This window comes from Vigna umbellata, chromosome 9, assembly GCF_029865625.1.
Source record: "Vigna umbellata cultivar VRB3 chromosome 9, Vumbellata_1.0, whole genome shotgun sequence".
NCBI classification, from domain to species: Eukaryota; Viridiplantae; Streptophyta; class Magnoliopsida; order Fabales; family Fabaceae; genus Vigna; species Vigna umbellata.
The window spans coordinates 108,184-248,851 of record NC_142173.1 but is presented as its reverse complement, the minus strand read 5'-3'; the positions used below and the strand labels follow the sequence as shown (position 1 = coordinate 248,851).

At 32.0% G+C, this 140,668-nt stretch overlaps 18 protein-coding genes, 3 non-coding genes and 3 pseudogenes across 24 annotated transcripts in view; 10 read left to right on the top strand and 14 right to left on the bottom strand.

Annotated features, from left to right (window-relative positions):
- The window catches only part of LOC124828035 (protein transport protein SEC31 homolog B-like), a 10,391-nt gene extending 4,867 nt beyond the window's left edge, over positions 1-5,524 (bottom strand). The window contains exons 1-12 of the mRNA XM_088098557.1: positions 4,925-5,524; positions 3,743-3,797; positions 3,503-3,625; positions 3,266-3,362; positions 3,141-3,177; positions 2,938-3,043; positions 2,798-2,855; positions 1,518-1,615; positions 1,267-1,386; positions 378-420; positions 136-260; positions 1-52 (exon numbers count right to left, since the gene is read on the bottom strand). The exon at positions 1-52 is cut by the window's left edge and continues 76 nt beyond it. Of these exons, the coding sequence (XP_087954683.1) occupies positions 1-52; positions 136-260; positions 378-420; positions 1,267-1,386; positions 1,518-1,615; positions 2,798-2,855; positions 2,938-3,043; positions 3,141-3,177; positions 3,266-3,362; positions 3,503-3,625; positions 3,743-3,797; positions 4,925-5,241 (1,231 nt within the window). The 5' untranslated portion in view covers positions 5,242-5,524. The remainder of the gene's footprint in view (positions 53-135; positions 261-377; positions 421-1,266; positions 1,387-1,517; positions 1,616-2,797; positions 2,856-2,937; positions 3,044-3,140; positions 3,178-3,265; positions 3,363-3,502; positions 3,626-3,742; positions 3,798-4,924) is intronic.
- Positions 5,525-8,650: 3,126 nt separating this feature from the next.
- LOC124828034 (glyoxylase I 4) lies at positions 8,651-9,281 on the bottom strand. The gene is made up of 2 exons (XM_047301238.2): positions 8,967-9,281; positions 8,651-8,890 (listed from the first exon to the last, which is right to left on the bottom strand). The coding sequence occupies exons 1-2, from the start codon at positions 9,279-9,281 to the stop codon at positions 8,651-8,653; spliced, it is 555 nt and encodes a 184-aa protein (XP_047157194.2).
- Positions 9,282-10,527: 1,246 nt separating this feature from the next.
- On the top strand, positions 10,528-14,745 carry LOC124828038 (uncharacterized). The gene is given in 9 exon segments (XM_047301242.2): positions 10,528-10,869; positions 12,354-12,467; positions 12,576-12,644; positions 12,784-12,803; positions 12,942-12,994; positions 13,105-13,135; positions 13,545-13,626; positions 14,277-14,444; positions 14,447-14,745. Coding segments are annotated over 9 exon segments (747 nt in total). The 5' UTR covers positions 10,528-10,685; the 3' UTR covers positions 14,473-14,745.
- Positions 14,746-19,159: 4,414 nt separating this feature from the next.
- On the top strand, positions 19,160-24,578 carry LOC124828037 (serine carboxypeptidase-like 40). The gene is made up of 7 exons (XM_047301241.2): positions 19,160-19,607; positions 21,419-21,526; positions 21,628-21,902; positions 22,943-23,194; positions 23,302-23,510; positions 24,033-24,138; positions 24,314-24,578. Exons 1-7 carry the CDS (start codon positions 19,229-19,231, stop codon positions 24,473-24,475), a joined length of 1,491 nt encoding a protein of 496 aa, XP_047157197.1. The 5' UTR covers positions 19,160-19,228; the 3' UTR covers positions 24,476-24,578.
- A 603-nt stretch (positions 24,579-25,181) lies between these two features.
- LOC124828036 (ubiquitin-like modifier-activating enzyme atg7) lies at positions 25,182-30,393 on the bottom strand. The gene is made up of 14 exons (XM_047301240.2): positions 30,096-30,393; positions 29,675-29,892; positions 29,358-29,549; positions 29,208-29,262; positions 29,001-29,095; positions 28,156-28,345; positions 27,957-28,056; positions 27,676-27,820; positions 27,444-27,602; positions 27,158-27,346; positions 26,795-26,986; positions 26,606-26,721; positions 26,321-26,477; positions 25,182-25,528 (listed from the first exon to the last, which is right to left on the bottom strand). The coding sequence occupies exons 1-14, from the start codon at positions 30,214-30,216 to the stop codon at positions 25,361-25,363; spliced, it is 2,097 nt and encodes a 698-aa protein (XP_047157196.1). The 5' UTR covers positions 30,217-30,393; the 3' UTR covers positions 25,182-25,360.
- A 3,070-nt stretch (positions 30,394-33,463) lies between these two features.
- Positions 33,464-38,476, bottom strand: LOC124822581 (uncharacterized). The gene is made up of 3 exons (XM_088099013.1): positions 38,276-38,476; positions 38,141-38,193; positions 33,464-33,906 (listed from the first exon to the last, which is right to left on the bottom strand). Exons 1-3 carry the CDS (start codon positions 38,364-38,366, stop codon positions 33,787-33,789), a joined length of 264 nt encoding a protein of 87 aa, XP_087955139.1. The 5' UTR covers positions 38,367-38,476; the 3' UTR covers positions 33,464-33,786.
- LOC148192250 (uncharacterized) lies at positions 33,918-37,708 on the top strand. The gene is made up of 3 exons (XM_088099012.1): positions 33,918-36,446; positions 36,527-36,929; positions 37,008-37,708. Exons 1-3 carry the CDS (start codon positions 34,999-35,001, stop codon positions 37,380-37,382), a joined length of 2,226 nt encoding a protein of 741 aa, XP_087955138.1. The 5' UTR covers positions 33,918-34,998; the 3' UTR covers positions 37,383-37,708.
- A 1,186-nt stretch (positions 38,477-39,662) lies between the features above and the next one.
- On the bottom strand, positions 39,663-41,915 carry LOC124822571 (pentatricopeptide repeat-containing protein At1g34160). The gene has a single exon (XM_047294592.2). The coding sequence runs from the start codon at positions 41,462-41,464 to the stop codon at positions 39,731-39,733; it is 1,734 nt and encodes a 577-aa protein (XP_047150548.1). The 5' UTR covers positions 41,465-41,915; the 3' UTR covers positions 39,663-39,730.
- A 291-nt stretch (positions 41,916-42,206) lies between these two features.
- On the bottom strand, positions 42,207-45,283 carry LOC148192249 (protein RETICULATA-RELATED 4, chloroplastic-like). Its single transcript, XM_088098697.1, has 8 exons — positions 44,702-45,283; positions 44,063-44,131; positions 43,810-43,941; positions 43,626-43,679; positions 43,508-43,552; positions 43,034-43,173; positions 42,769-42,894; positions 42,207-42,672 (listed from the first exon to the last, which is right to left on the bottom strand). Exons 1-8 carry the CDS (start codon positions 45,212-45,214, stop codon positions 42,624-42,626), a joined length of 1,128 nt encoding a protein of 375 aa, XP_087954823.1. The 5' UTR covers positions 45,215-45,283; the 3' UTR covers positions 42,207-42,623.
- Positions 45,284-48,278: 2,995 nt separating this feature from the next.
- On the top strand, positions 48,279-53,325 carry LOC148192248 (large ribosomal subunit protein uL1c-like). The gene is made up of 7 exons (XM_088098796.1): positions 48,279-48,664; positions 49,507-49,686; positions 49,794-49,848; positions 51,590-51,717; positions 52,378-52,461; positions 52,697-52,822; positions 52,907-53,325. The coding sequence occupies exons 1-7, from the start codon at positions 48,323-48,325 to the stop codon at positions 53,039-53,041; spliced, it is 1,050 nt and encodes a 349-aa protein (XP_087954922.1). The 5' UTR covers positions 48,279-48,322; the 3' UTR covers positions 53,042-53,325.
- Positions 53,326-54,615: 1,290 nt separating this feature from the next.
- On the top strand, positions 54,616-59,036 carry LOC124822574 (putative GPI-anchored protein At1g61900). 2 transcript variants are annotated; one of them, XM_088097948.1, is made up of 9 exons: positions 54,616-54,782; positions 55,464-55,539; positions 55,610-55,766; positions 56,039-56,908; positions 57,445-57,690; positions 57,798-57,812; positions 58,099-58,242; positions 58,364-58,411; positions 58,635-59,036. In XM_088097948.1, exons 3-9 carry the CDS (start codon positions 55,733-55,735, stop codon positions 58,706-58,708), a joined length of 1,431 nt encoding a protein of 476 aa, XP_087954074.1. In that variant the 5' UTR covers positions 54,616-54,782; positions 55,464-55,539; positions 55,610-55,732; the 3' UTR covers positions 58,709-59,036. The 2 variants fall into 2 exon arrangements, with proteins under 2 accessions (XP_087954074.1, XP_047150552.2); XM_047294596.2 differs by lacking the exon at positions 55,464-55,539 and having other exon boundaries at positions 54,617-54,782.
- Positions 59,037-60,085: 1,049 nt separating this feature from the next.
- Positions 60,086-60,157, top strand: TRNAG-UCC (transfer RNA glycine (anticodon UCC)). Its single transcript has one exon. It is a non-coding gene; the product is annotated as a tRNA-Gly (tRNA).
- A 90-nt stretch (positions 60,158-60,247) lies between these two features.
- TRNAG-UCC (transfer RNA glycine (anticodon UCC)) lies at positions 60,248-60,319 on the top strand. Its single transcript has one exon. It is a non-coding gene; the product is annotated as a tRNA-Gly (tRNA).
- Positions 60,320-60,407: 88 nt separating this feature from the next.
- LOC124822579 (uncharacterized) lies at positions 60,408-63,350 on the top strand. 2 transcript variants are annotated; one of them, XM_088098900.1, is made up of 4 exons: positions 60,408-60,918; positions 61,912-62,118; positions 62,663-62,823; positions 63,227-63,350. In XM_088098900.1, the coding sequence occupies exons 1-3, from the start codon at positions 60,436-60,438 to the stop codon at positions 62,804-62,806; spliced, it is 834 nt and encodes a 277-aa protein (XP_087955026.1). In that variant the 5' UTR covers positions 60,408-60,435; the 3' UTR covers positions 62,807-62,823; positions 63,227-63,350. The 2 variants fall into 2 exon arrangements, with proteins under 2 accessions (XP_087955026.1, XP_087955025.1); XM_088098899.1 differs by lacking the exon at positions 63,227-63,350 and having other exon boundaries at positions 62,663-63,009.
- Positions 63,233-72,409, bottom strand: LOC124822576 (polyamine oxidase 1-like; annotated as a pseudogene). The gene is made up of 10 exons (XR_015782206.1): positions 72,267-72,409; positions 71,931-72,180; positions 71,637-71,771; positions 71,469-71,521; positions 71,234-71,388; positions 69,793-69,936; positions 66,051-66,200; positions 64,289-64,543; positions 63,485-63,566; positions 63,233-63,383 (listed from the first exon to the last, which is right to left on the bottom strand). The product of XR_015782206.1 is annotated as a polyamine oxidase 1-like (transcript).
- A 118-nt stretch (positions 72,410-72,527) lies between these two features.
- Positions 72,528-72,600, bottom strand: TRNAR-UCU (transfer RNA arginine (anticodon UCU)). Its single transcript has one exon. It is a non-coding gene; the product is annotated as a tRNA-Arg (tRNA).
- A 9,776-nt stretch (positions 72,601-82,376) lies between these two features.
- LOC124846125 (small polypeptide DEVIL 4 pseudogene) lies at positions 82,377-82,870 on the bottom strand (annotated as a pseudogene).
- A 2,885-nt stretch (positions 82,871-85,755) lies between these two features.
- On the bottom strand, positions 85,756-90,070 carry LOC124846123 (uncharacterized; annotated as a pseudogene).
- Positions 90,071-91,784: 1,714 nt separating this feature from the next.
- LOC124846124 (uncharacterized) lies at positions 91,785-100,079 on the top strand. The gene is made up of 16 exons (XM_088099759.1): positions 91,785-91,983; positions 92,229-92,306; positions 93,039-93,088; positions 93,210-93,263; positions 93,440-93,492; positions 94,102-94,174; positions 94,752-94,813; positions 95,392-95,460; positions 96,182-96,287; positions 97,007-97,071; positions 97,283-97,383; positions 98,255-98,350; positions 98,935-99,002; positions 99,148-99,193; positions 99,569-99,645; positions 99,782-100,079. Exons 1-16 carry the CDS (start codon positions 91,840-91,842, stop codon positions 99,786-99,788), a joined length of 1,149 nt encoding a protein of 382 aa, XP_087955885.1. The 5' UTR covers positions 91,785-91,839; the 3' UTR covers positions 99,789-100,079.
- Positions 100,080-104,939: 4,860 nt separating this feature from the next.
- On the bottom strand, positions 104,940-106,795 carry LOC148192246 (protein TEEBE-like). The gene is made up of 3 exons (XM_088099141.1): positions 106,470-106,795; positions 105,728-106,222; positions 104,940-105,460 (listed from the first exon to the last, which is right to left on the bottom strand). The coding sequence occupies exons 1-3, from the start codon at positions 106,555-106,557 to the stop codon at positions 104,940-104,942; spliced, it is 1,104 nt and encodes a 367-aa protein (XP_087955267.1). The 5' UTR covers positions 106,558-106,795.
- Positions 106,796-111,042: 4,247 nt separating this feature from the next.
- LOC124831583 (protein OBERON 4) lies at positions 111,043-116,114 on the bottom strand. The gene is made up of 2 exons (XM_047305610.2): positions 112,750-116,114; positions 111,043-111,970 (listed from the first exon to the last, which is right to left on the bottom strand). Exons 1-2 carry the CDS (start codon positions 115,766-115,768, stop codon positions 111,411-111,413), a joined length of 3,579 nt encoding a protein of 1,192 aa, XP_047161566.2. The 5' UTR covers positions 115,769-116,114; the 3' UTR covers positions 111,043-111,410.
- Positions 116,115-120,131: 4,017 nt separating this feature from the next.
- Positions 120,132-120,817, top strand: LOC148192245 (uncharacterized). Its single transcript, XM_088098905.1, has one exon. The coding sequence runs from the start codon at positions 120,296-120,298 to the stop codon at positions 120,662-120,664; it is 369 nt and encodes a 122-aa protein (XP_087955031.1). The 5' UTR covers positions 120,132-120,295; the 3' UTR covers positions 120,665-120,817.
- Positions 120,818-121,143: 326 nt separating this feature from the next.
- LOC124831584 (peptidyl-prolyl cis-trans isomerase FKBP42) lies at positions 121,144-124,647 on the bottom strand. The gene is made up of 8 exons (XM_088098904.1): positions 124,526-124,647; positions 124,368-124,408; positions 124,078-124,263; positions 123,377-123,466; positions 123,076-123,260; positions 122,886-123,008; positions 122,606-122,758; positions 121,144-121,648 (listed from the first exon to the last, which is right to left on the bottom strand). Exons 2-8 carry the CDS (start codon positions 124,405-124,407, stop codon positions 121,313-121,315), a joined length of 1,113 nt encoding a protein of 370 aa, XP_087955030.1. The 5' UTR covers position 124,408; positions 124,526-124,647; the 3' UTR covers positions 121,144-121,312.
- A 4,388-nt stretch (positions 124,648-129,035) lies between these two features.
- Positions 129,036-137,187, bottom strand: LOC148192244 (protein SEMI-ROLLED LEAF 2-like). The gene is made up of 19 exons (XM_088099097.1): positions 136,669-137,187; positions 136,479-136,553; positions 136,245-136,360; positions 135,908-136,022; positions 135,672-135,800; positions 135,475-135,522; positions 135,054-135,175; positions 134,769-134,965; positions 134,381-134,673; positions 134,078-134,227; positions 133,456-133,965; positions 133,203-133,349; positions 132,202-132,277; positions 131,076-131,203; positions 130,692-130,892; positions 130,474-130,614; positions 130,258-130,389; positions 129,666-129,905; positions 129,036-129,521 (listed from the first exon to the last, which is right to left on the bottom strand). Exons 1-19 carry the CDS (start codon positions 136,801-136,803, stop codon positions 129,357-129,359), a joined length of 3,120 nt encoding a protein of 1,039 aa, XP_087955223.1. The 5' UTR covers positions 136,804-137,187; the 3' UTR covers positions 129,036-129,356.
- Positions 137,188-140,668: the final 3,481 nt, after the last annotated feature.

The window sequence follows — 140,668 nt, the reverse complement described above, 5'->3', positions numbered from 1 at the left end:
CAGAAGACCGACTCACTAGACCATTTTCAGTGACCAAATTATGCACATAAACCTAGAAAATCAGTTGTAGAATGAATTCAGCAAAAAGTTTTAAGAATTTGCTAAATAAATACGATTACAGCACTAAAACCTTACCTCCGAAGCACCAGCACCAGGAGAACCTGTGGAAGATGCCCTGGGATGAAAAGACACAAGTTTGCCTCCAAAACCAAAAGACACGCCAGCAGGACGCTTGTACCATTTTGGTGCTCTCAGTGGTACTGCACAGAAAGGAAATATCCGTAGAAGATTTTTTAGTATGTCACGTACAGTTGATATATAAAAAATTATAATAGCTAGTATGAATAATTTCATACAAGTAAAGAAAAAAGTATCACCTGCACTAAAATCATTTTCCCCAGCACCACTTTGACGGCAACCCTGCATATAATTACAAATATTACAGATCTAAAGTAAGAGAATCTGAAATGCAAATTATTGCTATACCAAAAGGAAACTAAAAATAGGAAAAACAAATTTAAAATTGCTTACATTTTTAAACTGTATTTCTTGTCTAACTTGACTTAAAAAGGAAAAATTAAACATAAGTCTAATTCCGTGAAAAACACGGTAATGAATAACCCAATTAAACCAAGTCTAAGCAAAACAGGTTTTGACAAAAGGTCCAATTCAATGTCAAAAATTGATTATAGGCAAATACTCACCTGCTTGAAGAGTGATTTAATGAAAATAAGATCATGGGGAAAAGATACATGAAAAAAAAAGCATTTTCCACAATGCAGTCTATAATTGACAATCAGGGTCATGTCTATGAATTCAACAAAAAAAAATACTTATTGTTACAACATGATTGGTGTGATAAAGAATGAGACGGAGAATAATGAGGAACAATGTGATCATTATATTATATCCAATTATGTAAACTTTGTATTTGTAGAGAATAAAATATTAATTCGTAAACCATATAAATACTTGTACATGTTGTAGAGTAAAATATTAATTCATCATACAATTTATACCACTACTTCTTCATGCTGACACTATAACAATTATCTACTGTATTTATGACCAATATAAATATAGTGAATAAAATTTAGCCACAACTAATCTAAGATTTCCTTATCCATGTCACTTTCTTGTATCAGTCCAATTCACCTACACTCCAAATGAATTTTTACAACTTTAAAGCAGACTTCCACATACTTGCCAAACAAAATCAGGTGAAAATTCACCAAAACAAAAATAAACCACCAAAATTACTTGTACCTTAATATTATATATACCAATTTTTCCATCAAAGGAAGATGCTGATATTACTCCAGGTATCTTAGGATACCAATGCACATCAAAATTCCAGTTGGTCCCAGCTGGCAATTCGTAGGCTATCTGTAGCCCCACCCCACCCAAACAAACCATCATCAATGAGCAAAAGTTCTATAAATGTAAAGGTCAATGTAATAAAAGTTCTGGAATTCATCAAACAGAATATGAGATGGGTAAAAAAGACCAAACACCACCTCTCCAGAAATCATGTCCCAGCATATAGTTCGGCTATCTTTACCACAGGTAAGCAAATAAGAGCTATCATTGGGACACCACGACATTGCAATCACACCTAATATGGGAAATTCAGGCAACAAAACCAAATCAGATAGACTAAAAAACAGTGAAAGAGACTATAGCTTCAAAATAAAACTACGAGTACTATAAATCACAAATCACAACCTCACGCTATCATCCATCTGCTCAAAAATTCAACAAGAATCATGACAATCTTACAATACATTATACTTAGTTCAAAAGCAAGAGCCATAAAACACAGATTTAACAAAGGAAGAGCACAGCAGAGATAACAAAATATACAAGTAAAAAGAAAATTATCACCAAATCATACAAGATGCCTACCAGGGTGTAGCTCAATTGCCAAAATGAAAGGAAAGCGGACTACCATCTAGTTTTTGGAGGGATTTGATAAGTATATACTTATTATACCTTGATTTTTAAGTAAATTGCCCAATTCAGGCACCTTTTGGCAACACTGGCTCTATACTGTGCACTATATAATATAATAAAATCAACCATACAAATGTACATGAATGGATACCAGTCCAAGCACATTAGTGAAGTGCTTTTGCAGTGTTTCCAAACAAGGAATATAAAAGGCATAATAGAAGTAAGGAAACTTCTAAATAGACATCATATTCATATCTAACGTGTATCAGTATGACACTTCAAGGACATTTCCTACTCACATCTTGGAATTTTTCCACTTTGATTTGTGAGAACTTTCATTTTTACACGAATAAAAGTAGAAATATTATATAATTGAACAAACAGTATTCTATTCACTCATGAAAAGAAATATTAGTTCTCTTCCAATTTAAGCTTGTTCTTTTTAACTAATACTAATATTATTTCCATATATTATACCATAACCAAGTCATGTCGTTTCCCAAAGTTTCTAAATTGACATTATGTCAAAGTTGTGCCCATATGGTATCCATGTCACCAGCTATATTGAAGCTTCCTAGCACCATGTCACCCCCCAATTCCCCCTCCTCTTTCTGAATAATTCATAGAAATTTAGAAAAATAAGAGAACATGAAAATCTACCCAAAAGTCCAATTATCTACCCAGGCCGGCTCCACAGCTAACAGTACTTGCTCACATGCTTTGGTCTTTTAACTAAAAGATAACTGATGGAGGGAATTAAGAAAAATAAAGTTCACCAACATACAAAAGGAGCATTGACAAAGATCACCACAAGAATTATACACAAAATAGCAGGTTCCATTACCTCTAGTGTGTCCCGAAAACTCCTTTATTGGTGAAATTATATTCCTCATATCCCAAAGCTGGATCAACATGCTCATATAAGGTCAATGCATACAATCCTTGAAATAAGAAGACAAATAATTTGCAGTAACTATAACATACCCTCAAAGAAGGAGAACCGTCTTCATCTGATGCGACAACAAGTTGTGTGGCAACATCAGGATTCCACTGCAAAACAGAGCATCTCCTTCTGACCGAATCTGCAAAGCTGTCAGATTACAAATGATACATAAGGTTATAATTTTTGGATATAGAATACCAAACTTCTTCCTAAAAGAAAGGCAGAAGATGAGCAACCAGGTTACCTTATCACTGGCTTTTGCTTCTTCAGGTCCCAGACCACTAGAAAAATAGAACCAAAATATATATAATTTCCACCAAACATAAATTCAGAACAGAATATAAAGAGTAGATTAAATTCGTGCATCACCTGTGGTCCCATTATATGAAGTAGATGCTAATATGTGCTGGACTTTACTGTTCCAAGATAAGAATGAAATTTCTCCCTGGGAAGCAGAGCCAGTACTCTGCACCATTATCATATACACTAAATGTGTGAAAATTATTAAATTAAAAAGACAAATATCTGAAGATTACAGCCTATTAATCCATCAAAACAGGGGCAAATGTATGTAACATGCACACTCTCAAGGGAAAAATCTCCGACCTTTAGTGGTGGAAAATGTGTAGGCTCTGAAGGATTGACCAAATCCCATATGCAAATTTCACCATCCTCAGCACCAGATGCGAGAAGATTTGGTGCAATGACATTAAATTCAAGACCACGAACCTGAAACATAAAAATATTCAGTATAGGATTTTAAATTAAGTGAACAATACACATGGTCAAGAACATTGAAAATTTAAAACTTATCAGGTTGGCTTATAAAAGTAAAGCAGAACTTACTGGTCCTTTATGTCTTACAAGGTGTCCAACAAGAGAACTTTGATTTGACTCCGAGCTGAGAAAAGATGCCAAAATAAATAAACTCATTGGATGAACAGAGTAAAAATAGTAGACGAAACTAAAATCATAACTTCATTGAATTAAGCGATGAACCAAAATATTCAAAATTGAAAAATGATTTATCAGTTATGCACAGTTTGTTTGCTCCAACAGAAATTATTGCCTTTCTCTATTTTCGTGACAACCACTCTATAATGTTAAAATTTGAAGAGAACTAGATTTTGAGCTGGCATAGCTTGGATCTAGGTGATTGCCAAACACTTCCATCAACAGACAACGCATCCATCTATGATTGCTCAGCTTAAAAAATTTGAAAGGCAAAGATGACTTAAAATTGAGGGAAAGACGTTCACATTGCATTTACATGAAAATATTTGAGTAATTCTGCACAAAGGATGTAAAATTCAGGAATCAATCATCAGAATTAGTATACTTTTAGGAAACCTTCATCTCCTATTCTTCCACAATTTTCTTACACAGAGAAACCACTACATCACACTCGCTAGGAGAGTGAAGGAACATAAACACAAAGTTCCACAATTCTAACACTTTCAAAATATAATGAACAGCATTAAAAGAACTAAGCTATGTATTAACAAAAGGGTTGGTCATCTCTTTCCACCTGATGCATTTGATGCTTTGGGAAGATACCTTACCTCCCTGCTTCTTCGGTATGATCTTCCGGCTGAAATCTTTATTCTTTCTTCATTAAGTAGAAGAAAAAAGGGGATGCAAACAGTACGCGATATAATGTATTCTTAAATTACTATTCTAACTCAATAATGCTAAAGCAGCAAATGAAAATGGCCACTGTACTATACCAAAAAGTATAATTATAATAATTATTATTATTATTATATTTATTATTATTCATAATGAGAAAACAGCAATTCGATTTTGAATGTTAATTTTAATTGCATCAAAAATTGTATCATCCAATAAAAAAATTCCAGAGCTTCATCCCCTAATCTTGGATGTTGAATTGTTGCTCCAATTCATGCATTTCAAAAACTACTCAACCAGTGATACCAGGCCATCTAACCCTAGAAACTCTAATCTCCACAGACACATATCATGTCCAATTTCAAAACAAAAGCAACACGTGAGAGAAAGGTCCATTACCGGATCAGAGTGAGAGGATTCCAGATGTCAATGTTGCCATCCACCAACCCACCAGCGACGAGGCCGAGACCGAATCCTTCGGAGCCAGAACCGTTCTTCCCCCACGTGAGACGGTTGAAGCGGTCGGAGCTCGGGCACTCGGCGACGACAGGCAGTTCCGAATCGTCCGACTGAAAATCGAGCTTGAATATCTCTAGATTTGCGGACGAGCTAAATGACAGATCAACGGCGCCAGCCATGGTCCCGGCAGCAAGGTACGGCGCGTCGGGCGCCAGCGCTACCGACGCCGATCGATTCACCCCTTTTATGCACGCCATTCGATCTCCGAAAACCTAATTGCAGCGAAAACACGAAATTGAAATCACGAATCAGAAATTTCAGAGGTCGGGCGGAGAGCGGAAATAGATCTAGGAATTGTGAGTGTTTGGATCTGATCTATGGAATGCGAGAGTGAGAAGAACCACTCTCTCTCTCTCTCTTTCTCTCCCCGTTGTGCTTGTTCCACCCTTTTTCTTCTCTCACCGTGTTTTCTACAAATTATTTTGCGTTGTCAAAACTGTTGTTTCAAGTTTATAGATACACTCGCTGTGACACACTTTGGGCTTTGAAGGGTGGTCTTGTCTCTAACGTACAACCGTTTAATCCAGGTCTTGGAATGGTGTAGTAGTACACGCCGCACTGGATTATAATTTCCTACAAGGTGCAACACGAATCTGTGGCACCGCCAATTAGGGATTGACACGTATGGTATTTGTGTGCATTTAGCCTCTCATATGAAACTATTTGAGATTGAAATTCTCTAATCCACTTTCATCTCATATAATTACTTAATCTTAATTAAATCTATCTTCTCTAAATTAAAAAAAATTATTTTATGTAAACCTAAAAATATTATTTTTATACATTAATTAAAAAACTTGATAACAAATATCCTTGACCTAAAGTTATGTAAGAACATAAATAATCTTATTTATTTATATACTCAATTGAAATTATCTATATTTAGAATTTTATTACTTAAATTGTATAAATTTGAATTTGAATTTTTTGTTTTAAAATTTTGGATAAGCTGTACATCGGTATTTTCTTATGACAAATAATTTGTATAAGTTTCTGATGGTTAGGTTATGTTTGTGAGTTTTGTTTTGTTATAAATTACTTTCAAATTAAAGATAAAAAAATAAAGAATTTAGTTTTATTTAAAATTTTAACAATACACTAAGTTATTTATTTGGTGAAGTGATTTAAATCATTTAAAACTAACTACGTCACTGAAAAAAATTATATAAAAATAATTAGTCATTGCATTTATATGAAATAAATTTAACATGCATATATTTAATGTGATGATGACATAAATACATAAGGTGTTAATATTATATATATATATATATATATATATATATATATATATATATATATATATATATTTGGTTAATTCTTTTTAACACCAACAAATTTATAATTTTTTATTATTTTTTAAAAAAGAGTCATTCATATCTATGTTATTTTAGTCCAAACTACAATACATAATTCTAAAAGATTAATGTGTGTTTTTTTAAAATGAATTTGAGATGGAGCAAGTGAATGGAATTAGTAAAGTTTTTTGTATTTTTTAAGGGGTGTATAGATTAAATTGAATGGATTTGAATGTGGAATTTTAAAAATTTTATGATAATTTTGACTGATGTAATTGATAAAAAATAAAGTTGTAATAAATTAAGATGTTAGTTTATTATTTTACCTTTATAGTTGAAATTAATATGTTATTATTATTTAATATTGTTCTTATTTAATAATGATGTTATTATTACTATTGTTTGCTTTTATTGTTATTATTTCTCCTTCACAAACAACAATTTTTACTTAATGGATTCCCTCAATTCCAAAAATGATTACTTACCCCCATTGATTCACAACTTCACAACATATAATAGTATTATTCGAACACCTCATTCTTTGAATGTTGCAGTCTTAGGTATATATTGTCAATACATAACGAAGCATTAAATATCAAGAAAAAGTAAAAATTAATTTAATGCAAGATTTTTCTCTTCAAATTCACTTAACTAAGAGGATGAAAATTTGGATATTTTCCTCAAATCTATCTTAACTATTTTCTTAATTGTAAAATTATCCACAGAATAAATAAAACTATTTATATTAATAATAAAATTCTAAATTTTGTTTTTTATGATTTTTTAATTTTATAAGTAATAATATTTTTTAAATAAAAAAAATTTCTTTGTCGTTTTCGATTTTTAAATAATTATTTTTATGAAATTTAAATATTTTGAAATTAAAATAATTCTTTAACTATTTTACCATTTTAAATACTGTTTTCATAAAATTAATTATTTTTAAATAAAATTAATTGCTTGCCATAAAAAAGATGCATCCTTACCAATCGCATTCAATAAAATATTTGTTTTTAATTTTAACGTCTCAGTTAAATATACAAAATTTAAGATAAATGTACTTTTAAAAAATTAATAAATATAATTAATGATTAAGATATTCATTAAGTTAAAAGCAATAATTTAAAGACTTTTTCATTGACATTTTTGAGCCCTCCCTGCGATTTAATATCTATCGTTTGAGATTTAACCAAATATTTAACACATATAATTCGAAACATTTAACAAATAAAGAATAAATATAAAAAAGGGGGGAAATTCACAATAAATATATATATATATATATATATATATAATATATATATATACACATATATATATTGTGTTTTTTTATGAATTAGAAAATGAAACAAAAACTCAAAACCTAGACTCGCCCAAATAATGTGCACGAAGCTCACACAATTGGCAGAAAAAAAAAGCACTGTTACTTTTAAGTTTAACGTTGAGCTTGGAAAAAAAAAACATAAATTTGAATATATTTAAATATATTAATTTTGAATTGATGTTATTTTAACTTGTTTCGTATATTTAATGTTTTTCTATATAATATAATTTAAATTTGTTACTTTTTTATAATGTATATCAATTTAGTAATGATAGACTCGTGTAAGGGTAGAGTAAGCTTAAACGGAGTCAAATTGGTCTAATTTTATAGAGTTAAGTTAATTCAGATCAATATCAAGTCAAGCTGATCCATGCTTAGGTCAGAATCAATCATATTTAACTAAGTTGAACAAGTTTTACAATAAGTCAAATTCAGTTATATTTAAGTTGTGTAGGTTTAAGTCAAAAACAGTAGATCAAATTTTGTGACATTAAATCAAAATTATATGAAGCTAAATTGAATTAATTCCACATTAAATCCAACGAAATTTACTTAAATTTAATTTAATCCAAACTACAAATACTAAACTATAAATTAAAAAATTATAAATAATTTCAAATTTTCACTTTCACAATGATATTTGAATCCTTTAATTTCAATTATTCACACACACGTGTATATATATATAATATAATGTATAATATGTGTGTATGTAGGATTAACTTGCGATCATGAAATTCATTTAGCATGTTTACGTTCGTCATTAGACTTCTCATATATAGGTTTATAGCTTTCGCAAACTATCTATATTATTCTTTCATTAAAGATATAAATGTAAGAAATATTTCCTAAACTTGAGAATAGATTTATATAGCAGAAGTTAGCAGAAGTTAAAACTTAAGATTAGTTGTGTACGAGACTGATAAACTCAGCATGAAAGCTAACGAAGCAAGATGAAGAAGCATTTGAAAAAGCAAAGTTTGACTATGTCTGATTTGTCTCCATGGGTGGCGTGTGGCGATCCATCGGGATCTTGATCTTGCTGAGTGACTCAACAGGTACGAGTTTCAGATTCTCGCAGTTGCATATCTCTACCATGAATCCATCTGGGTCGTTGAAGAATATTTGGTCCATTTTCGTTCCATCTTCTTCCTCCAGACTCCTTTTCATGAACTTCACATTCATCTCCTTCAACTTCTTCTCCATTGCTTCCAGATCTTCACACTAACAAAACAAGTAACCCCAGATTCATAAAAGATCAAAGTCATAGTTTTTCCAATAGCTAGCACTTAATCTATACCTGAAAAGATATATGGTTGTCCTGGGGATCTAAGTGCTGAGCATCGGAAGGCAATCTCTGATCTTCTTCTTTGGACTGCACCAAGTGGATACCGACTCCATAGTTGAACAACCATGCACCCTCGAAGTCCAAAGCTTGGGGTCTCTCGGTCTGAACAAATCCCAGCACCTTTGTGTAGAAATCTATGGATTCCTTCACATTTCTACACAGCCTTGAAACGTGGTTCAGAGCCATCAATGGAGGTCGGTTCTCATTTCTTGAATCCTCTGCCTTTCCATCAATCTTTTTCTCTTGCTGTTGTTGCATTTCATTCATGGTGAAAACTTTCAGCTCCAATTCTCAGAAACGGTACATAAAAAACAAAGGAAATCAATAAAAAACTGGTTTTTACGAAGCGGTGACAGCGTTTCTTCCTCATCTGGTCGTTGCATTGGACTGCAAACAATGCGGTGCGGTGCGGTGTTCACTTACCTGCTACTTTCTCAGCCTCTTTTCTTCTATATATTGATATCAGATATTTAGTATCAGAAACTTATGATACATTAAAATATGATTAAATATATGATTAAATGTTACTGAAAAATTATTGATTGTATTTATAAGATTAGTATAAAATATAAATATGTATTTTTATTCTATAATATTAAATATAACTTAAATAATAACTTAAATAAACACAGGTTTATTTTATAATAAAAAGTTTAAAAGACAACCGTGTTTTTTAATATATTTATTGAAAACGAGGTAATAATGTTTTTATTTATCGTATAGTTGTTTAACTTTAACTTTATACGTACAAAACACATTTTAGAAATTTTTGATTATTTACTTGCATAACTGTTGTTAATAAAGTTAGAATAACAAATACATTAACAATAAAAAAATGTTAAAAAGGAACTACACATAATAGTATTTAAATTTATCAATATTATATACATTTTTTAAAATAGACAATACAGGAAAAAAGTAATAATTCAACCAACCAAGTATTTTCAGTACTGTTAAGAAAAAAAAATACGGATATGTGAGTATAATTTATGTAATAACTATTTTAAAAGTTATATCTATATAATTTTTGGAAAATGTTATTTGGACAACAAAAGTTTGACACAATTTTGACAACGGCGACGTGGCAGCTGTGCATTGGCTCAGTGAATTGAAAACAAACCAGAGCACAGCTGCCACGTCGCCGTTGTCAAAATTGTGTCAAACTTTTGTTGTCAAAATAACATTTTCCATAATTTTTTACATAGAAAAATGTATAAATATAAAATTCAAAAACGTCGTTCTCCCTCACACACATATATCAACACATTATATATTTGATTATTGAATTTTCATCTATACTAAACTTATTTTAAAAATAATTTTTTCCTCACACTGTAGCAGATGCATGAGAATAAGAAATTTAGAAATGAATATACTGGATCTTTCATGGTGAAGTGAATCGTGAAGGAATGAATGCTGGATAAGGATCTGTACCTGCACAAGAGGAGAAGGCCCACAAGAAAAGGCCCACACTTTTTGAAGTCTCATTTCTATATATAGTTTAAAAATAAAAAAATAAAAAAAAATAAAAAGAAGAAAATCTGGTTTTGTCGCCGCCGTGTTCCATTCCCACCACACAGTCTCACGCACCAACCAACCACTATAACCGATTTCTCAGTCACTCACTCACACGCGCTCACTGTTCGAACTGCAGAAAGATAAGATTGGAAGATGTATAGGGATGTGTCTAGCTGCAACACCTACAACTACGGCGACGCGCTGTATTGGGACGCGCGCTACATCCAAGAGGGTGGTTCCTTCGATTGGTACCAGCGTTATTCTGCTCTCAGACCGTTCGTGCGCAATTTCATCCCTCTTTCTTCAAGGATTCTCATGGTTGGTTGCGGCAATGCTGGTAAAGCTTTCTCCTTTCTCTTTCTTCACTTTGTTCTCACTCCAACACAGCTCAATACAATCATTCCATTTCGATTCCTCTTTCCTTCTCTGCTGTAACTTCACCAACTATGCTTCTACTTTAGGGTTTTTCTCTTGCAAACGCTGGATCTTATTTTGTTAATTAAAATAGCACATCCTTCTGTTTATTTCCTGTTTCTCTAAACGGAGAAGAAAATTTCATTCTCAAGAAACTTTTGAAGAGAGCTGCTGCCGATTGATGGATTATAATTTTTTTTAGCTCATGTTTGTGCCATTGATTGCCAAGGCTCTGGAAGTTTGATAGTGATACGATCATCTGATGGACGAGAGGATAAATAGGGATTCCTTGGCAATTAGTTTGGACGATGAATCTTGTTAGTAAACTCGAAATGCCTTTGGTTGGAAATGAAAGCTGCGGTATAGTTTGTATAGTTTAAGTAGTGGTTCACATAATATGTGCAGCTTTGATGGATTAAGCTGCTTTGCATGCTGTAAATGTGTTGCTGTTGTGTAATAAAAGTCATTGCTTGATGCTTTGGTTAGATTATTTATGGAAGAAAATAACTGCCCTGAAAAAAGAGGAGATTTTACAGTGTGGGAGTTGCAGCATAGTTTAGGCAATTGTACTGCAGCAATGAGGATAGCGATGGTTGGTTTAGTTTTCATTCTCATCAGTGCAAAAGATGGAGTTCTCTTTCTCTGTTACTCGTATACGTATTTAAGTTTGTTCGTAGCTCTCTCTGTTTTGAACCGGAGCTGTATTTCCATTATTTTCGAAACTTAGGTATGAAATAGTGCGCTATAGCGGCGGGGCGGCCCCTGCCCGCTTTGGTGGAATGGCTAACTGTAGCAGCCACAGTAAACCAATAGCGGCTGTATGTACTGGTTCCTAAAAGCCCTCCTCCGAGGCCTTTGTTTGGGGCTATTTTTTGGATTTTAAATTTAAAAATGGGAATCAAAAGCTATAGAATTAGTGAAAACGATAAAAGAAGACCAATTGAGTTTTGAAGATGATTGATGAATCTAGCCTAGGAAATTTGTATCTGATTTTTTTTTATAGTATTTTACTTGTATTTTTGTTTAAGGCACCCATGGCACTTTATTTTAAATTATGAAAGTCATTAACTTTGATTTTTTTTTTCTTTGTAAGAATTTATTTATATGTAGTATACAGAGTGCAAACTATTTGCCCATAAAAAAGATGTAAACCATGAAAGAAATTCACAACAATGGCTATCATGCTATAGATTTTGGGACCATTCTTGAGACACCACCACTGTCCGGGATTTAAACATTGCTAGAAACAAGTTATTGATTAATTCACTGTGAGCTATTCATAGGCTTATCTCGGTATCTTATCATATGCCATGCCATCTTGCTTGAATGAAATTATCATATGTGAACTATTGAATTCATATTTTTCGGAGAAACTTACAAGGAGAAGGATACTGTCATATTTTACAGTTATGTCCGAGGATATGGTCAAAGATGGTTATGAGCACATCACAAATATTGATATTTCATCAGTTGCGATTGAGATGATGAGAAGAAAATATGAGTACATACCTCAGCTAAAATGTATCTAATTGATGACATTGTTTTGTTTATTTGTATAGTTTGTTACCTTTTAACTAACTTCAAAAGCCCTAAACTCCTTACGTATGCTTCCTCCATGAACCTCAATAGACTTGCAGATGGATGTCAGGGATATGAGCCTTTTTCCAGATGAATCTTTTGACGGTGTTATTGATAAAGGTATCATAATTCCATTCAATGCAAATTTTGTCTAAATTAATGAAATCTACAATGTATACATGTTTCCTAATTCTTATACTGATGCTGCTTTGGTCTCGTTATTACGTTTTCACCATTGCTTCGTTGATGGTTGATCTAGGAACTCTCGATTCATTGATGGTATGTTGCTTCACTGATAGTTCTCATAATTTATTTATAAATAAATAAATTATATACATATATATATATATATATATATATATATATTTATATTTCTCTGCGTGTCCTAATCATCGTTTTTGCTTGTATGTACTTCAGTGTGGTACTGATGCTCCAATTAGTGCTTCTCAGATGCTTGCAGAAGTGTGTAGGTTGTATAGACTTTAATGAGAATAAATATCTTGAGATTTGAACAGAAGCTTTTAACAGATCATCTTCTTGTCAAAATTCTCACTGATTATGCCTATTTTTTTCTTTACAGACTTCTAAAACCTGGAGGGACTTATATTTTGGTAATATTATCTTCTATTTATATAAATTAGAATAGGTGTCTGTCTTTAATGAAAGTGTTTTCAGGAGGTCATACTCAACGGAAAAAGTTTATAGGAACCTTTTTTACGACTAAAACGCTTCTAAGAGTTTTACTTAACTTCTTGAATTGAATTTAAACTTTTTAAACAAATTTTGCTTAGTTTAAAATTATCCAGATCATAGTGTGAATTATTTACCGTAAGTTAATTTGAAACTTATAAGTTCAATAATTATTATTTTTATGAACTTAAATGATAATATTGCAATGTATTAAAAAATATTTATTATAAATTTTATTAAAGTAATTTATCGTTTGTTTGTATTATATAGGCTAAAATATTGGTTTACATGGATAAGTATAGCTAATTTTTGAATAGTCGCTTGTTTCAGATCACGTATGGCGATCCAACAGTAAGGATGCCTCATCTAAGCAGACCCGTGTTCAATTGGAAAATTATGTTGTATAATATCCGTAAGTTTATTCCTTTTCCTCTTTTCTTGAGCTAGAAAATATCGTTTTATTCACCACTAAATGTGGATAAGTTGGCCCTTTACACTTAATTTTGTTCTTGGCATTGGATAATGTGGGCCAAAAGAGGTTTAGAAAAAGATTTATTTTGATTTTATTCTTATTTGGATAATCAACAAAGCTATGTGATGATTAAATATTTTAGCAAGATTGAAGATCTTTGTCTTCTAAAATGTCAGATCTTCAATGCTCGAGGGAGAGCTGATACTATGCTTGTAGGCTTGTTGGCCAAAAAACTAATTAAGATTGCATTACTCGGTTAGTAGGAGTGACATTTAGCAATATCATCAGTCCAAGAGCAGTTTATGGATGAATAGTATTGAACATGGAAAGAATTAACGAAATCGATGATATATTAAAATTATAGCAATTTTTCATCCAGTTGCTGAATGTAATTTGAAAATTAAATGATTTTTAAATAGTACAATCAACTTGTTACACAAGTTCATTTCTTATTTGAGATTACGGTGATTCTTTTGCAAAAGGTTATGCTCTCGTGAATTTATATAAAGATACAGTAAGAATTATAATTTCTTGTTGTGGATCTGTAATTCAGTGTTCTTCTCATGCATATGGTCTCTAATTCCTTGCAGCAAGACCTGGATTTCAAAAGCCCGAAAGTAGTACACCATCGAGAAAATCATTCTTGGAGCCCATCCCTCTTTCAGAAAAGGGATTGCTTCCAGCAGATTTCGTTCTGGAAGATCCAGACTCTCACTTTATATATGTTTGTAAAAAGATAAATGACACAGAGATAGACACTATACCCACATACCAATTAACAGCTGATGTTTTATAGCGCTGACTTACTTTGATGTGCATCGTGGTCATTTATGGTCGCCCTTGTCATCTGTCTTAGTTGGATAAGTTACCACCACCAATGTGTTTGTTGTTTGCAATACCATTTTATTCTCATAAATTAGAGCAATGAAGTTAGCTAGTTTGTAGAGGTGATTGAAATTATTAAAATCTGTGAAGAAATCAGACAAATTGACTGATTAATGTATTGTTTTGCCCGGGATTTTGTTTGGATGAAGATGAATGGATTGTGTGTTGTAACTATGTACATGGCATAACTTGAATTCTATTATAGAATGTTTCCTTGGAAGATTCAGGATTTGTGCTACCAAAATGGTTTGGGAAAGAATGTGCATGTGTGTTACTGGTGTTAGTTTGAGGGATAGTGGATGAGAATCAGAATAAACAGTAGATAGAACATCGGAACTCTCGTTATCACTTTTTTTTTTCTTTGTTTATCAGTTTGTTTTGGAATAAGGATTCTTATAAAAAAATTTCTGTCTGCCTCTCTCCCATATACTTCAGATTTGACCACCAAAGAATTTGTAGGTGCAAAAAAAAGTCAACTTGACTATCCTTCCCATTGACTAATTGTTCAATTGATTTACTATTTTAGCAAACTTGAATTTTGTTCCACATGAGAATCTAAAGAAGAATAAAGATTCTTCAACTAAATAGTCTAAAATTCAATCTCATCAAATACATGGACAGTATCATACATAACTTTTTATTCATATTTTCTAGTCAAACTCTCCCAGGTATCAACCATTTTTTGACTCTTGGGCAACAAGATCTTTCATCTTTTGCACAAATATAACCTTTATAAAATCACTTTAAAATGATTTTATAACATGCCACCAAAGGTAGATTCATATTATCATATTAAATGTGAGATGAAATGTTATAAAGACTAATATTCTTAAAAGAAAAAACATAGTAAAGTAAATTATATATAAACCTTGTTTCCCCCCTTAAACTAGATTTAAAAATTTAATTTTATGGTTTGATATTTTCATCGCTAACATTATTTTTTAAAGTTAACATCTTTTTAAGAATTCACCTCTTAAATAGAAACAATAACACAATTTTTTGTACTAAAAGTAATAAAACAATAAATTTATGATTTTTTTTACATTTTATTTATCTCTCACTCAAACCTAATCTCCAACATAAATGATATCACACTTTTCCCCCCTTAAATCCTAATGGAGTTTGTGATTTATTGGACTTATTATACATGTGGGTCATAATTTAATTACTACTCTATCATTAAGTAGAAGAAAACTACACAAGCTAAATTATGAAGTACATTCAATCACTAATGGTCTCTCGTTTTTAGTAAAGAATGTTATGTCTTTATCTCATAAATAAATCTTGGTTAGGTGTATTATTGTGATGGAATATTTCTAAATAAACAAAACAATGTAAAGAACACAAAAAAGTGTCCCATTGATAGTGATTGCTCATAATTAATTTGAACCATTCTTTTCTTCAAGCCTACTACAAGCTTGAAATTAACGGACACAAAATATGAATGCAGTGTTAAACTTTTGTCCGAAGCAATTTAGGATTAAATTTTAAGAGTGATTTATTAGATACGAATCCCACTTAATTAGTAAAGGACTTTTATAGTTTGTTGCCTTTTTCTATTTGAAAGCGTTTTTTAGTCCAAACAAAGACATGAAATTCTGAAAAATGCAGGTTGAAGCTGGATTACCTTATCCAGCAAATTTTTGAAGAATCAGTGTTGAAAAAGAAACTATCTAATGAGTTTAAATACAATAAAAAAATGCATTAATTTGTGCATTTGTATAATTATGCACGACAAAGTGAATGGTGAGAAGAAAATAAAACAAAAGAAGGTAAGATACAATCGTTGATGTGATTGAGCAATAATAAATAAATAGATAATATAATAAAATATTATATTAAAAACACTTTTTTTTAAATTCAAGAAATATAGATCTCCATGTGTTATTATGTCATGTCTATTATAATATAGGTTTAATATTTATTTTGGTCTCTATTTTTGTCAGTTTTGTTTATGGTGGTCTTTAACTTCATTCAAAATGTATTTAATTTTTGTTCAATTTTTTTTTCCTGATAGTGTCTAAATTGTTATTGATACATTGTCAAAGTCATTAATATGTGAATAACCTTATCTATTTCATCTGACTTGGTTGTCCACTTTATCGTCTTAAATCTCAGAAACCCTAACTTTCATGGTTTTATCCTTTATCTTTCTTGAACCCCAAATCACAGTCACCGTGAATCGCAAAATCACCATCACAAAATCTTCCATCATCACCAATAGACCATCGACTCATTAAACCTTCGCCATTGTTCTCCTTCAACCTCCTTCATCATAAAAAACATGTAGCACACAAACATTGTGAAGAATATTGCGCCACAGTGAGAACGAACCCTAAATCGCGAGATCTTCTCCATCACTTTGTGAACCTCCATCTCCATCAACCTCGTTGCACCTCCATATCCACCATTGTATTAGTTCGTTCATTAAATCTACCAACGAAATCTAACAACTACCACGAAAGCCATTAAGTTAGACCATCTCCAAATCAACCACGAGTCACCCATCACCTTACTGTCTAAGAAGCCTACAAATCAAAAAGCTAGACCAAATCGCAGAAATCCATGTGAGAAACAAAAATCGAAAAAGTCACAAACTCCGAACTTCATCACATCATGAAAATCTAACTTATGAGAAACCAAAATTGAGAAAGCTTCAAACCGCGAGATTCGTCATAAATTTTTGTTTTTATGTAATAAATCATAATTTATCTCCATTAGATTGAATTTTTGTTTTGAAGAAATTTGGTAGAATTTTTAGTTTTGTGAGAAACACAACAATTGAGTTCAAACATTTGGATGTAAAATTTGGCTGTCATGCTAAATTGAAGTAAAGAAATTCATCCATGTGCATCATCATTGACAAGCTTAAATATTGACCATTTTGTGTATTTGGAATTACTCTTTTTGATCTCGACATTTTTTTAATGTGAAAACTTGGCATGTGCATAATTTGTGAATCTTTCTTCCTCCTTCTACCATCTTTATCTGTCTTTTCCATTCGCCATTTTCATAATTTACACAGATCATTTCAAGCAAATCAGTATTAAAAAAGCAGACTCATTGAAATGATACCCTTAAAAAAGTCAACATACGGGCACAATTATTATCCTAACCCTAAATTCAATAAATAAAGTGATTCCAAAATTGAATAGCTATCATTAGATACAAGAAAAGAAAAGAGTTAACACATTTTAATCTCTTCCTACATGGATTCTTCCTTTTTTCACTTTTCTTTCCTTTTTCACATTCTCTTGCACTAACCCAATTCTTCTCCTAACCAAATTAACCCACCTTTAGCTTTAGGAGCCATACCAAAGCAATAAATACTAATAAAAAAAATAATCTTGCACTGTTCAAAGTTAATTTTCTTTAGTAAAATATTTATGCAGGATAATTTAGGTATTGTTATATATTTAGTAAATTATAGGTTTAATTCAATTTTATAAAATTACGAGTGTCCGATGAGTAAATGATCGACCGATCAAGAACATTAATTGATTAATGATTAACTTAAACAATAAAATCATTAATTGATAATTAATAAAAATCATTAATGAGTAATTAATAAAACAATAAAAATCATTAATTGATAATTAATAAAAATAATAAAAATCATTAATTGATAATTAATAAAAATAATAAAAAATTATTAATTGATAATTAATAAAAATAATAAAAATTATTAATTGATAATTAATAAAAATAATAAAAGTCATTGATTGGTAATTAATGAGTTACACCTAACTATAAGTTTATTACAAAATAGGTTTGACATTGAGGTAGTGAACTTGGTTTGTTTTCATAACATGTCTTAGTACAAAATTATTGAGCAAAATCATTGACTTGAGTGAGGACTGCAATCAAATTTGGAGTATAAGATTATTCGGATAAGGAAACAAACCCTCAATCCCATAAATCGAAACATAATTGATAAAATAAAAATTACATTTATTTGTATAATATAAATTTGTCTTATTTTTAATAAATATAAATTTTTTAATAAACTTTTATATCTAAATTTTATTGTGTTGAAAGTCTCACATCCATTAATGATAAGATTAGTTTAAAATATAAAAATTAGTACAAATTTTATCTTATAAACTAATTTTATCAAGAAAAATATTTTTTAACAATTTTTTTTGACAATTTTTTTACAAGAATCTATCTGATAGCTTGTGATTAGTCCATTTCAAATATACAGATCAATAAAATAGTAACACATCATCCATTATCAAAAAATTGTTAAAAAAAAGTTGTTAAAATATCGGGTAATCTTATAAATAAATTAAACTTAAATGAAATAAAAATGTCCTGCAAAGATCTACTGTCATGTGCCCTTACACAATTGGTGGCTAAGCAGAAGGTAAGGTTCAGTTTGGCCCACATGCTTATCATATCAATTTTGGGTTGCTCAATCTTACCCTTCAACCCTGTTTTGATTGTTGCTTTACAACTTCAAAAATCTAAAGCAGTTATTCTTCTTTGTACAATATATATATATATATATATATATATATATATATATATATATATATTATAGTGATGGTGGCACAAAACAGCTAGCCACTTTTTGGCTTATTATAAGCCCATACCATTCTCAGATTTCCTATATATATTTGCCACTCTTCTGAGTGATTCTCCACAGAAAGACACAATGGGCAAAGCAAGAACTTGTTGTGTCCTTCTTCTATCCCTTCTCACTCTTTCATTCTTTGTGCCTAAAACCTCTGCAAATAAGCAACTTCAAACTCTTAACAAACTGCAAAAGTCCATGTTTTTCAAAGGAATTTCACAAACTGAGAGGACTGAGTTTGAGGTTGAAGAGGTTGTTCTGGACGGCATTGTCGATTCTCAAAAGGGTCTCAAAGAAAAAGACAGAATTGGAAGACTCCCAGGGCAACCCCAAGTGAGTTTTTCTCAGTATGGAGGCTATGTGACTGTCGACAAAGTTGCTGGTCGTGCCTTCTACTATTACTTTGTCGAAGCTCAACGTTCTAAACACACACTCCCTCTTCTTCTTTGGCTCAATGGAGGTAACCAACAACAACCTTAGATCTAATTCTTTGTTATTCTTACGTTGTTTTTCGATACTACAACATGAAGATTTTGTTAAAAGTTCAGCAGTTTTCAACAATGAAAGGTGTTGTGCTATGCACTCAAACATGAAAGCTCTGTTAATTTTGTAGTTTATCAGTTTGAACGTTTTGCAAGTTACACGCTTTAGTCTAAGTGTGTGTGAGCCATTGTGTCCACATTCATGCACATGGAAATGTTTTTCTGCCTCCAATTCTTGCTATTTTAAGGGACACATCACTCACATTCAAACAAAAAATGCCAAACAAAATTCACAAGAATCTGGTCTGAGCTGCTTGCTAAATTCATTGCTCCATTGCGATGAAAGTGATGTAAATCCGTCAATTAAGATGAACTATAGCAATGGCTCCAAATGTGCCACCAACCCTACATGAACATTGTAACCACACATAATTTTCAATGTGATTTTTTCACTGAAACTTGGTCATCGACCGAAACAACGTGTTCAACAAACATTAAATATCGTTAAGATAGAATCTCTAAACTTAACTTAATACTGTAAAATCGATTTTTAAAATAATATTTTCACTCACTTATATGTTATAAACTATAAATATTCACTTTATCTTTAGAAATTTCTAACAATTTAGAAGTTACTTTCAGCCTAGCTACATGAATCACGTGAACTCGTTGAAGAAAACATCATTCTAAATCCAGTTATTTATGTCTTTCAAACGAGATTCATGGTCAATTGATAATTAGATGAATTGTTATATAAGCATTAATTAAGTAATTGGAGTGTTTAAATTAATGAGCTGTCTAAAAATTATTGTTAATGAACTGTTGTTGGTGGAAAGAGAGAGACCTGAGCTGTCATAATAGTTATTCTATTCACTAATTATATCAGAACAAATGGTTCATTCATACTTCTCACTTGTGATCAATGAAGCTGTTCAAATCCCATAATTCAAGCATCTAGACGATTTTTCATTTATTGTAACCATTTTAAAAAGATGCTCTACCAATCATTTTTTTTATTTTTTGTTATTTTTATGCAACATAAATATTTATTTATTTTTTTGATATGAAATTTAAAATGGCCATTTTTCACTTAGAAGTAAAATACCAATTTTTTTCAACACGATAGTCCATTCAAATTAAATTATTATATATATATATATATATATATATATATATATATATATATATATATATATATATATATATATATATATATATATATGGTTCACTGATGTTTTGTCAAGTTGCGAATCATGTGCTTGTTTAGCTGGTGGGGTAACACCATGCTTTTTGTGTATGCTATAACTTTTTATCACGACACATTATGAATACGAGTTACTTGATAAAAATAACTTCCACCACTTTTTGGTTTATATTTATGTGTTTTTTTATATAGCATTTAATTATATAAATTGTCTATACAAAATATTTGAAATATTTTTAATATAAAATTTTAAAATTTTAAAATTTAATGTTTGTAAAGGTTAGAAACCAAAAAAAACTAATTTAAAATAAATAAATAAATCTTATTTTACAAATCAAAAGTCAGACCAATATGTTAAAATCTAAAGTCAGAAAATATGTTAAAACTTATTATATCGAAATTTGTTTTTCAATCGGATATATCTTTTCATCGACACAGTAAAACACTCAATTTTTTTAATCCATGTGAGATTTTTAATTTATACTTTAATTCTTAATAGTGTATACAACAAACATGCTAATAAGAAAAGAAATTAACCTAATTGCTTATTATTATGGTTTAATTATTTGTGATTTAACTTTTCAGGCCCGGGATGTTCTTCTCTTGCCTATGGAGCAATGCAAGAACTTGGACCCTTTAGAGTAAACAGTGATGGAAAAACACTGCACACAAATGCATTTTCATGGAACAGAGGTATACCAAAACAAAAAATTCTCTTTTTTTTTCTTTTTTTTTCATATACTGTAAAATAAAATGATAGTTTATCTGACTTGTGGCATGATTGGATTTTGAAGTTGCCAATGTTCTGTTCCTGGAATCACCTGCTGGAGTAGGGTTTTCATACTCAAACAAATCAGCAGATTATGCTTTGAATGGAGATAAGAAAACAGCTGCAGATAATTATTTATTCTTGGTGAATTGGTTGGAGAGATTTCCTGAGTATAAAAACAGAGATTTCTTCATTGCTGGAGAGAGCTATGCTGGGCATTATGTGCCTCAACTTGCATACACCATTCTCCATCATAACAAAAAGGCAAATAAAGCAATCATCAACTTCAAAGGAATCTTGGTATATGCATTATTCTCCTCTTTTTTTTTGCTGTTTTTCAAATTCAAATAGTTGTTATTGACCTATGTGTTAATTAGGTCTACAATATAATTGATGGCTCCTATATATTAGTCATGGTTTTGATGAATAGGCTTTTCCTAAATTATTGTTACTTTTCATGAGGGGGAAGAAGCCTATTCTTGTTAAATATTTTTTTTTTAATTCTTGTTACTTTTATGTTTTAAAATATATTAAAAAGAATTAAAATATATCAACATTAATTTTTTTTGTATATACTCAACATAAAAAATGACATCAAAGAAAAGATTTAGTAGAGAATTTGGACTTGAATAAGAGAGGTTTGGGATTGGGTTTAAAAGAGAATTTGGGTCTGGACCAACCCACTTTTCCTAGGGTGGGCCCAAGTTTATGAGCCGTGATTGGCTTATTAAATTGAAATAATGGAGTTGTAGTCCTTGGTATGAGAGGATAGAGTTGTATAATTTGTTGAGATAATGTTGTGTCACTAATGATGTGATTCTTTTATTCTTAGTGGGCTAAGAAGTAGATATGATTAGTGGTCCCTTAAGGCCTGACTATGTATGGGTGGTGCAGTAGTGTGGATTGGTCATTATTTGATTCATTTTGGCACCATAGCTAGCATTGGTTGAAGAATGAAATATCTACAATTTCATAAAAACCTAAGATTTTGTGCTTAAAAGGTCTTTTAAGAGGCTAGAAAGTATAAAGAGTATTTAAATTCTTTTAGGTCTTGTTTTTTAAATAATATATAATTAAACTAATGAAAGGATTAAGATATCATGTTAAAAAATAATTTTAAATTTAATTCAAGTCGAGTAAGGTCTCCACTTCACATACATATTATAATATTATAATTTGACCTTAATTTTAAAGTTTGCACTTCACTTATATATTATAATATTATAATTTGACCTTCACTTATATATTATAATATTATAATTTGATCTTATTTTTAATCGATGTGGGACTTTTAAACCTAACACACGGGACTATTCGTGTCTTTCTTTCACATTGTACAGATTGGGAATGCAGTGATCAACGAAGAAACTGATTCGCCAGGAATGTACGATTATCTTTCTAGCCATGCAATCATTTCAGATGAAGCAGCTTATATCAGTAAATCTTGTGAGTCCTCATCAAAGATTGGGAAAAGTCAGTGCGATGCAGCAGAAACAGAAGTTGATAATAACATTGGATATATCGACTTATATAATATTTATGCTCCACTCTGCAATAATACAAAACTCACATCCCGGCCAAAAAGATATTCTGTAAGCTTCAAATTTCAATCTTTTTTTCTTTCTATTTGTTGAATATCTGGTCCAACATGATGCACGAAGTTCACTGTGAAAGATTGCATTTTTGTTTTGCTCTGCAGATTGTCACTGATCCATGTAGTGAGAATTATGTGCATGCGTATATTAATAGAAAAGATGTTCAAAAGGCTCTCCATGCCAATGTCACCAATCTCAAATATGACTGGGAACCCTGCAGCGAAGTCATTACCAAGTGGGTAGATAGTGCTTCAACAGTTCTTCCAATTTTACATGAATTACTCAACAATGGCCTCAGGGTTTGGATTTTCAGGTAAAATCTTCATCCATCCTTCTCATAGTATTTGTTAAAACTTGCAATTAATTAATCTGTTCACAACCACTTTTAAAGAAGTATTTTGATCATTAAGAAAAAGAGTAACTTTTGTATTTATAAAAAAAAATTAAAAGATAAAATAGCGTTGAAATTGAAAAATGATACTTTGATCATATAAATTTTTTACGTTCATTTGACACTATTTTTTTTACATTTTCTTCTTTTTTTTTTCTTGAAAAAATGAGTAATGAATGTAAAATGATTATAAAGAAATGAATTTTTGTATTTTTTTTAAAAAAAAGAGTAAAAAGTAAAAAAAAGATAATATTAAATAAATGTAAAAATTTTATGTGTGTCAAATTATCATTTTTTTAAAAAAATACAGAAAGTTTATTTTTTTATGACTATTTTATTCTTATACTATATATCAAATGAATATAAAAATGTATCATCGTATTATTATTCCTCAAAATAATAGTACTCATCTTCTAATAAGTAATTATCCATGTTGATACACAGTGGTGACACAGATGGAAGGGTGCCTATTACTTCAACCAAGTATTCGGTTAAGAAGATGGAGCTTCCCGTTGAAAAAGTTTGGCACCCTTGGTTTTCCCATGGAGAGGTAATACAGAAACCTTAGTTTTCCCTAACTTTTGAATCGGTGCAAATGCAATACAGCTAAAGATTGGTGTTGCATTGAAAGAATAATGATGAAGCGTGTAGCTGGTTTTAACATTTTTAATCATGCTATTTATAGCATAAGAAAGCATTTTCACAAGAACTTTGGTGTGACACAGGTTGGTGGATTTGCAGAAGTATATAAGGGAGGCCTAACATTAGCTACGGTGAGAGAAGCAGGGCATCAAGTGCCAAGTTATCAACCCGCAAGAGCCCTAACTTTGATCAAATATTTCTTAGACGGCACTCCTCTTCCTGGTCCTCCCAAAAGACATACCTAGTTTCTTGGAATCCCGTTTCCAATAATTATTGCTGTAATGTTTAATTTCAAGGAAAATAAATACAATTATAGTTGGGTTTATTGGATTCTATTATTGTTGGCAATCTTTCATTGGTAAGACTCTTGTAAGGTTGTAAATATCATTATATGCTCAAGCCGAATCTTGAAATAAATGGCATTGCACTAAAAGGGAAAGAAGTATATTTTTTTGATCATTGACAATTTTTTTAACATTTTTTTTATAATGGATTACATGTCACTATTTTATTGATATGTATATTTAAAATTAATCAATCACAAATTATTAAGTAAACTGTTGTAAAATAAATAAATTAAAGAACATTTTCACAAAGTTGGTATACAGCTATTATTTAGTTTGAAACTTTCGGTGTACTCGATGTTTCGTAAAACTTTGCCTTGAAGAATTGCTTCTAAATGAGCACGACCCAAATCATTAGACGGTTAATTACAAAATCCACCAAAACACAAGCAAGCGTCACTAAAAAGGGAGTATGACCTACCTAATAAGTGTCGCATAAACTTTGATTAATAAAGAAAAAGTAAACCAATAATGAAATAAAAATCTGAAGATGGTGTTTAGCCTCCTTCATTACAGCAAGAAACTGGTGATTAAGATACAGTGATAATGGTGTTGTAAAATAAGATAGTCATAAATGTTGCCTTCTCAGATTTAATTTTTGCACGTATTAAAAAATTACCGACTGGTAAATTCATAATAAACTTGAATTGTTCACATTAGTGAATATACAGTTATTACATGAATTCAGTTTTGTACATTTGATAAGTTATGCCAGTATGGTACTAAACCATAGCTAAAAAAATCATATAAATTGCACTAATTAATTTATGTACAACTGACTGATCGTTAAATTTCAACGCAGTCTTCATCCTCCTCGTCTATCTCCGTGTCCCAATCCAAGGTGGTGGCTGATTTCATCAACTCTGTCAGCCCAGTGAGATCCTCTAGGTAAGTAGGATGATTAATTGCTTGAAATATGAACTCCATTCCTTGGTTTCGATATTCTGACACAACCTGAATGGATGCAATTTAAAAATTCATGGATAGAGAAAATGGTGATGATGATGTTTGTTAAAAATAGCAAAAATTATGTATAAAATTAATCTCTCTTGAATATACACGTGTACTCTATTTATAATAAAAGAAAATATGATTAAATCTAAAATATAAATATGAAATAACAACAAATTAACTAAAAAAATAAAATAAAATAAAAATAATATATCTAACCATGTTCAACAACCTAGGCCAACAATATACCTCACGAACATCCATTAAACTATGATGCATGCACCTATGCCAGTGAAGGACACACACCACTACTCTACTAGGAAAGATAAATCTAATCAGTTCTCCGCGTAACTTTTCACCCCAAATTCCAGCATATTGATTATTTATTTGAGAGTTTGTCAATTAAATTACACAAAAAATATATTCAATAATTGGAATTAATACTTTTTGATAAATACAAACTCAAATCCACCTTCAATTTGTGTAATTCCCTTTTCCAATTCCATATTCCACTTTTTCCTCTGTATACAGAAATATTCTTCCACTTAGCACTGATTGATGTTAATGGTTTTAAGCTAAACCACAAATAAAGCTCGAAGAAATTTGAGAAAACGCCTTGGTCTAAATAATTATTCTTTTAATTTTTAACAACTAAAATTTAGGCAAACTAAGTTAAGCACTAAATCTTGTTAAGCACAGTTTCATGCCCAGACGTTATAGGCAACACATCCAGATCACTACTAATTGCAGAAGAAGCATTATCAAATAACTATACTATTTAGCACCCAGACTTACTGTATGACTACAGGCAGTGCAGCTGGCGGAGGAGTAACCTATAAGGGTCATTTGAGAAAATTGAGAAAGGGAGCCGCGAATCTGATGAGGTAAAATACCAAGAGGTTGCTCAGTAGCTCGATCGACACTGTTGTTAGTGTCACCTACTGCAAATATCCTGTGAAGGTAAAATTGACATCTCAATTTCATGATGGATAAATAAAGCAACAAATGGGATTTCCTCTTTGGCTCTCTAGTGTGATACTTCAAAATTCCTGTACATAAAATAAATGTTTGACGAATTACCCTTGAGGATGATGCAAAATCCCGATTAGAAGTTCAACTGCAAGGGCTGAAGCAATAGGAGCCAGCCCTGGTCGGGTCACTGTACATTGTTGGTCCAATGTACGGTTGGATGTTGACTGCAGAAAGCCATTATGAATTAGTTATAATGCATTAGTTCAAATATTATACATAATGCAGCACGAAAATTACATCGGTAGGTGCAACAACATCACTGCAGAAATAACAGCCCAGTCTATGCTTTCCATTTGCATCATTTACTGGCATATCAACCGATGAAGAATTAATAATTTCAGCATTCAACTTGTGGGCCTGACTTAAAGGACCAGCTCCATGGCGCATAACCAAGAAACTGTCAAACCCTAGTGCAGCAGTAATGGTAATCTGCAAATTGATGAATAAAAAGATACATAAGCATATTAGTTAAGGATACCAAATCAAACAATAGATTGGATAACAATCACAATATATACTTCATCTTGAAATGTGAATCAAGTGCTAAGAAGTCATATAATTAGTTAATCCATCCCCTTAATGAGAATAAACTGATCCAACCTTGTTAGTATTGGCACAGAGAAGTGTTGGCAGCCATCGACTTTCCCTTGTATCGGTTAACAAAAAAACTGAATCGTGAGCCTCAATTAAATCACGCAACCTTTTACAATCATCAAGCACACTATCGTGTTCCTGGCTTTGTATGGGATGTCCAGGCATTGGTATAGCCATAACAATACCTTCTGCTTCCTGAAAATGGACAAAATGCATGTAGTTTATGTGAAAAATACGATGATCAGATCTACCAATTTAGCATCAAGTGAAGTCTTATGGATTAATAATTTACCACTGCTGGAAATATCCGTTTGAGACTTTCAACTGCTGCAGTAGCTTTAAATTCACCACCATTAAGACAGTTATCCAAAGTATAAAGAGACTGCCTCAATGGGTTAGACATAGCCACCCTACCATTGTCAACTAGAGTAATTTTTCGAACACCCCATGCCTGCAAGAAAACGTTTCTTCCATTATCACATATTGAAGGATAAGAATGACAATATGATTTTCTCAACACTCACCATAAGCATGCGTGCGACCTGGCATCCAAGTGTGCCAGCTCCAAGGAGAAGACACTTCATGGAAGATAAGGCATTCAAGTCAAGAGATGGCAAAGCACGCCACCTCATAAGCTTTAAATTCAAATCTGCAGCAGATATGGCCAATCTGAAAAGAGAAATTAAAAACAATAATACAAAACTATAGATTTATTGAGAAAATAAGAAGACATTTTATGAATGGAAAGAAGAAACAAGTAGAAGGGTGGGCAAGAGATATCAGGGAGAGAAATGCAGGCAATAACCTGGTTGGATCCATGGACTGTGCAAGGTTTATACACCTAGAAGCTTTTCTCCCCTTATTAAGTTCCCATCCAACTGCACTGGGCACTGTGTCTTTCCACCCTATAAAGTTACTCCTTCCAAGTTAGAAATAAAATGAAAAAAATACAAAGTCATATCAATAAGCAATAAGTGGTTACACAATACACAATGAAACTTTACCTTGTGGAACCGTTATCAATGCTTCACCAACAAGAGACAACTTCATATCTGCAAAACCACGGTTCTCTCTGTAGCAGAAAAATTGAATTGAGTTGAGATTCCACCTCACAGAAATAAGTGCTAAGAAGTTGCGAAGAGGCCATCCAGGATTCTTTGGGAGATGACATGGATCATAAAATCCAAAAAAGATCTGCCAATAGAATCTGGTAAATTTCATCAAAGGACATCTACTGTTTCACATTCAAAAAGCAATTTTACAAAGATTACATTCAACTGTCTTCATTACCCTTTGGTCCTTCTAGTTGGGCTTGTATGCAATTTTGGTTCCTCAATTTTCATGCTAATGCACTCCCTCTATTTATAAAACTAAGAAAATTTGGTCCCCTAGTCAACTTTATTCTACCTAAAATCTTCATATTCTCATTTTCTACTTAAAATCATTACAAATCAAATCAATTAAATCATCTTATAATCAGACTTATCAACCAAATTAAATTACACCAGAAATATAAAAATAAAACTTATTTTCAAACTATAATCTTTCATCTTACAAAATCATATAAGTTTTAACAAGTTCAACCATATTTCTTACTTCCAGACTATTAAAAACATTTCATATAAAAGACCTTCATAAGCGCCCCAAATATTTGGATAAATAGTAACGGTATGAGTTTTTAAAATAGAAGAAAATCAACAAGGAGAGCAAATTTTCTAAACTTCAAAAATAATAGACTTGATTAGCTCAAAAACAAAATTGAGGGTCTAAAGTTGCACGATGTCCAAATTAGAAGAACCAAAATTCAATTACACCTTTAATAATCACAATTGGTGTTAAAGTACGAGACCTTGTTACCATTGCCTTGACAAGCTTCCCAGTCCTTCAGAAGCCTAACAGTAGCGCATGAGTGTTGATCTATGGTGACTAAAAAGAATGGGACATCTGCCAAATTTTTTTACTATTAGGCAAAGCATACCAAGTTAACAAAGAAACGACAGAACACATTAATTAGGTTACTTCCATGCGCTTTTTGAGAAAATTACGAAATTTATACCTGCTGTTGATTTTGAGCTGCGCCACTCGTTACACGCTGCAGAGAGGGATTCAGCCTAGCATTCCACAAAACAAAGAATGTTAAAATCAACAAAGATAACGTTATAATCCAACAAATGGTTTGGGTTGAGAATACTGAAACACAGAGTACCTCGGCTGCGCTGAACCACTGAGAAGCTGGCTTCAGATTAACCACAGTCGCTGGAGGATCAAGCATGAGAGCAGGGAAAGCAAACCAATAGTTGAAAGTCCACTTTTTCAGGTCAGCAAAAGAAATAACAAGGAATCTCGAAAGTACTGAACAGTCCTCCACAGCTTTTCCAGTTAGAATATCGTCCCATATCTAATTTAACACCAGCAAAAGGCAAACTCAAGTGAGATTAAAAAAATTGAGATAAAAAAAATTCAATTCAATTTATCTTCTCTAGCACTGTCGACATGAATAACGGAATTGAATATTATGTCTACCTTTGCTGCTTCTTTCTTCAGCAGGTCCTGCTTATCAAGTGCATGGAAGCTCTCCACAGTATTAGTATTGTAAAGTGTCCCCGGAACAGAGCACCTGTTCCGGTTGCCGCGGCTCGGTTCTGGAATTAACGATGCCTCGCTCAACTCAGAAGGTAAAGACTCGGATAAAACAGTTAAATGATTTGATACTTGAGAGTGAGAGCAAGGTGCATAAAAGCCTGCGATCAAGACACAGCATTCTGAGATGAATGAAGCTAATGTATACAACTCATCAAATAAGATTCACGTCACATTGCAGATTTAGAATTTGTAAAAGAAACTGAAAAATACAAAATACGCGCATTCTTTCACAATCTTAGAAGTGGAAACAAAGACAAAAATAGTTATGTTGACATGTAAATATGAAAGTAAAGAGATGAACCGAATATGTGAATTGGAGAATCGTCAATGCCAAGCTTGTTAAGCTTCAAGGAAGACAATCGGTGCCAGAAACCCTCGTCGACGGAGCTCTGCATCGGTGCGAATTGCAGCAAAGGCTCCATCTTTTGTTGTTTCTTCGTGATCGTGGATCTGTCGCTGCTTCGTTGGGTCCCGCTTCAACGATTTTCTAACCGATTTCAATTCTTCAATTTTCAGCAGAACTCGTCTTCGTGGTTCTGTTCATGGGGATTCGATCGCCCTCTTCAGTCAACAACGTAGCTGTTTGTTTTCATCGTCCAACAAAGAAACTTGTTCTACTATACCTGCTAATCGGCCCATATATAGGCTCGGTTTTTTTATGGGCCTTCAATTTTATTCTCTCCTTCGGCCCAATAGTTTAAGATGTAAGTACCTTAAAATACAAGTTTAATTTCTTATTTAGTGTCTACATTTTTACAAAATTCACTTGCCTCAGTACTTAAAATAATAGTGTAAATTATATTATATTTTCTGAAAATTTCCCAAATTACATTCACACTCTAATATTTATGTTTTTATGGTCATGAATTACAATTCAAACATCATAATTTAATGGTGTCACTTCTTTTTACGTATCACGGTTTCATCAATAAAATTCACGTATTATATTATCTGTATCTATTATTTTTACTATCTAGAAAAAATAAAAATAAAAAATTTACCGTTGTTCCATCTTGAATTGACTCACTCACCTCTCTGGATTTGGTGATTTCTTTAAAAATAAAAAATAAATTTGTATAAAATTTTAACAATGGGATCTGTAACAAAATCTCGGAGATATAACTCGTTTTAAATAATTTATTTAGTTCTTATTTCATTTTAATCCTTGTATACATCTATATTTAGGATTGAACAAAAATAACTGATCTGTATTGTATTATAGTTAATTGTACTATATTATACTTAAAAAAACTGATCCAGTTTTACTAAAAGTTTCAGTATACTATTTTATGGTTTAGTTTTTAAAAACTGAACTTATAACAGTTTCAGTTCAGTTAACTGTGAGAACTGTATCTACTCTTTCTTCTTCTCTAGTTCCGTCTTGTCAAGAAAACGTTATTTAATAAAAAAATATTAATAAAAAAATCGTTCACATAAAAAATTAATAATGAATTTTTTAAGACAATTTTTTTATCACAAATTTTTATATTTTTTATCAATAAACATATATTACTTTTTAAATAATATTATTTTAAGTAATAAAAGTAAAATGTATTTTTTAAATTTAATTTTATTAAATGATTAAGTAAAAGAAATCATAAAAGAAAAAAGATTGTATAAAAAAAAATAATACTTTAAATATATTATATTCTTTAACATATTATTAAATATGTAAAAATATGTTAAAAAAACTTTTAATGATATTAAAATGTGTGTAAGCGCACACACTAAAATAACTATTTATTTTAAAAATCAACTTACTTTAAAATAAATATCAATATTATTATTTTTAAATGATTTTATTTTACATACTAAAACTAAAATATATTTTTTAACGTTAAATTTATTAAATGACTATATAATGAAATATCATAAAAAAAATAGTAATATAGCAAAAATAATTAATATTATAGAAATATCAAATGAAAAAAAATTAACAAACATTTGTTAAGAGTAACTTTTCCATTATCATCTTTCACTGTATTATAATAATTAATAAATATTAGTTTAATTTTTACATAATAAAATATAAATAATAAATAATTGATTAATAAAACAATTTTATGAGGCAACAAAATAAATATAAATAAAAAATTATTTTAAAATAAAATAAGTAGATAAAAAGATAAAATAAATTATACACATATAAAAAAAATATATAAATAAAAAATTAAAAAAATAAATATAAAAGTAAAATAATATTCATGCAAAATAAATATAAATAAAAATTAAAAAATAAAATAAAATAAATAAATAAAAAATAAAATAATTTTCGTACACATATAATAATAAAATAAATATAAATAAAATAGAAAATAATAATATCAAATAATTAAAAGTTATTTTTTAAGACACTTATGAATAAAATAAAATAAATATTAAAATAAATTTCAATTAAAAAAAACATGTATTGTTATATTATTCAGTTTAAAAATAGTACACTTAAGTTTAAAATTAGTATAGGTAGTTGTTCAGTTTATATTGTAGTTTAGTATAATTTAGTATAATTCAGTTCAGTCGAGTTTGATAAAAGAAAAAACAGTTCAGTTTGTCTGAACTGATTTTACAGTTCAATTCAGTTTAGGCAAATTAGTTTTTAGTTCAGTACAGATTTTAATAGTACACTACAGTTCAGTTCTATTTGCTCACCTCTATCTATATTTAATATCCCGAGAACTGAAAACTAGTGAAAATACATAAATGGAGACAGAATAAAGGTGAATTTTAATTAAAGAAACAAAAAACAATTGAAGTTTATACAAATTAAAAATTAAATTAATAATTAAAACTGGAATATGGTTAATGAATAAAAACATGGCCCTTGAATAAATATTCATTAATCACAACTTTTTGCTTAGCTTTCGATAGAATCGAATGTGAAACCGGTAGAATAATCGCGAGTTTAGAGCAATTATGCGAGCTTGAAAGTTATATATTTAATGAAATGCATCAAAATTAATGACAATAATTCATATATTTATGTTTTACAATATTTATTTTTACGAATAATATAACTATAAATTTTATTTATTTAGAGTTATATAATTTTGTAAACTTATTTGAATTAAGATATTATTTATATAATTTTTTTTTCATCTGAAGTAAACTCTTACGAGTCGAGTTTACGAGTCGAGTTTACGAGTCGAGTTTACGAGTCGAGTTTACGAGTCGAGTTTACGAGTCGAGTTTACGAGTCGAGTTTACGAGTCGAGTTTACGAGTCGAGTTTACATAAACTTTCGAATTTGATAACCTTGCATACTATTCATAGAATCACCATTATCAACCACCATACTATGTATGAAGATGAAGGAAAAAAAATGTGAAAAGATGGAGAATGGGAAAATGATCAAAAGAACTGTAATTTCAAATTTTGCTAAAATGGCATAAAATACTATTCTCATAAGACGTTTGCTCCAAAATTTAAAACTACACACTTTTCTTAATTTTCAAATTCGTGTAAAAAAAATTGAACTTTCTTTTACTTTATGGAATACCAAGAGTTTTCAAACATAAATCCCTGTCACCAAAGTAAGCAACCACGAATCTAATCTGTGTTTTTCTAAAATAAATTCAATTAAAAAACTACACAAGCGAACCAATCCTCCATGAAACATTCATGCTTCATTTCATTTCAGTTCAGAACTTCAATTTACATTATACTTTTGCAGGCATCAACTTGCATGCATAGCTTCATATATTAGATTATGAAAATGGAAACAATCACATCTGTTGAATTCATAAAAGTTAAACTTCCTCAATTACCACAGACATGAAATTTAATGACCACTACAATTTCCCAAATAACTAATAATCAACAACCACAAAGAAAGGGAAATTCCCACCAGTAAATACACCCCAAAATACTCCCAGCAAAGTGAAATTATCAAAATTGATTTACAATTTATAACCAAAAAGGCTCTAAGACAATGCATCATTCATAAGATACATTCAGCTATAACAAGAATCCCTGTTTCACTCATAATTAACAATTTACTTAGCACCACTTGGTTGCTCTAGTGGAGGCTTAATGATGCCTAATTGGCCACCATCCTTCGTTGCTAGAGTCGCTGCTTTGATCTCATTGCATTGATTAATGAATTTGCTAACCTCCTGGTTTAACACAATTTCAACCAAACTTAGTAAAAAAAAAAATCAATATTTGAAATATCCATCAACAAATCCCAAAAGATAAACACGTCAAATCTCCATAAAACTATATCAGGGAACAGTATAGAAGGTCCATCCATAAAATCTATCAAATTGTAATATAATCGCTATAATGATCATTGAGAAACATATAGAAGTTATGAAAAGCAATTACAGAAACCTAATTTGCTGCTAAACAGTCATTCCCACCCCCAGTACAACAACATACATTCAGAACCATAAAGTCCTCAGAACCAAGGTTATCAAACTCGCGAGTTAACTCGTTAACTCGTCCGAGTTTACGTTTTCAGCCATGGTTGCCGAGTTAACTCGGTACCAAACTCGTTTTTGGACTGAACTCGGTAGAATCGGACATGGACTCGGTGGAATCGTTCGGAATCGCGATTGCACAGCGATTCCACGAGTTCGAAAAAAGCCAGAAACGAAGAAAAGCATGGTCGTTTTGGTTAGGGTTTAAAACCTGATTTTCACTCCACCACTGTTTAGCGTTTCGTCCCTGTCGTCCGCCTGGTTTTCACTCCACCACTGATCTTCGTCGCTCGTGGTGCTCCGCTCGGGATCGCGCTTGGTCCGGTTGCAGATCGTGGTCGTCGTCGCAGATCGTGGTCGCCGTGCGTCGTCGCAGATCGTGGTCGCCGTGCGTCGTCGCAGATCGTGGTCGCCGTGCGTCGTCGCAGATCGTGGTCGCCGTGCGTGGTCGCCATCCTCGCCGCCATCCTCGCCGCCATCCTCACCGCCTTCCTCGCGTCGCAGGTACGCTCTTCTTCTTCCAGCCGCTGGTGGTGGGTGGGTGACGTTTTATCATTGAAAAATTATAACCCGTGAGTTACGTTTTTCAATTATATTAGGATTAGGAAATGAATTTTTTATTCTTTTAGTACATTAGAGGGGAGAAATATACTGGACATTTCACTGCACCACTTTACAACATCATTAGAGGGGAGACGGCACTGCACTGCACGCAAGTTTTTATTCCATTTTTAAACTTTTGCACATTTTATTTTTAATATTTGTAGTGAAAAAGCTTACCTCACTATGTCGGGAAACGCATCAAATTCAGGAGAAGTTAATCCAAGTGTATCTTCATCAGTTAGTAAAAGTAGAAGTAAAAATGCTCCAGGAAACCGATCTGATATTGGATGGAAATATGGATTTGATGTTAATGGTAATGGAAGAAAAGTGAAATGCAACTATTGCTCAAAGATTGTAAGTGGAGGCATATTTAGATTTAAGCATCATCTTGCTGGAACTAGAGAAGATTCTGAGCCTTGTGCTTCTGTTCCGGATGAAATAAAAAATTTGATGATAAAAGTAGTTGCAGAAGCTAAGAATGCTTCATTAAAGAAAAGAAAGATAAATATCGGTGAAGACGAGGAAGAAAGTGAAAATTTTGAAGGAGGACACAAGGTATTCGGTTTTAAAGGAAAAGAAAAAGTTGCTACTACTAGTAAGGGGGGAGTTCAAGCAACTATAAATCAAATGATGAAAAAAGGATACAAAGAAGAAGTTGATGCTCAAGTAGCTGAATTCTTTTACACCAGTGCCATTCCTTTCAATGTAATTAGAAATCCAGCATTTGCAAAGATGTGTGAAATGATTGGTAAGTATGGAGTTGGATACAAACCACCATCTTATCATGATATTAGAGAGAAGCTCTTGAAACAAGCTGTGAAGAAAACAGATGCAAATCTTGAGGAATATAAGGAGGAGTGGAAGAAAACTGGATGTACAATTATGTCTGATGGTTGGACGGATAGAAAAAGACGTTCTATTTGCAACTTCTTGGTGAATAGTCCTAGAGGGACGGTTTTTCTTTATTCACTTGACACTTCAGACATTTCAAAAACAGCTGATAAAGTTTTCAAAATGTTGGATGATGTTGTCGAGTTTGTTGGAGAAGAAAATGTTGTTCAAGTTGTCACTGATAATGCTGCAAATTTCAAGGCAGCCGGAGAGTTGTTGATGCAAAAGAGGGAAAAATTGTATTGGACTCCATGTGCAGCACATTGCATTGATTTGATATTCGAAGATTTTGAAAAAAATTTGAAGGTCCATGAATTGACCATTAAGAAGGGAAGAAAAATTACAACTTACATTTATGGGAGATCAATGTTGATTTCCTTATTGAAAAAGTTTACTAAAGGTAGAGACCTTATAAGACCGGGTGTGACTAGATTTGCCACGGCTTATTTAACTCTTGCTTGTCTTCATGAATTGAAGGCATCGTTGTTGACCATGTTCAGCTCTGAGGAATGGAAGACAAGCAAGTTTGGAACTTCACAAGAGGGGAGAAAAGTAGCACATGTAGTATTAGATAGCCGATTTTGGAAGAATGTCTCCATATGCTTGAAAGCTGCTGCCCCTCTCATGGTTGTCTTAAGATTAGTGGACTCAGATGTAAAACCTGCAATGGGTTTCATTTATGAAGAGATGGACTGTGCAAAAGAGAAGATTAGGTCTAACTTTAACAATATCAAAAAGAGGTAAATTTTCAAACTTTTACTCATTCAATGTTTAATTACTTATGTGTTAGATTATTTCTGATATAGCATGATTGATGTAGTTATGAAGAGGTTTGGAGAATAATTGATGCTCGATGGGATAATCAACTTCATAGGCCTTTGCATGCAGCTGCCTATTTTCTAAACCCTCATTTGCACTATGAACCTAACTTTAGATCTGATGATGGTGGAGAGGTGAAAGAAGGATTGTATTTTTGCATGAGAAGAATGATACCAGATATGGCAGAAAGAAGAAAAATTAATTTACAAATTGTTGAATTTCATAATGCTAGAGGCCTGTTTGGAATGGAAGATGCAAAAGAGTGTAGGAAAGAGTTAAATCCTGGGGAATGGTGGGACATGTTTGGTGATGGAACTCCAGAGTTGAAGAGATTTGCTATTCGAATTTTAAGCTTGACTTGTAGTTCTTCTGGATGTGAGCGTAATTGGAGTTCATTTGAAATGGTAATTTAAATTATTTTTAATTTATAAATTCCTTTATTATGTTTATATCTTCACTAAAAATATTATCTTTCATTTTAGGTTCATACAAAGAGAAGGAATCGTTTACATCAAAAAAAGATGAATGATTTAGTTTATGTGATGTATAACTCCAAGCTGAAAAGTAGACAGATTCGAAAAACTATAGCTCTTCCATTTGATGACATAGAATCAGATGATGAATGGATAGCTGAAGAGACAGATGATGTTGTTGAGATTGATCAAGTTGAAGGTGAAAATGATAGTGAAAATGTTCACTTAGATGGAGCAACAACAGATCCTATTTTAGATGCTCTTGATCTTGATAACATAACATTTGAGAACAATGAAGATGCACAACATTCATCAGAGGAAGAGTTAGATGATGATGATGATGATGGAGATGATGATGCCATTATTAGAGGATTAGAGGATTAGGCATAGAGACTTTGACATTTCAATTTATATTTTACATTATATCTTTATGTTATGAACAATATTTCTATGAACTTATGTATTTCAATTTATATAATTTTGTTATCTTATTTGAATTAGAATGTTATTTATATTTTTTTCATACAAAGTAAACTCTTACGAGTTTACGAGTCGAGTTTACGAGTCGAGTTTACGAGTCGAGTTTACGAGTCGAGTTTACGAGTCGAGTTTACGAGTCGAGTTTACGAGTCGAGTTTACGAGTCGAGTTTACGAGTCGAGTTTACGAGTCGAGTTTACGAGTCGAGTTTACGAGTCGAGTTTACGAGTCGAGTTTACGAGTCGAGTTTACGAGTCGAGTTTACGAGTCGAGTTTACGAGTCGAGTTTACGAGTCGAGTTTACGAGTCGAGTTTACGAGTCGAGTTTACGAGTCGAGTTTACGAGTCGAGTTTACGAGTCGAGTTTACGAGTCGAGTTTACGAGTCGAGTTTACGAGTCGAGTTTACGAGTCGAGTTTACGAGTCGAGTTTACGAGTCGAGTTTACGAGTCGAGTTTACGAGTCGAGTTTACGAGTCGAGTTTACGAGTCGAGTTTACGAGTCGAGTTTACGAGTCGAGTTTACGAGTCGAGTTTACGAGTCGAGTTTACTGGACTCTCACGAGTTTACGTAAACTCTCGAGTTTGACAACCTTGCTCAGAACTATGAACACCCAAAAGGAATAAAGTGAGTGGGAATAAAAGATGAGCTAAAGGGACTTACACGATCAGCATCCATCTCCTTTGTGACCTTGGATGGCTTCACGAATCTCTTTCCTGCGAAGAGAAACAGTAAGAGATTATTGCAAAAGATCTTGCACTGGAAGGAAAGAAAAACAAACTTAAAAAAGGGTAAAACCTTTGCGAGTAACAGGGGCTTTCCCATGACGATTGGGAGGAATTGATTTCTTCTTGGCTTTACCCTTGAATAGATTCGCCTTCTGCGTCATTTATCTCAGAGTCTGATTTCTAGGGTTAGGGTTTTAAGTGCAATCGGTTTGGGAATTATGTATGGTTGTGAAGTGACACACCAAGTTGAATAATAGGTATCTTTACAGCTTTATACAGTGGATTAATGAGGAAGATAAAAGGAGGCCCGTGTTTGCTTTAATATTTTACATTTTATATTGAATTTTCAGGAATTAATGTTAATATACATTTTAAATTGGATTTTTGGGAATCTATACTTTACACTCTAAAATGCTGATACTAATTATTAGTTTATAAAGCTTAAAAATGTTTTCTGATATTTTTTACATAATCATATTTTAATCTAAAAATCATTAAATATAATTATTTTTAATTGTTCGTTTAACAATTTTTGTAATTACTCGTATTAATTTTTTTTCATTATAGTCCATGTACCGATAATTTAATTTGGATCACATATTTTATGATATTTTATATATGTTTATCAATAAATTGTTTAATTTACAAATAATAATACTATCATATATTTATTATTTATTATGTTTTTCAAAATTATTGAATACTTGTCAATATGCATACATCACATATTATATTTTATTATTTTTAAAATAAATGTATCGATTTATCATATTTTATTATGTTGGTGGTTTATATTTTATTTTATTCTAAATTTGTTATTAATTATATATAAAATTTGGTCAAATGTCCCTGTTTGTGACATTACAAACAAATTTTAAGGACAAAACAAATTGTGTTAAAGAGAATAAAATGTATCTAATTCTTCAATGAAAAAAAAAGTGTAGCCTAAAAAATTCCAGCCAATCTAATACAATAAAAGTGTTTTCTTTTAGGTTTTTATAACTTTATGGGATTTTCTTGACTGTGTTTCTTTTGCTTTGAAAAACATTTTGAAATACATGTATGGAAATATTTAAAAAATAATCGAATTTAACATCAAGCACGGTCTGTAGTATTGATGTTCAAATAATAGAACTAAAAATAACTGTAACTTGACCTCAAAAGTGAGCAACACATCTAGGAATTAGTGTTTTACTTGTCATTTAGCTAAAATACATTTTTCTTCTATTAATTGCAAGTTCAAACTCCTCATATTATGAACAGAAAATGTTGGATTTAATGCTGTCGAAATTTGTTATATATAATTGAATTAGTTTGAATTCAAAATAAAAAATGGTGCAAATTAGATCAAAGTGGGTAATTTTTTCACCAACAATTTCTGTGTATTAACCTTTTATCTTTCTTTTCCTCTCCAGTCACATTACCTATCTTATCCATCTATTCCTGAAATGTTGTGATTAAGTTACTTGTGAGAAATTCACTGTACTAGTAAATACAGAAATACAATAAGCATTCTGATATAATTTTACCAATAATCTCTGCAAGAACATACACCTTCTTTAAATCTGTGAAATCTGGCTCTATCACGCACAATAATCTCCCTTTTATAAACAATTGATATGATTTTTATCACATCATGACAATCCACACATATTCTAAGGTTCTTTATGACCTGAATTGGTGTTCCATCACCTGTACTAATTAAACCATATGCCACTGCCAACTTCTCGCTGTGATAATTAAGCGCATTCTCTTTGTCTTCCTCCCCGATATCATGCAGCACAAGATTAGTCTCTGCTTCATATCTATATGCTTTAATCCTGAACTTGATCTCATCAAGTTTTGCATATATCTCTTTGGAACTCGGATGACTCTGATCAGCATTCACAAACTTGTGGATACTACCATCAATCTCTGTGTAACTAAATCCTGGCACCTTCCTCACATCCCTGATCTTCATGGCCTCCCTCACCCTCCCAACATCATACCATCTTTGTTGCGCTGCATAAACATTCGATAACAACACAAAATCCCCACAATGGTTTGATCCCATCTCCACCAGCTTCCTTGATGCCATCTCAGCCACTTCCACGTTCCCGTGAATCTTACAAGCCCCAAGCAAGCTCTGCCAGAGCACCACATCAGGAACCATAGGCATTGAGTTTATGATGTCACACGCCTCTTTTATCCTTCCTGCTCGACCTAACAAATCAACCACACTCCCATAATGCTTAACATTAAGTTTCACTCCATACCCCTTCATCATATCAAACAACCTAACCCCTTCTTCCACCAAGCCAGCATGGTTGCATGCACACAATGCAGCAAGATAAGACACCGCATCAGGATCCACTCCATCCGCAGCCATCTTATCCAAAAGCTCAAGCGCCTGATTGGCATCACCGTTCATCGCAAGCGCCATGATCATAGTGTTCCATGTGACAAGACTCTTCTTGCAGTTCATGCTAACAAACACGGAATAAGCCTTATCAACAAAGCCACATTTTGCGTACATATCAATAACTGCGTTACAAACAATCACATTAGTGTCTAGCTTCTCGTCCACAACATAGGCATGAATAATCTGCCCATGTTTCAAAGCACCCAATTGTGAACAAGCGGAGAGTGCACCCAGAACAGTTACCTCATTAGGTCGCCACCCCTCTTCCTTCATTCTGTTGAACAAACCTATAGCCTCATTGGGTCGGCTTCCTTGAGCCAACCCAGAGATCATTGCATTCCACGAAGCAATATCTCGCTTTTGCATATTATCAAACACCTTATGGGCAGCATGAAGATCACCGGTTTTGGCGTACACATCCAACAAAGTGGTCAGCAACAATATATCAGCTTCGAACCCAAAACGCAGAAGCTGAGAATGAATCTGTGTGGCTTCGGAGAAGGCCAATGCGCGCGCACAGCCCTTGAGGGCGAAGGAGCACGTCAAAGCGTCCACCTTTTGGGGACTGCGTGAAATGGCGCGGTACCATGACAGGGCCTGCATCGGTTCTGGGCTTTGGGCTAGGCCTCGGAGAACGGCGTTCCAGTCGTTGGTGGAAGGGGTCTGGATTCGCCGGAAAATTTGGCCTGCGAAGGAGAGGTCGCCGGCGGGGGAGATGGAGCAGAGCTCGAGGAGCTTTGACCGGGAAGGGTGGAATTGGAATTTTCCGGTTGTTATGAGATGCGCTTGGAGCTGCTTCATGCTAATCAGAGACCTGCATTTCTGCAACAATGAATCCAATTGATACTGGGCGGTCATGCTATCGAACGAATCACATCTAAATTCAAAATCTTAATTTTGAGTTATATTATTTATATGTTTTATAAATACGCTAATGAAAACATGAGCTCTTATCACAGGCGTTAGTTATTTAACATTCGGTCAAAATTCTAACATTGATACTAGTTTTTTAATGAAAGTAGGAGCTAATACTGACCATTGGAGCATTTTATTCATGATAATCAGTACATTTCTTTATGATTTTGTCAAATTATATTGCCTTGTTTCTAGACATGATTCAAATAAAATACCGTGAGTTTTTACTTGCGGCAAATGTAGTTTGGAAATTAAATCATACAACTCATTATATTTTTTGTTGTTTTACGTAATTTCTTAAGCTTGATTTCAGTTTCACTGTCACATAGAACGATTAAAACTCGATCATAGTTTTAAACATTTTTCTTGTTGCAGAAATTAAAAGGAGATCATATATTCCTTATCTTCTAGCTCTTACTGTTTCGTGACAATGCACAAGTATATGAAAATTTGAGTGAAGTATATGCATGTAAAGAATAAACTTGAGTTTACTTTTATATAATTCCGTGTATATTATTTTTGTGTTCTGGCATGTACGTATACCACGGGCTTCTTCCGAGGTAAACAATGAGTGAACAAACTTTAGCAACTATTGAAGTGAACCAACTCTTAACTCTTTTTTTCACTTTAATGCTCAAATGGCAACAAATAAGAAAAATGGTATGGAATGGTTAAGCAACCAATATAACAGAAGAAAATTGATGACCAATGTGAAAAGAAATAAAGTTACACAGCAGTTTATTAGAGAACTACCAATTTGAATTTGATTCCTTTCCATTCAACTTTAGATGCAAAACAAACACACAAGGACAATAGAGGAATTGCCCCCACAAATGTGTAGTAAAGATTTGACTCAATTTCATCTCATGGTGCAGCTTTCTGCTTGCTACGAGGGATGGATCTTGTAAACGACGATAATTGGAGACTCGTGGTGCTTGCTGACCTCCGTCATTGCTCAATGTACAATATTGCTTTAAGGAGGAATATAAAAAATACAACATACCAACTTTATTGCAACAATCAATCAACAGGGAAGATTTTAACCAAATCTTGTAACTGAGAGCCACTATGCCAATATCTTGTGACTGAAGAACTGTTATGCCTAATCCCGACTCCTCTGGACTCCAACCCAGCGAGCATAATCCACCCACCTGTAAGATACATGCATGTCAAAAATTATAAGAGGTGGAAAATAGCGAATTTAGTTAAATGTACAAAGACATATCAAGATAAAGTGACAATCTTACAATAATGAGCCCAAGAAAGTGTTTCCAGTTCTAACAACAAAGCAAATTGCGCTCAGCACAAGCTTGTGCTGGTGCAACAAAGGTTCTAGAATTCGTTGTTCAATAACTCCAGCTAGTAATTGGTACCTGGAAGAAGACAAAGATCTCCTCTTAGATTCTGTTTCATGCATGCAAGGGATAATTCATTACTATTAGGGTGTGATCCCTCACTCAATCCAAGAGAATAATTTCATCATAGAAGTTATTAGTTTATTTTTTTCAATACCTTAGGTTGCTAGATACTGACATGTAAACCCCATAGGTAACACTTGTCGATATTACCGGCAAATCCTCCGCCTCAGCGGCAAAAGATTTGTCAACCAATTTTCTTGCATTGATCAGTGTATTTGTTATACCTGTACCAATCTGAAAAAGCAATGCAATTACTCGTTCGTACAATACGAGTGAGTAATTGTTACACCAAATAATCAATCTTTTCATTAAATTAAAAATAAAAAGAGGCCACCAAAGGTATTGCATTTACCCTACTGTATACTTGTGAAGATTTTAAATCCCCGCAAAATATTATCAACAATTGGAAGATGGTAACAAGAGCAATAAAAAACAGCAAAAACGGCGTTTGTAATGTAGGCCAAGAGTAAGTCTGGTGGCCGAATGATTTTAAAAGAGAATTCACCAATCATCTTAAACTAGAAGAAGCTGAAACATGTATTTGAAAGCATCTGAGAAGTTAAATTACCAGTGATGCACCAGTCCCAACAGCAAATAGCTTTGCACCGTTACGCTGCATAAGAAATGTTGTTAAAAATCGTCACTGACAAAATACCCGCTTGAATTTCCTAGGATCCAACACGTACCACTATAGCACCTATTCTCTGGATGAGTGTATACGAGGTTCCGGCCAAAGCCACCTGTTGAGTGTTTACGAAAAATTAAACCCAATCACTCAGCGAGTGTAGTTTAAAAATACAATATTTATCACAAGACCAAAAATAATAAAATAAACAGAAGCAGATGAAGAGTAGTTTGGAAAGTGTTAACCTGAAAAGCGTTTTCAGGGCAGCCATAGAAAACTTTAGTAAGAATTCCAGCACTAACAGCAAGTGGTGGTCGAAGAGAAACTGTGGGAGCAGGAAGCCACACAAGCATAAAATCCGCTACAATGGCCATTATCTGTTCATAATTAAACGATATAATGATTAATGCCTTATTTGCACTGCATAGAAAACTCAGTTTTACAGAACATAAATGTAATGTACTAAGCAGGTTCAAGGAATGGAAGGGACACGCCTACCACATCGGCACAAACAAAATCAAGCTCCTTACTAAAATTTTCTTTGCGCTTCTCCAACTCCGCAGCAGTCTGAAAAGCAAAAGTGATCATTATTACAACCAGTGAACCAGATTACATGCATCACAGATGCTTCACTGAAATAGTCAAATACATAAAAATGGTGTGAATAACAAAGAAATCAAAGCTCCCTACTCTGTCAAGTTCTATTGATTTGTTGGATATCAGGTCCACTGGTCCAGAACATAATGCATAGCATCAGAAACTCTAGTTGTTAACTGCTACTGTTTTACTATGCCATCTATGTTTAGTTTAGTAGATTGACAGTGGCAATAATAATTTAGATGGGTGATAATATATCCTTAGAATATTCGAGAATAAAAGATCCAATTATATATATATTTTAGAATAGTTCACCATAAACATAAAAACATATTTTTGAATAACTTATCTCGACTCCCAAGAAAAGTGTAAAAAATGATAACTGTTCATCGAAGTAAAAAAAGAATTAGAAACCTGCAGGGAACGCTCTGTCTAGTACAGAGCACATTATACCATGTGGTAATTTTGGTTCATTTACATCCCATATCTAATGCATGCATGATAATATAGCTCAAGAAAGGTGAAATTGGGAAAAGGAACCTTCGTAAAGATGCCAACACCGCATTCCATGGCAACCTTGGCAAGGAACAAATCATCCGCTAGCAACCTCTCCTTAAAACCTCCGAAATTCAACAACCACCGGAACACCGCCGATTTTTCCAGCTCGAAAAACCTCTTCAGAATCGACCCCGGAACTCGCCCCGCCTCAACCGCCGCCGCTAAATCCGCCGGCAATTTCTCCAGCGGCCGCCCTGCCTCCGCGAGAACCAGGAGCGCCTCCTCTCTGTTTCGATCCCTGTCTTCCGATTCCCCGTCGCCTCCTCCTCCTGCCCCTCCACCTCCACCTCCTCCATGCCCTCCTCCGGTCCCTCCGCCGTGGGCCGCTGCAATAATGGAGGGTGCGGGAGATCGAAGAGATGTGAATTGGGGAGCATAGGCATAAGAGTTTGCGGGACGGAATGAGAGAGTGAAGGAAGGTAGCGGCAGTGAATAACGGTTTTGTAGAGAGAAGGAGCGCCCAGCGGAGAAGTTGGAGAAGGAAGCCACAGCCATTGCAGTTGCAGTTGGAGGGTGTGTGTGTGTGTGTGTGTGACAGAGAGAGAGTGACCGTTAAAGGTAGGAGTTTGGTGGTGGAGTGGAAAAGGGAGGTACATGACATGGACTTCTTTGTCAGACAGACACTCATCATACGCTAGTGGTCGTTGCCGTATTCACCACGCGCTATCCTCTGTCCTCAGATTTCCCGTAAAATTGGAATAACTACCATTACTTAATATCAATAAAAATCATACACAAATCAAATCATTATTTATTTACAGTTTAAAATAACTACACTACAAACGATCAATTACTATAAATCATAAAATAGTTGAGTTTGTATCATCACTTAACATACTGAATAATTAACTAAATCATTTAAATAATAAATTGTTGAGTCTATCTTATCATATATATTATACTAAATGATCAATCAAAGAATTTAGATGATGTTATTAAACTTAAATAGTTACTTACACACAATCACTCATAAACCAAATTAGGATGATGTTATTGAACTTAGATTATTACTTAACACATAGTCAGTCATAATCCAGACTAGTTCGTCTAAATAGTATTAAAATAGATTGATTAACCCAAAATTAAAGAATAATATTTAATTTAGATGGTAATTATATAAAATTTAATTAAAAATTTATCACAAAATCTATAAATTGACATTTCAAGTAAAAATGTAAATAACACACTAATAACAACATTCATTGTTATTTATTTAAATTAATCTCACTTTCATATCAAAATATATTTTATAAATACCGTTAAAATGATTTGAACACATGAAAGACTTTTTACCAAACAATTGTTAGACTTTAAACAACACGACAAATAATTCACATTAATCATATCCTCAAAATAATTTTATTTAGAAAGTAAATGTCAAATGATGGTAATATTGAATGTAAAGAAACATTTCTCCAAAATAAATTAAAAAAAAATTGTCTTTTTTTCATCCATTTTCTATCTGTATATAAAACTATCCAATTTTTAATATTCATTGCCAAATACATAAAACAAAGATACCTATACTTCATCCGTTGATTTTGATCTATCCAGCGAGTGGTGAGACTGAAAAAACTATAGCTATCTTTCTATTTCATGGTACTTATAAGATACACAGCTTTTCAACTGTAATCCATGTTTTTCACTGGAACATTTTAATATGAAAAAAGTCATTATTTCATAGGAAACTTTTTTTTTTTTAGTTTCCCAATTACTAACTGAGAAAATATAGACACGATTTTTTAGAATAATGGATCACAAAATCTAAAGTATAATCCTAAAAAAAAAAGGAAATTTTTTTTAATACATCACATTTTGAGTAATGAAGTTAAAATTAAAGTAAAAATACTAATATATAATCATATAATAATAATAAAATAATAATAGAAAAATCTTAATTTGTTAACCATATATTTTTTGTAAAAATATTATGTTAACTTTAGGAAATTTAAATTTTACTAAAAGTACAATACAACCTATTTATCACAAACCCAGTAAACATAAGTGCATTTCAATAATAACAAACTATTATTATAAAAGTGATAATTAAATTTTTATGTTTTGAAATATATTAAAAAACTAATACACTGATATGAATGTATTTTAAATATTCAGTGAAAAATAATACCAAAAAATCTAAAAGAAAAATCCAAACTCGATTACACCACTTAACGATCATTTCTCTCTTTGTTTTACTGGTTCGAGCGTATTTTATTAAAAGAAAGCTTAATAAGAATGCCATGAATGTTCCCAACATTCTTATGTTCATAATCATATTGCTTGAATTCTAGAATTTAATTAGGCTGTTATTTCTTTTCCATCCTAAGATACTATACATTTTTGGTACAATCTTACGATAGTTTCTATCAATATTTTAATTTCTAAGAATTCAATTATTCTTATTTAACAATTTCTCAATATTTATCAGAATTATCGAATACGATTTCTAAATTTTATTATCAGAACCCCATTAAACATTTCTTATAAATATTGAAACTAAAAAATCTATTAATTTATTATTTATATTTGACTGTATATATATATATATTATTAAAGAAAACGATTTAACAAGATTAAATAAATCTCTTTATCTCGTATTATTAACTATGTTATTATATATCCGAGATAGATACTATTATAATGATAATATAGATCACAATAAATTTTATAAATATAATTAGTATTTTAAAAAATATTCACTTAATATCTTGTATTTATATTTATAAATTTTAAACTTTTTTACTTATTTAAGCGTTAAAAAATTTCTATAAAAATATGATAGTATTTTATTTATTTGACAAGTAAAATAACAACCGAATAAAGTTTTATATTTTTTAAAAGAAGAAAAATAGTAAAAATAAAAAATAGTAATATCAACATAAAAAAATATGTATGTTAAAATATTATTTTTTAAAAACACTAATACATTAATTTTAACATTTTAAAAATATTAAAACTTTTTTAATATATTAAAATCAATATATCTTGAAGGAAAAAACAACATAAAAAAAACCAAATAGGCAATCTCATTCATCGTCTTAATCTTTAAGAGAAGAACTTCACCCAATCAAACAAATTTTATTAGTGGCTGATATATCACACAAGGCAATTGAAAACTACTTGATCATATATTGTGAAGGTTAGATTGAAACGACAGTCTAATCTAAGTTTTCAATGTATGGACAATATTCATCACTCGAGTCAAATGACAACGAAATGGAGCATACATTATTACACATTATATTATTATAATTTTCAGAACGATATTATCTTTTATGAGTTAAAAAATGGAAACATATCACTTAAAATTAATTAAGACCATAAATATTTAAAATTCCTCATTTTTTACTAACATTATTTTAGACTATAAATATGTTTAACATTAAACTCATTTTAATTTTTGCAATTGCAAGCACTGGATTTTCATTTTAATTTTAATTTTAATTTTAATTTATTTTACCCTGATATAACAATCCACGCGTCAATCGTAGATGATAGGAGACATCTTATCTTTTTTTTTTTTTTTTTGATATCCGGATAGGTATAGAAACCTAAGCTTGGTTTGGTTTGGTTTGCAGAGAGTGAATAATCAGAAACAGAGGCATGGCTTCGTGTACAACACCTCCTTCGCTTATGCTGGCTCATCCACAAGACCTTTCTTCTTCTCTTCGCTTCTTCTCTCACAGTCAGAGACCTCTTTCTAGAACATTCTCGTTTTGTCCTCTCGTATTGAAGGCCTCTTCCAAGTGGGTCCGGTTCAGTTTCCGAGCAGAGCCCAAATCCAGGACTAGCCATGCCGTCGTCGCTGCTTTGGCTGCCGAAGTTGAACTGGCTGAAACGGTCGACGACACGGTGGATGGAGTCGATGGGTCCGCCCCCACCGACGCTGTCGCCACCGTCAAGCCTAAGAAAGGCAAGGCTGCATTGCCTCTCAAGAGGGACAGAGTATGTGTAATATCTTTCATTTTTCTCAATTTTTTTTCTTTTTTAATTTATTTATGTCTATGGAGTTTTGGTTCGCTGGTTAATTTTTTTTTTTGAATAAATTTCATGGTTTGTGGTTTGCTTTCCCCCTTTTACTTATTTATCTGTATGTGTTTATCTTTTTTTTTTTTGGTTTGTTATTGCTTTTAAGTAGAAGTGTGTTGGTGTTTTTCTGTGTTCTGTTTCGTGTTCCATCGAGTTGATGATGAGTAATTGCTGCAGTGGTAAAAGGTGTATCTGAATGTCCTGAGTTTGTTTGAATGATATCAATAATGGGTTCCTTGCTCATTCAATTGAAGTTAAACGATGTTTGGAAGTAAAATTGCCTAGCGGTTCATTAAAGTGGGACGAGATGGGGTGAGATCCCCTGAAAAGATGTTGATGAAAAAAAACCAATTGAGTTATAATTTTATTTGGACCAAGTTTATGTATACCATGTCTTTTCGCAGAATAGTTATGTTTAATGGAATTTACATGTGAATATGTTCTGAATATTCAAGGGTGTATAGTTTGAGTACCAGGTTGGAGTTGCTTGTCAGCAGTACATCCTTGATTGTTAATGGTGGTGTAAAGTGTTTGTTCCATGATCATTCTAGGATGGCTTTTGCTTGTTTGGTCTCCTCCTTCCCATTTATTTGCACCATCAGTATCTTCCTACAGTTTTGATATAATTTTTACGAGATAGCCATCTGCCTACTTCTTCTATAATCGAGCTGAGTGCTTCGGTCATCAAGTTGTTCATATTTGATGTAATGTTTTAACCCTTTGTTTCAAGTCTAATTGTTCTTCTACTGTGTCACCAGTCAAGGTCTAAGAGGTTCTTGGAAATTCAACAATTGAGGGAGCGTAAGAAAGAGTATGACTTGAAGACAGCAATATCTTTGGTTAAAGAAACAGCTAAAACCAAGTTTGTTGAAACAGTAGAAGCCCATTTCCGCCTCAACATTGACCCTAAATATAACGACCAACAGCTGAGAGCAACAGTGAGTCTCCCGCTCCTTGGTTGATTTTGTTACATGCAGTTACATTGAGAACTTGAGATATGATGAATGAATTTTTAATTCTGAGTCTTATGATTCTTTCCTGACAGGTAAATCTGCCCAAGGGAACTGGAAAACCGGTTAAAGTGGCTGTTCTCACTCAAGGTATTTATGCTTCATAGTCTTCACTCCCACTTTTATTAGTTAATCATAGGTTTCCAGAAAATGCTGAAAGTAATTTTCTTAAAAGAGGATTCATACGAAAGGAAATGTATGGGCATAATAAGAAGGTAGCTTTTCTCTTCCACATGTGGACGTTGTGTTTCCCAGGCAAGGTATTGAAATACAGGATTTTCTGTGCCACTTCATAAATGGGAAGTTGTTTCATTCTGGCTTCAGAACTTTTAAACAACTAATATCTGGTAATTCTTTCAAAAGTGTGTTTTGGTAGAGTGTGATGGATCATGCTTCATGTGTGTACTAAGTATGAGTTGCTATGGTTGTGTATTTAAAGTATCTGTCTTTTTATTTACATGCCCAAATAAATAATTATGAAAGCAAAAGATTATACCCCCTTGTGATATGATATTGCCAGTCATACACTTTAGATTCTACAAAGTTCTAACCAACTAATGTCTGCTTTTACCAGCGTGCCATTTGAAGTTTTAATCCTTCCCTAAGTGGACTGTAATTTTGATCATTCTTCATCTGTCCTTGAGCTGCCTATCTTTTTCCTTTGGATAATTTTATGATCTTCACCCTGTCAGAATGTGTCTTGTCTGGCATACGCTTTAAGTTTTCATGTTAGATCATGACCCCTTTTTCTAAATATTTCTGTCATTTATCCCATCCTTCTGAAAGGAACATTAATCTTTGATCTGTCTCTGCTCTGAAAAATAAAAATGGCTGTAGCTGGAGTTGCTGATAGGGATCCACAGAAACAACTGCCACCCATGTCTTAATATTTTGGGTTTGCTACATGGATCAAGTAACACTATTGAGGTTGTACGAAACCATTAGTAAGCCATGTAGTGAGTAGAAACATTTAGAGTTAATTGTTAAAAAGGATGGCTGGTGATTGGGGTTTGGGATGGGTTGTGGTTAATTGTTTACAATTTTAGTTTTATGCATTGCTTTGTTTGCAAACTCACCCATTAGACGGATAGGTTTAAGAAGTCAAATTTCCTCAAGTAACAAGATTGTTGTACCATAAATAATAGTTACAGATTAACAATTAAATGAAAGTGCTTTGCTAGTCGCTCTGGGTTGTATATTTTGGGAGCCTGTTTTAGTGCGTTTTATTGTGCTGTTGGTGATCTGGTTCTGAATCTGAGCAGATATATGTCATAACAAGTTCTGTCTTAAGGTGTTTACTTTTGATGAAAAAGAACACTAAACTATTTAACTCATTTAAATGCTAAACTATTTATGTATATGAAATGGTTGTAGTGGGTAGGTAAGATCCAATTGTCTGTGTATGTAGCATGATTGAAAATTGATAGGTCAGATCCAACTTTTTTTCTATTCAATGTACACTCGTTATATCAATTTATTCAGTTTGTAATTGAAATAATTAAACTATAGTTTAATCTGTTTGATGAATTTTGAGTGGGTTCCTTGACTTTGAGTAGTTTCTTCTAGCTCTTTGTTTCCAATATTAAATCAAAGGTTTTGGTATGGAGGCCAAATCATCAAGGGATTGGGAAGTTTGTGGTGCTCTCCTTGCCCGGAAAAGCTGTTATGATATTGGATTGATATTTGTGGCTTGTCCAAGGTGCTCTGCAAGCGCTGTTGAAATGGACAAAACACTATTAGAGTTACCATTTATGCATTGCCTGTATTTTCTCTTATAGTTCATAATACATTTCTTGTTTTTACCAGACTAATCCCAAGTTCATTATGATAGGTGAAAAATTCGATGAGGCAAAAAATGCAGGAGCTGATTTGGTGGGTGGAGAGGACCTTATAGAACAGATAAAAGGAGGATTCATGGAGTTTGATAAACTAATTGCTTCTCCAGATATGATGCCTAAGGTGTTGCTTTGGTTATCTTTGTTTTAATTCTGTGATTGGATTAATAGATTTTGTCAATTTCTCATTCATATATATATTTGTATAATCTGAGTATCCCACAGAATTATTTAATCTCAATTAGTCATCTGTAAATTTTGTAATAACTGAATTATTTGCAAATCGGGTATCCTAATGCAGATAAAAAACGACCTTGTAAGTGCTTTGGTAAATTTAATTTTAATTAGTCTAGCAACCTCTGCATTCTATTAAATCAGGTGTTCTGAATGTATCATCTAGGCATGCTTTGTCTGTGCTTCTTAACTGTTAATTTACTTCACTTGCTGACCATCTTTTTTAAGTGAAAGTTTGAAACCTATAATTAGATGGCATCAAATGGATTGTGACCCACATGTTCCCGTTTGACATTTCAAAGTGCTTTTGATAAAATGCATATCTCTTCTATATTATTTTTAAATTAATTAATGAACTTAGGTGTTTTTGAATTTGGTTGCATGCTGTAAGGTAGCACTAGTACTCTTCAAAGGTACTATCACTAAACTTTTAGATATGCTGTTGACATGTTTTCTTTAATTATGAAGAGTTCAGTAATTCAATATATTTTTCGTTTTGCTATTTGTGATGGAACCACCCTTAATTAATTATGGTTGTTGTTTGTGTCAGGTTGCTAGCCTAGGGAAGATTCTGGGGCCAAGAGGACTGATGCCAAACCCAAAAGCTGGCACTGTAACACCTAATATCCCTCAGGTGTATTATCCACTTCTGTTTGCTTTTTGCATTGCTTGCATGTTGTATGCAGTGAACCGTTGTGCAAAAATGTACTGATTTAAGACTTAGACAACGCATTCTCATTTTGTTTTTTCATTTTCTCTGTAAAGAAATACGGGGAGGGAGGGATGAAAGAGAAATTACAAGAGAATCGGTGACAAATTTCAAGATTTTTTCTTATGGTTAATCAGAAACCCTTTTAAATCCATTACAGGCTATAGCAGAATTCAAGCAGGGAAAAGTTGAATACAGGGCAGATAAAACTGGAATCGTGCACTTACCTTTTGGAAAAGCTGATTTTACAGAAGAGGATCTTCTTGTAAACTTGCTTGCTGCTGTGGTATGTTCTTTCCTAAGCAACCTTTGTATCTGTATTTCTAACTTCACAATGATAAACCTGTAACCAACTTTCTAATTTTCACAGAAATCAGTAGAGACAAACAAACCTTCAGGTGCTAAAGGTGTGTACTGGAAAAGTGCCCACATATGCTCATCCATGGGGCCTTCAATCAAGTTAAATATCAGGGAGATGCTTGATTACAGACCTCCATCAGAATAGAACCTTTACCTGTAAATGCTCGTTTGAGTTCGGTCGGCCATCCCGGGTCCCATTGTGAGATATTGTCAAATATTTAGTGAAAGATGTTACCAAAGTTACATCTGGGGATGAACATGGGATATATGACACTGTGGTGCTTATATCTCTTCCAAATGTTTGCACACTACATTACATAATCTTTGACCCCCGGCTGAGGATTTTCCTTGCATTACTTTGTAACTAACACCAGACATCTAATTATATTTCCTTTCATGGGAATAAATTTTCACTTTTACGATTGATCATTAAGTATTTCACTCTCAACACCCTGTGATCGTTATACTCATTACACCTGGAATGACATAACATGGCCCAGGAAACCATTTACAAGGATAGCTTCATGTTTATAGATGGATGAGTTTTTAATCGACTCTACTGTTAAAATACATTGACACCTGACTTAGTAGTTGTAATTATAAAAGATAGAACAATACGTTTTTAATATTGTATTATTTATTTATTTTATTTAAATTAAAAGATGAGAATTTTAAATCAACTAAACTTTAAAACAAAACTGTAATAGGTTTTCAAAGTGTTTTTATCTATAAAAAATATTTATTTATTTTTAACGTAACATTTAGGTGGGTTTATAAGTTAGCACATTATTTACATCCTTGACTGAGAAAACTATAAGTTGGCACATTATTTACTCAGTTTTTAAAGTCAAAATTTGTTTATCATCATAGTTTTAACCATTAAATTTTAGGTAGAAATTATAACTACAGTTTTTTTTTTGTTTTAGAAAAAAAAAAACTAAATCTAGAAATCTGTATGATTTAAGTATTTAACCAATCTGAAATGAACTTTATTTATTAACAATGACATGTAAACTAAGCATTCTTTTTTTTTTCTGTTGAATTTAGGTAGTAGTTACCTACTAAAGACAATAATGTTTGGTCAAGGAAGATGTGAAGGACATGGATTGGGAATAATTGTAGGTTAGAAAGTTTAGGATCTTAAAAGAGATGGCACATAGGTGTGTATGTGAATGAGAGTATGTGAATGAGAGAATGAGTAGTGTTTTTCAAAGCATTATGTGGCGTGCATTTGCAGGCAAAAAATTTCAATCATGAGTCGAGCTTTTATCAGTGACAAAAAACCTCCTCAGTTTGGTGTTAGTACGTAGCCCAACAAGCCTACCCAAAAATGAAGTTTTTTCTTCTCTTATTTTCTTTTTTCTAATCATATTATTCCATTCACCCTAATATTTTAATAAATATGCTCCCCAAATGAAAATAATAATTTAAAATTAAAATATTACATTATTTATTAACATATTCTTATCAAAAGATATGTCTTGATTAGGGAGTGCTATTTTTTAATCTATTATTACTTTGAAGCAAAGATGTACTTTAGCATTAAACGAAAGGCACCACATCGACAAGAGTTGTTAAGGAAAAGTTAAACCTGAATGATTGAGAGTAAGAAGTTTAAGGAAAAGAGTGAAGAGTGAACAGAACTATTGACTATAGTGTTAGTAGTATTGTTGTGTAGTGAAAACGGTGCGTTTAAACTTTATGGGAATAGGAGTAGGTAATGCGGGTGCCAGCTGTTACCATATCACTCTTCTTCTCTGCTATTCTTCTCTTCTCTTCTCTGCTCCGATTCTTCCATTAGGGTTTCCTTTTTCCACCCGATCCATATTTCCTTTTCTGCAACTATTCCTTGGTCGATTTGATTTTCCACTTCTCGCTGTTCAACGGTAAGCTTTTCAGCTTTTTTTTTTTGTTACGTTACTAAATCAATCATAATCTCTCTCTTTGTTTCTTTCTTTCTGCACTTGTTAACTCGAATCTTGTATTTTTTTGTTGTCATATTTGACATTTCTATTTTTGGCTTGTCAAATTTGGATTTGGTGATCGTGCCACTTAGTGTTCGTTTTTTAGTACAAAGAGGAAAATTAGCTGTTTGTTTCCCTGTCCATCTGGACCCGTGTGTGTAATCTGTTTGTTCACTATGCTTCTAAGGAACTTAGTCATTGCTATAGTTTTCTTGTCGCTTTTTGGTTTTTTCTTTAACTGGAATTGTCCACCTCGGTGAGTTAATTAAGGAATCTAATCTGAGTTACTAGGTTCACTTTATTATTTAATTAGTTTATTTTGGCACAAATCTTGTTGACGCGGTAGAGGAGATACGGGTAATGGTCTGCACAAACTTCGTGGTTAAGGAAAAGAAGCAGAAGTGCAAACCATTTCCGTTGATTACTTGGTTCCATTTTATCTTGGTATTTTTGAAGTGTAATATCTTCTTGTAGGAACTTGCAGAAACGAAAACAAAATCCTAGGGTTTAAAAAGCACTGCTGTGTGCACTGCCCTGTCTCAAAATTCCATTTTTTATTGCTCACTCAAAAAAATTCCTGCTAAATGCATCTCATTTTTTCAGGCTTGATAATCTTGGAGTATAGTCTCACTGGTTTTGACCTGTGCAGTAGCATGTTTGTGTTGGCTTCGGCTATTAGGTAGCGGTTTGGAATTGTACTTGATTGTCCTCTTTCAACAACCTAAACTGTTCTCTGACTTTAATCACAGATCTTAAGCTTGGGGGTATTACATCATTCCTACACTGCTATGTGGTACCAATTGGCTTATCACCGGCAACTGCCACTCTGTTCTCCTGTGTAGAGCTCAATGGTACCAGAGGGCTAGAGAGTTATGGGCTGCTCTGAGGATGCTAATGGTTATAGGGGTAAGACTAGTACATTTTGATGGATGCTTCCTTGTTAGTGGTTCATTAATTTACTGGTTTTTCATAAGCTTGAGTCCTGAAACTGTGCAAACTCTTGTATGGGTTATTTTTGAGGTAGTCATCATCATACTGTAATACATACCAATAAATTCATCAGTCTGTTTTCAATGTCTGTTGGATCAACGCACAATTGTATGCATTGCGGTCTCTTTTTTTTAACATTTTGTTCAAGGAATTATACCTCCTGTTAAGTGCTGATTAAATTGTTGCAGGTTCCTTTTACTGTCAGCTAATTCTCTTTATCGTCTGGCTTCCTACTTTTCAAGATGTGACAGCACGAGAAGTACATGCTGACCATAGAAGAATTACTTCTCTGGTAGAGTTAGTTAAGCAACCTGCTTCTGGTGAATCTGGACTCTTTGACCCTATAGAAATATCACCTGCTGTCTTACCAAAATTCCCGTATCCCTCTGAGTCTTTGCCACCGATGTATCCTACTTTCCCAACCAGATACGAACCAGTTTTAACGGGAAAGTGTCCTGTGAACTTTTCCCATCCAGGTATATCGAATATACTAGATAAAACAGCATCTGATTGCTCTGGACCTTTGGCAGCTCTTGTAGGGAATGTAATATGTTGTCCTCAGTTTAGTAGCTTGATCCACATCTTCCAGGGTTTCTACAGCATGAAATCCGATGATTTGGTTCTACCTAACGCTGTTTCCAATCATTGTTTTTCTGATATCATTAGTATTCTAGCCAGTAGAGGGGCTAATAGTACGATCCCTACACTATGCTCCATAAAATCATCTAACTTTACAGGCGGGTCATGTCCTGTGAAGGATGATATTACTCTCGAAAAAACAGTCAATACAAGTAAGTTAGTTGAGGCGTGCAGCACTGTTGATCCACTTAAAGAATGCTGCAGACCTGTTTGCCAGCCTGCCATAATGGATGCAGCCCTACAGATTTCTGGAAGACAAACGACGATTAACAATAATGAAAATATGGCCGGGGAAGTGAATCACACTGACTATCTTAATGATTGTAAAGGTGTGGTTTATTCATATCTTTCCAAAAAGCTATCATTTGAAGCTGCAAATACTGCATTCCGGATACTGTCTGCCTGCAAAGTCAATAAAGGTACACTGTTTAGCTATTTCATTTTTAATTTAATTTAATTGAATTTATTTATAGTTTAGGAGATTATCAGTGATGCAGCCAATTATATCATTAATGGATAAATTAGGATTAGAATGTGGGGAAAGGAAATTAAGTGATTTTGTATTACTGGTCTTACTGTACCTTATTCCAAATTATTTTTTGTTTTCTGTGTATTGGTTTATATTCTTGTGTCCTGTTACTTGGGTGATTTCACATTTTATCTATATTTCCTTTATAGTAAAGAAGAGATTGAGTTCCATTAGGAAAAAGTTGGAATTTGTGTGTTTTTCTTTTAGGCAAACTAAAATGGCCAGAATGTTGTTTTATATGATATTTTATTTCAATTTTACATTTCCCAGATGCGTGCATTTTATGTTTTGAGATGGATGGATATGCCTGAACCCAAAGTTGTGCATGTGAATGACATATAGTTAAAATTATGTTTTGTAAATTGAATTGTAATCTTGTTTCACCTTTTTTTCAACACTTGTAAAGAATAAATATTGCCTGTGCAGTTTGTCCTTTGAGTTTTAAGGAGCCTGCTGAAGTAATCAGTTCGTGTCAGAATGTAGCTGCCCCTAGTCCTTCCTGTTGTAGTTCATTGAACGCATATATTGCTGGGATACAAAAGCAAATGTTAATTACAAATAAACAAGCTATAATATGTGCAACACTTTTTGGATCTATGTTGCGTGGAGGTGGAGTGATGACAAATATTTATGAGCTTTGTGATGTTGATTTGAAAGATTTCAGCATACAAGGTATTTATCCTGCTCAAGCTTAATTGATATGTGCTGCCCATGGCCACTTTTTGAATTTCTCTGATCTAATTCCTCTGTTGTGGTTCTGCATGATGCTGGTGCGGCAGCTTATGGACAACAAGGTTTGCTCTTATTTCTAGCGCTTGCATTTTCTTCAGAGCTGTTGTTTTTACTTCACTAACCTATTTACACACTGGTTAATACAGCACTTGGTTTTTGTCATCATAGAGTGGGGAATTAGGAGGGATGCATTCTAGGTTCATTAGAATACAATCTTGGATCATCTCATAATAAACATAGTTCCGATGAGCAGAGAAAAAAGCTGCTTTTAAAGCACAGTGTATTAATGCTTGACTTTTGTCAAGGGATAATTGGTAAATAATAAGATGTTTGTTGGTTTATATGCAGGATGTTTACTTCGGAGCTTGCCTGGAGATGTGATATTTGACAATTCATCCGGTTTTAGCTTTACATGTGATTTGAGTGACAACATTGCTGCGCCCTGGCCATCATCGTCATCTTCAATTACATCTTTGTCACTCTGTGCTCCCGGTATGTTTTTGGAGAAAATTACTGTCTTCATCATTGCATACCTTTTCTTTTATTCAAGGATGCTGATATTACAAAATACTGTTTGCGTTTGCTTAACTATTGTCCCTATCCATTTTGGCAGAGATGTCATTACCAGCTCTCCCAACTTCACAAACATTAAAAAATAATGGTAAGTCCCATTTTGAAATTTATTTTATATATTAATACTGATCCGGCTTTTACTTCAACGAATATAATACACATCTTTAAAGATTCACGTTTTCTTGCACAGTGCACACCCTAGTTTTACTCCTATGATATGATTAGAATTTTTTTTGGCCTGTCTCAAATTCATCGTGGTCAAATTGTTGCAGAGCCAAATTTTGACATTATGAACATGGTGGATTTTGCAGGTTGTAATTCCGGTGGCGTTGGATTGCTTTTGCTTATTTTTTCATTTTTCATCTTCAGTACGCTGTTGTGTTGAAGAGATTTTAGGGTTTAGAAGTGTTTCAGGAAGGCAGTTCAATGTGTCTTTGGTGTGGCTTTTGCATGTATATTTTTGAATGGCCTCATTGTATAGAAATCGCCCTTTCTCTCCACATTTCCTCGTGTCTTCCTGCTTGTATGTTCTGAGCAGATCATTCCGGAGTTAGTGCTCATTTGATTTAGGATCCATAATTGTGCTGTGAAGGGTTCGATTATATTTTTTTTTTGCTGAATTGCTGACAAGCAGATGCTAGATTACCGCTAAAGTTTACTATGGCAGCATCAGGGACTGACTAACACTGATTTGGAAAAGGGGTTATGGAACATACTGACTTGGATGATGTTTCCATGCCAATGGTATGCCCCATTCGGAACTGACAAAGTTGACTTTGACCATCCATAAGTATCTGACTGATCATTAGACATTTAGATGTGATTAGAGTTTACTAAATCATTGGAAGCGTCCGGAGTTTAACTGGAGAGTATCTCTTCATGGTAAAACTTTCAGGATATTGGGTGTTAAAACCTGTTAAAAAAAGTGCTATATTTGCTCCAAGCTAATACATACCAAATGCTTAATTCGCAGAATAGCATATTTTAATTCGTATTTTGAAAATAAAAATGCATAAATGACATGAAAATGCTTATAATTTTGTGTGTGGATATTATTATCTAGATGTAATGTTCAGTGACACCAGTTTTTTGAAACGTCAAGATAGTTTTAAGTTATTTATTCTGTGACATAAAATCCAAACTATATAAACCCGTATCAGCATATTTGTCAAGAAAACGTTTTGTACGATGGGATATTTAGAAATTTTACAATTAATTGAATCAGAAACTGGACGAAGAATGTTTAAAAGAATAATAGTAATATTGTTGCAGGGCATAAGTCGGTGAAAATGCAGAAGGTAAATGAAAATAAATTAGATTTGGCTGAAGAGAAATAAATGTAATTGAAAAAAGAAATATAATTAAAAGATACCTGTGTTCTTTATTTTCATTCTAATACATAGTTTAACTCTTATCATATTACAACGATTTTCTCATTACGATTATTTAATTTTTATAATTTTAGCATGGATAATAGCAATTTTTAGAACTGTAAAAACTATTTGATTGCAAGAAAATGGCTTTTTGTGGTAGACCTAAAAACAAAATGGAAATAATTTACTATATTTTATTAAATTAGGTTTGAAAAATAAAAAATCCATAGGTCTATGTTATGTACTGTTCTTCGATTTGACTCGACTTAAATAAGAGCCAAAAGAAAATGACATAAGAAATGAATTAATATATTAATTTGACTATGGATCTGGTGTAGGATTCAGATGAAGAAAGTTAAATTGCAAATATATTTCTGAAACAGTACATAGCGTTTGTAGTCCAACGGTTAGGATAATTGCCTTCCAAGCAATAGACCCGGGTTCGACTCCCGGCAAACGCATTTTTATTTTATTAACTATACTTTTTAATTCATTTAGATGAATAAAATTATTAGTTAAATTATTGTTTTATTTTTCAATTCCCAAAATGTGCGTTTGTAGTCCAACGGTTAGGATAATTGCCTTCCAAGCAATAGACCCGGGTTCGACTCCCGGCAAACGCAGTTTTGTTTTATTCAATGTTTAATTTTTTGGACCATACATGGTATGGTACTGTTAAAACTTACTAGAAGATTACTTAATCTTAAAACCTTAATATACTTTAATTTTACTGACTGGCATGGTTATTCTGTGTCTTTTTGGAGGTTTGAAATCCAATCTAATCCTCTTGTATCCATCTCACAGCTCTAAAATGGCAAATGCTTTGAGAGTTGGTTGTGTTATCTCTCTCTGCTCCTTGCGGAATACCACACCCCATCTTCCCCTTCTCTCCAACGCCACGCGCTTCCGTTCCAAGTTCCCGTTTTTCACCCTCTCATCGTCGCAAAACTCATTTGGGTCTCCTTCATTTCGAACACTCTCTTCTTCTTCCATTGATGAAGCAGTAACCACCGAAGCCATCACGGGGAATGCAAGTGGTGAAGCTGAGAGCAGTATTAGGGACTCCGCGGGGCTGCTTGACATAAGGGTTGGACGCATTCTGAGGGCATGGAAACACGATGAAGCTGATTCCCTGTATGTTGAAGAGGTTGATATCGGTGAGCCTGAACCCAGAATCATATGCAGTGGCCTTGTCAAGTACATCCCTATTGAACACCTTCAGGTATTGATGATTTGTAGTCAATTTTGATGTGGGTTTTGATTTGGAATATTTAATCCTTGAGTTTTAGTCTTTCTCTGCTGAAAAACACTGTACAAAGTATCACCGATCTCAATTTTTTGTGGAATTTAAGCATATTCAGACATATTCTGTATGTTGATATTCTTAGTATTAGCTTAAGGTTTATACTATCTTGCAGCTAGCTTTCCTACATGTGTGAGGGAGCAACGAAGTGTAAACACCCTAAAAAGGTTGTTGCATTTGGGCATGTATCCTTTCTAGATACCCCTCAAACAACCATTTAATACCCTAATCTGCATCCTATCATTCTTTTACTTGAAAAAAAGAAGCATCAATGTTTTTATGTTAATTTAATGTGTATTTTTTCTGTTAACTTTATATACGTATGTCGTATCCTATAATTGGAATTACCGTATTTATCGCATCCTTGTTTTATCATATTCATGTATTATGCTGTATCCATATCCATGGTTCCTAGGTCGGGGGCTTCCACAAGAGTAGAGAGGGAAATTATACTAGGATAATATTTTTTTAGATGATTTTGACATAATGAGATTTGTTAAAGGGAAGTATATTTGTGTGGAAGCAAATTATTTGAATGATTGTATAAAATTTTAGACTGTCATATGTCACTACAGAATTAGTTCAGATTATCCTCTCTTGATAGTTAGTTAATGTGGTTTCAACTTTCAAATCAAAACTTCTATTCATTTGGATAATCCTTGTAGTGGAAGAAACAGTGATTTCTATTGACTGCTCTCTGTGCACCACTTGTACAGTGTGTATTCTACGAGCAACACACTTTATGTTGGGTAAATAATGTAGAAAAACTTATGATTGGTTGAATAGTTACTTCTCTGTGTGTGCATGGCAACAGTGCAGAAGTGGATTTGAGGCTGGAATTGGCATCATATTGTTGTTTTTTCTGTACAAATACAAGTATATAATAGTTAACTAATCGTATGGTACATGCAGGGCAAAAAGGTTATTGTCCTTTCCAACCTGAAGCCAAGAAATATGCGTGGTGTCAAGTCCTGCGGAATGCTGATGGCGGCTTCTGATGCAAAGCATGAGAATGTTGAACTTCTGTTCCCTCCTGAGGAAGCAGCTCCTGGTGAAAGAATATGGTTTGGAACTGAAGATGAAAAAGATAATCAACCTGCTGCTGCCACTCCGAATCAGGTAATAGCTCTTTCTTAATAACAATTATTAATATGACTGCCTAGTTGAATAAGGAAGTTCTGGAATTTAGATGATCTATATGTTTTATAAATAAGGCCAAGTGACATTTTAAACCAGTCAGTTTTGTAGTTATATGGGATAAAATATAGTTAATGTGTGTAATTATAATTGTCTCAGGCACAAGGTTTTCATTACAGCTATGGACTGAAAAAACCATAGTTCAGGTGGTATTTTTCAATGAAGTATAGTAGACTCTTGAACTAAACCACTTTAATTATATATGTTAAGATAAACACACTTTAATGAGTAGGGAAAAAGTTTATTGGTTAAATACAGTGTAGGGAAGAAGTTCAGCACCTGAACTTAGAAAATTGAAGACTTATTTATCTGCGGAAGAATTAGAGAACTTAGAAGCATAATGTTAGTTATTTTTCTCATAAGTAATTTCAAGAGAAATGCTGGTTGATGGTTTGTGTCCATCCTGTCTCTTTTTTTTCCTATCTGGGTCTTATTCTTCTTCTTCTTCTTCTGTGACAACGCACAGATACAAAAGAAAAAGATATGGGAATTGGTGCAACCTCATCTCAAGACAGATGTTTCTTGCATTGCGATGCTAGGGGAGCATGTCATGCGTACATCTGTAGGTTCAGTAGCATGCCAGTCCTTGCAGAATGCAAATATCTCCTGATCAGCCAACACCTATCAGTACGCAATTGTTCTGCTTAACAATGAATTTTTTGGTTTATAAATTGTTGTTTATTTTATATGTACTTCATTTTCTTTAATAGTTCTAGTTTATATTTTAGCATTTTCACTTGGACATAATTATTTCAAATACAGTAGTTTTAAGCAATACTAATAATAAATATCAGTTGTTTTTTGGGGGGCTAATTTCTTGAGGGTCACAAGCAAATTTGTCGGCCAATTTGTAAGTACTAGGATAGGTGAGTAACTTCCTATTAAACGTAATTTAGCTAGTTCGAAATAACCTAGGCTTTAAAGGGAGGACTGATCTGTTTTTGTTTGATCCAGACCCACCTCCAGGTCATGATGATTCTCATTATTCACGCTTCATTCATCTTCGTCTAATGAAAGGGATTTTCTGCAGGTCGATGTAATCATAATTTGGCTTCTGCTATCCGAAGCTTGCCCCTGGGATATAATTGTCTGGGAATATTGCATTCGGTCAATACTAGCAGGGGCTTAAAATAATGGAGTTTGTCTCTTTCTCATTTCTTCCAGTAGCTCTTTGCTAGAATCAATACCTGTCATGCATTCACGTCCACAAGTAGGACCTTTACGTCATTGCCACTAAAGTTACCAATAATCTGTTTAGGGAAGCAAACTTACACAAGTTAATGCTCACCTGCGAGGTATGCACCATGCACGTAGCCACTAAATCTGTCACTCGTGTGTTCTCCAGTAAAGAAAATGCGACCTACTGGAGCCTGAATCATAACCCCAAAAATTAAACACAACGGAAAATGATTTTGAAAATATAAATATTTCCTGTAGGAATGAACACGACTAAATGTTACAGAACATATCAAGGGGCACAAAAGAAAACCAAAATACAGGCCAGCAGTCCGTCCCAATAGGAGAAAAACACAATAGGTAATATTGGAACACCAAATTCAAAACTTAAAATGTGGTTACTAGTGTAGTTTTTCGTGATTGATTATTGCAATTTGGTAACATATTCATACGACCAGTAGGTTATCAGAAGAAAAAGATACAGAAAAAATGGTCACTTTACAATTGGATGTTTAGTAATTCTAGAACATGCTTCAGGAAGGAAAACTACGTATGTTGCTCTACTCCCTGCCCTGCTCGCTCTTTTTTTACCCTTTGTTTGGGAGGTATTTCGCAAGTGAAATCCTAGAATAATTCACAGAAAAATAAATGCTCTAGAATTTTATTTTTTGTGTCCGCTTTAACACTTCGTTAAGCTAATACGGTAAACTTTCGCATTTGTATTAAATACGATTTTCGCAGTAGTTAAAAGCAAAGTCAAGAAATACGACTTCTTTCACGTGTTTTCAAGTCTGACTTTAGCTATGTAGATGAGTATTTTAAAATCTAGCAATTTCAGTAATTTTCGTAACAGTCAATTTTGTAAATTTTCCAATGTTTTTGGTATGTTTATGAATATTTAAAATTATTAACAAACCTTAATATCATGAACTAGTTGGGTATTAGAGATGATGGGATGGTTGCTGTAGCTGCCACGTTGGAACCTGTTATTCCACCATCGAGGAACCAGTATATCAATGGCATCAGGAATATTGGGTCCAAACATTTCCCTGAGCACCTCCATAGCTTCTCTCAAGGTGTCTTCATCGGCTTGAGCTTCCACACGATTAGATTCCCCATTTGTCAATGTGACGGACAAGATATTAGATCCAGGGTATGTGTTCTCCATTTGCTGTTGATAAAGAAGTGGATCAGATAGCTCTACAAGGTTTTGACAATATAAGAGAAAAAGACTAACGTCCAACATTTGTTGCAAAGCAATCTGATTCAATTATTATCAAGGTCCTCGAAGTTATTATATTAAAAGTCGATGGCTAACTCCTCTACAATTAAGTCAGTTGGTGAAGTTTTGATACTTAACTGTAAAAGTCCGAATTTAGTTGTACCATATTTCAACCCTTTCTCTCCTTATCCTCTCTACTTCCTACAAGAAAATCATGTCAGTGTTGTTTGTCGTCTAGACTTTAAAACTCACGTTTCAGTCGTGAAAAATCAAAATTATTGAAATTAATTTCTCAAATATTGATCCATGTTTGACTTATATAACAAAACCAAACACTCAATACCGGTATTGAAAAGAAATGTCTGCTGAAATTATATGATACTTTCGAAGGTTAATTTTCTTTCCATTGGAAGATTGATTTTTTTTTATGGAAATATTATTTTTATAATTTGAAACACAATGTCTATTTGAACTAGTTTTTTCATAAATTGTTGATGAATAAATAAATAAATAATTAATTTAACTTTTTCTTCGATTAAAATTAATTTATATACAATTTAAAATAAAAATCCGATAAATTATATAACAAAGCTATTACAAAAAAAGGATCAAATTTACAAAAAAAGCTTATCATTTTTTTTATGAAAGTTCTACTTTATAATTTGAAATATAGAATTTGTTTAGACCAGTTTTTCATAAATTTTTATAATAAGAAAGGAATTTGACTTTAAAATTAAAATTAGTTTATAAATTAGAAATGAAAAAATTAGAAAAATTATATGATTTTTTTTTACAAATTAATTCATGTATAAATCAATTTTAGTTTGATTTTTTTTTTTCTCATGTGAGATCTAGTTAACAAGAATTTCCATCCTCAATTTATCCCATTTTTTCGGAAAGAAAATCAATCATTGATGGTAAGTTATTCCCATTACGAAACTTGTTCGGATAGCACCAAATAATATTGCACACACATATCTAGAAGTATAATGAATCGCTTGACAGTAACAAGGATAAAAAAAACTATTATATCCGTCCTATCTCTACAAGTATGTGATTAATATTTTCAACAACAATGGGAGTTGTTGCATCAAAAGTGTTTTATTAAGACGAGCACTTTTAAAGGTCAAAATTACTTGGATAAACAAAATTAAAAGGACACCTTGGGTAAATCAGGGAAGGGATCAGCAACACTATCTCTCCATATCAGACAAAAAGATACGTACGCTTACATTGGATCCTAGTGTTAGTTAAGAGGATATTACTTAAATTTCACGTAATCAAAATTGTGTGCCGGAATGAATTAGATATTTTAATTGCCATGTTTTCGTTATTCACATTATTTCCCAACTTGAAGTATATATGACGCATGCAATGCAACATGCGAGAATTTTATTCCTAACATATAGCAGTATAGTATAAATACAGCAAGAACACACAAAAACTTCGAACAAACCTGCCAAAATGTGTAGTAGCCTCTCCGATCGTGAGCATAGATGAAGAATTCCTTTCCGGGTCCAGTTGGCCAGAACTGATATGGAAACTTCAAGAAAATTTTCGTGTACACCATTATCTCACATTTCTGTATGGCTTCCAATTTCCATCCCTGAGTAATTAATGAATTTATCATGGACGTGTCGAATCAGACAAATATTACTTAGTTAAACCAACAAATATTAAAATCATTGAAGGGAAAGTTTGACGACTAATCTCGTCTGGGAGTAGGAACCAGACATAGTGTCTCAATTCATCTGTTTTAGTTATGTAATGGCATCATGTAAAGCTTAAAAAGCTAATTGTTATTTTTTCGAAATCTAAAATAATTAGACCTAAAATATATTTTTTTTAGATTTTTTTTAGACTTACAATTAGTATTGAATTTCTTTTGGAATATTTTTTTAAATAAGAACTTTACCTACTTGGATTTTGAGCCAGTCCTACTTATTACCTACTTATATTATAGATATCTCTTTTTATTATTAAGTATTTGAGAGTTTTGTTTTCAAATAAATTTTCTCCTATTTCTCCTAGAGATTTCGCACCAAAAAAAACCATATACTCTATCTCTAATATCCTTACCAAATTATAGTGAGAACACTAAGTATTACTGATCTTTAACTACAACTAATTAATTATAAGGTTGTAAGGTTGTATCAATGGACAAAAAAGACAGAACACGAAACTAAGAGAACAACATCAACAATAATAATAATATATTATAATAAAATTTTATAAATAAGATATACAAAAATGTTTAACCTATTATAATATATATAATTGTTTTCATAAATAAGATTATAACTATCAAAAACATTTCATTAACATCCATAATTTCTTAATATCTTTTTTCCTATATTTGTCGTGTTACTTACTATACTTACACTTTTCTCTATATCACCCTAAAATCTTAATTAATACCATAGTTTTCACGTATCATTTTCCAATAACTTTTTTATATAAGTTACAGGGAGCCATAAGTTTATATAACGCTAATGTGCATAAATGATATTAATGAAAGAATGAAAAGAATATTATATTTTTAATTTAAGTTAGTGGTCATTATTAGATCAAGTGTGACACCTTTCCTCGAATAAAAGATAAAACATTATTAAAGACTATAAAGAACAAGATGTGTAAAAGGTTTAGCCCATGCAACAAAATAACTATCTGTTCTCAATATCAAAATCCACGACAACGTATGCAAGCAGCAAGCTGGCTACACAGTGACTCATTCAAGAGGTTGACTATTAATAAATCAACGTTTTAATCTTGAAAGAAAATTATCTCCTAAGGCTAGGATGACAACTAGATAGACTGTTATTTTGGATTACAGAGAATTGAATAAAAAAACATCAATTCATATTGTGGTCCATAAAAAATTAACTACAATTTGATCAACTCCTATTTATTTAATAAAAATTTAGTTCAATTAATCTACCAGCAACTCTTTTGAAGATGGATTTCTGATCCACTCATACAATATTTTATTTTTAAAAAAATAAATAGTTTTCAATAATATTTTCTTAAAATAATTTAAATATATATAAAAATAAAGTTTTTAAAATAAATTAGTTATGAAAAATTGGTTGAAATTAATTTTAATCTATTAAACATTAATAAAATATCAACTGAATTTCAGGAAATAATAGATGAATCATTTATATCTATAACAAATAAATAAATGAATTTTATCTCATTAATGTTTTTTATATTTTTGTAATAGATAGATTTAATGAATGTATTTAAAAATATTGGATAAATAATTTGTCATATCGCATAATCTGTAGAGCTCGGTATAATATAAGACCTAGTCAACTATGCTTTTAATGCTAAACTCCAACTTATGTAATGGCATTAGAACATGAGGCTACAATCTAAATAGCTTTAAACACAAATATCAACTGAATTTCAGGAAATAATAGATGAATCATTTTTATCTATAACAAATAAATAAATGAATTTTATCTCATTAATGTTTTTTATATTTTTGTAATAGATAGATTTAATGAATGTATTTAAAAATATTGGATAGTTAATTTGTCTTATCGCATAATTCAACTGAAGAGCTCGGTATAATATAAGACCTAATCAACTATGCTTTTAATGTTAAACTCCAACTTATGTAATGGCATTAGAACATGAGGCTACAATCTAAACAGCTTTAAACACAACAAAACAGATTGGAATTTAAGTAGCATCTCCAACTACGGGACTAAAAATTGTTCTTAAAAATATTTGTATGAATCCTATATTGCCACTTGGAACTTTATCATTTTTATTGTGAGTGTTAAGAACTCTTTTGTAGTTCCAATCGTCTTTCCTTTCTCTTTTTCACTTCTCTCATAATTTTTCCTTTCCCAAATTTTCAGTCTTTGATGAGAACATCTAGCATGAAATTTTTTTAATCTATTCCAACCACCTCAACAAGAACCCAATAAATCCGATTTAATTTTATTGTATAAAATGAGATATTATTATTACTATTCATAGAATAAACTTAATAAGACTTACTAAAATAAACTCAAAAAGTGTATCAATCTTAAAAACCTATAAAACATACTAAAAAAAATTATAATTTAAATTGAATTGGATATTTTTATCTAGTCTGTTCAGTTTGTGGTCTAAACGAGTTTAGACCAAAATATCTAGTAGGTGTATGTTTTATGAATTGATAAGCATCTTTGAAAACTTAAAAGAGTTTTGTTTTTAAAACACGTGTATTATAATTTACATTTATTTATATATCAAAAAGCTATACTTAAAATTCAAATTTAAATTTAATAATGACTTAAATTATACAAATTGTTCCGATAGGGTTTGGAAGTCCCCTGCTAAAACACTTTTAGTTGTACTGAAGACTGGATGGGTGTTGAAGACCGGATGGACACCTATCAAAGGCACTCCAACGTTCAAGTCAGTAAAATGATCGAACGGTTGGCACCGCAAATAATGCGTGTGGTGTGTATAATAAGAAGCCTCGTCCAAAAATCATATCTGGAAATTTATACGGGTTGTAATCCTAATGACAGCCCAATCATGTCTTAATCTTCATTAAGAGATTAATGAGTCATTACCTAGGTGAACGACAATGGAAAAACATCCTGGGAGGACGTTAACTTGACATGAATTAATTTTAGTTGAAAAAACAAGTACAATCCATTTAAAAAATAATCAAATCAATTGAATATATAATTTTTGAAATAGTTTACCATACCTAACCCATCCAACTTAATTAATAACCCTAACCTATCATATCGTTTAATTCATTCAAGAAAACCACTGGATAAATTCGGGATCTCCACGAAATATCCAACTACATATGAATTCCACATCATTTTTTTAAGATCTTATTTTATTGTATCATTTTTAAAATTTTCTTACAAATTTTACTTAAATAATTTTTTTTATAAGACTTGCGTTTTAATCAAAATAATATTTTATTTATTAATTAATATTTTAAAGTTGAAAATATTTTATTTTATTTTTATGATGCATAGTCTTATTTAAATTTTAAAGTATTTTGTCTATCATACTGCAACATTTCAATTAAAATGTTTTATATCAAAGTTAAATCTTAAATTTATGAACATCAAGGGAGATGTTTGAATACTTAATGAAATCTTAAACTGTAGAAGGCAGAAAGAAAAGAAGATACAGAAAGTATTGAGGATATACGTAGACAAGAGAAGAAGACATACGGGCAAGAGTGGCTTAAAGGCAACGAGGTCGCTTTGGAGAACACCAATGCTGACAGACACAATTACGTAGTTAGCTTCGTAAACGCAACCATCCTCTGTTATCACCCTAACGCCACTTCCCCAATGCAGTATTTCACGAACCACCTGCACTGGACAACATCCGTGCTAAGAGCCGAGACAAAACAAATTATTTAACTTTTATATAGACTTTTCATACCGATGGTTATTGTTAATATAACTTGTTATTGACGTGTGTTTAAGTGTATTGATTAAGAATGATAGACCATTTTTTATCAGAAATTACAATAAAATTACATTAATAGGAACTTTTTATATAAAAATATTTACTTTTTAATTACTTTTACATGGCCCTTTTCTTTCTTATCAACTAAAATGAGGGCAAAGCAGTAAAATATCAAGAGATTATGGCAAGCAAGCCTAAAACTCACCTAAGAATTCGTTGTTTCTTATCTTTCAGTTTAGGTTATTATTTAGACGCTCCTCAATTTTTCTACGCCTATAAAAACACCTATTAAAAGTCAATATTTATATTTTTATAAGTATCTTTCTCTAAATTATTGTATATTTTAAAATAAAAATATTATTTGATTGTTTCGTTGGAAACTTTTGGCGAATCAAGGATGCTGAGTAGGAGTATACGATTTACTTAATAAATTAATAATTATAATAATCAAATATAAACTTTTCTCTCTCTCTCTCTCTCTCACAATTCTTTAACAGTATCTTGAACATTTGCCTAATTTTTATTATATAACTTCTTTCCCACGTATCAACAATAACTTGGGCACTCGTTAAAATTCTCACTTATAACAATTTTTTTTTGGAGGGAAAAGTATAACATATATTCAATATATTATAAAATATTTTCACCAAAATTTTCAATTTGGAGATTAATAGCTAGCAAAACCCATTCTTTTATTAATAACTGTTTCTAAAAACAAGAAAGGGAAAGAAAGTTTGGACTATGTAGATATACAAATAATAGACACACTTAATTTGTATAAACAAACCTATTATATGAGTTTTTTTTTTTCTAAAGTTAAAAGTTACAAGAAACTAACAAAAAAAAGTTAAAAGAAAAAGTTACATAAATTATTTTTATTTATATAAAGAAATAATTTTGTTACCTTTTTCTATTTTATTTGCAAATACTTAAAGATAAATTTATCCCTCACAGTCAACAAATATGCAATATACCATAAGCACGGAGAACGCTGGCAGAAACACATTAGATAAACTCTGCCATCGTATTACCTACTGTGTTTCTTTCAGCACAGAGCAATGGTAGCTAACAGACAAACCCACCAGTAAAGTACGCACACCACCACCACTACGAGAGGGCCCATGGACTTGGCGCGTAGGCATTCATGAGTCAACGAAGGAAATGAATAGGAATAGAGAATTAGAGAAGGAAAACTACCTGGTTAAGTTTGAGACGACTGTCCAATATTTTACCCTCGGATGTGAACAGAAAATTTTCAGCCATTTTGTACAGCAAATAATCAAAACCTCTTTCATCCGCAACCGAATATTCACTTTCTCCTAAGTCTCTGAAGGTACATACCGGTACCGCCTCTGCATCCACAACTAACACATCCATAAACAAACTGGGCAAAACATACATGTTATTCAATTCACAAATTCAGGAACACAACCTGCCATTTCAAAATCATGGAGGATGAAATCAATTGCCAGCTCTAACGGCGTCCTAACAGGAAGCAAGCAACAATAAACACAATCAACCGTTACTTATAGTCACAAACTCGCAATCACACAACATTCATTCGTTCCTTCATCGAATCATTTTGTTACTGAAAACTTACGAAGGTGGATCGGTTTTGGAGTTGGAGCCATTATCGCCTCCTCCCACATCTTCTTCGTTCATGAATTTCCGAATTGCTGATTCCACGGCCTTTTTGTACGAGTCCGCAGCGATTCCTCTAGGGAATATCTTCCCACTGCAACCAACTCCTTGGCGGAAAATTCAGTGACATTTGTAGACCACAGGAAACCGATAACACAGAACATAACAAAAGGAAGCAAACAATAAAGAATGACGACGCTAACAGTAAGAAGAAGTACGCGCTGCAATACGGAAAATAACAGTGTTCCTGGACCTGCGATCGTAGATGTTGTATCGCACATTAGAGTAGTCGGCGAAGTAGGTTCGGAGGCCAAATTCGTTTGCGAGTTCCCAAACAGGATTGGACTCTTTGCCTCCGACTCCGACAATCCAACCGGCTCCAAGTTCCACTGATACGCCGTCGAATTTTTCTTTCCGGATCCTGCCGCCTATGCGGTCCGAAGCCTCGAGGATGACGAGGTCCTTTATGCCGTTTTCGGCCAGAACCTTCGCCGCAGATATACCTTTCACACAAAAAAAAACGTGATTATTATAGTACGGAATGGCGGAGGTTACGGAGAGGAGAAATTGTAGCAGAGGAGGTACTGACCGGATATACCAGCTCCGACGACGATGACGGAGGATCGAGAGGGAGAATCCATGAAATGAAGGAAGGGAGGATGGTGGAGAGAGAAAGAGAGGAAGATGAAGAATACGAAATGGGTGAGTGAGTCGAGAGACAAAAATAGCGGGAGTGAGATTTGATAACAGTACCTAAAAGTTAACAATGATTTTGCATAACTATATGGTGTAGTTTAATTTCGAAAAAGTTTTTCTTAATTATTTAAAAACATATACAAAATACGTTATACACGCCTGGTGGGACTCGAACCCACAATCGTCTGATTAGAAGTCAGACGCCTTATCCATTAGGCCACAGGCGCCTGATCAATATAAATATAAAGTAAATAGATTTATTAATCATACTGAAATAAGAAGTATTTATTATTTAATTAAAGAAAATAATATACATGTTAATTTTAACTATAAGTGAATATATATTTTTATTTTTCTTTTTTATATGTCAAATATTTACTAAGATAAATTAATCAAATTATTTTTTTTCATTAATATTTATTCAATTTATTTACTTATAACTTATGTATTGTATAACCCTATGGTTATATTTACATTATGATTGTACCGTAATCATTTAACTAATTAAATGATCGAGTTATCATAATATTATCCGTTAACATTAATTAATTTAAAATAAAATATAATTGCTAATTATTTGGATTATGATTAAAATATAGTTAAGCTAAAATTATAAATACATATTTAAGATAGAAAGATAAATAATTGAATAATAATTGATTTTAGTATTTGAATACGTTGTACACGTAACCTCTAATTTCACTCAGTAAACATTTCAGACAAACAATAACAAATACTAAGACATGAACATTAAAATATATATATAATGTAAGACCCATGAAAAAAAAAAAAATATTTATAGTAGTAAATTTTAGTATTTTATTAGTAATAATAATTTTAATGGATAGAAAAATGTAAATTTTGGATATAAAATTATAGTAATTTTAGAAGGAGAGGTTCAAATTTTTGGTAACTTATTTAGTAAATTTTTTTTTAAATTGAATAGTAAAAGGTAAATAGTAAATAGTAAAAAGTAAATAGTAAAAAGTAAATAGTAAATAGTAAAAAGTAAATAGTAAAAATAAATTTTCAGCATTAAGATTCCTTAGCATGGAAGAAAGTAGTAGGTAGAAATTAGGATCAGATTTGGTGAGAAAATGATTGAAATATTATTTTTAAATAATATTAAAATAATAAATAATATTAAAATATTAATGAATAGTAAATTTTTTACCTATAAATAGCCATAGGAGGGAAGGTTATTTTGCACCAAGAAAAGAGGAATCAAGTGAGAGCTTGAGAAATAGAGAAGAAAGAGTTAGGGAGAAATTTTTAGTTGCAAGAAGAGTAGAGGTTCTGAAGGGTTTCAGGGAAACAAATTCGGAGCAGGAGATTAAGTCTGGAATAGAGGTAAGGGGAGCTAATCTTTTTCTTGTATATGATTTTTTATCCATGTTATGATAATGAATATGAGTTGTGAGTATGTTAAAATTTTGGTAATGGTAGTTATCTATTCACTTACATAAATTTAGTTTTCATGATTATAATTTTCTTATTTTCGAGTTAGTATGGTAAAACTTTTCTTTTAATTATTTTGACCGTTGGATTTAGCTAAAATTTTAATATATGAATCCTAAAACCTATTTCTTCACTTTGACCGTTGGGATTTGTAATTAGAAGTCTGTACTTAGAGAAATAAATCCTGCATGTTTGAGTAAATTAATTACCCCTGTAGATCTATTACTGAGTCATCTCGGTAAAATATATATTACGACTTATTTGACCGTTAGATCAACTTGAAAATTTTATATATGATTCCTAAGATATATTAATACACTTTGACCGATCGGATTATAAATTAAAAGTCTATGTTTGGAGAAAATAATTTTTAAGTTTTGAAAAATCTGATGAACACTATATTTCTGTTCTTAAGTTATTATGGTAAAAATTTCATATATATTTTATTTACCGTTAGATTGAGCCCAAAATTTAGTATGTAATTCATAAGACATATTAAGTCATTTTGACCGTTCAGATTTGTAATTAAATGTCTGTGCTTAGGGAAATTAGTTTCGCATTTTGAGTATAATTGAAAACCACTTAAAATTCTGCACTTGAGTTACCTCGGTAAAACCTCAATATCTATCTAGTTAACCGTTGGATCAACCTGAAATTTTAATATGTAGTTTATAACAAATAGTGAATTATTGTGACCATTCAGATTTGAAATCGGAGTTACAGATTTAGAGATATTAATTTCGTATCTTCTCAGGGATCTTAATATTGCTTAATTTCTATTTTTTTGATATCTATATTAAATTTCGGTGTTAATATTATATGCTGTTGTTTTAAATCTGTAAATAAGAAATTTGTTAAAAACTAGTTGAGGAACGCTTTGGCTAAGGAAAGATTTGGTACTTAAGTTGTCCATTGTGACGCACCTCTCTTTCCTGGAAGTCTACTCGACAAGTTTTTAACTTAAATCCTATTGAACAGATTATGTACTGTTAATTTATTTCGTGATATATTCAGTTTGTATGATTTCTAAAATGATTGAATTTTATTGCATTTGAATTATGCATCTGAACATGGTTGTGAACTATAATGATGTATGTGAGTATGAATTGGACATCTCAGGGAGAGATGACTATGTAATGTTGTGGTTGTTGAGTATAACTGTAGTGAACCTAGGATCGGTCTGTCTATCCCTACACTCAAAGCATTGTTCATGCTCACATAGAGAAGAACAGTGTCAGTGGTGAGAGTAGAGGGAGGTCCTCGTCTATAGCCTTTGATGGCAGAGATAGGCAGGTTGGGGATTTACCTTGCTAGTGTTGGAGAAAGACCAACAGACTATGCGAGTGCAAAGACGACTGTTGGTTCGACAGTTATACAAATCCGGATGAGTCATATGTGTGGATTTACCTTGCATAGTGTTGGAAAGTGCCAGCAGAACTATGCGAGTGTAAAGATGTGTGAGTCGTGGTTCAATGAGCATGCTATAATTGTTCTTTTATATAAATCTATGTATGACACCATGAGTTAACTGTGATATTGATATAACATGTTTTTTTTTTATATCTAGCTCACCCTTGCATTGTTTGTGTTGTGTGCTGTTTGGGTATGTTTCTCTGGCGATGATCATCCACTTGGATGGGAGCAGACGTTGTTGAGGAAATCCCTTTGGAGTAAGAGCTGGAGGATACTAAGGTTGCAGAGTAGTCTTCTTAGGAGTTTCCCATCTGAACACATGTAGTGTTCGAATCTATAAACTGTTGAAGTTTAAATTTCAGTTCCTTTTATTTCTTGATGACTGTAATTTCACATTTAATTACACGTCTTTATTATGTAATAATTGTTATTATATAATAGGGATGTTACATATAACAATAAAATAGATAATTTTGACTCATAACCGAAATGTATTACATTAAGAAAGTAAGAAAAACATTAGCTTTGTATATTTTTTAATATGTTTTGATTATTAACTATATATATATATATATATATATATATATATATATATATATATATATATATCCCTAAAAATTAAAATTAATGTGATTCAACGAAACTCAATGTTAAATAATGACCTCAATGAAGTAAAAATATATTGTAAATCTTGGATTGGTGCATTTTATTTTTTATATTTTTATTTACCATAGATGTTAAGAAGTCTCATTGAACACTTGGATATAAGTATAAACATTCTCTTATTTTAGTAAAGTTTCATACTTTCATGTGTGCTGATGTATCTTATGAGATAAAATGTGGGCGACATTTCCATAAATAAATCATAATATTTCTCTTCCAGGATTTGATACAGAATTTTATTCAGATTATTTTTCTAGAAACAAGATAGAATATGAGGAAGTTTCTATTTTCTGGAAAATACATAAAATGTCTGATTATTTTCTAAAAGGTTACTTACTGTAAAACATTATGAGAAGTTTAATAATTTTGAAGTTCTTTTTATTTATTAGTTGATATTTCTAGATATAATTTTATTAACTTATCAAATATATAAAAAAAAGCCTTACTTTTTATTTAAAGTATTACAGTATTCCATGCATCAATTCCAAAAGAAGTCTCATATAGTTACAAATTTGAATTTCTCACTCATTTTGCTATAATACAAGGTAGGGTTAAATATGTTTTTAGTCCCTAAACTATTGGTCGTTTCTGGTTTTTGTCCCTCTTTCAAAGTAAGGTACAATTTGGTCCTCATTCTTTTCGAAACGTTCGTTTTAGTCCTCGGAATTTTGGTTTTAGTCCTCATTTGTTGCTAAATGAGGACCAAATTTTTAAACAGTATTTAGTTTTCGAAGACTAAAACGAACGTTTCGAAAAGAATGAGGACCAAATTATAGCTTACTTTGAAACAGGGACGAAAACCAGAAACGATCAATAGTTTAGGGACTAAAAACATATTTAACCCTATAAAGGTAAACTCCAGTCACCTATAAGCATCTTTTAGGCCAAATAATTTTCTTATCTCATTCAATCATAACTTCTTTTCTCTTCCCTTTTTTTGCAACTACTCAACATTATTTTCTATTTGTTAATTATTAAAACAAAAATAATTCTTTATATATCTAAATTTTTTATATTTATTTGACATAATCTTTTTTATTTTTTATTATCTTTTTTCTTAAAAAAATATAAAATTTTACACTTTTATAACGATTTTATTCTTATATTTTATGTCAAATGTAAAAGTATATCATTCTAAAAAGAGAGAATGACAATTAATAACAGTTGCTTCTCTCATTGTATCATAGTTTTGGTCAACTTGACAGTAGATACATGCACAATGAATTACTATTTGTGTGTCATGATGCATCATATATAGGCAAATCAATCATCGTCTTTATATAGATTTATATTGTTTGATATTCATTTTGGGTAAAATATGCTTTTATATCCTTTTAATTTTATTTGTTTTTTTTAATTTAAAAAATAATATTTTTAGTCTTTCAAATAAATATTTACTTTTAATGTTTGTTTTAGTTATTTATTAAAAATATTTAGAAATAATTTTATATTTAAAAAAAAAATTGCATCACGTTAGAGTTGATTTAGTCTATTTGAATATTGTCTAACATTAAACTGATCTTATTGACATTTTAGTCCTACTAATCCAATATAAAAAAAATATTTATTTATTAAAAAGAATTAAAAATAATATTATATATTTTTTAATTTCTTTTAAAAAATTAATATTTCGTGTCATGTAGAGTTGGCTAGATAAACTCTGGTGGCTGTGCAATTCATTTAATATTTAAAAACTAAATTTATGTTTTTCTTTATAGTTATAATGTAAAATTGTTTAATACAGGTATTAATGCATTTTATAATTATTTTCAATAAATAAATTCGATTCATTGTAACTACATGCATAATATAAATATGTATACTGCTAAGTTTAATTTATTAACATATTAAAAGTTATAGTTTAATATTCGAGAGAAACAGTGGAGTTTTCATAACAATGAATCATAAACAATTTCATATGAGAGATCATGACACCATTTTTGGTTTTTTCACCAATATGGGTTAATTTGATTTTGAAATTACGTTTTTGGATCGATTTTTTTATATAAATATTTTTTAAAATTATTTTTCATTTTGATTAGTGGGGTTTTAATTTCTTTTATGACCTTTATAAAGTTATATATTTAAATTTTCAGATATTTGTTTTATTATTTTAAATTTTTTAGTAATATTTCATATTTTAATTCTTTTTTGAATAATTTGATAGGAAATAATTTAAATATTTTAAAGTTTTATATAATTTTTGTTTTTATTTTGAGATATTTTTTGATAATTTGATTAATAATTTTTTTTTACCTTTTCAAGGTTTTTTCTCTAAAACCTTTTATGTAAATATTTCCTATTTCCTTTTTTTAAAATAATTTGGTTATTAAATTTTATGCATATTTTCATTTATTATATATATAGGAATATTTTTTAAAAATGTATTATTTATATATTTAAAAAAATATTAAAATATAAATTTGTTTATGTGAAATAAAATAAATAAACTTACAATAAAAGTATTGAAAAAGTTGAAGTTGACTCGCTCAAGTATGACTTTTTTATTATTGTTTTTTGTTTTTATATTTTGAATTGTTTATTTTATTTAATAGCATAACTTTAGTTCGACTTTGATTGATTAAGTATATGACTAATTACATCTAATCTTAATGGAAGTCGTCTTTCATCTTCACGAACTTCGACAGTTACAAAGAAATCATCCTATGTTTTCAACGATTTCAGCTGTACAAGTCAACAATCGTCAAGAATACCTGAACATAATCTTTTTAAAAGTCGACCCAAAAACATAATTTCAAAACAAATTGACCCATATGGATAAAAAAAAAACCCATGACTTTCAACTTAAAACCATAAAATAATAAATTTATAAATAATAAACAAATTAACTTTATAAACATAATTTCAAAACATATTTGTATATCATATGTTGTGCTATTGTTAGGAATCTCGTGCTTTTGAGCTTTACACACTACACTCCTTTGCATGCAAGGATAATAAAACAAGACAATTGATCATTCTATTTTGATCTCACCTACTTTTGACATGTTTTCAAAAAGGACTATGATATGTTAATAATTTTTTGACAATAGATTACGTCTCATTATTTTATTGATCAGTATATTTGAAACGGACCAATTACAAACTACCATATAAGCAGTTATAAAAAAATTGTTAAAAAAAAAGTTATTAAAAAAAAAAATTTCCTTAAAAAATATATGCTTAGTCGAAAAAATAATGACCGACCTATTAGACATTAAGTTTTTAGATGCTTAGTCGAAAAATAATCCATATTATAGACAAAGGAAAAAATAACCTTTACAAAAAATTATGTGAATTACCTTAAAGACCATATTTTTGGATTGAAAAAGATTGATAGTATCTATCACAGAATGAAAAGATCTTTAAGAGAATGATTAACGGAAATGTTAAAGCTAATTTAAACAACACAATCGTAAAAGAATATTAAATTTTCCATTAAAAAGAATATTCGAATGTCAATAGTGCTATTGGGCTAAGTATGATTTTGCAGAAAATTTGTTAATATAATTATTCCAACCTATTTTACGTGGATACAAAAAAGTCTATATATCATATATACTTATTTAAAAAGTATTGGATATTATGAATCAATATATGTATATAAAAATGTAAACATAATAAATATATTAAAATTTTACGAAACTATAAATCTTGTTAAAATAAAAAATAAATTATAAATTATAATCATTATCAACACTATAAATTAAACATTTTTCACCAATAAATAAATATCGATGCAATATTTTAAACTGTCTAATAACAGTGTTACCATTGGATAGCTTTCACTTTCTTGTATCTGATATATGATTTTCTCTGTTAACAAGTTCTCTGTTCAAGAAATGAGTCTACAACTTAAGAGGTGGAGATCTTAATTTCCTAAATGCTTAGAATCCCATTTATAACATATTTTGTGTATTGAGCAAAGAATAGTTCAAGATTTTTATGTTTGATATCTCAAAATTAGCATTCTAAATAGGTTTCTAAGTACATGCAAAAAAGAACTATGTTGTTTATGTTGCTTATTCATATTTATGTCTATAATTCAAGTTGCAATTTCTTTTATTTTCATTATATGTTGAAAATGTAACTGTGAGTCCAAGTTTCATGTTAGATAAAAATGAAAAAGTAAAACAATATATAACTGAAAGACCCATCAACCTATTTTCTTAATATTTGGAATAAAAAATTGTATTTTTAGGATTACTTTTAGCTTTTTCCTTATTTGTTGAATGAGATAAAATCATGCTCCGGTGAAAGCTAGCTGAATGCTTAGCAAAGAAATGCTCTTTGAAAGAAGGAATTTTCTTCTTCATGAGCCAACAAGCTAGAAGGAATAAATTCTATTATTTACTCATAAATTCATTCTTTTAAGTATTGCTCTGACTTCAAGTTCGTATATAAGGTATCTTTTATTTTGTAATTTAAAATTTCTTTACAAAACTAAGACCATTAAACATATCAGAATCATAATCTTATAATGTATTTTTTTCATTTTAAAGATATTACTGGGAGTTTATTATACAATATGACTGAGTATAGTTATCATGTAAAATGGAAATTTGGATAAACAAGGTAACATTTCATGCTTGATTTTCAAATACAACAAATGTATAGATCAAACCATTCCAAACAAATATGATACTTTGGATAATGGAATGTATGAAATTTTTTAGATGGGTGCTCAAAATTTACTTCAAATCTGAATTTTCTTTTATTGTGTTTTTATGTACACAGTCTACTTTATTCGTGCACTTTAATCAAGTAGAACTATTCATCGTACGAAACCGTACATATAAAGTGTATTAACATAGTAAAAAGAGCAGAGAGGTTCTTATGAAATGGGTGTACTAACTTGGTGTTATAAACACAACATTAAAATAGGTTTATATAGTTGATAGTACTAAGCTAACCATGTTCTGTATCGACAAATTTTAAGATTCTTCAACAGTTATAGAGGAGAAACACTGTTTGTCTTCCATGCATAGAACTACTATAAATCAATGAAGCTTTTCTCCCCCTTTTTTTTTTCATTAAACTAAAAACATGGTTTTAGAGGTATACTAAATAATAAATGAGTTCCTAATATAGAAATAAACGTTTCACAACTTTTATTAGTATCTATCTGCTATTTGTTTTATATAGGTGATGATACCTTGACATTCGCATAGTTTTAAAACATATTTTACATAAACTATTTTATCTTTTGTTCTCTCTTTTTTCTGTTGTTTCATTTAAGAATTTAAATTTTTAATTGGATATTTAATTGGATACAAAGAAAGAAATGAAAAAAAAAAGAATATTTAATTTAAATTTTACCATGAGAAGGAAAATGAAATTTTCTATTTTCTCATTTCCTCTTGACCCCATCACTCTTTTCTTTTCTCTTTTGGCAGACAAAAAACATCAAGTAGTTTCCTCTTAAATTGGTTAAAAGAGTTTGATCGTGCAAGTCTTAATTGGGGGAGATAGTTCTTGACCCCACATTCTTCCTTTTGGGTTATGTAATCAGAACAAGTAGAAGAAAAGATGAAAGGGACAAAACCTTTTTTCTCACTTTCAAATTTCATAACATATATATTTTGGTTTTGGGTACCAAATCCTCTTTAAAATTACCAAATTAAGCCGAAATTATAGTGTGAAATTAAACCAAATCTAATTGATAACTATAGTTTATAACACACACACACACATATATATATATATATATATATATATATGTGTGTGTGTGTGTATGTATGTGTATTATCACTACTGGCTCTAATTCAACAAAACTAAAAATGAGCGCAGCAGATGGAAAAAAATTTCTCTTTGAAGTTAGAAGGTACAGAAACACTATAGATATGTTTAGGTACAAGTTAGAAAAGCTTGTGATAATATATTTTTTTTATGGAAAATGCAGAATTTCTTTTCTGAACAAAAAGTATCTCTCAACACACTTCTATCTTTGTAAGGTGTTCCCATCAATTAATTTACTTTATCCTTTGGCAGAATCTAAAAGCTGCTTCTGGTATTGATTAGTCACTGACTCACTGCTATTGAAAAATTTCTTGTTAGTTAGTGATCAGAATGCATTGAAAAATCACCAAGAGAGATTAAAGGCATATATATATATATAGTTAATGTACATAGATAATAACAGCTTAGTGAAACTAAGATCGTTTACAACAAAACCAGCTTCTTCATCTCATTCTTTATGCCACTGATACATTCTTCACCATTAGTACCATATAAGTCTAAAAAGTTTAGTCAGAAATAACTTGCAGGATGAATAGTTTCATTGAGATTAGAGAAAAAAAAAGATAGAACAGTGATCATCATGATATACATATATATATAGTATATAATACATATATAAAATAGATCACTTGATTTATATATGGATTACAACTATAGATCAAGAAGAAGAGGAAAAAAAGTAAAAGGAGAATATATATATATATATAAAAGAAAGGAATTAGATGTGAACTAGAATAACTTTCTTTCTCTTCTCTCTTAAGTAGAGAATGATATACAAAATTTATAGTAAAAGTACTATAATATTATGAACAAAAGTTATAAACACTAACTAATCATGGGAGCATAGAAGCATAATGATACATCTTCTAAGTATATAAAACCTTCCTCTACCTTCTTTGAGAAGGGCACCCATGCCTTTGCCCATTAGTCTTCTTTTGGATACTCCAATGGCTTCAGCTTCCAACTTCATCTTCTCTTCATGAATGGTGAAGCTGTTGGGGCTTGCCTTGTTTCCTCTTTTCTCTTTTTCAAACATGTAGTGTACTTTATAGGGCATTTGTGTGTGCTCTCTCTTTATGCTTTGTGGATCCCTTTTTGAGAGGCTTTGGATGTGCAATCCAGTTGCAACATGAGGTTATGATTAAATTGCATGAAAAAGGAGGGTGATGAGTGCACTTATATAGGGTAAAAGGAAAAAAAAATAAAGGGTTTTGTGGTGGTCCTGTGCTCCTACCTTTCCCTGGTCGCCAATGAAGAAACCAAACGTGGGGTTTGTGGTGGATCATATGAGATGTCCCAACAATAGAAATTATTAGATAATCTCTTACACTAATTTTTTGTGTGTGTGATGTTGTTACATGTTATTCATCATAGAACAAATATACATTATAAATATTTAAAATAGTTTATTTCAATTATTACTTTCTCTATTTCTTTAACTAGTTTTGGTTAAGGTAAAAATTGATAAAAGGTGAGAGATATAATAATTTTTTTTCAGCTGTTTGAGCAGAGTTATAGTTTGGGCCCCAACAGTTCTGGCAAGGTTCAATAATAAAGAAGAAGGAACGTTCAAAACCATACAACAAACTCTGTGTCTCTCTCCTTCCTTTTGTTTTGTTATTCCACCTCATATAATAAAATTATGACTTTCCAAAAGGGATGCTTAGGGCTTTCAATCTTATCTCCACCAAGTACTTCTGTGCACCAGATTCCTATCATCATGTGGAATGGAGAAAGTCAGAAATTCAATTTTAATATTATTAAATTTGAAAACTAACATGAATCAATACACTTTAATATATCTCATTGATTAATTGATTTTAAAAAACTAGTTAAAGCTATATATACCTTTTTAACGACTCTCTTTTTAATTTATGATTTTTTAATTTTTTTCACTCAAAACATTGTTAGAAAAATATGTCCCTAATAATTATTTTGAAAGCTAAATTATTTTAGAAGACAGAAAATGTGATTAAAAGAGGGTAATTCACTAAAAGTGGTCAAACTATATATTTGATAATGGAGATGAAATTGATTAAAAGATAAAATATTTACAATTATATGCTAAAAGTTATTTATCTAATAAAATAAACTGTTTTTTTATAGATAAAATATGCATGGAAACCTGTGAAAGACGTATATTATTACCACTTTTGGCCATATGATCTTCTGAACAAGAATTGGTATCAATAGATTACTGTTAAGTGTTCATCACCTACACGCTACACTTATATATGTTGGTCACTTTTGCAGATGTTATATAGAAGCATAATTTTGTTTGATAAAGTAATTTAGTTCTTCATCGTCAAGAAAATTAACATGTCCAGTCTAAACAAAAGCCATAATCTACAAGAAATGCTAAAATTATATATATATATATATATATACACACATATGTGTGTGTGTTATATACATGGTAAAATTATGAGTATAAAAATAAGGTTGTGAAGATCTTGATCCTGTAACAGCTTCTGAACAGTAGTGTATATAATGATGACTGATTCAATCATTTTGAACAGAATCATGCTAATCCTATATGCTATGAATAGTTGGCTAAAAGAGAAAACAGTTTGAAGATCTTCAACTTTTGTCATGCACTGTTTATTTAACATTGTGATTCGCAACTTGTTTGATAAAATCTTCACCAATGAAGAGGAAGGACAAATTTTAAAGACAACATTCTCATAAAATATCATATTTGTATGAATTTAAAGACATATTTATTTTTAATATATAACACGCAGTGACCGCCTCAAAAATGAAAAAGTATATTACAAAAGTATAAACGTCTAAGTAATCATAATTTTGTTTGAAATGGTGAAAATTTTAAAATATGTGACTAGCATCTTGGAATGGAGACAATAAAACCATACATGTATAAGAAGTTATTGAAAGAATTTAATTTTCAGATAAATTATCTGGTTAACTATAATAACATAAAGCTCGTCGATTCCAAGCTTGAGGCGAGGAGAAAAGATAGTGTTAAGCTCTCAATAATTAGTGTAAAACTTGACGTTTATATGAACTTTTATTTTTTTTTATCAGCAAAATCTGTGATGAATTGTACACAGTTACATAAAAGATATATTTTATACAGTTTATTATTAGATAATCCTATCAATTCATTCTAACTAAATTCATAAAGTATAAAACTCAACCTAAATATTCCAAATAAAACTAGCTATATGGAATTTACAACCAGTTTAACGAAATTTTAACCAGTTTCCTAACACATCCTTTATAAAGTTTTAGATGAAGACTTGAAGATGGAGAAAACAAAAACAAAACACTTCATTTGGCTATAAATCAAAACCTAAAGTAACTTACAGATGTCTTGCAGCTGCGTTGATAGCAAAAAGAAAATTTGTAGGAAACCAAAATCAATCTTTGTGTTGCACGTGATATTCACGTGGTAAACAAGTTCACTGTCTCTGATGCAGAAGACATAATTCTTTTGGTGTTCCTCCTCAATTCAATTTATTTTGTAAACCACACACTCCTTTACTTGGCTGAGGGAGCTTCCTGTTGTTTTCCATCTCTTGGGTTCCAAGCGTTTCTCTTTGACTCGAAGGAGCCATTACTGGCTTGTGGCCTCACATTATTACAGGACGAATTACAGCATGTTAAAAAATATTTTATTTTGATTTAATATTTATCATTACTTTAAATTGCTACTTTTTTTTATATAGTTTTAAGTAGATCAATTATGACTATGAATTGTTTCCTACGTGCAACGGCATCGTGCATTCTGAATTATTGTGCAGGTTTAAGTAATACAGATCCCCAAAACCCTCCACATCAAATTCACCTGGAAGTTAAAATAATTGCAGCGTTGTCGATAGTACCGTAAACGATGAGCATGATTCTCACTCATTTGATGTTGAAAGGGCTAAATCAAAATTGACAAGTCAAGAACCTTTAGATGGATAGGCATCGTTCTGCATATAACTAAGCCCTGCATACCTATATTTTGAAGGAAAGTATTTTGCTTTACTGTTTGTAGTTATAAGATCAGAAACGACATTATAACTGCAGCAATAAAATTGAAAATCTGAAACTCAACACTGTAAAACTTGTAATAAGTTACAGCCCAAGGAAATTCAGTCCGAAGTTAAAAATGAACAGAGACGCAAGTATGGGAAACCTGTTTCAAGTGGAAAAATACCTTGCAATTTGAAGAAAAGGTTGGCCGTTTCACAATTTGATGAATGAGTCATTTATGAGCAACCTTACTCAAATAATAACCTGAAAGCCCCAGTTTGTTTCTTACTGTCATACTTAAGCAGAACCAATGCTCTAAATTATGGGTCCCAAACTGAAGCTGATGGTGACCAAACAGTCACATACTATTACGTAATATCAATAAGCAAGCTTGTGGAGACTACGAGCAGGACCCCTACCCAAAAAGAGCAACTTAAATGAGCATATTTGTCCTTCTGAGAGCTAGAAAATGATATGAGGAAGTCTCTTTTCAGGTACGAACGATGTCAAGCACTCCCTGCGGGAAAAAAAAGTACATACAGAGAGTACGAAATGGAAATACTTCCTTGTCTTAATGTTGTCGTACCAATTCAAAATCTATAAGCTTGTTAAGTCTGTAGTTGACCAACACAGGCTAGTGGCCATAACCCACATGTGAGGCAGCATAATCCTCAGGAGGCAACTGTATCCAAACGTGAAAAGCTGCTTCACCGCTAAGAGTTTGTTGCCCTGTAAAGCTCATACTCCGCAAGGGAGAGAATTCAACAAGAAAACTATCTTTCACGGACCTGATTGCAGTTCTTTACACCTGCCAACTTCAATGGAGCAATAACACGTGCTTCATTTTTTTATCTTCAACTCTTCATATAGTTGTTGCCTGTATCTGGCGCCTGGGACTTTGTGACCATAATTTAGTTTCGATTCAAATGTGCGCAGTGGCCATTTATTTGCTAAAAGCTACTCTTCATATATTCCGTATCTAGGTTAAATTAAAGTAATATAAGAGAATATGAATGAGATATCATGATGCTAATTAGTAATGAACCAAATGGACTAGCATTCTGGCATTGTTTTGTTTTTATCACTTGCCAGAACAAGGAAAATAGGCTGCTGTTTAGTTCTTAAGTAACTTTCCAAGTTTATATCCATCTCTAAACTTCAGTAAAATATCAGTAATGACCAAACCTGACTACTTGACTTGAAACTCCTGTTAATTTCTTAAAGAAAGGAACTTATTGACCGTCACCACTGGTCCCAATTGCTGAAAGCAGTGTAGTCTTCAAATCATTGATATCCTTAAGCAATTTCTCATTCTCCCAGGTACTCCTCTGTATCTGAACTTGTAATGCTGCATTACGGGGCATGGGGAAGTGGATTGGAAAGGTTACAAAACCTCACTGTCAATAATCAACATCTAATACTTTATTAACTTTAATAATTAGTTTTATATACCAAAATTTGTGCAGATATATTAAATTCCCTGTGTATGTCGTCTTATATTTGGTTTAGAGTGAGAAAATAAATTATAAGTAAAGGATTAGCAAATTATCCCAAACAGCACAAGCAATTCTCACACAACACAGATACAACAAAAAAAAAAATGTCTCTTGCCACTAGCGATACACAGATCACAAGAGAAATTTAAAACCTGTTTTCCTATTCAATTCTTATATTGATAGTAATATAGAACTTTCATTGGACAAAGGTTAAAAAATCTACCTGAGTTCGAACTATGAAGATCTTCGAGAATCTCCTCCACAAATGCCAATACTGAATTTTCCAAGACATTATTTTTCTTATCCATAAGTTCAATTTCATTTTCGAGGGAATCTTTCTCCAACAACAAAGATCTCACTTCACAATCTTCTCTCTTGTCAATTTCTTTCTGAAATTCTAAACATAGTGTTGTAAAAGCTCCCCTGTATAAAAAGTAATCACTCAGTCATCAAAAATTGAGATGTAACCGTTACAAAAGATAATGTCACTTCCACGGAGGACTAACTTCATTTTAGAATTAGATCCCATGATGAGAAAGCTTGAAGTGAGGATTCAAATTGTATTCGAAGATGAAATACATAAACACACAGACAAATACATGAAGGCACTAAGGCATATGTTCTATTATATTAGCAACATAGCAAGCAAAGAGAAGTGAGAAACTAGTTTCGAAAACTATACTCAGTCAGCTAAAGGATCATAGAACTGGTCCTCAAACTAGATCTTATATTACTTTTAGAAATAACACGGATCCCATACTTCGTATGAATCTCCGGGGACAGTTTTTGTCATTTCAATTCCTCAAAGTGCCCCAAAATAAATGCGAAGACATATAGCAATCTTATAGCCTTACATCTACTTCAAAACTGATACTTCTTGCTTTATATGATTGATTTTTGAGATATGTTGCCGCCTATGAAAAATAACTTCAGCATTTGCTGGCGGAGTTACGGAAAACCCGGTTCAAAATTGGACTTCAATAACTTCATCTATGTATACTAATTAAGTGTTTATCAATACCGTTTTTCATCCATTTCATTAACGATCCCATCTCGCTTCATTCTAAGACTGCATAACTCCTTCTCCAAGGTACTTGCTGAAGCCTTTAAATCAGCTATAAATGAATAGAAAAACATTGTGACTATGTACGTAAGTTGAACAGCAAAAACAAGATCTCCAATCTATGAATTGTTCAAGGAAAATTAGCTAAAGATCCAAATTCCGACAAATGAATGCTCTCTAAAGTAACTACTAACTAGAACTTCAAATCTGCAACATTTATTTCGTTCAGAATTAGCTCTTGTATATGTAAGCAAACATCTCCAGAACGTCGGAAAAGGGACGGGAAACTTTTTTTGAGGAAGTAACATACATATTTAATTTTGGATGAATAAATTTAATGTCAATATAAACTACATAGACCAAGATTCATGAGTTTGGAAGAAACATATTATTGGAGTGCGCAGAGATAGATATGTTGAGTAATACTTACATTAGTGGAAAGGCTCACACATATAGTATCAACAGTTTGAATTGGATGTAATGTCACATTTGCTTATATAGTTCTCTCGACCTAATTTGTGGTGCAAGTCTGACAAAAATGCTCACTGTTAGATAAAGATGTGCATGTGGAACAGCATTCAAGCGACAACGACCCATACATCTAATCTTTTGAGGTTTTAGGTTAAAAAAATATATTAGAGGTAAATATGTAAACTTAACATGGAGTGAAAAATCAAGACTATGAACCTGTTTGGATAAAATAATGTGTTTATAGGAGTTTCCCTGTTGAAAAGAAAACTTTATTTTTTTAAGTAGCGAAACTCTCAAAAATATTTCTAACATGTATCCAAACAATCCCTGCACTGCCTTCATTTTTTTCCAAAGGGGGAGGGGTTAGTGGTACTAAGACTCATTTCATCAAACTTGTTAATTAACAAGTCCCAAAAATCCTATAGTATGTTATAACGATGTCTATGGACTTTTCAAATGAATCTGATAGGTGTGTGGGGAAAAATTATTGTGTGACTCAAAAAGAACTTGTAGCATCGGACAAGGTCTGCGACATTAAATATAAGAAAGTAAGTCCAGAAAGAAAATTTCCAGAAATTTCAAGCTAAATCACAAATTATATTTGCTTTATCAAAAACAAGTTGCTTTTCCGGTAAATATTTACATATTTATTTAAATAATATTTTTGTTACTAGTCTATTATAAAATAAAAAGCACATAACTAGGTCCTAAAATCCTAGACTAGCAGGAAGCAAAAGAAGAAAGTATCAAGAGTAGTCTATTAATTTTCGATCAGTTGATTTAGGATTTTTCACTCATGGATCAACTTATAGATGAATAAGGAATTTGAACCGTATATCATTACCGAGCAAATCTTATAAATAGAAGTGCACACGTATAACTAAATTATTTGATTGCCAAATGAGGTTTTCATGTTGTTTGTTTCTAAAAATTCAGGAATTAATTGATGACAGCAAACATCTAATACAGCAATGCATGTAACTAACTGAAAATTAGAAGATGAAGAGCGACTTGAAATTAGCAGAGTCTATGATATACCTGCGACGGTGACGTATCCAACGGTGTCGAACTGCAAGATGGCAGAGGTTTTGATCAAATCCGCTTCCCTAGTTGCCAAATCGGCCTCGATCTCCTCGCATTTGACGATGCTGGATTCAATCTCTCGAGTAATCTCTATAGTAGCCTCCATCTCTTCGTTTACCTGCTTTTCTCCAACATAAATCAACAACGAACGAAGAAAGAAATAGAGAGGATGAACACAGATGCATACATACCTGATCCAGCATTTCCTTCAGTGATGAAATGTGAGAGAGAATCGCTCCAGAATCTTCCATGTTTTCTCTTCCTCTTTGTGTTATGCAATGCAACCAACGAACCAGTGCTGCCACCACTTTCCAACAGCTCAATACCAGATTTCCCGCGCTATTTAATGTATAACAGAAAAAAAAAATGAAGAAATAGATTAAGGATATATATAATATTTGAAAAACAAAAGAAAATACCCGTGTAACAGTTCAAATAATTCATGAGGCATATGTATAAATATAAAAGTAATAAAAATTTATTTTAATAACTAGCTGTTTACGAACAAATTAGAATATATATGAAAATCAATGCAATGGTTCTAAGCAAGTCTTATTTTGTTATGATTACTCTATAGGGTAAAAAAAGTCTATTAATTAATCGGAAAGGTATTCGAATTTTTAGTAAAAATATAAATCATGAAAGTTAATTATACAAAGTTGAGTTTTATAGCATTCATTTTTTTGCTTTTTAAATATATTTTATTCTTACATTTTTTAATAAAAATTTATCACTGTACTCTTTTAATTTTTAAACAAACACCTACTTTTTATATTTTTAATAAACATTCTTCATTATTCTTATAATTTTAACATAATAGCATAACATTCATGTCTTATTTTATTTAAAGATAACGTATTGAATAAAAATTAACTATAAGTAATGTTTTTAAGACATAAAAGTCATAGAATTTACTATAAGCAAGAAATTAAATGATTTAATTAAAAAGTGCACTATTTTTTTAAAATGTTCTTAAATGATATTAAAATTTGGAAAGGATTCATATAATAGAAATCCATATTCGATTTTGCATATCACACGCAACAGTTGGTCAAATTTGCCGAACAACTAATAATAGTATTGCAAGGAGTGGAAAGTTATATTATAATATTGGAACTAGTGAATTGAACGGAACTATAGTACTATTAAAGAAAATAACCCATTTATAAATAACACCAAACATAAAAAAAAAAAAGTTGATAAGTTAAAAAAGAAAGATAATTAAAATTTCGTATGACTATATATCAGTCACAAATGAAATGATCAATTATAATTCGAATTGTATAGCAATGTGTAAATTTGATCAATCATCAAATATACTAGTCGATTATAAATTAAAGTATATTAACATTAATATTAATTAACTTATGAATAAGTAGCGTAATTAGATTATAACTAATAATTAAATTATAACTAAATCAATAGTAATTAAAACTCTACCTCAAAATTTATATATTAATTATTAATTACCAACTATAGATTCACTTTAACATTAGATTATTTTCTAATCACTAAAATTGACCTAAAATCCACCTAAAACAAAAACAATGAAAATACTATTGCTTCTAAAATTATAACCCATCTTTTTCATCAGTTAACTTTTTTTACAAGTAGTTAAATTTTAAGATCTTTTCTACACTGTAGTTAACCTTTATATATATATATATATATATATATATATATATATATATATATACATTTTTTAAATAATTAAACCAAAATTGTTTTAAATTGTGTTCATATGGAAATCCGCTAAAGTAGGGAGATAGAATAATGGAAGTGTGAAGATGACTTTTGCATGTATTGACAATTACATAGGTACGCTAAAAGTTAGGATAAGAAATTATGTACATTATTATTTTTTCTTGTACGAAAAATAATTCATGTTTTTGACATGTATGTCTGGATTCATTTTAATTATAAATTCATGTAAAAAGTACTTTTTCTTCCTAAAAAAGTATGGAAAATACTTTAATAAATAACGTATACAAGAAAATAAGAGTAATTTATTTAAATAATAATGTGACTACCCTTTTGGGTCTTCTCTTCTTCTACTCAATTTGAAAGGTTGTTCTCATTTGAAATCAAAAGAAAGTCCCATGAGCATGCAGACGCGGACCCTCTTTCGCTTCCCCCAACCAATTTCTCAAAACGCTGTCGTTCCCCGCTACGCCATGTCTCGTTCCTCCGAAACCTCCTTTCCCACCCTCACCACTACGTCTATTTCATTCTTTCAACTCCAAGTATCTGTTTCTCTCTCTATCCTTCATGTTCTTTGTTTTCGTTTTCCATGTTTGTGTGAATTTTTAGAGACCGCAATCGACGTTCAAGTGGCTTTCAGCTTTAAAATATTACTATCATTCGTATGATATTTGTTTGATCCTCTGTTATTGTAATGCCTTGCTTTGTTCGCTGATGGCTCTGTCTTTGTTTTTGTACAGTGCCGTGTGTTTGTTTGATTGTTGATGTTCTCACTCCGTTGTAACAGGATAAGAACGCTGACTTGTCGTTGAAGATTGAAGAAGGCTTTGGACCCAATGGGTTGGGGATTCTATCCGTCTCTGATGTATGCGCTACTGTTTCACGTGTTTGTTCACATTTTTCAGTTTTAATCGCTGGTTTAGTTCCTACAAAATGTTTATATTAACCCATATTCCTGGAAACTAGTCATTTTTGTCTTTACACGTGCACTTTTTATTATCCGATTTGGTTTTTACAATTTTGGTGCGCAAGGATTAAGATGAATTAAAAAGTGTGTGTATAGAGATTAAAATGGTATACGAACTAAATGAGTAATTAAACTTGTTTCAAATATAATCACTCTTTGTGTTTAATCCTCTGTTTTTCTTATGGGGAGGGGTTATAATTCGTTGATTTCTGAAGTTGCTCTTAACAGATTTAATTGTTGATGATGTTTGGATGTACAGTTGAACCAAGTCTGTAAAAGATCATAAACTGAAACAACAGTAACTGAAAGCTGTGTCTGTAGTACAGTTTACCAACTGTTACAGTTATTATTTTTTTTTCATTGAACAATGTAGTGTAGTAGCACTTACTTCCGAAACTGATTTTTTTGTACAAAGCCCCTATACTAGTTTATATAGTTGTTTCTTCTGTTATAAATTGGGAATGGGGTTATGCTATGTCCAGTTATTGTCATAAACATAATTTTTTTCCTTCATAGTGATGATGATAAAAAATGATGTAGCATCTCTGGAGCTGGCAAATCCTGTGTGTTGAATTTCTGCCTGCATTACAATTTGTGCTGTCATAATTATTTTATTGAAATTGATTACAGGTTCCAGGATACCCTTCACTGCGCAGAAATCTATTGCAACTTGCACCAAGGTTTGTGCTTTGAGATGATGTCACTACAAATATTCCAGGCGCACTAGTTTTAAATCATTCAAGGAGACCACTAGAAGATGATGTTTTTGTTGATGATAACATATCTTGAACTTTTGGTCAGATTGGCGAAACTTCCCAAAGAAGTAAAGGAGGATCTTGAAGATCCTAACAGTAGGTAACTTATCTGTATTTAAGACTTCTTACTACTAAATATTCACTTTGCATTGCATTTTCTGCTTCGTTCATTTGCATTACATATGTTTTCTTCTGCCGTTAGTTCAAGGCCCTGTGGCCATAGCTTTCTGTGGTGGCAAATAACTTATGCCGTTTCTATCCACCTTTAATTCATAGGTACAATTTTGGTTGGAGTCATGGGAAAGAGAAACTCGAGTCAGGGAAGCCAGGTACCTCTTTCATCTGTTTGACATAGTAATTTTTGGTCGTTTCTCTTTGAAGCCTTGAATTTTTTTATGGGTTAAATTTTGTTTATTGCTATGGTCTCTGGTGTTTCAACTCTGGTTGATACTTAGATGTTGAGAAAATGTGCTTTATTCTGCACAGAATGGTTTTCTATGGAGACCAGATTGGTTGATTACCGATCAGATGCTTTGAATTAGAATCCCACACAGATTTGTCAAAGTTATTGCTGTAGTTACTGTGCCCATTGGAGAAATTGTTACAATTGCTTTCTGGAATCAGGATGTTAGATTGTTGAAATATAATTTGATCATTCTACACATAAATTATGATTTCCACTTGTATGGGTTACAGCATCAAAAGGAAAGGAAGACATGCTCTGGAAGTGACAAAAGAAAGTAATGATTGTTGTGTTAAAGTTCTTAATAAAATTAAAATCTGATCTATAATTCTAGTTAGTAAATTAAACTATATGATACTAATGATATTATTTAATTTGTATCCGTGAATTTGGGAATTCTGGTGTCTAGTTGCTTGCATGCATGCATTAAGTATGTCTATTTTTGTTATCTACTTCTTTTATTCCTGGAGTGCAGATATATTAAAGGGATCTTTCTACGCCAATCCCATACTTGATACACCTACAACAGAGACTTCTTTGCTACAACGGTAATGATAGATGAAAACATCACAGATTTTTCATTTTTTTTCATATTTATTACATTGGAAAAAACTTAAGTCTAATATTGGTTAGAGAGATAGGGGCAAAACATCAGTATATGAGTTGGAACGATCTTCATATTGAGTTAAGTCCAAATCCCAATTCTATAATAGTACCCAAGATGTATTAAAGGAGTCACCCGCCATAATGCTGGACGTGAAGAGGTTTATTGGGGAAAACATAATACAGATAATGTTAAGATACAGTATATAATTAAGAGACAACTCTTCACTTTACAAACCAGTTTTGTAGAATTGAATTAAATCTAAATCGAAATTTAAGATATTATAATTCAATTATTATTCTTTTAGATGTGGCATTGACATAATTTATTACAGAATTATACTGAGTTATCACCTCAGTCAACAGGTTCTTATTTATCATATAGAACCATTGTGGTTTACGTTTTTATTGTCATCTTATCCTTCTTACTTTCTTAGTGGCATTTATATTATATTGTGTTGTTCTCTCTGAATCTCTCTGTCTATGATCATGCGCATTTCCTTGGATTTGTGTTTTCTGCAGGTATCCATCATATTGTGGATCAAATATATGGCCTAGGAACACTTTACCGGAACTTGAAGTGGGTAGGCCCTGAACCTGAACTGATTCTGTTTACCTAATTTGTGGAGATATATATTGCTGTGTTTATAGATAATTTTTTTTCCTGTATTTTTACACGATGATAAGTTATGCCTTTGCGAATGCAGCAATCAACTTTTGTTGTTTCATTCTGCATGTACCTATTGTCTGTTTTTTGCGACTCTTTACAGGTCTACTGTAGATGCTGGAAACATTAATTAGCGTAATTTACACTTATTGAAAGAATATTTCATGTTTGACAGAGTTAATGTCTTGAAAATTACTAAAATGGAATTCTTGGTTAAAATATTTCCAACCAATAATTGGTTTCTTATTTATCGTCTTGAGCAGCTGAGTGCTTCCTAACGTGTTCTCACCAACATTTCCTTTGTAATTTTCTTATAGTCTTTTCATCGTTTCAGGATAGATGATTAAATTATTCTGAACTAAAATTAACCTGATATTCGTACTTCTTCCAAACTATGATTACGTTAGTGGATGATAATAAATTGTCTTGGTTTATTTTTTCTTGATGCTAAAGTGATTGGTTGCAGTTCATCATTTATTTATTCTCAACGTGTAGCTTTCAAAGCACTTGGCATGCTGATATTTGATGTCGGATTGATGTTGGCATATCACTGTGATCAATATGGTAAGACAGGAAGCACTATTTTATTTGGCTTTAGACTTGAATGGTCTATGGTATTCACCAGGCTTTCTATTTTATTCCAATAGCTGCCTGTGGGAAGTCCGACTACTTTTTTGCTTATTTATTCCTTGTAAAGTTAATTTTCAGTCCTATTTTGGAATCAAGTAAAGATTTTTTTTTTCGCTAGTTTAAGTGACTTATTTATAATAATATAGAAGCTCTTAGAGGTTTTACATGGCATAAAAAATAATCTGGTATAGAAATTCTTTCTTGAAAATAACAGGATTTGATTTTTATCCCCTGATATCTCATGGAATTGTTTTAAAGGATATAATACTGTTTCATTTTAGCAGTAGTAGACGTAATTTACCTCAAAGCATTTTATTCCTTTTTCCCTCACTCGCATTGCTCTCTAAGCTAGGAGTCATCCTTGAACGTAGATCTAATAAAAGGGTCACATATCACAGTGTTATCCATTTACATGCAAAATAACGTTGGGCGTAAAGGGACCCAAACCCCCCTTCCATTAGAGATAGAGCCACAAAAAGAGTATGCTAGTGGAGGGGAGCCTAAAAAGAGTATGTAAGTGGAGGGCAACCTCACCTCACACTGTCATGGCAATTGTCACTCACCATTTCTTTTTGTGCTCATAACAACCCATTGTACTTTTGTTTTCACTTCTATTTCTGTCCTAATACATTGTCACACTCAAACAATTTGTCAGTATCGAGAGGGATGAAAACTCGTAAGGATGAAGGTCTGGAATCAATACTTCGTCGCTCCCGCTGTCACAAAGGACGTTTGCTATATTATTTTCCTTCCCAACAAGGGTAAATATGTCGTAAATTGTCTCCTTGCTTGTTATAAGATTTCTGTCATAGATAGTGTTCTCTAGTATTTTTTTCTAATTGGTGACATTAAAGTCAAGACAATGGTAAACCTTAAATTGTTTTAATATTAATATTGTAATTAGATTATGGTTTTATTATTTCAAAATCATTTGAACTAGAATGATATCACATTAAAAAAACATTATGTTGGTTTTTTCTTTTACATAAAAGTATCTATGTGGTTTGAATTTATGATCCTATTTAATCCTACTAAAACCCCTCATCACTAAATCAATCTCACTGGCTATTTGGTATCCTTATTTTAGTTTAAACCCTGATTATAGGGTTCTAGTAGAGGTTGGACATCTAATAAAATTATCATCATGTCTCGAATTCTCAAAAGACTGGGATAATTGAGGTACAATCTTCATGCTAGAGTAAACATTTTCTATACTTAAAAGTTGTGAAGGAGATTGAATGTGATGCTAGGAGGAACACTTATATTTTGATGGCTGTTTAAAGGGCATAACATTTCTTTCTATGTATAGCCTGGAACCGTAAAGCTTTTCAGCTCACTTCAAAATGCTGTTTAGAGTATATTTTAGTTCTAAAGTTTAATAAGTATAATATAAGTATATATACCTGAACAGCACAGACATTTCTAGTTGTACATGTTCATATGCATGAATATATATTAACGAGTTACAAATGTTTAACAGAGATCCAGATGGTAACTCTTTGTCATCATGGTGTGGATGGCATACTGACCATGGTTCACTGACAGGTTGATTATATGTTTATTGTTATAGGAAATGTGTTGTGCTCTCATTTTTTTCATTCAGTGTAAGATTAACTTTTTATACCTTATCTTCCTAGTTAAACTTAACTGGAGAAGTTCGTGGACATTAATAAATTAAATTGTTGCAAAGAGTAACAATATTATAGTTCTTCAGATGCTATCATTTGCCTAATTTTCATTTCAATTCAATATGTAGGTCTAACTTGTGGTATGTTTACGAAAGATGGTGTAGAAATGTCTTGCCCTGATAGTGCTGCTGGCCTCTATATTCGAACAAGAAGTGATCAAATTGTCAAAGTATAAATTCTTCTAGAATTACAAGTAACATTAGATATATAAATTATTAAAAAACATAATTGCAACATTAATTAATACTGATTCCTGGTTAATCTTTCTCTCAATGTGAAGAACCCGTCCTTTCTGGGCAGTTAAGTGTTGGTGAAATTTATCCTTTCTTCTGACATTGTTGAGTGATTTTGGATTGGAATTTTTTTGTGAAGTGGATTCAGATGCTTTAGATAGGGATGGTGCAATTTTAGATAGGGAAATGCCGGTAAATCACTCTTTAATAAGACGTATGAGTGACTTCGATGATTTAGTAACTCACGAATTTCATCCAATAATGTCATGTTCAAAAGAGTATATTGCTAGAAAATTACATAATTATTAAAAAATTACATAATTGCAACATTAATACTGGTTCCTGGTTAATCTTTCTCTCAATGTGAAGAACCCGTCCTTTCTGGGCAGGTAAGTGTTGGTGAAATTTATCCTTTCTTCTGACAGTGTTGAGTGATTTTGGATTGGAATTTTTTGTGAAGTGGATTCAGATGCTTTAGATAAGGATGATGCAAGTTTAGATAGGGAGATGCCGGTAAATCACTCTTTAACAGGAAGTATGAGTGACTTCGATGATTTAGGAACTCACGAATTTCATCCAATAATGTCATGTTCAAAAGAGTATATTGCTAGAAACATTTCCTTTGGTAGATAAATATGTCAATTCATATGACAGAATATAATGAAAAAGTTTGTAACACGTGGCTGCTAGAAGTATTCCTTAACTTAAAAAATAATAAAATCATTGCTTGAATTATTGCAAATTTGAAGCTTAGACTTTTCGTGAATGAGTATAATGCATTTAGTCATTGTTTTTTCAATATTATAGGTTGTCTTCGGAGTAGATGATATAGCATACCAAATTGGTGAAACCACTGAAATACTTTCTGGAAGTTATCTTTGTGCAACACCTCATTGTGTTCAGGTAATTTAGAAATTCCAATGACATACATATTTAATAGACTTGTAGAATATGTCATGGTCATCCCGTCGAAGTTGTTTCGTATATTCCCTCTTCTGTCTTTATGCTTTGCATCACTGATAGCTTGTACACATGCTAATTGTTGATGTCATAATTATCTCTCCTGATGTTCTTATTCTTCAGTGATTTTCAATATTCTGAATAATGCTTTATAAAGTTCATTTTAGAAGAAAGTGTTCCTGTTTGTTTTCCATTTATTTACGAAGTTATGGGATGCTGGTAGTTTGAATGTTAGATAGCATTTTCTTAGTTTGCTTGGAGATCTACTCAATCTTACATAGACAGATACGTGCTTAATGTCCATGATGTAACAAAAAAAAAAGCGTAGTAATAAGTTTGATGTCAAATATTTATTGATTAATTCATTAATATTTATATACAAATTTTTAAAGAACTTTGCCTAGTGTTTCCCTAATATTTGGCATCTATCACCAAATGCAATTTCTTTAACTCAAGTATTTCCTTTTTTTGTTCAGTTTCCATAAGCAGTTTTTTGTAATAAAATGTGAATGCTATGATACTTTTAGGCTCCCAAGGGGGAGAAGTCTTCTGGCATTGAGCGCTCGACATTTGCATTATTCATGCAACCGGACTGGTATGCTCTCCAAGTCTGAACAATAATGCTGGACTGTTCTGTTGCTTAAATTATGTCAGGAGCTATCTTCTGTAGAAAGAACATTAGGGAAATCTCAGGTCAGTGATCAGTTCTATAATAATGTGTCATTAATTATGCTTTACAGGGATGAAAAACTCAATTTCCCCGAGGAAGTTCGCATTCATAAAGAGGTATGTATTATTCTTGAGCTCGTGATAATTCTTCACATTTAGCATGAAATAACTTACCATGAGATTTGAATAAGTAAAAGATGACATTAAAAGAAAGAAAAGAAAAGGGAGTGACTTTTGCAACATCATATGTGGCATGCTAGGCAATAACATTTCAGGGTTCCACCCAAAAAGTATGGTTTTTTACATAACCATTTAGTAACTACGAATCCATCTCACTTTGAAATCTGTGATGTTAGAATTCTGCCTGGTATAATCTCGGTATGTTGATGATACGGCCTGAACCTGCTGCTTCCTTTATATTAAATGAGGTAATCCTTGTTTCTAATGTCAAAAACGAGCTTATGGGCTGAATTTTTATCATTTCTTTTCCAGCTTATTCCATCAAATTCTGCCCTTACTTTTGGAGAGTATTCAGAGATGCTGCTGGACAAATATTATCACCAAAAACAGTAATGTTTACATCTTGTCTATTGATGTTGATCAAACTAACCTATGTTTTTGGTACTTGTTTTAGCTTCATGTATATCTGTTTCGTTTTCCTCTGGCTCTCTGCTGATAATTTGATTTACTGTTCCTTTTTTGCAGGACCTAGGGTCGATCACTGGTTGAAGAGACTTGACCTGTTAATTCATGGGACTAGAATAATATTGTGTAAATGTGTAGTCGCTATTAGATAGTAGCAAAAAAAAGGATAGCTGGTTGACTTGTTACTTATATGCCAACAACTATAACTAGTTGGGAAGAATTAACCTGTTACTAAATCACGGGACTGAGAAAATTGTGTAAATAACTATTGGATAATAGCAAAAGAAAAGGAAAATTATCATAAACTACGTAGAATGAAAGTTACTGTACAAACCAATGTTTGCTTTCTTATCTTCAATTGTGAAGCCATGTAATGATAAAACCTATTTGTGACAGGATATAAGCTCCGAGTTTTAAAGTACAAGGAACAGCATTAAAAGTTTGATCACCTTTCTAAGATTTGGACATCTTAATAAATGCATGGATTTCTGTACCACATCTTTCTCTTAGAGAAAACTTGTCGAGCAAACATACACGAATCCGCAGGCAAACACCGGCTGATGGATCAAGTTTAACTAACAAATTATCTACAAAATTTTAAATTTTTAGTTTACTTTAACAAAAGGAGATAATGTTTTTTCTTTAATTATGAGTCTTTTTTTCTCTTTTGCGAAACCAAACAAAATTAGCTGTCTCTTTCACCAACTAACACAAAATCAAACACAGACAAGAAAATGGCCACCTAATGAGATTAGTAAATATTTTGGGCTGTCAGACTAATACACAGTCGTCACTATGGAATTTAATTTGGGTAAACTCTAGAAGCCTCACCGAGTCCATTAAAGAAATAACAGTGGTTTTATATATAGTGGGTTTATATATATAATATATATACACGTGTTAGTTATAGTCATGAATCATATGATAAAAAACTATATAAAATACTAATAACTTAAGATTTTATGTATCCAAAATTGTGATAATTAAAGGAAAGCAAACACTAAAAAATATGTAACCATGAATAAAATCTGAAGAGGTTAATTAAAAAAAAAAAAACACCACACTGGATTTAAAATCTTAAGATGTTAAGTTTTTTCATGTTCTTGTTATTCATAGGTTACTCGATTTGATTAAGGTGAGAGATTTCACACTTGCATTCATACACTGATAAAAAATAAATAAAGTTGAACTGGGCATAATAATTTATTTTAGGCCAATATTCAGTCTTCTATTTTGCAAGGGTCCTGAGGGTGACCAGGCATATTCAATAATTCAATCTTATCTCGAATGAAGTAGCCGACATATTGTTTTGTGCCGCCAAAGTGAGCAGTGGCCACAAACTGGACTTGCATCTCATAGTTGCTACAGTCAAAGTTCTATTCTTCTTCTTTTATTTGCTGTTTAGAAAAAACGTGATTGGATATATGTATAACGACGATAATGCCACCTGGTTTGGCTGGGGAGGTGTATATACAATGGAAATTTCCTAACACCATCCATTATTCTATTCTATTATTCTGTGAAATAAACATAACCCCATATACTCCTCATTTTTCATTTATCCATTCTTTCTAATTGCTTATGGAATCGTCCTTGTCATCCATACAACTTTCTCCTCTCTCTCTCTCTTTTTGACCATCTTGTATTCTTTTCTTTGTCCTTCTAGATTCCTATGAACTCAATTTGTGTAATAAAACGCATGCAAATTTTTCTTTTACTTCCTTTTTTATATTTCAAATGACAACGTTGTCTTCCATTGATTCATTATACACAGTATTAAAAGTCTTATATAAACTAAGATTAATTATATAAGCGATAGTAAATCTTAGTTTACAAATCGATATTGTGGGATTGAGTTAAGTTTAAATCAACTTAACATTGTATCAGAACTATAGTTAGAATTTATCCTAACAATATTTGTTGTTTGTTAGACATATTATTTCACAGCTATCAGATCATTCATTAATATTTAGTCTTATGTTCGAGATATATATCTCGGCGTGAGAGAGCATATTGAAAGTATTGAAAGATTTACATTGATTAAGACCAATTATATATAAGCGAGTATAAATCTTTTACAAACCAATTTTATGAGATTTTAAATCAACATTTTAACATGTTATTAGAATTATAGTTAAAGTCTATACTAAGGATATTTGTTATTTGTTAGATATATTGTTTTACCGCAATCAGATCACTTGTTAATATTTAGTCTCACACGAGATATATATATCTTTCACAGGAGAAAGTGTGTTGAAAATCCTATACTAATTAGAGATAAAATCAATAATTTTATCGAATGAAATTAGATTTAATATCATTTTTTTTAACTATGATTATAACTACTGCTGTTTTTTAACTGAAATTAAAGTTTCGTTTGGATAAAATGTTTCATTAATTCAATTTATCTTTTTTTTTATAAAAGATTCCATATTTCTTTTTCGTCAATTTATATAAAATAGTGATGACCAAAAGGTATCTTTGTTAAAACAGGGTTTGAAATTGGTTGCTTTATTTTCATACGCGTAAGGTATATGATACCAGCGTACGATGGTGACATGAAAATCAGAGCATAATGCATGGTGAATATCGACATTAACGTTGAAAAGCGGGCCCAGAAACAAGTTGAAGATCAAAAGAGAAAAATTGAGTATTACTGAACCACCGAGTGGACCCCAACACGTTCTATAAAACCAAGTAAGAGATGGTTATGTTAATGTGGCATTCCCTGCAAAGTGCGAACACCATCTGAGGTTTCAGTTTCATTCATTCATCGTACCTGACCATGCCTCTCTCTCAACCTTGCCGGAAAACGAGCCTTCGAAAACGGTGCTATATGGTGGCGAAGCAGCAGAAAACGCGCTTCTACATATTCGGACGCTGCATAGCCATGCTCCTCTGCTGGCACGACCATGCTATCTCCGATTAGATGCTTCACTTTAAGCTATGCAGGCATCGAAATTTCGAATTTTTCCTTGTGGGCACCCTCGCATCACGTTATTGCTTTTACCACACTCGAGCAGAGGAGGAATCACAAAAAGGGGTGTGGGAAAGTGGAGGGTCTGGTTCAAGAATGAAACGGGTTCTGTCGTGCGTGATTGAGGTTGGGTTGAAGAATTTTCTGAGCACATGGTGGAAAAATTGAGTCTTTGAAACGGGTTGCTTACGGTGTCGGTTGATCATGGGAAAAGAACTTGAAGTTTGACCCGTTTGAGTTGAGTCCCAGAAGTTGGGTACTTGATTCGCTTCTCTGCTTTGCAACCATCGTTGTAATTATCTGACCTTGTTTTGGACAACAATTTTATTGAGCTGAAACAAGTGTGTCTTTCCTTGATAATTAGTTCGGTTCACAAATTGGTTAAGGTTACCAACTGGTGTGAATTTTGGTTGCTGTCCCTCGCCTATTTTTAAACGGCTTGAGGGTTGGCACCGAAAGTTTGGATCATGTACTCAACTATGAGTGTAATGAAAGATTGTTATTCTTCTTTGTCGACAAATAGCTTGTGATATAGTTAACTAGATTTTTTCATGGAACACCATTCCCTTAGTAGATCTGTTGTCAACTGGTAAACTTTTGAAATGTTCTTGTGTACTGAGTATTAAGTACTGATCAAAATCATTGCCTATCCCAGTGATTATGTTATGTAGGTAGAGACATATGAAAAGAAGCTGAATATGAAAATTTCTGATTGTTTCATGAGACTTTGGAATGCTGGCAGAACATACCAAGAGTTTGTTCTGCTCTTGATTCATTCGGTTTACTCTTTGCTTAGGTATCTGCATATGATTTTGCAGTTAAAATTTTAGATGCATTTCCCGAATTCATGTGGGTGATGATGAGATTTGAAGGCAATAGGAATTTGGACGAAATAATTGCACATAGTTGTAAACAGTGATAAGATAAGTGAAATTTGCCTACTTTTTTAGGGGTATGGTAACTATTCATGTGACCCACTTTGTACCATATCTTTCTGTATCAATTATAGTTCAAGTTAGTTTGATGTTAACTCAATCATCACCTTTTTTTTTATGTTAGCTCTTGATCAATAAACATTAAACCAGATGGATTATTTTAGCAGTGACACAGAGAAACCTGATATAGACCTCGCTGTGCAGTTCATGGTGACAAATTCCACATGCAATTCTACTTTTTTGTTCTTCTTTAATTAGCAGAACATGGGGAATGACTTATAAATACATAGATTCATTTATCTATCCATATATTCATTTGACTGTATCTAAACTATTCAAGAATATGAGATGTCTTTCTTGGATCTAACTTTGTGTTTCTTTGATCACATGCTTGGTCACAAGTACGCATTTAAGATCTTTCCGTACTTCCTTTACGATGAGTCTTATGTTTTGTGAAGTGTGCATAAAATAAAATATTTGTAGCACTGGTGTTTGATGCTAATGCCATGTTATTGATGCCTTAGCACATGCATCTGCGATCCCATTTGATAGTTTAGGAATGCATGAAAAGGAAAATATTATAGTTGTTGTGCTGTGTTCATATTACAAAATGAAACACCCCAATAGCAATTAACATCTAAAGTGTTGCCAGAAATCATAATGTGAGATTATGATTGAGAGTTGAGGAGGTTCATTCTTATTTTTTAGGTGGAAATGTGCTGGTAAATATTCAAAGAGAACGTTGTACATCCATGTATTCTTAGCTAAGTTACTGAACAAATGAACGCCAAATTAGGAAGTTTTGAATGAACTGTTGTGATATAAACTCTGCCTTTGATTAAAAATAAGGGACACACTTATAAATACTTCGTCAAGAAGACTTTCGATACCATAATGTACTCATTTAATCCAATTATTAAATAAACTTTTGATCCTGATATAATTAATGGGATCCTTTTTGAAAAACATATAAGAAATTCACATCACATCCGACATAAAAAAGACAATGAGTTTATACATCTTCTTTCTTATATGTTATTCAATTTTCTAATTTTTACTTAATCTGAGTTACATTTCCAACACAAAGCTATGCAACTGGTCAGAAGCAAGTATCCTATTTGAGGAAATACAAACGCCAAAACATTATTTTATCAAGGTTTGTGGTGAACATAGATTTTGATCTCATTCACTTGTATTACAGGAAGAAAAGGAAGGGACAAATTCAGTCGCAAGACTGGTACAATATTTTTCATCTCCACATACAATGCAAAATCTGAATTATTACTATGTTTGGCAGAAACAGTGCTTAGGCAACAGGAGACACTATAACTTGATCAATAACAGGGCCACAAAGAGATCCATAGTCGTGAATTCTTGTATGGTAGAAAGAGCTGTAGAATGTTATTCTGGTTCTGTTTTCAATTGCTCTGAACTTGAAGCTCACAGTCTTGAATTTTCCTTTTCCTTCCGATTTGAAGGCAACTTTGAGGGTATCTTTTGCTGCAAATGCTTCAACCATCATCGATCCATGACAAGCATTTTTGGCGTCTCCAACTGCGAACTTCATGTTGTAGACTTTGTTGGGATCTGTTCTGAGAATTTGGGCAATGACACTTTCCCTGCCTGCTATAAGCTCTATTGCTCCATGTCCAAGTGGGACACTGAAATGCTTTGAGTCTATGAACTTCACGGCTTTGATGGATTCAATCATCCAACCAGGTAGTGGAGACACAGGATCTTCTTGTTTGGGAGGTAGCAGAACACCGTTTGAAGAGTTGAAAATAGGGAATGGACCCTCTTCAAAGCCACCATTTTTAACCAAATTATCTGCAACAGACCAAATTGTATGTAATCTTATTAGATACCCCAATAACCAAAACCAACTCCCAAATAAAGAACATTCACAAATTAAAAATTGTATCAATTTTTTCTATGCATCAAACTAATTGGGTTTATCGAGAAAGATGTTCACCGAAATACACAATACCAATGAAATATGAGTTTAACCATATAAAAGATCTAACGTTAGACTTGAACTCACACTTAGATTTCCAACAATCAATATCATATAAGTAATGTGATACGTTTGATTACCTCTTGTAGGCTTTGGAGGGTTGAACCGAGCAATAGCAACAGCATCCAACAGTGGACCACATGAAGGATCTTCTTGAATTCCAGGGTTATGGAAAATCACTTTTGTAACAGAAGAAATGGCCCTGAATCCCCAAGCAATAACATCACCATTGAGGCTATAAAGGGTCTGCAAAGGAACATCTCCAGAGTGTGGAGGCACTGAGATCCTTAACATCTCATCTTGAGCACAAGTCCTTGATGCTCCTACAATTACAGCATACCATTTCCCAGGCTTAACCCTCACAGTTTGTGAGATTGAAGCCTCATTTCCAAGCCTCACAGCATGCACTCCATCACTAACTGGGAAATACATGCCTCCAGGTTGTGGCCCTCCTGACACATACTCAACATGACCATTGATCTCCCATTTTGGAAGAGCATATTTCCCAATGAGTCTAGTTTTCTTGAGGTATCTGGGGTCTGGTTTCTCCTCAAAGTTACCATTCTGCAAGTAGACTATCAGAAAACAGAAAAACAAGCACAAAATGTTAATACATGTGAAAACTATAAGTTAAGAAGTAGATTTTGAGTCTAATTCAACTCCAAAAAACTGACTTTTAAGATAAGTTTTGCACTCACTTATATGTTCTACATTGATCTTATCTGTGGTATACGTGAAACTTTCAACAACACGTGACAGTATAAGAATCATAGCACAGTTGCACATATGATACAATTTTGTAATCAGAGAGCATTACATTACCTTCTGGTGACCTGTGTTGAACTGCTGCAAAGGCTGAAGCAGCAGATAGTATGGCAACAGAAAGTGTGAATATGAATGTCACTGACATTCTCAGCACCTAAACAAGCAAATGTGACTGTGCAAGAAGTGGTGTTGGTAAGGAAGAGAAGAGTTTCAGTGTGCAAGATCAGAAGATGGAACTCTACTCCCTTTTATGGTGTAACAGCAGACCACACATTGCTAACAATTCGCCTCTTTCCATGCTTTTTCAATCTGTGCAGTGAGTTGCAAGTTTGTTTTGTCATATAAAATAGAAGCTTAATCAAGTTTTCAAGACACTCCTAATTTTGAATATTTTCTATTAATTTAATTGCCTGTTAAATTTTCTTAATTTACTGAATACTTAAATTTTTTATATTTTTCAGTTGAACTTTTATTATTTAATTTTTCTTTTGTTAATTGGGTAACATGGTTGATTTCTTACTCGATCATATTGTTTATATATATCTACATATTAAGAAATTTGCATGTGGTTAATATAAGAATGGTAATGCAGTTAATTAATGTAACAAAACAGATTATTTTTATTGAAAATGTGTTGAATAAAGAAATAATCATATTGATTTCTATTTTTATTATAATAGATAATCATGTCACTTAATTAACGAAAGAATTAAACATTAATACTCGATTGAAAAATATAAATATTTTTAGTATTTTTAATAAACCAGAAAAAACAAATAATAACTCAATTTACAAATAAGTTGAAATTTAATTAAACCAATAATGTAATTTAAAATATTGAAGAAGATGCCAATGGAATGTAGTTAAAATTGGATTTGAAAGTGTGTCAAGAAAGTAAAAAACAAAAAACATTTAGCAAAATTTATTCAATGTTTTAATTACTGAAATAAGTACTAAGAAATTTTATTTTTGTAATAAATTTTATTTTCATGACCAAGCACTCTAGTATGTTAATAATATATTAAAAATACTAACATGGGCATTCTAGCAGTCCTCTGAATAATTCGGAATTTCATTAATAATATTTTTGTTTATTAAATAAAATATTCAACATCTTTATACAGTTCAATATTACTTTAATATTCTTGGTTTAATTTAGTGTTTTTCTTTTAAATTTTGAAGAGAGTAATATACGAATATAAATATTATATGACATTAAGATGATGTGGGATTAATCTTATTATTATAGATGATATTTAAGCTTATTATTACTTTTAAAATGTTAAACAAGTAAAAAATTGTATTAAAACTATGATATTAATTTAATCGTTGACTTTTCAAACCTAGTTTTTCTCCGTAACTCCTGCTACAGGCATCTGGTTTGGCCATAAGAATTATTATTTTAATCATTGCAAATTAAGGTACCACGACACCACCACATGCATCTCTTATCAATTAATTAAGGTAATTTTAAATTTCATTAATTAATTAATAAAATGCTACTTTTATTTCCTAAAAAATGCACTTTTATTTAATATTATCTCATATAAAATCAAATGACTAAAAATATATTTTTACCATTTTTACTTTTGTATTATCCTATAATGTTTTTATTTTAATATCGTATAATGCCATTTCTTCCCACTGAAAGACAATTCTCATGCAATTTTAAAATAATATCCTTATGTTATTATTTAGATAATGTTCTTAAATTGTGTTTAAAAGGCCAGTTATTTTTTATATATAGTAGTTCAGAGAAAGACTTACACAGTATCGTGAATCTGACAACCTATTAATAAATAATATATTACATCTAAATATACATAAAAATTAAGTTATATATATATAGTAAAGAAGAAAAATAGAGGAAAAAAGGTTTTGATATTCAAATTTTCAAAATAAATGTATAAGATAATTCTGAAAAATGTTATGAACACATTTTTTTTACACATTTTATATTTTCTATTGATTAAATTTATTTAAAAAATCAATAACTTATCCTTCTCCATCTCTATTTAGTAAAAAAAAAAGTTTATAAAAAATTTAATTAAAAAAGTGGTTTAAAAAATTGTATTATCTCCTTCTCATAAATAATTTAATTAATGACACTCGTGAATATTAATTAATTTTTGCACGTGTTTGGCATTTAAGGAGGGTGAAGGTGGCTTCTCACGAAACCTCTGTGTTCTGTTTATATCATTCATTTTATTTTATTTTTGCTTGTAATTATTAAGAAGAAAAATAAAATTATTCCTTTTTTTTTAATTATGGGGAAATTATGAAAAGAAAAATTGGTTTTGTCGATGTTAATTTCATTATGAACAACATTTTACAATGAAAAGTCTCTTATCATAACTGATCTATACTCGTATTGGTTGAAAAATGTATTCGTAATTTAAAATTAAAATAAATAAGATATATGTTTTTTTTTTTATCGAAACTCTCTCATTATCTTCACTTCCATATGAATTTAGATTTTTAGAATCTTTGTAATCAATTAAACCGTGTTTCGAGTATACTAAAAATAGTTGAAGAAGTATTGTAAATTCAAATCAAAAATATTTTTAAGGCATTATCATTATTTAATTACTTTTAAAGATGATAATTATATTTGTATTGTACTGATATATATTCATAGCTTTTAAATATATTTTTTTAATTTAACTATTATGGCAATTTTCAATTCTTACAAAGTACAATCATTTGTTTTGCCATTTGTATTTTAACTAAAACATTAAATCCTACTTCCATAAATTCAATTGATTCAACCCGTAAACTTATTTTCCTCAACATTTACCTATTACAATAATTTTTCACACAAAATTAGAATACCTGAATATAATTATGGAATATATGCTAATATGCAAATCAAAATGAGTATTATAATTATAAAAAAAATATTTTTGTTCCTATCATATTTAATAGTTTTACATGTTTAGGAGTCGGAATCAAATATAATTTAATTTTTTCAGGGTTAAATATGTTTTTAAGTCTCTAAATTATTGGTCTTTTCTGGTTTTCGTCCCTCTTTCAAAATAAAATACAATTTGGTCCTCATTCTTTTCAAAATTTTGGTTTTAGTCTTCGAAAACTAACAACGTTAAAAATGTGGTAGTTTTTGAGGTTAGTTTTCGAGGACTAAAACCAAAGTTTCGAGGACTAAAACTAGAGTTTCAAAAAGAATGAGGACCAAATTGTAGCTTATTTTGAAAGATGGACGAAAACCAGAAACGACCAATAGTTTAGGGACTAAAAACATATTTAACCCATTTTTTTATTTTAAAAATAATTATTATATATTTAAAATATTTTCTATTTTGAAACATGTATTTGGTTATACTTTTGAAGTAAGGTAAGAGTATTAGATATGATAGGAATAATTTTAATAAACCCTAAATTCTTGTCCACAAACTTAACATCTAGCGTGGACGGTTGCGTGGAGAAGGTGAATAAGAAAGTTTTATTTCGTTCTTTGGTCTTCTTTTGTGGACTTTGTTGTATTTTAGTTGGGGAAATCTTTCTTTCTAAAGAGAAATATATCAAGTTTTTGAAAAGTTTGAACATGTTTGTGAACCTTCTTTTGAATTTACAGAACAAAATGTATCTTTAAAATATCACACTTAAAATATTATTAGTGTAATGTTTTTTTCTGTTTCAGATGCGTAGAAAAAGAATGAGTGGAGAATCAATTTAAAATATCATAAAGAAAATCCATCTTCGTCAAAATGCTTAAAATAAGAACGAGCTTATTAGGATAAATTTCTCGATGATACTTTAAAAATATAAATAAATAAAACAATTACACAAAAGTTTATTTAAATAGAAGTTTTTCAACAACTACTGCGTTTTGTCAACCTGAAAATCTTATAAAGCAATTCAATCTGTCGAAAGATAAAACAAAGTAGCAGATATTTAACTTTATGATAAGATAGAATCCATAGTTTAATTTAAATTTCACATTTTTATTCACGGTCAATCGAATATAATTGACACTAAATAAACGATTAATTGTATTAAAACTAGGAATTTCCAGAGAACTATTCCTGATTCTTTTTCCTCCTTTTGTTAACATAGAATTTACAGGATGGAAATAATAAAAGGTTAATACTCAATTTTTAAAATCATCTTCATTCATTAATTTTATCTTTCATTATCTTTTCCAAAAATACAAAAATTCAGTTTTTTTAATAACCAATATAATCCCTAGAAGTAAATTTTCCTTATCTTCTTTTTTTCAAATATAAAAAATTATTTGTTTAATAACCATAGTAAGTCGTCAATTGTAAACTTGTAAAAGAATAATAATTTCATAATCTCAAACAGGATTGCCGGCTGGGACGATGATACGAACCTGTTTGAATACAATGTTAAAAGAACTTTTGAAAGTTTCTCCGCTGAAAAAAAAAACACACTTCCAATAAATAAGAAAAACTCCAAAAAGCACTTATTGTAACCTGTATCCAAACAAGTACCTGTCTACTGATTAAGCACTGAATTTTCTCAGGTTAAGAAAAGACCTGCGCAACTACCATGAACATGAAACATCAGAAAGGGATGTTTTGCCCTGGGGCAGGGATAAACATGAAATCATCATTTGACTAGATACAACATTAATGAAGTGATGAGTACATTGAAGGTAAAATAGTCACCAATGTTATAATTTCATAATCTCGTTTGCTGACACTCAGTATAAAAGAGTCTGTACAGCAAACCCATCTACATCATGCTAGACATTGTTGTAAGTGCATTTGGATGATAATCTATTTAACTTGCTTTCATAACTGATATTGTTTCATAAGACTAATAACTGCTGTGATGACTCTACAGGTTTTGGTTAGCAGCTTAAAAACAAAATGAACTACAACAACAAATAGATACAACTAAGGATCAGGACTAAAGTAGCTCACACAAATATGGTGGCATCAGAACCTACAAATTTCAGGATGGGGCATAATACATTTACCTGAAAGTACTACTCTAGATTTTTTTTTTATCTGATCACATGGCAAGGCTCATCTTAGTAGCTTCCATTTTGGATAACAGATCTTTAATGTCTGTCTCCATTCTCCTTTTCATGTTTAAATACTCCATATGTGCCCTCTCTAATGCTTGGGCTTCTTCAAATTTTTGTTTACGAATTTCATCAGTCTCAGTCAATCGCAACTTGGCAATTCGATTGGCATATTCTTCCTCAATTTTCTCATTCTTTGCAAGGGCAATGCGCTTCAACCCTTCAGCTTCTCTTCTAGCATCATCAGCACGTGATTGAAACATTTTAGCCTCTGCCTGTTTAATTTTTACTACACTCTCCAATTCGTCAAAACAGTAGTCCTTCTGGATGCTACTCATCTGCAACTCTTGCGCAAGTGTTCTTTTATCATTCTGGTCAAAGGTAGGAAGGATATTCACAGGCCTTTCTAACAGAGGTGGTTTTTCTGAATAAATAGACTTCATCCAAGCTGCTGCTTCCTGGCTAGGCCCTGCTACTCCATTGTTTTCTTTAATCTGCTCCTTCCCAGGAAAGTTTGCTGTCATGGCTAATTTGGAAGAATCACCATCTGCAATGACCATATCACATTTAAATACACGCCCTTACAGTTCACCTTACACAAAAACTAGTTACGCAAAACCTCAAAAGAAAATCAATACTCAACAAAATAAAATTTAGGAAATAGCATGACCCAATATCTGTAATATCTTATCTTAAATTTTGCACAGATCTCATATCTATAACACCATCACATTTTCCCAGGTTTTACATTCAGTACAAAATGATTTCCGCAAATTCCAAACATACCAGGTTAAACAGCATGACTTGCTGCAGCAAAAATAAACTACTCATACTTAGAATCTTTTACTTGTACAAAAATAAAATTTAATAACGTAAGATTGTTTTAGTCAAAAGTATTCAAAATCTCACAATTAATATATTTTCATCACTGTCATTCCGATAGAAAGGATGACTTTCAGTAACAATAAATATTTCATTCAATAATGCAAAGAAAGTAATGCTTCATATTATTTATCCTAGTTTTAATTATTATAGAAATTGGAGTACAGGTGACAAGTCCTTCAGCATTGATTCGAAAAATTTAACACAAACAATTCGGAACAAAGTCTGGAAAGTCTGAGTATCTTGATTCACGTGTAATCAATATCAGATTTCCTAAATTACTACTAGTTAACTGCAAGTTAGCACAAGCAGTTCACTCATCAAATAATTTTTCCGTGTACATGAATGAGAGCTTAATGCGAACATTTTACATACAGCAAAATTTAGCCTACAGAAATAAAACAGAACAGACAAGTGTGTAATCATGGAAAAAATTTGTCTTACCCGAAAGGAAAGACATGATGTGCCTCAAAACCTCAGGAAGATTTGACTTATTTGCCAGCCTCGGCAGCATTTGCTCTGCAATTTCATGCAACTGTCTCCCTCTCATATCCTTGCTGCCAGAAAATATTCTCTTCACATATTCAAGCTCTCTGCAAAGGGCTTCAACAGACCATTCTTTTGCAAAATTATGAAACACCTCCTTGACAAAGCCAAACATCTCAGAAGGATGGTCACAAGCAATGCAGTGAAACTGCATTTCAGCCATCCCTTTTGTCCCATGCCCATTTCTAATATAAGATTCCCGTAATCCACAGTCAGTATGGCACCAATGAAGGCAAACATCACATCCCACCCAGCTACATGTATTTGAGGCATTGTCAAACTTAGAACACACAAGGCACATACATTCCCTGCAAAAACCATTCTTCTGCGCACAAACCTTGCAATCACATTCATCTACAGGTAACTGACTTCGACATGAAAGATTCTTACACCTTGAGTTCAGAAAAATTTGAGCCAACTCAGAAGACGAAATGCTGCTGTCTAGGTGGAGGAAATGAGTTAAACCAGTTTTCAAAGCAACCAAAATTTCCAGTTGCACTCGATGGCACTTCAATAGAACATCCAAGATCACATCAGACCTGTTCTGAAGAACTTTTTGGAAAGCAAGTATCTGCCCGTGCTTATCAGCATTGAGCATGATTTCACGAATACCCTCCTTCAGACATGCTATGGACTGTCCTGTCATTTCATGAAATTTTCTGGACATTGCATGAACAGGTTCAGAAACAATTCTTGCAATGATTGTCTCAACAAAATCAGCTCCACCCATCGTAAGTTGTTCTTGTTCCTTCTGGCTGGTAGTTCGATACAGACTACCACTACTCCTGTCTCTAACCTCCCTCTTTTTCTCAAAGCTGTAATTTGATCCAATATCATGAGACCCAACACTCTGTGGCGGAGATCTGACATCATCATGGCGTCTTGACTGCCCTGAAAACTGCTTGTGAAAACTCAATTGCCTATCAAGTCCACCAGCAACTTTTGAACTTCCTTCTAGAACTCTGGAATGTTGACCCTTCACAGCTTGACTGTCTAAAACACCCCATGATGCCTGAGACTGGAAAAGGGAGCCATTTCCATTAACCGAGGTTCTTTGACCAAACGGAACTTCTTTCTGTTTGGGATCACTCTGAGACTGACCTTGCCAACACCCCTGGGAAACTTGATCTATTCCCTGGAACAAAGGGCGACTGCCAACTGACTGTTCATAGTCCACTGAGTTCTTTGTCAACGAACAGCTTGGATTATGATAAAATGATTGGGAACCTGAAAGGGACATTGATGCAGGAAAACCATCCGAGTTGGTGCAAAATGTATTACTTAAAGACTGCACACTCCGTGCTTGAGAGGGGGATCCAGGGGCTTGTGATGTTGTTTCATGAGCTCCAGTCTCATGAGCACCAATAGGTAACAAAACATTTGGCAAGCTAAGAGTAAGATCAAGCTGCTCCAAGTCATACTTCTGCTTGTTGAGAACCGAGTGGTCCACTTTCTCCACTTTCCTAACAGGAGATCTGGAGAACAACTCAAATCCCCTTGTGCTTGGACCTTCTATAACATCAACAGAACACGTTGGGAGGTCCATTGATCCTCTCTCCATCCACAAGCCATCATCCGAAGAATGAGCAACATCAGTAGGAGGTGCAAGGGCAACAGAAATTCCTTTCCCCTTATCCTTCACCTTGTTGGCCACACCCTCCATCGTCAATTCTCTGTCCACTTCCTTGGGGACTTCATTTTCTGTTGAGACTCCGTCATTTAACTCAGGTTTGACAACATCCGTGCCGGTTCCGAGATCTACATCCTTGTCCTCTTTAGATTCGACTTCATTCAACACCAGCTTCTCCTTCTCCACATCCCCACCCTTCTTTGTTTCCTCCTCGCACCCAGCACCGACTTCCAAACACTGATCTTTTTTATCGTCATCACCATTCCCCACAGAACCAAGTTCAGCCTCAGTAACAGCCATTTTCTCAGTCGGATCCTCCTGGACATCCGGCATCTCATCAGCCTCTTTCTCTGCATCCTTAACCTCAAAACCAACCTCCTCATTAGGTTTCACCTCTTCCTTAGTCGACAACTCCTGTCTCTCATCCATCAAAGCATCATTGTCATCATCATTGGTGTGGCATTCATTCTTCTGAACTTGCCTCTCATCAGTCTCCAAAGTAACAGATGGGGGCAAGTCTTCACTCGCAGGAGCAACCATTTCCGTTTGGGGCTCAGGTTCAAGCTCCCCTTCTTCCATCTCACTACTACTCCCACTCTGAACCTGCTGCAATAACTCCTCTTCAGCTTTCTTCACCTCAACACTCTTGGACTGCTCGCTCTCCGAAACAGAATCCTTAGACCAAGTGGGAGACTTAGACTTAGACTTGTTGGAATTACCCTCTCTGAAGGGTCTGGGAGAAGAAGATCTCTTCTTAGATTGCTCGCTCTCCGAAACAGAATCCTTGGACCAAGACGGAGACTTCACATCCCTCAAACCCTTGGGCGAACGCACCACCCTCTCCCTTTCATCCAAATCCTTCAACCCTCTCCGCCAAGACGACACACTCCCCTCCCTACGCGACCGCTCCCTCTCCGACCGAAAACCCTTCGGAAACTGATCCCTCCGCGACCCACCGCTGCAGAAACTCTCCGACCGGTGCATCAAACTCCGATCACTCTCTCTGTACCGATCGAACCCTTTCCTCCGATCAAATCCCTCGAAATCGTGCTCAGATCGCTTCCGAACCACCCTCGAGCCCTCCCGGTCCTCCTCAACTGCCCGATCCCTCTCGTACCGGGACGACGAAGATGAGACCAAACCCTTGCGCGCATTATCGGGCTTGTAATAGAAACTCCGCTGCGCCGACGAAAACGAACGGTTGAGATTACTGGAATCCTTGCAACCATTGCTATTCTTCTCGCCGCCGTACGAGTGAAGATCATCGCTCGACCTCAATCTCTTCATACTCAAAAAATCACCAAAACACAGTCTAAAATCGCTTCGTTTATCTCAACCAGGTGAATCTGAATAACTCCAACAAGGTTCGTCCCAGACTCATGGAGCAGTGATAGCAACAACAACAATAGCTAGGGTTTCGGAAACCCTAGTTCAATAACGATAACGAAACAGAGAAGGTGCTTACAAGGGAAACAAGAAGAAAAATCAATAACGTAAAAATAAGCGCAGTGATCGGAACAAGTTACCGGTGAAGATATTCAGGCGAATGTTGGCGGTGCGGCGATGTTAAATAATAAAGAGAAGAGAATGGGAAAAAGGAAAGAACCGAAAAAAGTGAAGGATTTATCTCAGTCAACGCAGTTTAACTACTGAAGAGAGAGAAGAAGAAAAAGAAGAAGGAGTTGGACTTCCATACGCAAAGTGCGCACAACGCACCCTCATGCGTGAAGAGGTGGGAAAGCGAAATGGAACAGCGAGGTGCGCACTGCGCATATCAAGCGCATTTTAGTGGTATTATAAAAATAGAAAGGCACTTGACTTGTTTGTACTTTGTACTATTTTGGTTGGGGTGATTTGAATTCCGTGTGATGGATTCACCAATTCTGTGTGTTTCCTATTCCTGCACCGTTCGTTGTCTGACACGTGTAACTCTCATGTGTCTTTCATTTCATGTTCAATCAAAACAATAATGTCATGAATAAGAGCAGTTGATGCATGCAGTAGTTGTTAAATCAAACTCAATTTAGTTGAATTTACTGAATTTTTGTTTAATTTTGTTATACACTAATTTGTGACGGCTTTTTTTATCTTTTTTATTATAATGTAATTTTCTTTAACAAAATTATAATAAAATTATGTTGTTTTGATTTGATTTTAGTTTAAAATATATTGAATTAAAATTGTTATTTTTTATTTCAACTTTTAAAAGTTAAAAAACAATACAATAATATAGTAAAGAAAAACAATTTCTGACATCCCAATATACTAAAAGAATTATTTTTTTATTAAACAACACTATTAAGCTGGAATTTATTAGAAATTAAAATTTTCCTCTCTTAATTGTTAGAATTAAAGATTATTTTATATTGGAAATTGATGTGCAAAAGGTGTGTTTGCAATTGTGGCTTTTGGGGTAAAAAGTTGGTGAAAGTTGGAAATATAAATATTTTTGACCATAATTGTGTTTGAAAAGCTAAGAAGTTGGTGTTTGATAACTTTTCATTTATTAATGGAGTCAAACATAGAAACTAGTTAGGTAGCTAGTAATGAACCTTTGGTTCAACACACCTCAACCATTTAAAACTCACCACAATTTATAATTATTATATTTTATAAACAAATTATAATTATTATATTTTATAAAGATACTTTTATTACTGTTTATATACAGTGAATTCTGGATGAATAAGGAAATTTTAATGACTGTTTTCTGTTCTTTGGAAAGGGTTTTTTTTTTTTTATCATGATATATGTGGAATTAAGTGTTATAAAATGAGTATTTTTGAATAATATTAATTGTATTTAAAAAATTAATATGTTTGGTGAATTTATGTTTTTATTAAAATAATAATTATTAAAAAGTTTAATAAAAATATAATAAATAATAACTAATATATTAAATTATCAAGATTTAATCATATCATATAAATATAATTTAAATGGAAGTGAATTAAACTCCTTCATAATACAGAAAAACATGAATTTTTTTTATTAAACTGCAATTTTTAATATGCTTTTTTAACATGAAAACAATTACATACTAATCTAATCATACTAATATTTTGAAAATACATTTCAAAGCCAAAAACAGTTAAAAATTAACTTCTTAAAAGTGGAATTGAGGATGAAAATATTAAAAATTCAAATAGTTATTATTGATAAACATATAAATATATATTTTTTATATGATTTAGCATATTAAATTCATTTTAAGTCTAGTAGTTTTTTGTAATTTTATTATTACAATGATGGTTTTAATTGCATTTCACTTTTTTTATAATGTTGTTTTAGTTTCACCTTTTTCTAAAAATAGGTTAATGTAGTTTTATTTCATCCATCTAATATTATAATATAATAATACGTAATATAAATAATAAATTACATATTGACTTGTTAGATGAAATTAAAACGAAATGTAAGAAAAAATGTTACTTATTACTATACATTATTGTAAATTTAGCACAATGTATTATATTGAATATTTTTTAAATAAACTAAATTAAGTGTATTTATTTATAAGATAAAACTGAAAAAAAATCAAACACAGAAAAAACTATTAAACTTTAATTTTATAACTATAGCATTTATACACGAGATTTAAATTATTTAAATTCCTTTGTATATTTTAATTATTTATCTACCAATTCATCATCATTGTTTGATAAAAAGCCTTTTTGTGTAAAAGTATTTAAAAAAAAAAACACCAATTATACAAGTACCAAGCATTTCCAAAGTTCTAAATGGACATTTGTCCCAACAATTTAAATGCAGACTAAGATATATAAAGTTAGATCAACTTTACTAAATATTATAATTTAGGTTTTACAATTTTTAATGATAACGAAAAGTATACTTTTATTTTCATTTTTAGGGTCACTTGAGTTATTTGTTAAAAGATTTTTAAACATGTTTATATATTTATGCTATTATATATAAAAAAACTTATACATACATACATACATATATATATATAAATTTTAAAATTTTAAGTAAAATTAAAATAATTATTTTATGAATGTTATTTTTAAGTGATTACTTGTATAAATTTAATTATTTTTTTATTTTACCATTTTTAATAACCATTCTTTAATCTTAAATAATTATTTATAATAAAAAAACCTATAAAATACATAAAAATATTTACACTAAAACTATATAAATTGATTATTTTTTCTTGAATGGATAATATATGTGTTTTTAATAATATTTTCACACACATGAAAAAAAAAAAAAATATATATATATATATATATATATATATATATATATATATATAAATGATAACATTAATGTAATTGTGTAATAGCTAAAGAAAATAAGAATCAGATTGTATCAAACAATATTTATTGTATTAATATTAGGAAAAATCTAGACTTTCAAGTTTAGATTACAAAATATTAAAGAAATAATTACAAGTTATGTTTTCCAAAATAGATTAAATAAGTTTAGTTAAGTCTAATTGTGTATTAGATAACAAAGGTTAAGCTAGTATATATTTTCTATTTTAATTCTTAATAGATGACGTGGACAATTTTTTTTATATCATAATGATTAGTTCTCCTAATGAATAATGTGTTTTTTATTTATTAATTTTTTAAATTGTTTTTAGCCAGCATGTTTTTTATTAATTGATTAAAGTGTTGGAGTAAGTAAAAGAAAAGTAAAATTAAAAAAGATAATAAAGAGAAAATGGGTCGGAGAATTACTTTAATAGGAATGATAGCGTGAACGTGATAAAAGCTGCCATCATTTGACTCTTGTACATGCTATTGACGTCACATGTTGACACTTATTTATTTGACCATTTTTATTCTCTGTGCCCGGTTTCACTTTATCTTTCTTATACTTGCACTCATACCCACCGTTCCTTCTTACTCAGAGATAAGCAATTACATACAAAGTTTATAAAGATTAATTTGATTTACTATATTAGTCATATTCTTTTTTTTTACGTAATTAAGTATTAATATATTTTAAAATCAAGTCAATTTAATTCATTTCATTAAATTGTTATTTTATATTTGAAATATGTGAAGATATTTTTGTTAGAAATTTAATTATGAGTCAAAGTTTCATATGGGATAAAAATAAAAAAATAAAACATTATATAAAAATGAAAGACTCACTAAGTTATTATTTAAATTAATAAAAAATAATATCAATCTCTTATGTGATTAGACTGAGATTTTATCGTTACCTTACTTTTCCATTGAACTTTGAGATTCTATGATTATTGTATCTTTTTATTGAACTTTTTTATTTCTCAACTATTCTTGCTTGAGAACTTTTTTTTATTTATCACATAGCTCAAATCTTCTAAATGATTTATCATATGACATATATGTAACCTTAAATCTATAATTAAGACAATTAATTTTTAGACAGGAAATAACAATGTGTTACTGAACAAAAGTTAAGGTTGTTATGTCGTTAGTTGATAGCATAAACCAATATTAACACTGAATCAAGAATCATAAGGAAAGAAGAATGAAATTTTGCAATGAAAACTGCGAAGCTATAAAAAAAAGGGTATTTTTTTTTCTCTGATTCTTGTTCTACACCATAGAATTCGTGGTTGTACGAAAAACAGTGCTCCTTATCCATTTGGGTATTTGAGTATTTGAAGAAGAAAATATCTAAGTCTAATATTGTGCGACAAAATTCTTCTTCTTTAGCGTGAAGAAAGAGACCACCTATTACCAAGTGACAGGTTTATCTTTTCTGCCTGTTAGCTTCAAATTGCATCCATCATATCTGATATTTATGTTCAACACAGTTGTGTATCAGTAAGCACAATCTGATCCTTCTTCTTCCATGCATGGCATGGCAGCTCTCACTGTAGGCAACTCTTGCTGCAGCAAAAGGGTACCTTCTCATGATGAATTCACAAGCAGAAACAGACCCAGGATTTTGATTCAACTATCCTGCCAGGGTAGAACACCAGATCCGGAGGAAAAGAAAGATCAGAAGGGAGAAACGAAGGTGAACTTGTTCAAATGGAAAATGTTAAGTGATATTGAGAAGACAGGGAAGAGATTGAAGCAGAATTTGAGTCCACAGCAAAAGGGTGATTGGAAAGACTTGTTGCTGATGAGTATATCGTTTGCAGTTTATGTGTACATATCCCAGATGCTTGTATGTGCCTATTTTGCTTGGACCACTGTGCCCAAACCCATGTGGTAGCAAGCACTGGTGATCTTTTATTTGCATCAGAGAAATCTGATGTAGTTTATGTTGGAAAAATATAGTGTAGGTAACAGATTATGGCTGCGGAATACCATTTTAAATCAATGTTTTTACTTTGCTGTGTGAATATTATCTTCGTGATTAGTGACACTTGGTGATTCTATGTATATTGATTAATTGGGAAAGAATGTGATGATCATAAGAGGATGCTTGAGATTTTCTCCGTTCAAGAAGGAAGGAGCTGCATAGTAATCCTATTTTTTCTTTACGTTTTTTCACAACGATTTTCACACTAAATGAGATAAGATTAAGATAAGTGATGTAACGAAAATATCAGTGAACTAGAGCTACCCCAATAAATGAATTAATTCAAAGGCATACTACAAATCTTTATAAAATGATTATCTGATTTAAGCGACACTTATAATTTCAATTTCAATTCTGGTAACAAGGAGGTTCTGAACAAACCACCAAACTATGAAAAGTAACATAAGAGCAGATTGATAGCATTGTCAAAGATAACTCCTAGGAGTGAAATACCAGTGCTTTTTCAACATCTGATTGTTCCACAAGCAAAAGGAAAATAGTAAAAGTATGATTAATTCATGAGTCGTACAAGAGGTGGTCTTTCAATGGTCTTTTTGATTAGTCAGATTTAAACCTTTCACGCTTGAAGAGGCTGACAAGGCCATTGAATACTGAAAGCAACCACTGCCAAATAAATATGAGCCAGTTTCTTGGCTTAGGAACTGGTTCAGGCCTTGGTCCAAATATTCCTTTATATATCTCTTTCTGCTTTTGGTAAACGGCCTTGTCATGTTCAGCAAGCAATTTCAGTTCTCTTGCAATTGCTTTGTCTTGAGGAGCATGTTTACGTGCCTTTAGAAAATCTTCCCTGGCAGCATCTGTTTGCCCAAGTGCTGCTCTAGCCTTACCTCGCCTAAATAATGCCTTCACATTGTTCTCATCCTCACCCAGTGCCTGCAAGTTCCATCATAAAGTTACACACAAGTGGGTGACCAAAATGACTTCTCTTTTGGGTAAACAACTTAATAAAGCACTTACTCAATAACTACTCATCGGGTAAACATGTGTTTCTATGATAGAAGAAATAAGGGTGAGTTGTTGTTATGCAAGTTTTAAGTTGTTTTCAAAAAATTGCCCAAATAAGTTTACTGAAATAGGCTGAAAGTAATCCATGGTTCTCCCAAATACTCATGCTGTAAACTCAAAAAGACTGTAAATAAAATCTTCCGGAGTGAAAAAGATTATCTCAGTTCCTGTCAGAAAATCACGGTTTAACATTGCATCATAATTCACAATCTTGGATAGCTAAAATTCTAAGATATTAGACTTAATTGGTATTTTAGATGAGATGACACAACACCCTATCCTATTGCATAGCAAAATAAACTTAATGCGATGCCCATATTTACTTGCGAAACTGGTAACAAAAACAACTATAATGTGGATAGCAGCTACATAATTTCTTAGACAAAATATAAGAGGACATGCTTAGTATTGAATGGTGACAAAGTCAGCATTTTCTATTTTGGCATGATCTGACAGGGTAATCAATAATGCAAAAGAACAAAAAGCAAAAAAGAGTATGAAGTTTCCCTTCAATAAGTTTAAAAAGAACACCCTTGAGACAAAACACATTCGCTGTCTTCAACGTCTCAAAGAGAGATTAAGATCTCACTAATGTCCAATAAAGCAGCATATTATTAGACTATAATTTTACTTTCATAATATTGTATTCCATTCACAATCCAAATCTGGCCAAAAGTAGCTAGCAGAAGAGATAGTTATAATGCAATTCTGTATCTAGAAAAGGAATTATTGAAACACCGATGAATGGTGTGGCTTACAAATTAAAACACACACACAAAGCATTTTATGCTGGATTGATTGGTTAAAGTCTTGTCTTATACTCACAATGCTGCATTGTCCTATAGCTTCTTCATAACGGTTCAGCTTAATCAAACAAGCTGCCATGTTAAGATGGCACGGATTCTTTACAGCCAGAGCCATATCTCTATATTTCCCAAACAACTGGAACATGAAGTCATCTCCCATATACGCTATGGCCTAAAAAGAACAAAGACGGTAACAAATTTGTCAAACAACCTCAAATAAAAAGTGAAGAAAGAAATTTCCATGGACTAAGAGCAGTAAGGAACTATGTAGAAGAGTGCAAGAAACATAAGTGTGTAACCATTTCATACTGTTGCATAGCCTCCTCTAGTTTTTCTTCCTGATACAAAGCATTTCCATCCATCTTTCTCCGGTCTGCTGCACCAATCCTTTCTTCCACGGTCATATCACTGCGAGCTTTCCCCTGCAAAAATAAGGTGCTATAAGCATCTTAACAAGTCAACAACCATCCTGTATTTAGTGCAACTTACTTCTTTCGTTTCATCGAAGCCAATGAGTTCAACTTCATAAACTAAATCTGCCATGGGTGGAACGTTTGGAAAAGAAAAGCTTCCTTCCTCTCCATATCCTAGCTCCCAGCCTACACGCACCAATGCACGCTCCCCAGCTTTCATGCTTGCCACACCAATGCCCAACCCAGTCATTTCTTTCTTCTCTGTTTAAGAGAAATACACCAAAATCAAAGGACAGTAAGGGGTCTAGAAGAGATAGCCTACTACCCTATTGATGAACGAAAAAGAAATCCGATGCTTTAAACTTCCAGAAACATACCTTTACCCAAGACCATCTCAATTGGCCTTTGCTCCTGCCATGTGTCTTCAAACTTGTGCTGTGTTTTCTCAGACCAAGCCCTGTAATGGACTACAACCATATACCATATACCAATCATAACTTTGACCCAACAATGAAAAGAAAAGCCTTTGCAAGAAAGGGCTACTAAGAATGGTACAGTGGCGCATATTAGGAAGTAGTGAACTACTCCCGATGTAATATTGGTCATTCCAGATTTTGTCACCCTAAAAGCACAACAGAATAAATTTACTCACAGAGAAACAACATTTGATGTCCAACCAATTTACATATTCACATTAAATCATTGCCATCAATCACTTAAATTGCAGCTCAAGTTGCTATACATACCTAGACACAATGCAAGCCATTCCAAGGAAAAAAGAAATTCTGATATTTCATAATTTGAAAATACCTTAGCATATACCCTCAAACTACCCTTCATTACTGCTATAATTAAAGCATGTTCCATCTGGGACTGGGACTTAGCCCTTGAATTTATGGTAGCTTGAAGTAACAGCACAATTAATTGGCAGGGATAACATCAATTGTGTAAAAAACCAATTACATACACAATCACAAATTAAATTATGTAACTCTGGAGCTTTTACACTTGTAGGAAACATGCATCAAAACACGAATTGTGGGCAATTGAAAACAAGACGAGTGAGACTAGTACTTACAGAAACAAGTTGAATATTTGGAAGGCTTCTGGCCATGGCCTTCCTTAATGATTTGTTTGGTGACCTTCTCGTGAAGGACCTCAACTTCAGAGTCAACTTTTGGGGGGCTACTACTGAATTCTGGGGCTGGCTCCCCTTTAACAAATGCTGAACTTTCAGTAATCACTTCGTTTTCGTCTTCTTGACCTGCAGCCATTAACAGTTCAGAAAAAAAAAATTAAATAAGTGCATGTGAAGTCGAAAAAAGAAAAAAGATCATTTTTTTATTCCATGAAGCGCATGTAAATTACCAGGCGATGGTTGGGGTTGAGACTCTTGAACTTCCTCCATTCTGCAAAATTATACACAAATTAAGGAGAATGAAAGAAAAACTAATTAGAAAAACATAGATTTTGTGAAGAACCAAACATCATGGGAGGGAAGTTTTTTGGAAAAGGAACTGTCTTACGTTGACCGGATCTATTTTCTTCTTGTTGAGTTTAACTCCTTAGATCGGAGAAGATTCGAGAGAGAGAAAGGGATAAATAACTGAGATAGTGAAGCTGAGATTACAAAAGGAGAAAGAAGGTTTTATTCTTTTTTCTTTTTTCCAGCATTTGGTTATTTTAATATCAAACATAACCCTTTTTCTTGTACATTTAGTTTTTGCAAGATAAATACTAACTAAATTTTTAAATGCATAAAATTAATTAATTAAATACTTTTAATTACACTGGTAATTTCTAAATAAATAATTAAAATTACGATATACAGTCTTTTTAAAAAATAAAATATTAGATAATTGAGAAAGTAAAGTAAATTGACAGTGAGAAATATAGTAGTTTGGAATGGCCAAAAGGCAAGCTTTTTAAAAGTCCTACGAGTGACAAATGAAATACATTTCTCTTGGATAGCAGAGTAAAGAGAATGTGTGTTGATATAATGATAAAATCTTTTTAAAATAAAAGTCATATAATATCTTCCTCTATTAATATTATAATAACATATAAAAAAATATTACTATTACTGTATCAATAAAAGGGTTGTTAAATGGTTATTTATTTTAAAAAAAAATATTTTTCAAAGCGTAGAAATAAAATAACAGTTTAAAGTTGAACATGTTCTACTCGGATGAGTAGACATCTTATTCTGTAGTGTATTTAACTTGTTTATGCAGTGATATTTTCCTTTATATTTTATCAACTTACAGCGTTTTGAAGGTAGATTTTCAAATAGGTGAGTGATTTTAATTCTGGTATTTTAAAGTAGAGTTGCATTAACTGTGTAATTAAATATATTTAGAGTTATTAAAAAAGTACTTTTTAAAGAATATTAAAGAATATTAATTATATTTATAGGATTAATCATGTTTATCTTATATTAAAATAATATTTGCTAATAATAATATAATAAATCTAGTCATAAGGGGAATGTAGCCCAATATGATGGAGTGGATATTACTGGAATGCACTTCCAATATGCTTATTGGGCCAGAAAAAAACATTTATACTTCTCAATACTCAATTTCGCCGGAGTAAATATGCATAAAAAATAAAAATAAAATCTTTTCTGTTTTAATTTTCGTTTCTTTTATTTTGTATTTTTATTTTTTGTTTTATTATGTTTTTATTTACTTTATTGGTATCGTTTTTTCTTTTTTATTTGTTTCTTACATTTTAAATTCCAAAAAAAAAAGAAAAAAAAAATGACAAACAGAAAGAGGTTTTTGAACACGTTTTGGATTTGGAGGAAGAGGGAAAAACGGTTAGAGAAATCCCACAAGAGAGCGGAGAGAGGGCAGCGTGAATCACACCTCACGACCTCAGCCAAAAGGCAACAGTCACTCACCTCCATCGCCATCCATCATTCACTCTCATACTACTCCAATCTTCAACCATCATCCATCTCCCCTGTTGCTGCAACTCCCATTCATCTACAACAGAGACAAAAAGGGAAAGCCAGCCACAAGAAAGAGCTTCAGGAGTTTAACAATGGTGAACGGAGCTCCAAGAGGTAAGCAATGCTTTGCACACATCATGCTTTAGTGAGTAGTTTGCTGCATTTCGTACTGCATTTTGCACCTGCTGTTGAATACATTTATGCTTGTGTATGATTGTTGTGTATCACGGCTATCTTTCCCCCTCCAACCGAGTTCATCTCTTCAACCTACACACAGAAACCACAGAAGCCATATCCAGGGATGAAAACATCACTTTTCCCTTCAATTCTTCCCTAGCAGAACATGCCAAAAAAAAAAACACCAAAACAAAGTATCAGATACCCATGCTCTTCATCTAATTTCGAGTTCATTCTTCACCTGCAACCAACAGCCAAATCAGATTCAATACCTTAGTGTTTGTTTCAGTTTCTTAAGTCATAGAAGATTACAAGGGAGGTTATCTTCATCAAATTTCACCCATAAGCCAGTTTCCCTAACCCACAATTCCTCTCATCCGCAAAACCTTAATCCAGCCACCCCAGTCAACTTCGAACCATTCGGACCCCGTTTCGGTTCCCATATCATCTTTTGCAATCACAAGTTACGTGCACGCGTTAGAGTAATACGCAAATCTCGTTTAGAGCGAAGAAACAAAGGAAGAGGAGTTTTTCTTGCCGGCAATGGAGCGGCGGCCTTGACTGACGGCAACGTCTTTAGGCGGGCGGCGGCGACAGTGGTGAGCTCTCGGAGTTAGGGTCTGGTCCGCCGTTAAGGACGTTGGCTCTTCCGGCGTAGGCGCCGGCGGCGACTGGCCTCGTTGGTGACAGCGAAGACGCGTCACAAAAGGCGAGGGCACTTCCCTCTTGCGCACGAAGATGAGAAGGGGGAGAGAGCTTGGTGCCGTGGCCGGTGATGGCTCCGGCAGCGAGAGGCGTCACTGGCGACGCCATGGACCGCGACATGCGGCGGCCGGTTTCGGTGGAGGCGGCGGCGCCCACCTGCAGGGGAGGCAAACCTCCATGGGCTGCCTTAATCGAAGGAGACCCTAGGTCTCTGGGTTCTGAGCTGTTGTGTTTGAGTGAAGAATGCGAGAACCCCCAAGGGGTTTCTGAGCTGGGGAGCAAAACCCTTGGGCCAAGTTCTTGGGCCAAATCCAGTTTTTTTGTTTTTTTTATAAATTCTATTCTCCTTTGCACACACCCATTTCTCATTCAGACACCCCCACGTATATTTTTTTGTTTTGTTATGTGTTGGGCTCAATTGTTTTTTTTTCTTTTTCCGCAACCCATTTGTTTTTTTTTACATCTCCAATACTATTTCATTTCTCTTTATCTGCACTATTAATTTGCTTTATATTTTTTACATTTATTTCATCTTTATTTTAAATACTTACCCTTTTAGGAATATATATATATATATATATATAATACATAAAATACCTAAAAATTACTAAAAATAACAAAAATGATATTTTAAAAGATTAAGCTCTACCGCTTGAGTCATCCTAGTTCCCAATACTTTTTCTCTCTCTTTTAAAAATAATAAAAAATAACAAAAATGTATCCTAAAACTACCCTTACAATGCATCATTCACAATTTCTTTCTATTTTTGTTATTAGAAAAATTATTTTGATAATTAATTACTTTATTGTGGTATTTAAATTATATTGATTGAACTTCTAACATCTCATTTCAATGGTATTAATACTAATATGGAAGTAACACATATCTAATAAAAAGAGAACAATTAGATATAAAATATGATTACACTTATTCGATCCTAACTATAACACCAATATATATATATATATATATATATATATATATATATATATATATATATATATATATATATATATATATATATATATATATATATAAAAGATTGTACTAAAGAGAGTTCTATTACACTGTTATATTTAAAGATATAAATCATATTTAGATTCATAATAATAATAATTTAATTTGCAATATATGTTTTAATTTAAAATAATTTTAAAAATATTAAAAATTAATTTAAAGAGACTAGATAAAGACGAATCACAAGAAATAGCTGTTAAGATAATTAAGGAAAATAATGCTATAGTAACATTTAATTGAATATGAAAAAGATGGAATGTAAAAGTTGAGAAGGTTTATAAGAAAAAGTGAATATAAATCAAGATGTGTATTTTAATTTTAATTTAGAACATTGTAACCACTAATTAGAAAGAAAACTCGTTGAAAATTTTGATAAATAATAGATATTTATTTCATTAGGAAAAATAATATAATTAGCATGCATAAAAGTTAAAATTGTTAAACATCGCATTTTTGGTATAAAATGTCTACTCTTCGACATTCTCTAATGGGGTTAGAAATTACAAAATATAATTATCCTAATTTCTGTTTTTTTTTTCTAAATGTGAAAATGAAAAGAAATGCGAAATCGAATTTGGAGTCGAAATTCAAGTTTCTGAATTTGGAGTCATCCATTTGGTGAAAATACAAAAATGTAATTCTAAAAGAAATAATAAGTAACATTTGAAAACCACTAAGATATTATCAGATACAGTCGATGTTTACTTAAGACCATTCTAAATCATATAAAAATAAAAAGGAGACTATATTTCAAACTAATGAAATGACTTCAGTTACTAAAAAGTGAGATTTTGGTCATCTCCCACTCCCAAACATACAAATGTAAAAATATATAGATGTTTTCGCAAGTTCTTAGAAGTGGATTTAGAACATGGTTTATTTTATTTTTATTTTTTTAATGTAGAGGAACAGCGACAATTTCTAAAGATAGCTAGCTCTACAAACAAGAAAATGGTTTGGGTTTGTTTTACATGAGTAGTTTGCGTGGGTTTTTATGATTGAAGTTGCCAACAAGAAAAGAAGGATATCCATCACATGCTCTCGATGCTTCTTTCCAGGACAAAAACTGAGTCAAGTGGTTTTGGTTTTTTGGATTTGAATATAGGATTCTCCGCCTTTACAAAATTCTCAAACCCCAACAATGAATGGAGGAAGTAAAGAAAAAAGAAAAACGAAAAAATGAAACGAGAGACGTACAGATTTGTAAGACCGGTAACCTATGCACATGAAAACAGCTCTGAAAATTTTGCAAGGACGCCAATAAAAGATACGCCTACTTGCCGGAAGAAAATCAAGGAAAAGATATATAACTCAATGAACAGTTTGATTGATAATTGTTGCCCTAAAAAACACTGATCCAACCATAAATATTGTTGGGAATTCATGGTGAAGAAAGCAGCCAGTGCAACTTTTCCGAGCATCTTCTACTCTGTCAGCTAGTGTGCGGATAGTATTATCAAATCATCATCATCGTCGTCATCATATTCTTCTCTACAACGAATCAACAACCGGCCGCTTTCAAGAAACTATCATACGGACGTGATGCTGGCAGTTGAAAGAAGGCAGCCTGATGCTGGTACGCTGTTGCACAAGGCCTTGGAGCAGTGTCAGGCAAGGCGTTGTGTGAAGTAGAGTCCATATTAGTATCCAAAAATGGATTTCCACTCTGCATCAAAAGTGGCATGGGAACAAGATAAATTCAACTTTTTAAACACTATGGCATCAAATAAATGTGAGTGCTTAGCAGAAAGAGTTTCTTGAAGTATCTTGAATGTTTATCAGATATTTGAATTATGAAGTAGAGAAGTACCGAAGGTAAAGCCTGTTGAATATTGAAGCTTGAGGACATGCCGTCCTTTTCCTGGCGGTATTCAATAGAAGGAGGGATCTTAAATGAATATCCTTGTATTGAATGGGTATTCATGAATGTAGACATCTTCTGCTGCTTTCCCACGAGGAGTGCCTCACAATGGAGAGCCATTTCTTTGTAAGGCATGTCAAACGGTGTTGAAATAGAAATTCTTCCTACTTGATTTGTTGTCTCCGAAACCTTCACATAACATCATTTTTTTGTAATTAGAATGAATTGTACACAAGACAACATTGTAAAAACCTTTTATAATTGTCATTTACGATAAATTTATTAGTTTTTTATAATAATAACTTAAATGTTATGACAATACTAATTCTAGTTGGTTGACATTATAAGAAACTTTAATACTATTTTGCTTGAACTTTTATGATAAAATTCATTACTTCAATTTTTAAGAATTAAAATTTAAATATAAAAACAGAAATTACCATTTACATTAGAATGAGCAGAGGAAAGTAAAGAAAGTGATTTTTTGAATAAAAGTGATCTTTTCCTTATAAGTGTGTATATGTTAATGACAAGAACTTACTGAGCCCAATATGTCATCAACACTCAACAAGCTTAGATTTTGTGAGGACTGCTCCTGTGGATCAGTATTAGCATGGCTCTCCAAACCACTATGTGAAATGTCATCGTCAATAGTAAATAATGAAATGTCAACCTGCATTATTTCATGAGAGTAAGCAACGAAGGTTTAAATAAAATGAAAATACTTAAAAAAAAAGAGAAGAACAGAGCAAGTTACCATATCAGGAAGTTTATCATCCTTTAGTCCACCAGACTGGTACACATTCCCTGTTGTGTCGCCAGATAACTGGCATCCCAGAGGACAGGCATCGTCAGGTGAAAAATCTTCGAGCAGCCGTTCTCTTAGGATGGATGTTTCCTACATAGAAAAGGACTCAAACTTAGTTCACAGGTTATGATAAGCTGATGCAAAATCATATGATATTTAGTCATTACATTATACGATATTCCAAGACTCTGCACAATCATGGTAGAAAATGATTCTTTAGACTGGCTCTCTGTTAACTTTATGGCTGAAAGTGACTTCAAAGCATCCTCATCATCCTCTTTTGATCCATAAGCTACACTTGGCTGCCTAACCGTATCAGCAACTGCTTGTAACTTGGCATCATTAACCAGCCGCAGGAATGGATCCATCTAAAAGCACAAAAAATCTAAGAGATAAAACAAATAGCAGTTGATCACTAAAAAAAGGAAATAGATAGCATGTTCAATTGAGTAAATAATCAATGCATTAGCGAGCAATAACAGAAAGTAGGGAAAGTAAGGAAAAAATAACAACTTGAATGAAAAACTTTGTATGGAACAGCATATACATACTGTTTTATCAGTCAATGTCGTTTTAGCAATAGAAATGAGAGAGAGGATGTTGTAGGCCTTGGATGAGAAGACAATCATGGCTGTTGCTAGTGTAAAGAGAGATCTGCGTCGTGATGGTTGCAGTTTTACTGGAAAAAAATAGTGTTTCAAAACTAGGCACCTCAACAACACAACTTTAACACTTTTTGTCCGAAAGCAATGTAGAAAAATGAATAAAATAAACCAAATATAAAAACATATTCAACCAAAAAATGTACATGCTATAACCTCTCAAGTTCGATTTGGTTTAGTATGTAAGAAATAATCTCAGTAACTCTATACATCACAGAAGACTGTCATGCTTATTTTAAATTTTTTTCTGGTCAGCCACTTTAATTCCAAGATAGGACATATTACATAGGAGTCCAAATAAATGTTTATGGCTTCCACCCAATAAAGGCAAAATACTAATCAGCATCACATACCCTTCTAGCCATAAAACTATCCAGTCAGGTTACATGTTTAAAACAAGAGAAATTTGAATTATTCCAGTCAGCATCACATCACCTTTAACCTAAAGATTTAATTATATGGTAATATTTAAACACTAGTGAGACACAAATTGAGAGTTTCTACTACTGATTCAATTAGGAAAAGCAAGAGATGAGTTTAATTAGCATGTGACTATATATAATTACTAGAGAATGTTCCGTGTATTTGGAATCAATCTAGAATGGAATCATTAAACAAGCACTAATTCATTCATACATGAAAGGAATGATCATTCCCACCTCACAAGGATGGAAAAGTCATCCCTGTTTTTGCATAATCAACTATTGAAAAGGAATTGTTACGTCTTCACTAGATGACAATTTAAGGTAATGTCATTCCTGCTTAATAGAGGCAGGAATGGCCTCTTTAATCTTGAGTACCGAACCTTTCAGAAGGGAAGTTTGGAAATAAATAATAACAAAATTATAAAAATGAATTATAAGATATCCATCTATAGCATACATCGATCATATTGAGGTTCTCTGATAGGATATAATATGTACCCAGAAACCTAACATTCTCATTCTTAGGTAAGACAAAAATATGCAAACTACTAACATACACACATCAAATAATATGGGAATCAAGACGCTACCATTTTCATTGAGAGAAATGTTCCTCAAGGAAAAAGCCAATTGAAAACTTTGAGTTAGAGCTTCATGAGACGAATTCTGCAGGAGAGATAAAACTTGCAAGATATGAGGATAAATAAAAGCTACTCCTAGAAGATAACTTGTGCCTAACTTTAAACATTTTTCAATTACAGAAATAAAACCCCATACTTGATTGTGAAATAAAAACATCTGAACAGCGATAAAGAGTATAAATACTTCCGTGGCCAATACCAGAACTCATTAGAAAATTAAGAGCAATGTAATTGAACTTTGAAAATTTAATTGAAGTTATCGGACTAATAAATTACTTCATCAAATAATTCTCTACATGAGATGCGGTCAGTTATCAATCATATAACAAGGTAATAATTAAAAGCGACCACTCAGTAAACTTAACATGCTATCAAATTTAACTTCCAAATCAAGGATGTTGCTTCGGACCACAGCTATCTTATCCCACACTGTTGGTAACAATTAAACACCACATTGGAAAGAAATGGAGTAATATACACCACGGATATTGAGGTAATTAGTGAGCAGCACATAAAATTAATAAAAGAACATTTGATGTACAGTACTCATGATTACTGGTGAATGTTTTTAAAATGCAGTACACGTAAATCTTTATTGTAACAAAGATTTTATTACTTAACTAGAATTCTTTGTATTTTAATATGTATTATAATGATGTTTTAGTTAGTCGCTTAGCCTTTTTTCAATCTTCTAAAATTGTATTTATTAGAAGGTAATAAGTCAAGAAGTTCATGCCAATTACATTAATTTTTCTCATCATTCTTGGGAAGCGTAGAATGTGTCAAAAACATGTGGCATTTTAGCTTCAGCTTCTTTGGTCATCAGAATTTCCTTTGAGCAAGATATGTAAAACACCAAACAAAGCGTTGACTAAGCAAAGTAAATTGATATCAAAATTTAGTTTATAATCTATTTATAGATATTAAAATGATAAAAGCGAGTATGTTACCTTACTCCGAGCAACTAGCAACAGAAGGCTGTAGGTATGAGCAATCGCCTCAAAATTTTCAGGCGTATTTTGGGAATACACAGACTGGACCCAGATTGATGATAGCAAAAGGGTAATCTGATGACTACTCAATCTAATGGGTAATACCTGCGACATAGTAGTCATAAGAATAATGTTGGCATCTGGTGGTGTTTCACTGTGTAATTCTTTCCCTATTGCTGAAATTTAAAAATGAAAAAGTGCAAGTGTATACATGTTGTTTAGTGCCGGTATTTGTAGTATTTTCCTCCACAGTTGGGGTTACTTGTGGCTTCCTCACACTAGTAGCACGGCTGTAAGTAGACTTCAATCTATTCATCACGGAAGAATTATTATTAACCTTTGAGTTCCTGTTATCCATATATTCCGCACTGGCCAAAGATGATTTTCTCGTACTAGCAGTCCGGCTATAAGTTGACCTCAATCTGTTTAAAATGGAGTTATCATTAACCTTTGCATCTGCATTACTATCTTCTGGCAATGAATTTTGCTTCCTCTCCAATTTCTCAAAGAGTGCAGCTGAAGAAGAAAACACAGAGACATTTCTTGAGAGCATTCTTTGAATGTCAGCAGACTTTACGGAAGCGAACTCTTGAGAGGGTTGAGGACAAACTGAAGATGGCACGAGAACAACAGAAAATACACGGTGTGCACCCACCCTGGTTTCATGGTCTGCATGGACCATTGCCAGAAGTAACTGATGAAATAATGCCTCAGGGAATGACTATAGGGTAGAGTTCCAAATTTGCAGACAAACATAAAAGGATAAAGAAAAGTCAGAAAGAAACAAGGAAATATTACAATCATGGTAAAGAAAGCAATTTAACTAATCTTGCCTTGTTCTGATATGATATATTTGGTATTGAAGCAACTATTTGAGCAGTTCTATAGACTGCAGCAATCAAGGTTCTGGCCATAACAGTAATATTAGACATGTTTTCCAACAACACGGCCATGGTATCAAGAACAGGACCTGCATCTGCAATCTGCATAACATCATAGCCAGTAAGCGCAAAAGAACATTAGATCATTCAAAATTAAAAGTCCACGATTCACATCCAAATGTGCATACAGATCTATATGTTAATCTAATTTCTTACACTGTCAACTAAAATTAGTAGTGGGGAGTTTGTTTTCACCTTAATTGTTAATTGTACAAGGCATTCATCTACTTCGGTTCGGTATTTTTGGTTCCATTGTATTATTTCGGACCCCAGGTTTGAATCATCTAGAGAGCAATGTATGCTCTTTCGCAGGTGTCTCATCATATCACTCAATGCACCAATTATAGCCACAGATTGTTGAACCCTTGTTTCTTTAGCGAGATGCGTAATAACCCCAACTATGTCAAGTTGCATATTAGGATTTTTTAAGACATTCTTGTGATCGAGGTGCTTGACTAAAATGGACAGTAACAAATGTGTATTCTGTCCTGTAAATTACAATAAAACGAATTATAAATTGTGAAGATAGGGAAAAGAAATTGAGATAAAAAGCTAATGTTAAAGCACTCAAGAAAACAAATACCAGAATTTTCAATTATAGACTGCATGTTAAGCAGAACAGAAAGAGCAAGCCCATGTTCTGGAGACCACAGATTGGCACTATCAAAATAGCGGAACAGGGACTCTAGAACACGTCGAACTGTTGTACCCTCCTTAGCTAACTTTGCCATATTTTGTACGCAAATCCTTGACCAAAATCCAGGGTTTTTGGCATCGTCCCTATGGAGATGGAGAAAAAGTAGTCAATAGTGATTACAACTGATGAGCAACTCAAAACATATGTAATTATGATAAGGGGTGCAGTTACACAGGCACGTTAAGTTCTCCTTTGTCATTCACTATCGCTCTCCAAGAATAAAGCCTCATTGAGTTCTCGTTTTGAGAATCTTGTTTGACATCCCCATAATTTTCTAAAACAACTGAAACAACCTGAGGTAACAAGAGACGCATAAATCTGTCAGATGCAAGATGTATACCGAAATCTAAGACAAATAACCCAATGGAACTATTATTCGAGGGGGTACAAATTAAAGTCTATAATCAAAGAACAAATTATGATCTACGAGAAAGCCAAATTCAAATGACAAATTATTTTGGTCAATAGAGGTGTTTTTCACCCACAAAGTCAATGTTTTATATGTTAAACAATCAAAGCTAGCATGATTAAATTGATAAAAAATGTCAGGGCAAATTCCTTACACTGTCAAGTAAACACATTACTAACTTACATTGTCAAATTCCACTGAGATATGAGTAAATTCTCCCATGAACCAAACCTGTAAAACATGAAAACAGTTGTATCAATTTCACTTCAGCGCTGCATTACCTTGATAACTTTATCATGTTTGGCGTGTTGAAAAATGAATCAGCAATGAAAAGAGCACAAAACAGTATGCAGCATATGTCCGAGTAACATTCTAATTACCATTGAAGAAAGGACTTGAAGGCCAGCGGCACGTAAATGTTGTACTTTGTCATCATCGCCAACTTCTTGAGCTAGATTGCAGAGTTTTGCAATGAACCCATCTAAATTGAACATATAAGTACCATCTTTCTGCACAAATAAGAGCATTCCAAGCATTTGAATCTTCCGCACTAAAATACTTCAATTTTGTGTGTATTCTAAACTTAAAAATAGCGAACCTACCAAAAATACCCCACCTGATTGTTCACAAAGTCAAACAAAGTCTGGCAACCTAAAATCTGCACTTCATCATGCCGCGGTTGATCAAGAAGAATCTGTATGATGCCAAGCAAACTACTCGCAAACAAGGGCCTGAAGTGAGAAGGGGAATATGAGCTTGTCTTGTTCACTCAGAAAGCTATTTTCACACTATATAGGACGAGAAGCAAACTTTCTACACAGAGGCTATATAAGACACGATATGCAGACGCAAAAAACATAGCGTCATTTAATTGAAAGCACCTTAACTATTTACCGACAGTGATGAACAATAGCCATGCATGACGAATTGAAAACGAGGAAAAAGAATCTCACATTTGTTCTTTGCAAGAAATTAACAACTTCCTATAAATACATATAACAACTTTAACGGATTGGTAGTTTTCTGTTCTCAACTCCCTATAACACCTTTGCTCCAGATAGCTCGTTATCTGAAACAAACGAAGACATGCAGTTATTATATTTACAAGCATATAAAATATCTATATAAACACACACATAGAGACAAATTATAATTAAAAGGAAAAATAGATAAAATTAAACACATGCCTTAGGGACTCGGAGAGGATTCCTAGCGGCGTATTCACATAACTTGCCGATCATACGCTCGTTCGGTTCCTCATCCTTCATTCACCAATAAAACGAAAAGCATCGTCGATTTCATCAATCAATTAATATCACAATCAATCAATGAGTATCACAACGAAACAGAAACGAATCGAATGTGTGTATTAGGTACCGGTGAGCGAGGGAAAATATCAGCGAGCAACTTCTTGTAACGCTTGATAGGATGTCTGGATCGTTCGCGCAGCGCGGGGCAAAAGCAGCAGAGGCTTCCGCAAACCGGCCATATGTTTCGTGAGATCACGCTCATCTTCTTCTTCTTCTTCTTTCAATTCCAAAGAAATTAGCAGACAATAATAAAACGAAGAGAAAGCACATGAAATTGGAAATGGAGAGAAAGAAGAAGAAGATAGAATCGGAGAATGAACGATGCGAGGGACGGAGGGAGAGAGAGGGAGGAAGAAGAAGAAAGAGGGAAAAGAAATGAGAATGAGAAGGAGAATTGAACTGTTATTCCGATCCGAGGGCACCCCGGAATGGAAGGCTCGATCCTCTCTCTCTCTCTTTCATTCTTTCTCTCTTTCCGCGTGCGTGTGTTTTGTGCGTCTTGTAAGATGCTCTTCTTTTCCAATCATGCCTAGCTTTGCTTCCCCTTTGTATTTATAGTCTTCCCTTTCCGCTTCCCACACCTCACACTTACCACGCCACTCCTTCTCCTTTCTCCCGCCAACTCACCTTTTCCTTTCTCCAATCATTACCCTTTTCAAATTTTCAATTCCAACCGTAATTTCGGATTAACAGCTATCATCATTAATAATTATCGTCTTCTTTCTTAGTTTTATAAGAAAAAACAAATTACATATATAATTATATTAAAACGATTTTTCATAAATTCAAAATATTCCTCTTTCTCCCGCTATTTTAAGATATTTAGTTTCAAGCCACCACGAATTCTTGTTAAACATTAAATAAACACGTGTTTACCCTCTTCAAAGGACAGCTGTTCCTTTTACTCCAAATTATTTTCGATATTAAATCACATTAACCATAAATACTCGATAACTTACGAATTAAGATAAAAATCTTCTTAAATTTTCGACCTGGAAGTCTTGCCCTGTTCTTTTTTATCTATAGTTGTAATAGCATCCAATATGAAAAAAATTATAGTCCAATAGTTTCTTATCTTATAATATTTTTACCATCATATGGACTTGTACTATAGTTTATTGGATTGGTTTTAATGTATTTTTTATAGTATATTGTTGGAAATAACTGTGTAAGTTTAATTAATCAATTCTATGTTTTTCGTGATAGAGTATTTTTTATCATATTCATATTGTTTAATATAATAGTTTATTTTGATGAAGCTTTTTATTATAATTTAAAATTTATTTTATAACAAAATTATCATGACCAGTGGAAATACATGTAACGCATGTGTGTCCAATCTACTATATCTCCTCTCTCTCTTTATATATATATATATATATATATATATATATATATATATAAAGAAAGTTAAGTATAATTGAAATTCTCAATTCATCCCTGCTTAAAAATTTGACACCTATACATTCTTTGGTTATTTAATCATTTTGCACTCAACCACGACTCAATTTGCCAAAATATCCCTACTTATTTTCTATATATTCAAAAATCTCACTCACAAAATACTTGTACTACCTTTCCTTATTCACAAAAATGTCCCTCACATTACTGTTATTACTGTTATTAATAATATTATTAGTATTTTTATAATAATTTTATTAATTATTATTATTACTATTAATATCATTATTATTATTCGTATTATTATTACAATTATAATTATTATATTATTCTTATTCTTATTATTATATTTATCATTATTATTACATTATTTCAATTATTATTATTGATATTATTATTGATATTATTATTATTATTATCAATGATAATATTATTATAATCATAGTTATTTTTATTATTATTATCATTACTAGTGTTATTGGCAATAAAATTAACATTAGCATTATTGCTATTAGTAATAGCATTAGTATTAGTATTAATAGTATTAGTATTAATAGTATTATTATTAGTAATACTAGTACAAGCATATGTTAGGTTTCTGATTTGTTGGAAAGTTAAAGATGACGATGTAGCACAATCACGTTAGTTATATAATGGATATACATCATGAGACAACTTTTCAAGAGTCAAATTTCAACTCACATTGTGTTGGATGAGTCACGTAGGAAAAAATCAATCTGTTTAATCAAATAGTGTTAACATGTATATTTTGTCTTTAATAATTTAGACGACATCATAAAAAAAATCAAATTAAACATATATTACCAAAAGTGGAACAAAAAAAGTTTTAGAACAAAATTGACGAAAATAAAGACCAAAAGAATATTTAAACCTTATTATTAGTAATGTTAGTTGTAGTATCATCAGTGTCACAGTCGAGATCATGACGTGGTTAGAATCATCGTCATAGTTTATTTTGTAAAAAATCATAAAATAAGACATTATTTATGAAAATTCGATGTTAAGTTTAAGAATCAGTTATGCATAGCAAATGTATTAGCATGGGTAATGTTTTTAATTAAATGTAATTAGTTAATATGGTTTAAGAATATTTGACTTTCCTTCCAAATGACACTCAAAAGAAAAAAAATTGAACTCCACAAAAATTGACCTTACTCTTACATCTTCTCGTCCAAAATGAAAAATTCTAAAAGATTATTTTTTGAAAATGTTGATGATTTTGTTTTAGAAGATATTGTATTTTTTAGTATTTTGACTATTGTTATGAGAATGGGTCACTTAGTTCAATCCGGCTCGATCCACCATGGGTTGACTACTTAGTGAGTTAACCCAACCCGACTCACTTGACAAATAAACTTGAAGGATTAACTCACTGACTCACTTAATTACAAATTTTTTTTTCAATTAAAAAAATAACAAAAATCTTTTAATTCAAATATAAATAAAGAGAGGAAGGGTCTTAAATTATATTTATGATCAATCAAACATGATATTTCATTCACACAAAGATATCACAAAATATTTTTAACAAAAGTTTTAGTAACTTCATAGCAATTCAAATTTATTTTTACATAAAAATTGAGTTATTGAATATAGATTTTTTGATTTTTCATGTTGTTTAATTATTTCATACAAAGATAATTTCATTCGAGTATCTATTTCAATATTTTATAAAATGACTAATCTAACTAAAAATACTTATTAGAAAAATTAGGTGGACTTGTGAGTCAAACCGGTTCACCACGAATTTAACTCGGGTAAATCGACTTTAAAATTGATTCATATCAAAGTTTTATTTTATTTTTTCAACCCAATACAACTTAAAATCATGATAATCAAATTGACTAAGAGATTCTAACATGTTTTCTCAACACTAATTTTTACATAAATAAAAAAGACGTCCATAACGACTAGATCAAATAATTAACTAATACCTTTTTAGCTATTATTTAATTATTTAGAAAAAAAATATTATATACTATAACAATAAAATCTCAAAAATACTCTTATCCTTACCGATCACAAATATATTATTTTTAATCTTATAATTTTTTATGCTAAAAAATAATAAATTTAAGATAAATGTTTAAAATGAAATAAAATAAAAATCCAAAATAGAAAACAAGATTAACAATTATACAACAAGCAGCATGATGAGCAATGAGAACGAGACATGTGCAATAAACAAAATAAATAAGCCCAAAAACAACTACAAATACTTAATAAACAGAATAAAAAGTCCAAAAACAACGACAAAGTACCTAAAGAATGTGGGGGCGGACAACTACGGAAGTGCAAAAATAAAATAAAAACACAAAGTCCGAGGTGTACAGTAGAAAATCAGAGTGTCCCGCAAAAGTTTCGTGGTGTAAGTCGAAAGTTCCTTTTTTTTTCTTCATATCAGAAACCTTTATTCGCGGCAGCTCTTGTCCACCACATCACCATCGCCGTCGCACCTCCCCATGGCCGCCAAGAGCATTGCAGGCGACGTCGTCCATGCTGGAAGCGCCGCCGCCCCTTCGTTCCTCCTTCCGCGCGGGCGAGGGATGAAAATAACGAAGAAGTAAGGATCGGTGTTGGATGTAGGTAGAATGGTGGATTTGGTGTGTTGTATTTTTTGAGTGCAGTGGAAATAAGAGAAAAAT

Excerpts from the sequence above, each read along its gene's own strand:
- LOC124828034 (XM_047301238.2), bottom strand. The coding sequence starts at position 9,281 with ATGAATGAAATGCAACAACAGCAAGAGAAAAAGATTGATGGAAAGGCA. Across the intron at positions 8,891-8,966 it reads ACAACCATATATCTTTTCAG|TGTGAAGATCTGGAAGCAAT; the intron begins GTATAGATTAAG and ends TTGTTTTGTTAG.
- LOC124828037 (XM_047301241.2), top strand. The coding sequence starts at position 19,229 with ATGGGCAAAGCAAGAACTTGTTGTGTCCTTCTTCTATCCCTTCTCACT. Across the intron at positions 19,608-21,418 it reads TCTTCTTTGGCTCAATGGAG|GCCCGGGATGTTCTTCTCTT; the intron begins GTAACCAACAAC and ends TTAACTTTTCAG. Across the intron at positions 24,139-24,313 it reads CTTGGTTTTCCCATGGAGAG|GTTGGTGGATTTGCAGAAGT; the intron begins GTAATACAGAAA and ends GGTGTGACACAG.
- LOC124828036 (XM_047301240.2), bottom strand. The coding sequence starts at position 30,216 with ATGGAGCCTTTGCTGCAATTCGCACCGATGCAGAGCTCCGTCGACGAG. Across the intron at positions 27,603-27,675 it reads AGGTCGCACGCATGCTTATG|GCATGGGGTGTTCGAAAAAT; the intron begins GTGAGTGTTGAG and ends GTTTTCTTGCAG. Across the intron at positions 27,347-27,443 it reads AACGGATATTTCCAGCAGTG|GAAGCAGAAGGTATTGTTAT; the intron begins GTAAATTATTAA and ends GTCCATTTTCAG.
- LOC148192250 (XM_088099012.1), top strand. The coding sequence starts at position 34,999 with ATGTCGGGAAACGCATCAAATTCAGGAGAAGTTAATCCAAGTGTATCT. Across the intron at positions 36,447-36,526 it reads TTTAACAATATCAAAAAGAG|TTATGAAGAGGTTTGGAGAA; the intron begins GTAAATTTTCAA and ends TGATTGATGTAG. Across the intron at positions 36,930-37,007 it reads ATTGGAGTTCATTTGAAATG|GTTCATACAAAGAGAAGGAA; the intron begins GTAATTTAAATT and ends CTTTCATTTTAG.
- LOC124822581 (XM_088099013.1), bottom strand. The coding sequence starts at position 38,366 with ATGACGCAGAAGGCGAATCTATTCAAGGGTAAAGCCAAGAAGAAATCA. Across the intron at positions 38,194-38,275 it reads AGCCCCTGTTACTCGCAAAG|GAAAGAGATTCGTGAAGCCA; the intron begins GTTTTACCCTTT and ends TTCTCTTCGCAG. Across the intron at positions 33,907-38,140 it reads AGGAGATGGATGCTGATCGT|GAGGTTAGCAAATTCATTAA; the intron begins GTAAGTCCCTTT and ends GTGTTAAACCAG.
- LOC124822571 (XM_047294592.2), bottom strand. The coding sequence starts at position 41,464 with ATGACCGCCCAGTATCAATTGGATTCATTGTTGCAGAAATGCAGGTCT.
- LOC148192249 (XM_088098697.1), bottom strand. The coding sequence starts at position 45,214 with ATGGCTGTGGCTTCCTTCTCCAACTTCTCCGCTGGGCGCTCCTTCTCT. Across the intron at positions 43,942-44,062 it reads ATTTTGTTTGTGCCGATGTG|ATAATGGCCATTGTAGCGGA; the intron begins GTAGGCGTGTCC and ends AATTATGAACAG. Across the intron at positions 42,673-42,768 it reads ACTTTCTTGGGCTCATTATT|GTGGGTGGATTATGCTCGCT; the intron begins GTAAGATTGTCA and ends TGTATCTTACAG.
- LOC148192248 (XM_088098796.1), top strand. The coding sequence starts at position 48,323 with ATGGCTTCGTGTACAACACCTCCTTCGCTTATGCTGGCTCATCCACAA. Across the intron at positions 49,849-51,589 it reads AGTGGCTGTTCTCACTCAAG|GTGAAAAATTCGATGAGGCA; the intron begins GTATTTATGCTT and ends TCATTATGATAG. Across the intron at positions 51,718-52,377 it reads CTCCAGATATGATGCCTAAG|GTTGCTAGCCTAGGGAAGAT; the intron begins GTGTTGCTTTGG and ends TGTTTGTGTCAG.
- LOC124822574 (XM_088097948.1), top strand. The coding sequence starts at position 55,733 with ATGGGCTGCTCTGAGGATGCTAATGGTTATAGGG. Across the intron at positions 56,909-57,444 it reads TGCCTGCAAAGTCAATAAAG|TTTGTCCTTTGAGTTTTAAG; the intron begins GTACACTGTTTA and ends TTGCCTGTGCAG. Across the intron at positions 58,243-58,363 it reads TTTGTCACTCTGTGCTCCCG|AGATGTCATTACCAGCTCTC; the intron begins GTATGTTTTTGG and ends CCATTTTGGCAG.
- LOC124822579 (XM_088098900.1), top strand. The coding sequence starts at position 60,436 with ATGGTTATTCTGTGTCTTTTTGGAGGTTTGAAATCCAATCTAATCCTC. Across the intron at positions 60,919-61,911 it reads TCCCTATTGAACACCTTCAG|GGCAAAAAGGTTATTGTCCT; the intron begins GTATTGATGATT and ends TGGTACATGCAG. Across the intron at positions 62,119-62,662 it reads CTGCTGCCACTCCGAATCAG|ATACAAAAGAAAAAGATATG; the intron begins GTAATAGCTCTT and ends GACAACGCACAG.
- LOC124846124 (XM_088099759.1), top strand. The coding sequence starts at position 91,840 with ATGAGCATGCAGACGCGGACCCTCTTTCGCTTCCCCCAACCAATTTCT. Across the intron at positions 93,264-93,439 it reads CTTGAAGATCCTAACAGTAG|GTACAATTTTGGTTGGAGTC; the intron begins GTAACTTATCTG and ends TTTAATTCATAG. Across the intron at positions 94,814-95,391 it reads TTTACCGGAACTTGAAGTGG|CTTTCAAAGCACTTGGCATG; the intron begins GTAGGCCCTGAA and ends CTCAACGTGTAG.
- LOC148192246 (XM_088099141.1), bottom strand. The coding sequence starts at position 106,557 with ATGTCAGTGACATTCATATTCACACTTTCTGTTGCCATACTATCTGCT. Across the intron at positions 106,223-106,469 it reads TCAACACAGGTCACCAGAAG|TCTACTTGCAGAATGGTAAC; the intron begins GTAATGTAATGC and ends GTTTTCTGATAG. Across the intron at positions 105,461-105,727 it reads CCCTCCAAAGCCTACAAGAG|ATAATTTGGTTAAAAATGGT; the intron begins GTAATCAAACGT and ends GGTCTGTTGCAG.
- LOC124831583 (XM_047305610.2), bottom strand. The coding sequence starts at position 115,768 with ATGAAGAGATTGAGGTCGAGCGATGATCTTCACTCGTACGGCGGCGAG. Across the intron at positions 111,971-112,749 it reads CATCATGTCTTTCCTTTCGG|ATGGTGATTCTTCCAAATTA; the intron begins GTAAGACAAATT and ends TGGTCATTGCAG.
- LOC148192245 (XM_088098905.1), top strand. The coding sequence starts at position 120,296 with ATGCATGGCATGGCAGCTCTCACTGTAGGCAACTCTTGCTGCAGCAAA.
- LOC124831584 (XM_088098904.1), bottom strand. The coding sequence starts at position 124,407 with ATGGAGGAAGTTCAAGAGTCTCAACCCCAACCATCGCCTG. Across the intron at positions 123,261-123,376 it reads TGAGATGGTCTTGGGTAAAG|AGAAGAAAGAAATGACTGGG; the intron begins GTATGTTTCTGG and ends TCTCTTAAACAG. Across the intron at positions 122,759-122,885 it reads CTATGCAACAGTATGAAATG|GCCATAGCGTATATGGGAGA; the intron begins GTTACACACTTA and ends TGTTCTTTTTAG.
- LOC148192244 (XM_088099097.1), bottom strand. The coding sequence starts at position 136,803 with ATGAGCGTGATCTCACGAAACATATGGCCGGTTTGCGGAAGCCTCTGC. Across the intron at positions 135,176-135,474 it reads TCTCAGTGGAATTTGACAAT|GTTGTTTCAGTTGTTTTAGA; the intron begins GTAAGTTAGTAA and ends TTGTTACCTCAG. Across the intron at positions 130,893-131,075 it reads CGACATTGACTGATAAAACA|ATGGATCCATTCCTGCGGCT; the intron begins GTATGTATATGC and ends TTGTGCTTTTAG.